This window comes from Lutra lutra, chromosome 2 (assembly GCF_902655055.1).
Source record: "Lutra lutra chromosome 2, mLutLut1.2, whole genome shotgun sequence".
NCBI lineage: Eukaryota > Metazoa > Chordata > Mammalia > Carnivora > Mustelidae > Lutra > Lutra lutra.
Genome location: NC_062279.1, coordinates 54866881 through 55009593, shown reverse-complemented (window position 1 = coordinate 55009593; position 142713 = coordinate 54866881). Strand labels below are relative to the sequence as shown.

The following is a 142713-nucleotide window of genomic DNA, read 5'->3' as shown; positions in this document are numbered from 1 at the left end:
ACCCTACCCTCACTTCAGCCTCCTATGGGGAGAAGGCAGAGAGGAGGGAGGGGGGCAGGGCTGCAGAGGAGGCCAATCAGTGTCCTGCGTGTTCTCAGTAACAGGATGGAAGTGGTGCGGGGCCGATGGGCTGGATTTCCCTAGTGACATGACCTATCTGGCCTCCCTACCAGGCTGCACCTTCTTCAAACCAGGCACTTGGGCACAACTCCATGATAACCATCATCATGCCTACATCTGAGTTTTGCTGAGCACTTTCTGTATACCAAAGGCTTTTATCCACAGTATGTCACTGCCTCCTCACAAACAGCCCCATGACGTAACCATTACTAGCTCTATGCTTCACAGAAGACACAGAAGGGCTAACTCGCCCATTGGCCTATCTGAGATGGGGCAGAACCAGGATTCATGTGTCTACTTGAGACCTGACCTCCTCACCCCAAGGCTACGGCACCTCCCTCACCTCTAATCCCAGAACAGACAAGGAACAGGTGCAGAATCAGTATCCTTCTGCACACGTGGCAGCTGAGCTCTTGTCTGGGCCTTTGGCTTCCACCCCAGGAACCCAGCCCCAGGCTTCGGGACAGAGCCCATCTCCTGTGCTGCTGCAGAGTCCAGGCCCGCTGGAAGGGCATGGGGGCTGTCCTGACCCTGTCACCCATGCATGTGCCCTGCAGCTACGGCCCCAGGGCCCCACTCATCAGGGAAGCAGCCCCCCAGTCAGGGCCAATGAGGAGGCTCATTGCTTGTGTCTGAGCCTCATTCCACGCCTACATCACCTCCCTACCTTCTCAGGAGACACCTGACAGGGGTGTCTCAGAAGAGAAAGGTGTGTAGTACCTCCCATATCCCCAACCTCAGCCCTCGGGAAGTATGGCAACTAGACACAGAGCTGCCCAGCCAGCCTGCCACGCCTGGTAAGGTCAGAGGAAATTTGTGTTTCTGTGCCATCTGACAAGGAGGAAACAAAGAGTCTGGGCAGGAGGACAGGTGAGAGCAGGAGGAGGGTCTGGGGAGAGGGGGTACAACATGGCAGTTGGTGCTAAATTCTCTTGTGAGAGAAAATTCTCTCATGAGGGAGCCATAGATCCCCAGAACCATACTGTCCACTGTCACACTGAAGTGTGTCTGCCATGCTATCCTGCGAGATGAACTTCCCCTCCGTGGCACCCAGGCCTTCAGGAAAAGTCAGTCTCACACAAAAGGGGGATATCTCTGGTGCTCTGGGGCATGAAGGAAGAGGAACTGCGTCCAGCAGGGGACAGCTGACGAGGGTAGCAGACACGAAGCTGAGAGGAGCAACAAAGAAGGTGGGTCAGTGAGTGAGATGATGAAGAGTTTTGAGGGACACCAGAGAGAATCTAGACCAATCGATGGCAGCATCTGCCCTGGGGCTCAGCCCACATCCTCCCCCAGCCCCCGAAGTCCTACTGAGGATTGCATGGGCGAACTCCTCCCAGAACTGGAGCCAAGGGATGACCCACACACCAAAAGTCTAAAGGACCTGTGTCCTAAGGACCATGGTTAGGAAGAGGGCTTGCAAACCCCATCCTCCAGATGAGGGAACTGAATCTTCTACCCCTTTGCTCCCTCCACTCAACCACAACCCCCTCCCTCTCCTTCTCTAAAACAAAGGAGTGGAACTTTAGGTCCCTCCCCACCCTGCCTCTCGCCAACACTACCGACTCGCTCCCTGCCTATGTCTACCTGCACCTTCTCTGGGGAGAAGACCCCCATCAGCATTTCCTTAAGAACAGAGGCCACCCATCCCTCAGAACCTCCTGAGTAAATTCTGCACCAATCCATGGCCACAGCTCTATTTTTTTTTTAATTAACTGTGGTAAAATATATACATAACAAAAACCTACCCTCTTAACTCCTTGTAAGCATACAGTTCAGTGGCATTCACTGTTAGGCAACCATCATCAGGATCCATCTCCAGACCTCTTTTTTTTTTTTTTTTTTTAAGATTTTGTCTATTTATTTGACAGAGAGAGACCGTGACAGAGGGAGCACAAGCAGGGGGAAAGGGAGAGGGAGAAGAAGGCTTCCCGCAGAGCAGGGACCCCGATGTGGGTCTCGAGCCCAGGACCCTGGGATCATGACCTGAGCAGACACCTAACTACTGAGCCACCCAGGCACCCCTCCAGACCTCTTTTGATCTTTCTGAACTGAAACTCTCTATCCATTAAACAACAACCTCTCACTGACTCCTCCCTGCAGCCCCTGGCACTCACCATTCTATTTTCTGAATTGTATGGACTTGACCATTCTCGGAATGTCAAGCAAATGGAATCCCACTATTTGTCTTTCCGTGGCCAGCTTATTTCACTCAGCATCATCCTTGAGTTTCATCCATGTCGGAGCCTGTGTCAGAACGTCCTTCCTCTTCAAGGCTGAATAATATGCCAGGATATGGCTGGACCACATTTCTTTATCCATTCATCCACTGATGGACATACGGGTTCCTTCCACCTTTTCGCAATTGTGAGTGACGTTGCTCTGAACATGGGCACGTGAATATTTCTTTGAACCCCGTTTGCAATTTTTTTTTGGATATATGCCCCAAAGCAGAATTTCTGGATCAAATGGCAACTCCATGTTTAACTGTTTTTGAGGAACTTTCCACAGGGGTCGCCCCGTTTTACATTCCCACCAATAATGCACAAGAGCCCGAATTCTTCCATGTCCTCTCATTATTTTTTATTCCCTCAGCTCTTTTCACCTTAGTGGAAAAGCATAAGCAAAACACTTACGCTCCCTACTCATGCTGGTGAAAAGTGGGAATGTTCAGCCTTCCTGTGTATTTTTCCACTGGATTCCCAAGTCCTGTATGGTTCCTAGTGCTTCGATGTTTTACATCATATAAAACAAAGTCTGGATGACAATACTTCCCGCTTCACCTCGTTTGGCTTCTGGCCTGGAGCTGGTTGGAGGTCACTTCGACCTGACTGTGGGAAGGTCAGGACACCTGTGGTGGCCGCCAACTCTGGGCCTCAGAGGCTAAGGGATGGCCGTGAGCCCGGGGCTATTGCAAGGTCTTCCCCTCGACAGCCGATTGGCTAAAAAATAAATTCGCTGCTCATTGGTGGAACGTGGGGTTTTCATAGAGACAGTCCTGAAGAAGCCCTCACACACAGAAAGGCCACACCTGTGAAAATCCGGATTTTAGGGTCAAAGGACTCACAGAAGATATCCTGTCCACCCCCCCTCCAAAACTCCATGGCAGAAAGACATCTGCCCTCTTCTTAAAAATCTCAAGGGAAAGGAAGGTGCTTTCTGTGTAGTTCTTAAATTATACTGTAACGATCTGCGTGTTTGTATTCCCTCAAAATTCATATGTTGAAATCCTAAGCCCCAAAGTGAAGGTATGCCGAGGTGAGGCCTTTGGGGAGTGATAAGCAGGATTAATAGCCTTGTAAAAGAAACCCCACAGAGCTCCCTAACCCCTTCATCCATATGAAGACAAAACAAGAAGACAGCTGTCTATGAGAAAGTGGGTCTTCACCAGACACGGAACCTGCTGGCACCATGATCTTGGACTTCCCAGCCTCCAGAACTGAGAGAAAGAAACCCCTGTTGTTTAAGACACTCAGTCTATGGTATTCTGTTACAGCAGCCTGAACCCCTAAGACATACTCCATTAAAAAGTAGGGGAGGTGGCTAAGGAAGGTAAGGTGTTTGCCTCCCTCCGTGTTTTATATATTTTATACTACAGAACTCTCCAGATCCTGAGGGATATATAATACAGAGACCATTTTACAGATTAGGAAGCTAAGGCTTATGGGGGGTTAGCAGCTTGCCCATTAATGATGGCGATGCAAACCCAGACATGTCAGACTCCACCTCCAGCTGCTTCTCACCAACACCCTCCATTTCCATTTCTCACCTCCTTGCTGCAGTGGGGGTAGGGGAAAGGGGGAAAGGTGCTGTGGCTTCAGACCCTGGGCCTCTACTTTGCAGGTTCGGGCCTGGACTTCCACCTTTCCCCCAGAGGTGACCAGGCTCCAGAGGTTTGCCCCACCCCACCCCCACCCGCCAACAGAGAGAGGAGACCAACTTGAAAACAGGGTCAGGTTTATCCATGTATTTTTTTTTTTTTTTTTTTTTTTTTTTTTAAAGATTTTATTTATTTATTTGACAGAGAGAAATCACAGGTAAGCAGAGAGGCAGGCAGAGAGAGAGGAGGAAGCAGGCTCCCTGCCGAGCAGAAAGCCCGATGTGGGGCTCGAACCCAGGACCTGGGACCATGACCTGAGCCGAAGGCAGCGGCCCAACCCACTGAGCCACCCAGGCGCCCCTAGGTTTATCCATGTATTATGATCAGATGGTGACAGGTTGCCTGACTCCCCATCAGCCACCGTCCACTGGCTCAGAGAGCAAATAAGGTCAGAACCAGATCGGGAGGAAGAAAGTCAATGCCGAGTGATTTTCAGATTTTTTAAACGCATTTTAAAATGCAAGCGGGATGCCTGGTGGCTCCATCAGTTAAGTGTCTGCCTTCAGGCTCAGGTCATGATCCAGGGTCCTGGGATCGAACCCCACATTGGGGTCCCTGCTCAGCAGGGAGTTTGCTTCTCCCTCTGCCTCTGCCTGTCGCTCCCCTACTTATGCTCTCTCTCGCTCACTCTCTCTGTCAAATAAATAAATAAAATTTTTTTAAATCCAATAACTAAAAATGTAAGCTTTCCATAAGATGTACTATCTTAACTATTTTTAAGTGTACTATTCAATAGCATTAGGTACACTCTCATCGTGGTGCAACCCTTATCGCCACCCATCTCTAGAACTTTCTCGTCTTCCCAAACTGAAACTCTGTCCCCAGGAAACATGAACTCCCCACTCCCCCTCCCACCAGTCCCGGGAGCCTCCATTCTACTTCCTGCCTCTGGGAATTTGACTGCTCCAGGAACCTCATGAAAGTGGGATCATGCAGCCTTTTTCCTTTTATGGTTGGCTTATTTCACTCAGCATGATGTCTTCAAGGTGGAACATACGGATTATAAGACCCTTCACACACTGTGTTGAGGTCTGGTAAGTCACCCCTCTCGGCTGGGGAATCCAACACCAACTGGCCTGCACTAGAAAACCACTAACAAACCCACGCCACACCTCCAACAGATCTGTTAGGGGGACATCCTCTTCTCCACTTCTATACTTCCCGATCTTGCTAAAGTCCCTAAATGTTCAGATCACTTCTCACTAACTTGTTTTAGTGGGTGGGGAGGGGGGACTGAAGGATGAGGAGGGGGGATGGTTCCCTGTCACACCTGCACGGGCCCTTCTTCTCCTCAGGGTTCAGCACATCCCCAAACACCCCAGGGGCGGTCCCCCTGAGGAAGGCATCCAGAACCGGCAGCCACCTCTCAGGGGTAGGGGCACTTGGCAGCTCCTGCCATACAGCTGGGCACCTGCTGGCCTTATTTGAGTCTTCTGCCCCCTGGTCCTGTCCACTCAACTACAGCCCCCAAACAAAAGCTCCTCCCAAATAAAGATGACCTCTGGGTCCCTCCCATTCTGCTTCATTCCAGCTACTCCACCATCCTGCTCCCTGCCCGTGCCCACCTGTGCCGACCTGCCATTTGTCCCCTCACCGCTCCAGTCATTCCCTGTGGGTTGAGGCCACCTGTCCCTTCCAGTGACATCCTGGCTGCCCCAGACTGCCCAGGGCGGCTTCCCCCTGACCTCCTGGAACACACACGGCCGTGAGATTGCATCAGGCACACCTTTAGACTGGAAGTGCCACATGGGCAAGGACTCTGCTATTTGTCTTGGCTACACCTTTTTCTTTAATTCCCTGCTGCCCTCATTTACGGCCCCATAAAACTACAGGATTAGAAAGAAAGAAATAACCAATTGGCCGTTGGCGCTCCCTCTTCAGGGACAGGTTGGGAGGGGTCCTACTTTCCAAGTTCAGAAGTGAAAATATCGCCTTTCACCTAAACAAGAGATGAACCCAAGAGGCCTTGGAGAGCTCGACAGCTCCCTTCTGAGCCCTTCTTGTCCACTTGCAAAAGGACTTCTCCCCGAGTGACATCTTCTGGACTCTTCTCCATCTCCCACCTCATCCTGCCTCCTCACTCCCAGCTGCCCGGATACTCATAAGTATCCAGAGCTGCCCCCAATCCTTACCATAAGCCCTCCCCACCACTCATTTTCCCTCCTGGATCCTAGACTTCTTCCTCCCCAAGACCTCTTTCCTGCTTCCCCAACAAATCCCCTCCGTGGGACCTCTCTCACCTTGTTTGTAAGTGAAGGAGAATCAAACTAAGGGCCCTTCCCCTGAAGCATCCTCCCCACCTCCTCAGCACCATGCATCACCATATACCACCTGCCCCTTCCGTGGGAGGAGGTCCCACTGGCGGAAGGGCAGGGCCAGTCTCTGGTGCCCAAAGAACCTCTCACCCACCATCAGTCACTCTAGCTGACCCTTGGAAAGGCCCAGTTGACAAAACCCTTATCACTTCTTTCCCTGGTGGGAACATTCCAGAATCCGCTTCACACCTCCACATTTTAGAAACCACCTGTCTTTTCATCTTCCTCTCAGGCCTATTTTAAGAAGTGAGAGCACCCCATTTTCATAAATATTTCATCCCACTGTTGGAGGTGTCTTTTACTCCTCACTTCTTCTTCACTCATCTCCAACCTACTTTCATGACTTAAAAATTCTTAATAGATCAGGTCTCTTGCAGAGCATTTCTCCTGTGTTCCACAGCTACCTCCATCACTGGGGACCTGGTCCTCTCTGGCCGTGGCTGGGGCACCAGCCAGCCAATGGCTCTCCTGACTCCCTCCCTACTGCTGCTAACCAACCTCAGCAAGCCAACGCAGGAAGTCTCCATGCCCCCCTTCCTCAAAAACCTAAAGTGATTCCCTATCTTTTCTGGAATAAAGCTCTTGAAGCCAGCCTCCCCTTCCAGAATCACCTCCCACAACCTCAGTGCACTACAGCTGAATGTACCTACTTCTCCTTCATAGAATGTGCGTGGTTTATCTCCTGCTTTCAGCGGACTGGACAAGTAAGAGAGAATTTAGTTTTGAAAGAAGGTAGCTATTCTACCATGGCTGATGGCAGCAGGAATGATCCAGAAGGAGAGAAAGAATGCGTAAGTCAAAGGAGAGAAGGGAGGTTTGTACGAGCCACCCTTGAGCATCGGGAAGGAATGGGGTCCAGTCCACAGGGGAGAAGAGAGAGGCCTTCCAGAAGAGCAAGAGCAGTGAGGCCACATGCAGATGGGAAGAAGGGTCACAGACAGGCCCTGAGAGAAGTAGGTGGGTGGATGTTGAGGTAGGAGCACATGGATATCTTCTGTTTTATGGATGAGATAAGAAGCTGAGAGGTGTGGAGGTCTGGGGGGATAGAAGGAATGAAATATAGGACGACATCAACTATGAAAATATGCTCCCCCTTATGCAGCTATGTCTGTCTGCCTAACTGTCTTTCTGCATACTGGCCCACCCCTCCCTCTACCAAACCTGGAGAGGAAAACATTGGAATGTAATGTGAGGCTACATCCCAACAGAGGTTTTAGGGCTGGCTTCTGCTCTCTTTTTTGTATGTTTCTATTTTCCACCATTTGTCCTGTGCATGGAATTAATTTCATTGTTAAAATAGAATTTTTCAGAGTAAAAGCAAAATGAGTTACAGGCTTGTATCTGAAGCTGAACCACAGTCAGAGAGTTCTCAAAGCAGAGTCAGCCTTGAAGGAAAAAGGCAGATTCTGGCCCAAATATGAACAGAAGAGTCTGCCTTCTCCCTGGGGAAGGAACAAAGTAGCTACAATCTTTCCCTTTCTCTCTCTGTTTCTCTGCCTGCCCCCCCACACACACACGCCAGGACCCATTGGGCCAGAGGAGCACAGGGCTATGATGCTCTGTTTTCCATCACCGTCTAGGGCCCCATGTTCATGAAAATCCCTGCGTCCCTGGCTCTCTGAGTCCAGCCCACATCTCACAATCCTTCCATTTGACACCGTAAGGACCCTGAAGTTGTCCACAACTGTGGTCTCTATGATGTGTCTCTTAAGAGTCAAAAAATCCAGAAAATTGTGGCTTTGGGATGAAAGGTGACACCATAGTTGAAATAAGGCTGAGCTGGCTGAGCAGAAAGGAAATTAAACACCAAGAGTGAATCTCAAATTTTGCCCGTGGCTTCAGAGAGAAGACAGTCCTGGATTGTCACCATCTGTCCCTCCAAGTACAGGACAGTAAATGTTGTGGAGATACAGGACAGAATCCTTCTCTCTCCAATGTTCTGGGCCAATGTTCTGAGCCCTGATTGCCTTCCCAGAACCAAAAAGAATGACTTTAAACTAAGAAAGGATGGCACTAAAGGCACAGGCAACGAGAGAGAAAAATAAATTGGACTACATCAAACTTTAAAACTTTTGTGTGCCCAAGGACACAATCCACAGACTGGGAAGGGAACCTACAGAATGGGAGAAATATTTGCAAATCCTATATCTCATAAGAGGTTAACATCTGGAATCTCTAAAGAATTTCGACAACTAAGGGCACCTGGTTGGCAGAGTCGGTGGTAGAGTTTGTGAATCTTGACCTCAGGGTAGTGAGTTCAAGCCCTACTTTGGGCATAGAGCTTACTTTAAAACAAAATCTTAAAAAAAAAAAAAAGATTTCTGCAACTCAGTAATAACAGAGAAAAAACAAATAACCCCATTAAAAACTGAACAAAGGATTTGAATGGACATTTCTCTAAAGAAGACATAGAGGGGCACCTGGGTGGCTCAGTCGTTAAGCGTCTACCTTCGGCTCAGGTCATGATCCTGGGGTCCTGAGATCGAGTCCCATGTCGGGCTCCGTGCTCTGAGGGAAGACTGCTTCTCCCTCTCCCACTCCCCCTGCTTGTGTTCCTTCTCTGGCTCGCTCTCTCTCTGTGTCAAATAAATAAAATCTTTAAAAAAGAAGAAGAAGAAGACATAAGAAAGGTCAATAAGCACCTGAAAAGATGTTCTGCATCACTAACTATTAAGGAAATGCAAATTAAAACTAAGGAGGGAAACCATATTTAGACCAAGTGGCTGGAGGGAAGATTCAGACCAGCCAGCCTAGTTCTAAAGCAGTTTCCCCAGGAAGAGAGAGGCATCTGTGTCACTGGGTCATCTGAAGCACGAGATTAGACGCCCCTCTTTGGGGGAATGGTGGGGGTGCTGTATAGTTCTCATAGGATGCTCCTGGGTCATTCCAGGCTGCCCCAGGATTTTCACTGTGACAAGCTCATTACTTGTATTCAAAAAACAAGTGTGCCTAGAAGCCAGAGAAAAGGCCAAGTCAAGTTGGATCAGTGGAAAAGACTCAATGGGGAGCAGTGTTCCCCTGGCTCCCTGCATGCCCTGTGTGAGCTCCGGGGCCATCTACCTCGAGCCTGAGCAATGCAGTCATGGGTTGCTGCCTTCCTGCACCTCAGGACACCAGGCACCATGGAGCATGGTCCTAAAAGACCAGTTCTGGAGCCGAGAGAGGGAGAAGGCCTTGTTCAAGGCTCCCAGCAGGTCAGGGGCAGAGCTTCACGCAGGTCTTTGAAGTCCGCCCGCCACCCCCAGTGATTGCCTGACACCAAGCCTGAGAGGCCACCAGCTTCTTTGAGAAGTGGCCCAACATCTCAGCAACTTCGTCTTATCTAATGCAAGTCGCTCTCCCCACTTGAACCCTCTTCCCTTTTCTGAGTCTGTTCCCATCCCTATGTCTTATTACCCAAAACCTGCCCTGCCTGGGGCTCCCCATCTCATCATTGTTGCAGGCATTCTCATTACTGGATGCGTTGGTGGCGGTGGCGACCCATGGCCTCCTCTCCTCCTCGGAGCTGTGCTCTCTCCCACCATGGCCCTTGAACGTCACAGAGCAAGTCTGCAGATCTTCTCCCATCAGGAGAGATTTTACCTTTTCTTTTCCCCTGGGGTAGTCTAAACAAGCATCTTAAGAAAAAGACATTTATGGCCCGGACAACTGGAGATAAGCCAAGATCATCCGTCTGCCCAAATGGCCCAAGCTGAGCCTGAGCTGCAGTGTTGTCAGAGTGATTTTAGCACAGACCCTGCTAGATGTTAGGCTCTTACAAACTCGAGATAAGGCCCTCATTTTTATAAGGCTTGGAGGAGTAGAAGGGAGACAGGGAGTTTCATGATAGTTGCCACTGTAGATAAGGAGAATATATATTTTGTTTAACCAAACCTGTCCTTTGGCTGGAGACTCCAATGAAGTAGTATCCATCAAATCCTTTTCTGATTTATACAAATACCTGATTCCCCCGATAAGGAAAAGTGTAAGTCAACACTGCTCTGTTGTAATTGGGTGTTACCTGTCCAGATACCGGACTTTTTATCTCCAGATCCTTCTGCAGGCTCCCTTCAGCTTTATCTGCCTCGTAGGTGTGACCAAATTGCCGTGTGTGTGTGTGTGTGTGTGTGTGTGTGTGTGTGTGTTGGTTCCAAGGGTCCATTCATGAATATATCCTAAAGAAATGCCACAGAAAGAGTGACTTGGAATCTAAAGAGGAGAAAAAAGGGAGCTGACAGGACCATGATGGATCTATTTAATAATCATGCTTAAGCCGCCTGGTATTGTCTGCTTTTTGGAGATCTCGTCTGGGATCCATCACCCATAACACGAGCAACCGAATCCCAGGGCTGCCCTGATAAGAGATCGACACTGTGGTAAGTCATCCCACACCTCCGGACTCAGTTTCTCCTTCTATCTACCACCACGTGTCTATTATGAGGATAGATGAGCTGCGTTATGCCAAAAAATCTTACGACAGAAAGGCTGGTGGATTAAATCAAGATTTACAAAGAATTATGTCCAAAGGATCATTATTTATGATGTGCTTCATGGAGGTAATAGATGACACCTGGAAGGGACCCCAGAGAAAACCTACTTCCGATGCCTCATTTACCAGATGAAAAAAGTGGGGGGGAGAATACCCCTCCCATCCCTCCCACTCCCACTGCTGGTCAAGGAAGACAAGTTGGTGATGCAAGTCACTGGCAAATCAAAGTCCATCCTTCCAGTGACTCTTAGGATTTATAGCAACATAGAGAAACAGCTGTGATAAAATTTTGAGCACCATAGCAGAATCCAAAGTAGCACACATTTTATGACTATAGCTGGGCCATGTGTGAGCATGGGAAATGCAGTATTTCAAAATGAATGAAAATAATTGTGTTTGGGAGTGGCTTTTAGTTTAGAATTTGGCCTCTAATTTTACCGCTTAGTTACTGGCCTATCAAAAAATCATTACATTCTCTTTGTAAAAAGATTTTTTTTTTTTTTTTGGCATGCAATACAAACGTGTATAAGGTATAAAAAGTACAAGTGCCGGGGCGCCTGGGTAGCTCAGTGGGTTAAAGCCTCTGCCTTCGTCTCAGGTCATGATCCCAGGGTCCTGGGATAGAGCCCCACATCAGGCTCTCTGCTCGGCAGGGAGTCTGCTTCCTCCTCTCTCTCTGTCTGCCTCTCTGCCTACTTGTGATCTCTGTCTGTCAAATAAATAAATAAAATCTTTAAAAAAAAAAAAAAGTACAAATGCCTACCCACTCTCACTCCCCAATCTCTTAATCCCATCCGCCCAGGTTCCCTAGCTTTGAATCTGCAGTACCTTTCCAGACCTTTACTTAGATAGAAACCTAAAGCTCAATGTTTGTATTTACGGGTTTTTTTTTTTTATTTTAATGAAAAGGGCATGCCCTTTGAGATGCTGACTCTCAATTGCCACACTATTTAATAACTGGGAACAAATCATCCTGTGACAATAGGCTGTCAGAGGGTGCGCTCTCCACCAAGCAACCAGGAAAAGGTGACTTGTAGAGCAGGGCAAGAAAAGAGTTCATTCACCTTCCTAAGAGGAGACTTTACTCCCAGAAAAACACCAACTCAGCATGGCTTCTCCTGCCCCAGCTCCTTCCCTTTCAGCCTGAAAGCAGCACCAAGTGAGTTAGTCTATGGACTCGGTCCCCCTCGGCTTAGTCACAGACTAGCTTGATAGAGGGAGGCTCTGAGGCATTGGTGAATCAGTGTGCATGAGTGACTTGAGAAAAACAAATCATAAAACAGGAATTATGGGAACAGTAGGTGGAACAGGCAGGGATTATGTCCAACATTTTATGTTATATACTTGGATAATATTCCTGAGAAACCCACCATCCTTCATGACTCAATTCATAGGCCACTTTCATTAAATATTAATTTGTTCTTAACTCTGGGTTGTCATAATATACTAATCCAAATTCTGGAACTGGGTACTTTCATAATGCAGTGCCCTAAATACCCTCTAACTATAAAGACACCCCCATTTACACACCATGCCCATCAACACATGGCCCCATCTACAGACCCCAAAACAGTGGTAGTTGGTTCTCCATATTTAGAGTTGCCAGAGCTAGCAAATAAAAGCACAGGATACCCAGTTAAATTGGAATTTCAGACAAACAAATCATATTTTAGTCTATGTCCCATATAGCCTGAATTTTACCTGACATCTCTACCCAAATGCTATAGCCTCTGCTGGCCAGATGATTTGGTAATTTTCTCTGATAACTTTAGTTTTTCAGCAAGCACAGTCTGGGGGTGCTTGGGTGGTTCAGTCAGTTAAGTGTTCAACTCTTGGTTTTGGCTCAGGTCATGATATTAGGATCATGAGATCGAGCCCCCACACTGGTCTCTGCCAGGTAATTAAAACTCTGTATGGCAATTTTTATTTCTTTTTTGTGTGAGATGTCTGTTCATATCTTTCATCTAATTTTGTATCAAAGCCTTATCTTGTTCTTACTGATTTGTGAGAGCTTTTCATACATCTGTCATGCATAGAATAGTCTTTCCTTCCCTGAGGTTACATAAATGTTCAGTGTATGTTTTCTACAACTTTTGTGGTTTTATTTTTTTATATATTCTATCCAACTAAATTTTATATATACAGTGTGAGATAGCACTTGTCTCAAATGTTTACATTTGTTTACAAATGGTTAGCAGTTTTCCAAACACTTTTATTGCATAATCTGTTCTTTCTGAAATGCCACATTTATAATGAAATGCCACATTATAATGTAGCAAACACCTATGTATATTTCTGGACTACCTATTTCTATTCCATTGATCTTCCTGCAAATTATTACATCAATGCTACATTGCTCTCATTACAGCCTTTATAATACATTTTAACATTTAATGGTCCCCTATGATTACTCTTCTTCCATCGCTATTTTTATTCCTTTAGTATTTCAAATAAATGTCAATATAAATTTGTGAAGTTCTAAGATATCAGTGTATCTTTCAATATTGAGTTTTCTCATCTAAGAGAATAGTATATTTCTCCATTTATTCCACCTTTTCCTACATACCTCAATAAAGTTTAACACTTTTTTGTGAAGCCCCCCACTTTCCATTGTCAATGAAAATCACATAGGAAGCTTGGTCTCACAACCCTATCCCGTAGCAACAAAGCAACAACACGCTCAACTGGAACGGTGTCCAAGAAGCCTACTGGAGTCAGGACTTTCACCACCACACACTAACAATGAGACCATCCTTTTTCTTGTATAAGTGGTGGCCACACAGAGTAACAACATACCTCTGATGATCTCAGAGTGACATCAGTAGAGGCATAGTGGGGAGCCTGTGTCAGAAACCTACTGTAATAGAAGATTTATTTTTTTTTATTTTTTTTTAAAGATTTTATTTATTTATTTGACAGAGAGAAATCACAAGTAGGCAGAGAGGCAGGCAGAGAGAGAGGAGGAAGCAGGCTCCCTGCTGAGCAGAAAGCCCAATGCGGGGCTCGAACCCAGGACCTGGGATCATGACCTGAGCCGAAGGCAGCAGCTTAACCCACTGAGCCACCCAGGCGCCCCGAGAAGATTTAAATAAGAGCCTGTCTTGTAATGTGATATGCAAAATGTCCAAGTTTCAGTTGAAAATCATTCCTTATATGGAGAACCAGGGAAAACCCATCTTGATAAGGAAAGACAACCAACCAATATAATACACGTTAGAATTATCTGATACAGATTTTATAGAAGCCACAATAGAAATTCTCCAATAAATAATTGCAAACATGCTTGAAACAAACGAAAAAGTAGAAACTCTTAGCAAAAAAAAAAAGCAGGTAAAGAAGAAGCAAAGAGAAATTTTAGAACTAAAAAATACAGTAACCAAAATTAAAAATTCAGGGGGTGGATTCAGGAACAGAATGGAGGGGACTAAAGTAAGAATCCATGAACTTGAAAATAGAACAGTAGGGGTGCCTGGCTGGATTGGTCAGTGGAGCATGCAACTCTTAATCTCAGGATTGTAGATTCGAGCCCCATGTTGGGTCTAGAGAGTACTTAAAAATAAAATCTTAGGGACACCTGTGTGGTTCAGTTGTTAAGCATCTGCCTTCAGTTCAGGTCATGATCCCAGGGTCCTGGGATCCAGCCCCATATCGGGCTCCCTGCTCAGCAGGGAGCCTGCTTCTCCCTCTCCCACTCCTCCTGCTTCTGTTACCTCTCTGGCTCTGTCTCTCTCTGTCAATAAATAAATAAATAAATAAAGTCTTTTAAAAAATAAAATAAAATAAAATAAACAAAATAAAATAAAATCTTAAAAAAAAAACAGTATAAATATTACCCAATCTGAACAACAAAGAAAAAACAGACTTAAGAAGTGGAGAGAACCTCAGAGATGATGGGACAATAACCAAAAAGTAACATCCATGTCACTGGAGTCCAGGAAGAGAGGACAATAGAGCAAGGCTAAAAAGGTATTTTAAAAAATATGAAAATTTCCAAATTTGGCAAAAGACATAAACTTATAGATTCAAAAAAACTGAGTGAACCTCAAAACAGGATAAATTTCAAAAAATTCATGTCAAATTTCATTATAGTCAAACTTTGGAAAAATAAAGACAAAAAATAAAATCTTGAAAACAGTGAGAGAAAAATGACACTCACCTATGGGGAAAAACAACTGGAATGACAGTATATTTCTCAGCAGAAACCATGGGGGCCAGAAGAAAGTGGCATAATATTTTCTAAATGCTAAGAGAAAAATATTGTTAACTCAGAATTCTATACTCAGCAAAAATATCCAATAAGAATAAGAGTAAATCAAAGCATTCTCAAATGAAGGAAAACTAATAGAATTTTTTGCCAAAGACCTACATTAAAAGAATGGCTAGGGCTGCCTGGGTGGCTCAGTGGGTTAAGCCTCTGCCTTCAGCTCAGATCATGATCTCAGGGTCCTCGGATCGAGTCCCACATCGGGCTCTCTGCTAGGCAGGGAGCCTGCTTCCTCCTCTCTCTCTCTCTACTTGTGATCTCTCTCTCTGTCAAATAAATAAAATCCTTAAAAAAAAAAAAAAAAAGAATGGCTAAAGGAAATCCTCTAAATAAGGAAACAGAGGAAGAAAAAAATCTTGGAACCCAGGGAGGGAGAAAGAACACCACAAATAAGGGTAAATACAACAAATTTTTCTTCTCTTTGAATATTTAGAATTCTTTTTTTTTAAGTCACCCTTTTTTTTTTTTAAAGATTTTGTTTATTTGACACACAGAGAGAGGAATCACAAGTAGGCAGAGAGGCAGGCAGAGGGGTGGGGGAATCAGGCTCCCCACCGAGCAGAGAGCCTGATGTGGAGCTCGATCCCAGGACCCTGAGATCATGACCTGAGCCGAAGGCAGAGGTTTAACCCACTGAGGCACCCAGGCACCCTCAATATTTAGAATTCTATTTGGCAGTTGAAGCTGCAATTATAACAGTGATATGATTGGTTCTCAATGTATGTAGAGGAAATACTTAAGAAAATACTATAAATGGGAGACAGTAAAGTAAGGTTTCTACATTTCACTCAAACTGGTAAAATGTTGATACCAGTAGATAGTGATAAGTTATGTAGATATAATGCAATACCTATGCAACTACTAAAAAAGCTGTACAAAGAGATCCTTTTAAAAACACAGTAAGGGGGAACATGGGTGGCTCAGTGGGTCAAAAGTCAAAAGGTACTAACTTTTAGTTACAAGATAAGTAAGTCATAGGATGTAATGTATGGCATGGTGACTATCATTAATAATACTGTGTTGTATATTTGAAAATTGCTAAGAATCTTAAAAGTTGTCATCACAAGAAATAAATTGTAGCTATGTAGCTATGTAGCTATGTAAGGTGATAGATGTTAACTAGACTTACTTATAGTGATCACTTCACAATATAAACAAATACCAAGTCCCTACATTGTTCACCTGAAACTAATATATTTTATCTCAATTATATCTCAGTGTTTTTAAAAAGCACTGAGAGGGAGGCAAACCATAAGAGACGTTGAATTCTAAGAAACAACCGAGGGTTGCTAGAAGGGTGGTGGGTGGAAAGGATAATTGGGTGATGGGCATTAAGGAGGGCACTTGATGTAATGAGCACTGGGTGTTATATGCAACTGATGAATCACTAAATTCTACCTCTGAAACTAACAAAAAAAAAAAAAGAGTACACTTAACTTGATGAGCACTGATTAACATACAGAATTGTGAATCACTGTATTGTTCACCTTAAACTAATGTAATACTGTATGCTAATTATACTTCAATTTAAAAAAACAATTAAAAAGAAAAAAAGGATATGGCTGGGTGGCTCAGTTGGTTAAGCCACTGCCTTTGCCTTAGGTCATGATCTCAGGGTCCTGGGATCCAGCCCCACATCAGGCTCCTTGCTCAGCAGGGAGCCTGCTTCTCTCTCCTCCTCTGCGTGCCACTCTGCCTGCTTGTGCATGTGCTCGCACTCTCTCTCTCTCTGATAAATAAAATCTTTTAAAAATAAATAAATAAATAATAAAAAGAAAAAAAAAGCACTGTGGTAAAGTAAAATAAAATCACAAGGTAAGCTGTAGAATATAGGAGAAATAACTAGTCCTGGAGACAGAGGTTTCTCTGCCACTGGCTAGTTGTGTGCCTTGAACTGTAATCTTGTTGTGACTTAGTTCTTCAATTTGTAAAGGAGGATATAATTTTTTAAGAAAAGTTTTGAGGGGCATAGCCTAAACAGTGCTAAGAAAGAAATTTATGACACTAAACATTTGTATTTGAAAAGAGAAAAAGTTCTCAAATAAATAATCTAAGCTCCCACCTCCAGAAACTAGAAAAATCAGAGTGCAATAAATGCAATGCAAGTTAAAGAAAGGAATTATGAAGGCAAGAATAGATTTCAATGGAATTTGAAAATAAAAAAAATAATAGAGAAAAAAAACAATGGAATAAAAACCTGATTCTTCAAAAAAGTCAGTAAAATTGACAAAACTCTAGCAAAATTGAAAATTTTAAAAGGAGGTGAAGAGACAAATTGCCAAGATCAGAAATGAAACAACGAATATTATTTCAGACCCTACAGACATCATAAGACAAAAAGTGAATACTACGATCCATTCTACACACGTAAGTTTGATGACTTAGATGAATGGACCAATTTCCCAAAAAACGAACTACCACAACTTACTTACTATTAAATATATCATTTAAATAGCCTTATAACTCTTAAGAATATTACCTTTGGGGGCACCTGGGTGGCTCAGAGGGTTAAGCCTTTGCCTTTGGCTCAGGTCGTGATTTCAGGGTCCTGGGATCGAGCCCCACGTTGGGTTCTCTGCTCAGCGGGGAGCCTGCTTCCCCATTTCTATCTGCCTACCTCTCTGCCTACTTGTGATATCTCTGTCAAATAAATAAAAAATCTTAAAAAAAAATATTACCTTTGTAATTTAAATACCAAAAAAGGAAATATCCAGGCCCAGATTATTTTATTGGATAATTCTACCAAATATTGTTAATATGAAGAAATGACACCAATTCTACACAATCTCTTCCTAAAAACAGAAGTGAAGGAGACATTTCCCAATGTATTTTCTAAGGCTAGTATTACCCTGATATCAAAACAACACTAAGAAAGACACAAAAAGAACATTACAGACTAATATCCTTCATTAATATAAAAGCAAAATCCTAAAAAAATAAATAAAATAAATAAAAGCAAAATCTTTAACAGAATATTAGTAAATAGAATACAGCAATATATAAAAAGAATTACACATCATGACCAGTGAGATTTATTCCAAGGATGCACAGCTGGTTCAATATTTGAAAATCAATCAGCAGGGGCGCCTGGGTGGCTCAGTGGCTTAAGCCTCTGCCTTTGGCCCGGGTCATGATCTCAGGGTCCTGGGATCCAGTCCCGAATCGGGCTCTCTGCTCAGCAGGGAGCCTGCTTCCCCCTCTCTCTCTGCCTGCCTCCCTGCCTACTTGTGATCTCTCTCTCTCAAATAAATAAATTAAAAAAAAAAAAAAAGAAAATCAATCAGCATAATCCACCACATTAATAAACACAAAAAGATAAATAATATGATCATATCAATTGGTACAGAAAAAGGCTTTTGACAAAATTTGACCCCATTCACAAAGAAAACTCTCTGCAAACCAAGAGTAGGGGAGAATCCTCACTTTGATAAAGATCATTTATAAAAGACCTATAGTTAACATTATACTTAATGGTGAAAGACTGAATGCTTTCTCCTTAAGATAGAATAAGACAAGTATATCCTCTCTCACCACTTCTGTTCAATATAGTACTAGGTCGGGCGCCTGGGTGGCTCAGTGGGTTGAGCCGCTGCCTTCGGCTTAGGTCATGATCTCAGGGTCCTGGGATCGAGTCCCGCATCGGGCTCTCTGCTCAACGGGGAGCCTGCTTCCCTTCCTCTCTCTCTGCCTGCCTCTCTGCCTACTTGTGATCTCTGTCTGTCAAATAAATAAATAAAATCTTTAAAAAAAATTACAATATAGTACTAGGTCTATCCAGAACAGTAAGGCAAATAAAGAAAACAAAAGGAATGCAGATCAGAAAGGAAGAAACAAAGTATGCCTATTTGCAAGTGACATGATCATCTACACAGAAAACCCCAAGTAATTTACAAAAATAATTTTCTAGAATTAAGAAATGAATTCAGCAAGGTTATAGGATACAAGATCAACAATTATATTTTTATATGTTACAATGAACATGAGAACACTGAAATTAAAAGTACAGTATTATATACAATTGCTCAAAAAATACTTAAAAGTAAGTCTAACAAAACATGTGTAGACTACATATTAAAAATTACAAAACACTGGTGAAAGAAATAAGAAAGACTTAAATAAATGGAGAGGTATACCATGTTCATGGACTGAAAGACTCAACATAGCAAAGATGTCAATTCTCTCAAAGTTCATATTTATGTTTAATGCAATTCTTGCAAAAATCTCAGTAAGACTTTTTGTGACTACAGACAAGATTATTTTAAAATTTATGTAGGTAGGCAAAAGAATTAGAATAGTTAAAATAACTTTGAAAAAGCAGACTAACATAGGAGAAATCACTTTACCTGATCCTCCCACTTTCTCTGCCCCACCCCCTCACTCCTATGCACACTCTCTCTCACTCTCTCTCTCTCAAAACAAATAAATAAAATCTTTTAGAATAAATAAATAAAATAAGAGACAAGTTAGAGACAGGAAAAACTCATTTGCAAGCTGTATATCTGACAAAAGATTAATATCTAGAATATATGAAGAACACTCAAACTCAACAGGGAAAAAATGAAACTGCCCAATTAGAAAATGGGCAAAAGACATGAAGAGACATTTCACTGAGGAGAATATACAACTGTAAATAAGCACATGAAAAGATTTTTGAGAAACATCACTAGCCACCAGGAAAGTGCAAATTAAGACCATGGTAAATATCACTACACACTTATCAGAATAGCTAAAATCAAAAATAGTGTGATACCAAATACTGACAAGGCTGTGAAAAACTGGATCTCTCACACATTGATGGTAGAATATAAAATGGTACTGCCACCCAGGAAGACAGTTTAGCAGTTTCTTACAAAACTAAACATAAAATTACCATGTGATGGAGCAATCACCCTACTGGGCATTCATCCCAGAGAAATGAAAACTTATGTTCACACAAAAACCTGTACACAATTACTTTAACATCTCCATTTGTAATGCCAAGAAGTTAAAACAGCCAAAATGTCCTTCAGCTGGTTAAATAAACAGTGGTGAATCCGTACTATGAGATTCTACTCAACAATGAAAAGAAATGAACTAATGATATATGAACAACTTGGATGGATCTCAAGGATATTATGAAGATTTTAAAAAGCTGATCTCAGGGGCACCTGGGTGACTCAGTGGGTTAAGCCTCTGCCTTCGGCTCAGGTCATGATCTCAGGGTCCTGGGATCAAGCCCCGTATAGGGCATCAGGGAGCCTGCTTCCCCCTCTCTCTCTGCCTGCTTTTCTTCCTGCTTGTGATCTCTCTCTCTCTGTGTCACATAAATAAATAAAATCTTTAAAAAATAAAATAAAATAAAATAAAATAAAAAGCTAATCTCAGAAAGTCATATACTGTATGATTTTATTTATATAACATTATGAAGGCAAGAATAGATTTACTATAAAAATAACTGAATTACGGAGATGGGGAAAACTGGTGGTTGCCAGGGATTGGGGAGGGGGTTGGGTATGAGTAGAAAGGAGTAGTAGTACAAGGGGCAGGGGGTCTTTGTGGTGATGCTATAGTTCCATATCCTAACTGTAACAAGGGTTATGTGAATCTACATAGGATAAAATGACACAGAACAGTACACACACAACTGTCCAGTTTCATGGTTTTGATATTGTACTATATCTATGTGAGACATAATTGTTGAAGGAAACTGCAAAGTATAAAGAACATCTCTGTACTGTCTTTCAATCTTTCCATGAATATATATAATCTTATTATATTAAACATTAATATACTTATATATTAAACTTATTAATTATATAAACTTATTATATTAAACATTATTGTATGTATTCAGTGATGTATTAGCAGCCAAGAGACTTTCCTATGACCAAGGCCTATAAAAGGAAGAACATTTGGGTTATAATGAGTCCTTTCCTCTATTTTCTTTTCTTTTTTTTTTTTTTAAGATTTTATTTATTTATCTGAGACAGAAAGTGAGAGAAAAGATCATGAGCAGGGGGGAAGGATAGAGGGAGAAGCAGACTTCCTGCTGAGCAGGGACCCCCCCAATGTAGGACTTGATCCCAGACCCTGAGATCATGACCTGAGCCTAAAGCAGATGCTTAACTGACTGAGCCCCCCAGGCACCCCTCCTCTATTTTAATTGTACACATCTCTTTTAATAAACTACAGAGGATGGCCAAAGATGAGAACAATGATGGCACTATCTTCCTTTTAAAGTATGTAATGTCAAATGAGGCTTAATCACTTAGAATTTGATAGAAATTTTCACACAATGAAAAGAAAGGAAATTCAGTTTCTTCAATTCCACAACCTCCTCATTCATACAGGCCAGCCAGTTAATGAAATTCTAAATTATTCTGTGTGTGCAGCCCTATGTTGGTACTCATCCCATTGCAAGTGTCTAAAAAAATTCATATCTGCTTAGTAAAGGTATAGTTGCATCTAGGGGTTCAAAATGAGCCATCAAGGTCCTCATTACCTAGCAGACCCTCTTCCATGTGTGGACCTTGAAGATGCACATTCCACCAACTCTGGAAGCCCAAGAGACAGATGGCTTTTTCATCATTCGCCCTGGCTAGAAATTCTCAGGAAAACTCTGAGTGCATCTTCAAATTGGCCAACTTGGGACACTTGTTCCAACTAAGCCAGTAAAAATAGATGTCCCATAGGAAAGAGGATTCTGCCACTTGAGGAAGGGAAGAGAGAGGCCAAGTGCTGGGACTAGTCCTCCATAAAAGTCCTCTCTGCCCTTAAAAAGGAAATTTTCAGACAGTCCCTAACCGTGCAGACTTTATGTTCCACAAGGAGAAACAAGAAACCCCAAACATGCAATTTATATAACACGACAGAGAGGAGCTTGCAAATATGTACACATTGAACCCCAGCTTTATGAAAGACTGATCTGAATAGGATGTCGGTTAAGTGAGAATAACAAAATGTTGCCTTGGTCTTGGACACGACTGAAACACCTGGAATCTGATGGATCTAGTCAGGGAGGGGGCATCTAGTTTCCAAGGAGGGAAAGAATTTTGGCTCTTGTACACACGAGGTTAATGGGTCACATGAGAGAACAGAGGTGAGTGCTTGCCAAACTGTAAACTGCTACACAAGTATTACCTAGCAGAGAGCACGAGGAGAACATCCTTGAGAAGGACCCAATGAGGTTCAGAGTCCGCTGGCACGGCTAGAAGAATATCAGGGTTGAAGCTAGCAGTCCTGTGTTCAAGGCCCTTCCGTGGAGTTAGATAAAAGGGTAAGAGAATGTACACGAAGTGCTCAGCCTCATGCTTGGTACATGATGAGAAGCCAAGGAACTGTCGCCATTCGTAGGGACCTGTCTCGTCAAGTCGAAGTGCAGGACAAGAGGGAGGGAGACTGGGGGTACAGACACAGAAGATCAAGTTGCAATGAAATGAGACTAACAAAACCCCAAGGACTGCTCTAACTAGAGAGCCTGGGATTGTACTGAAGAAACTTTCAGTAAACATCTAGTGAATCCAGTTGAATTGCAGTAGGGTGATGGAAATGTTCTAGATTTAGATAGTGGTGATGATTGCACAGCCTGTGGATACACTAAAAAAATCACTGAACAGTACATTTTATAAGAGTGAATTTCAAGAGATGTGAATTGTATCTTAATTTTAAAAAAATTGGAAACGGAGAGGCTAGAGAAGAGAGAGAAGTCAGAACAGGGTGGAAATGCAATTAAGTCAGAACCTGGCCCTGCAGACCATTGTTTTCCCATTGTCCTCCCCTCTACCCAGGCCATGGGACTGCGGGTGCTTCTAGAGTCAAGAAGGTCTTCTAAAGACCCAAGCCCAAATATGGTACCCACCCTTACCAAAAGCTAGTCACCCTAGGGCCTCCTGGGCCCAAGGAGATACTTACCAATAGTAATGTCATTGCAGTAGGAGGAACTGCCTGGTAAGGACAGTACAGCCATGAGCTCCGGAGCCTGGAAGGGTTCTTGGACAACTGGTCAGCTCTTGCCAAGCAACTGTTCACAGATTTCCTGCCTGGACACAGGTTGGCACATGTGGCCAGAGCAGGGTCACTGGGCTAAAGGCAAGCCTCCTCTTCTGCCCACAGTTAATAATATTAATACACTTAATTCATTCACTCGTTTGTTCATTCATCCATCCATTCATTCATTCATTTTAATGCCAGGCTTCACACTAAATGCTTCCCATCTCATTTAACCTTCATAGGAACCCTGGGGCACCTGGGTGGCTCAGTCATTAAGCATCTGCTTTTGGCTCAGGTTATGGTTCCAGGGTCATGGGATTCAGCCCCACATTGGGCTCCTTGCTCGGTGGGAAGCCTGCTTCTCCTTCTCCCACTCCCCCTGCTTGTGTTCCCTCCCTCACTGTGACTCTGTCATATAAATAAATAAAATCTTTTTTTTTTTAAAAGAAAATATTTTTAAAATCCCTCATAGAAACCCTACTAGAGAAGAACTGTTATCATGCCCATTGTATAGATTTGGAAACAGAGGCTTAAAGATGTTAATTAACTTACTCATGCAAGAGGAAGAAATGTAATTTCTGGAGATTGTCTCTTCATCATAAGTTCACTGTCAAATACCCCAGAGAAAGAACAGTCTTCAGAAGGGAAGTCAGAATTTAAGAGTTATTTGGTGAGATAAGAGGGGCAGGTGGTAAGAAAGACTATCGCTTTCCACCTTCTAGAGTACTTTTATTTTTTTTAAGATTTTATTTCTTTATTTGTCAGAGAGAGAGAGAGAGAGAACAAGCAGGGCAAGCAGCAGGAAGAAGGAGAAGCAGACTCCTCTCTGAGCAGGGACTCTGATGTAGGGCTCCATCCCAGGACCCTGGGATCATGAGCTGAGCCGAAGACAGACGCTTAACCAACTGAGCCACCCAGGCGTCCCTACCGTCTATAGTACTTTCAATTTTAGCAATAAATATGTAACACTGATAATAAAAAGCTAATGAAAACTCTGTGTGTGTGTCTCTGTGTGTGTGTTTTAAAGAATAGGGAAAGCAGATCTAAAAACAGGTGTTCCTCAGATCCTCAGAAAGTCTGCCTCAGGCTCCCTCCCTGGTGTAGGTCTTGAGTGATTTTTAGAGAGTTCTGGCTGCTCTTATTAGTAGTTCTGTCATCTCCTTCTCTGGGGTTACCTTCTGACTGAATAGGACAAGCACATGAGCATGTCTGATACTCTGCTCTTTTCCAGATGTGCATACTGAGAAGTAGCTGGCAGGAGGCTTTGCTAATTCTGAGCCCAAAGTAGAGCTGGCTTCCCTGGTCCTGTCTCACCATGTCACCCTTCACCATTCTGGTAAGTGAGGGGCCAAGGACTCCAACCTCTTCCAGGAAAGGCTTGTGCTAGCCTGGACTGAATGGATAGAGCCCCAAAGCGAGTCTCAGGACGGTGAAGTTTCAGGTTCCCCCAAATACATAAAAACCTTTGGAAAGTTTGAAACACAGGGGACCAAAATGGGCTTCCCTCCACCTCACACACACACACACAGAAAAAAATCAGAAATGGAGGGAGAAATGAAAACATGTGAAGTTTCATGAACTATCCCATGATTGTTTTTATTTTTAAAATTTCTGAACACACACAAAAATGTGCAGTCTATAGCTTGCATTTCCTGGGCATTGCTGGCCCCAGCGGTTATGCTGTGAGGCTCCTGGGTTCTTGTGGTCACGTGTAGAAAACTGAAGCAAAAAGATGTCAGAGCTGGAATTCAAACCCAGATGCTGTGGTCACTGCACCTTGATGTCAGAAGGCACGTCCCTTAATCTTTTAATAAAGAGGTAAGTGTTCTCTCTGCTGCAGTGTAACTCACAAGAGAATCTCATGCACTACCTCCTTCTCTACTGCAAAATCCTTCCCTTTGACAAACTTCTGAGCAAGCAGGGCAGTCTATCCCCGGAGAGAACCCTAACTAGGATAAGTGGAAGTTGCTGCTTCCAGGTCTTTGCTGCTTAAAAGGATGGATAGCTCCTCTCCAAATTTTAGATCAGAACTCCATAAGGAGTGGGAAACAGTATAGAAGTTCCTCCAGAAATTAAACATAGACTGTTTTATGGTCCAGTAATTCCACTTCTGATGATATGCCCATAAGAATTGAAAACAGGTATTTGCATACCCATGCTCAGAGCGGCATTATTCACAATAGCCAAAATGTCCATCCATGGATGAATGGGTCAACAAAAGCCATCTATCCATATGATGGAATTTTCTTCAGCCTTAAAAAAGGAAGAAAATTCTGGCACATGCTACAACACGATGAACCTTGAAGACATTATACTAAATGAAATAAGCCAGTTATAAAAGGATAAATTCTTTATGATTCCACTTATCTTCCACCTAGAATACTCAAATTCATAGAGACACACAGGAGAATGGGGGTTATGGTGGTGGGGGCTGGGGGAAGGGGAATGGGGAGTTAAATGTTCCATGAAAACAGAGTTTGAGCTTGGGAAGAGGATACATACTTAAAAATGGTTCTGATGGTAAATTCTATGTTATGTATATTTTAACATGATGATTTTTTGAAAGTCCATGAAGGGAAGTCTCATGGGAACAAGGCAGTCCTCTCGCACAGACACCCTGCCCCGGGAGAAAGAAGGTGGACCCAAGCTTCTGCATCTCAGCCTTATACTGTTCAGCTCACTCTTTAGGAATTTTAATGATCTGACACCACAGGGAGTTTTACACTAAAATCTTCCTGTGGCGTAGTTTCTACAAGCTATTTGGCAGGGGAAGAGTGTAAAGACAGATAACAATAATAGACACCTTATTCATCACTTACGAAAACATTTGTAACTGAAAATTCTTAGAAGGGAAAATATTCATTTTCCCCTTATGTTTTTCCTTTTTTCCCAGGCCTTCATCTCCCTCATTTCTTTTCCACCGTACACGTGCTTTTTAATTTCTGGCAGTTCACTTCCCTTTTCTGTTTCATGTTCCCTGGTCTCCATGTGGGAAAAAAAAAATCATCGCTTGCACATTCTCTCCTCACTTTGCAGAAGATTGTTGTAAAGATTCTGAGAGTCTGGGAAGTGGGAAATAGGCTAAAATATAAAGGTGCTGTGTTTCTCCTTCTTATAAAGAATTGCCTTTGGGGGCGCCTGGGTAGCTCAGTGGGTTAGGCCTTTGCCTTGGGCTCAGGTCATGATCCCAGGGTCCTGGGGGTCCTGGGATTGAGCCCCGCATCAGGTTCTCTGCTCAGCAGGGAGCCTGCTTCCCTTCCTCTCTCTCTGCCTGCCTCTCTGTCTACTTGTGATCTCTGTCTGTCAAATAAATAAATAAAATCTTTTAAAAAAAATTTTTTAGAAAAGGAATTCTTAAAAAAAAAAAAAAAAAAAAAAGAACTGCCTTTGGGAGATACTAACTCCACAGATGAAACTCACCCTAACTCATGCAGGGCCTGAGAGGGTAGAATTCCCACCTCTCAGATTGATGTCTCCAATCAGGCCACAGTCGCCACTTCATTTCTTCCTGTGTGACTGGCACAGCCCTGCAATCCTGCATCATTTGGGGGACTGGGAAGTGTGGCGGCCAGTAGAGCTGTACCTCCATACAATGTAGAGTGATGAGCTCCCCATACCGGGAGTATTCAAACAGAGTACAGATAATCACCTTACTGGGGATTCCTGCTCTGGGAAGGAGATTGGAATTCTGAGGATTCTTCCAACTCTAAAAACATAGTGATTTCTTTATGGCCAGGTGAGGAATCAATGAATCACATACCCCTTCCTTGCTGGGTAACTGGGCCACAGGCCCATTTCTAACCTCTCTGAGTTCAATTGTCTCAATTCTCTCTTACTGTTACATGATCTGCCCACCTGCTCCTGTTGTGAGGAGCTCTGGAAATTCTACAGGAACCAGTGCTTTGAAAATCTGTTATTTTGGATTGCCATACTAGGAAGAGCAGTACTGCCATTACTGTGATTTTGACCCTCAGGGGCCAGTAGCACCAAAGCTGGCCATGGGAAGGAGCCAGTGTACACCTCAGGAAGGCAGGAGAAGCCTCTGAGAGAGACTTGGGGTGAAGAAGCCTCCTGCTGTGAAGCCAGCACTTTTCCCCACAAATGGTGATTCCTTAAGTTTGTTTCCTGCCCCTCTCAGTCCTTCTGAGTGACCTTCCGGAAACATCTCTGGAACCTTGTGAACATTGACTTTTTAAAAAATGTCCTACTAGGAACACGTTCCCTAACAGGGTTTCCTTCCACTTGTACACAAACCACCCCTCCCAGCCCAAAAAAAATGCTTGCTGAATTAATGAACCACTTCTCTTATCTATTTTTCCTGTTATCTAATTCCGAGGGGAAAGCTGGGAGCTCCGAGGGAGCTGGGAGACGCAGCTCACAACGCCTCCCTCCCACCCCGCTGAGAACAGCCTGGAATCCCTGAGACTGAGGGACGGAGACCGTTCCTGAGAGTCTGCCTTGCACTCGGCCGCGGGGAGCCTCTCCCACCGTGGGTAAGTCCTTTCCTGGCCTTCCTGGGGGACCCTCCGTCGGGGGAGAGAGGGGGATGCAGCCTACCAGGAGGCCGCCAGGAAGGCCGAGAGCCGCTGGGCGCTGGGCGGAAGGAATAGATGGTTGGTGGGAGCGCCGAGTCGGAGACTGTGGGGAAAGGGGAGGTGAAGGAAAGGGGGAGAGAAAGGACCTACCAGTGCGTGCCTGAGGATGAGCAAGAAGCCCTCAGTCTTTTGAGGACAGGAAGAAAGGAGGAGAATATTGGTGGGCCAGGCCGTGGGCCAGACAAGGCTTCCTTTCCCACTTTTTCTCTTTCTCTTTCTCACAACCTGGTAGCATTTTAGTTTCTCCATTTCCGGGTTCAGCCTCCCACTCCAACAATCAGAATCGATGGGAATGGTCCATCTCCTAAGAAAAAGTAAACAAATACATACCACACAAACAATTAAACGCATTTGACCAGGTGTTGGGGGGGGCGGCTCTTGCCTTGCTTCCCGGGACACACCCAGATCACTAAGCTTCCCCCTCACCCAGGGGTACGTGCTGCTGAAGCTCAGTCTTGAGAACCCCTGAGAAAACTAAGGAAAACCTTCCTGACCCATGTCAGACCTGTCCGGTGTGCTTTCAGGGCAGAAAGTCTCACCAGTGTTTCCTGTTGGCTTCATTGTTTGGATCGTGAATAGGCCTCAGAAGCTGACACTTTGCTTTGCCTCTTTACAGGCCAAGGGTCAGCCAGGATAGGTGTAGGGTTTAATTTTTCATTTATTCTGGAGTCAGGTATATAATGGGAAGGAGGAGGAGTGGTGGGTTTTGCAAGTGAACGGCAATGATTGTACAAAGCCCACGTCATGCTTTGAAGAGCTTGGCTGCATATGCTTTTGCTCCCAAGTCAAAATTACCTCTGCTTCCTCTAAATCCAGAGTTGGGGCAAATGAGCTTTGAATTCTATCTGTAGCAGAGAAAAGGGCTGAGTCCAAAAGAAAAGGACAGATGAGGGTAAAGACAAGAGGAGCAGCTTTGAGAAGACACAAGTGGAGAAGGAGAAGACTGGGAGTCACAGTGAAGCATTACCTGACAGCTAAGGCTCTGGGAGAATTCAAAATCAGCTGCTTGTCTGATATTCCTTCCCTTGCCCAAAGGTTGAAAACAGACTATGGCATATTTTAACTCTGTAGGTTTAGGACTAAGCAAGTTCTAATTTGGAATTGGGTAGGATTTAGTGCAAAGTTTCTTGGTGTCTGCGCACTGACTATAAATATTAGCAGAGAATGGAAAATTGTTCCTTCATGTTTCCCTCTCCCGAAGCCTAGCTTCCAGCAGGATGAATTAAAAAGCTGTTTTAAAATTTACACTCATCTGCTTTACTTATCTTCCCCCTGCCTAGCTCCTGTTCCCCCTCCCTCTCCCCCCGCTTCTCTTTTCCCCCTGTGCAGACATTCTCACTCTTCTGCATATTCGCCAAAATTAAAGGAAATTGAAAGGTCTTTAGCTGCGCAAGATTAAGGAAGTGCTGATCTGAAAATAAGGGAAAACCTAACTGTGAAAGTCTGCTAGAATCTCACAACCTATCATCACAAAATCGGTTAGGTTTGTTTATTAGTAGTAGTGATAATTGTTTTGTTTCTATTAGTCTTACTTTGATAAATCGGCCTGGAGTAAATGGATATTTTTAAATCCCGGTTTATGAATTTTTTACAGAATACATTGCAGGTCATTTTTAGTGACATAGACATTTCCTCTGTCTTCTAAAGAATTTGTCTGTGAAAGTGATTTTGCCTTGGCCCGTTAAATGCAGGGGGGAGGTAAGACAGTTTTGTGGGGTTGGTATTGAGGAAATGGTAGTACATTGCTCTTTATCCTTGTTCTATTTTTCAAGCCCAATAAAATATCCATTTCAAATGACTTTTTAATGCCTAGTTATATTTGCCAAGCGATTTATAAGACGTAAACTTATAGTCTGTATGTCTAAGCCCAGAGATGTTTTAGGGCTGGGGACAGTAGAGAAAAGGGTGTTGAGGGCTGAGGTAGGACAGATACTGAAGAAATTCAAACGATCAATCTCCAACTGTCTAAACACAGCACCAAGTGGAGATTCGAGACAATTATCCGAATAATTGGGAGGGAGGGAGGCACTTTCACCTGCCTTATCTAGATAAAAGGGCGACACGGGAAAATGTCCGTGGCCCTCAAGGCTCTGCCTCGGTTCTCCTCAGGATCACAAAAATCAGGCGATTTTTCTGTGGTTCTGGGAACTGAGTGGGGATGGGGCGGCAAGGACAGGTTTCTAGAAAAACTTAAGAAGGGCTCCCACCATGCCTCTGGGGGGTGGGGGTTAGGGGGGTCGTGCGCCGCGGGACGCTAGGCCCGGGTTGATAAGCCCCGCAGCCCATCTAAGGTCAATAAACCCGGCGGCGTCAGGCTCTGGAGGAGGGTAGGAAAGGACTGGGGAGGGAAGGGAAGGGACAGCCCTCTTAAGGCTGCCGGCGGAATGAAAAGGAACCCCGGACTGCTGAGTTCCAAGTCTGGGCGCCAGCATCGGGCGCGCAAGGCAGGAGCCCTGGGCCACAGTGAGGGAGGCAGCCCGAGCCGGGGAGAGGGACCCGGTCCAGCGGACTGGGTGGGGCCCAGAGGGAATGACGACCTTGAAAGTGTCCCGAGCAGGCCTTAATGGTCCGGGTCTGGGACGACCAGTCCTAACCGCGTCGAGAGTTTGGAGAAGGAAATGAAAAATAACTTTCTTTTAAGGGACAGAAGAGCGGGGAGTGGGTAATGGACACTCCCAAATAAGGTGAACACTCAATAAAGATTCAGGGACCCCTCAAAGAGGCGGAGAATTGCTCCTAAAGCAAAAAAAAAAAAAAAAAAAGGAAAGGCGATGGCCGTATTAATTAGTGATCAGTTTTAAGCCCTTTTGGATGGTGCTTCAAAGTTTACAAATTCATTTCACATCGAGGTGGTGTTTCTCCCACACCTCGTTTGACGGGAAGTTACTCTGCCCAAAGTTACATTGCTGGGGTGTCGCGCAAAGGGGCTCAAATCAAGGACTCCTCATCAGAGACGACCTTGCCAAGGGCAACCCCCAATGAGAAGTATGCAGCCTGGGATGGAAGCCCCACAAAACGCTACTGTCCCGTCGGGTGCGTTTAACTTCCTGAGCCTCTGGTCCCTCCGGCTGAGCCTTCTGTACAAAGCCCGAGTGGCCAGGTGGAGAAAGAGGCGGTGGTAGTGGAGAGGGCTCTTGTAACAACAGGAGGCTCAGAGGAAACCCTGAGCGCGCGACACTACCTTCTTAAACCAGCGAATCTTTGCAAATAAACAACTAGACCGTTTGAGTTCCTTGCCACTTAGCAGCGGAACTTCCTCTTATCATTTCTATTCCTGGCGAGGCCGAGGTTACATTGGTTTGAATGCCTTCAACCATTACGGCGCCGCATAGGTCAAGTCACCTCGGACGGGGATCGCTCCAGCTGTCTCCGGGGTCTCGTCTCCAGCCCCAGGATCCAAGCGGGATCCAACGTCCCCGAGCAGGGCTAATGGCCGAGAAAGCCCAGGCCGCAGACTGCAGAGTCCAGGTCTCGATCAGTCTTGTGACCTCGGGCCTGGCCCTGGTACTGCTCAAAACGTGTCCCTGATCGCCCTTTCCGCTGGAGCCCTTTGGCGGAGCTCAGAGCCGGGAGGATGCTCACCGCGGAGATGGACCCGGGAGCTGCGGAGAAGGGGGACAGAGCATCCACCCGCCTCCTGCACACTCCTTTCGAAGTGCGGGGGCTGGCGCGACCCTGGACCCGCTCGCCCCAACGTTGTTGCCCCCATTCGGTCAGGGCAGCAAGGAGGGTAGCGAAGCCGCGGACCTCTGCTGTGTTTCCAGGCGCTACCGCCCACGTAAGGTTCCAGAAGAGGCCAAGAATTACAACAGGAGTTTCATCTAAACGGGAATTCCTTACACGCGCGCGCGCGCCCACACACACACACACACACACACACACACACACACTCCCCACCACTTAGGCTGCTCGACATTTCAACATCCCTGTGCAGAGAGACAGCTCCTTCCCACCCTAGTCGAGGGTCGCAGCGAATCCGACTCGAGTCCGCAAGGCACTGGTTCAGTCCTTTCTCGGAGGGTTACTAAGGGGCATGGATGGCACCCCGAGCTCGAGGGCTTAGTGGCTATGGACACAGAGTTCAGAGAGTCTCCCTCAGCCCGGTTCAAAGAGCCTTAATATTTTCTGTCCGTCCCCGGCCCCCGCGGAGGCCGGAAGTAGCGATTTTCGACGCTTCGGGACCTGGGGCTTGTGCAGAAGCCACTGGATTCCCAGGCCTGGGCAAGCTGGAGTTCTGGCGAAGGATACTGTCTTTTTTATCGTTTCTCGGCCGCAAACTCGACAGTTCCCCAGCACCCGTCCTCCGGGTCTTAGGAAAGACTGTCCGCAGACCCTTCCCAAACCACAGTTCGCTAAGCCCAGGGGCAGTGGCGGCAATCCCTGCAGCAGATGCCCCGCGGGGGGCCGGGTGTCCAGGCGCCCGGTGAGGCGTTCGCAGGGGTCGGTGTTCCGCAGCGCGGAGTTTGGAATGGCTGCGGCTTTTTCTTTAGATACTGTGATGTGTTGTTCTCTCTCATCCAGCCTACGCAGGGGTCTTAGGGATTTTCTTTCTTCGTTCAGTATTGTCTTAACTTTCCTTGTTTTCTTCTTTCCTTCGTTCATCCTCACCCACCCCCGCCTCCCTCTATGATTCTCGTTCTCCTCCAATTCAATTCCTGCGTTTCCTTTTCTAGCTTAATCAAAATCCTTCCCCCTTACTTTGTTCTTTATCTATAAAATTTGCCCTCCCTTTCTTTCTTTCTTTCTCTTTTTCTTTCTTTCTTTCTTTTAACCTGAGTGCCTTTCAGTTTCGCCCCGTCCTTGTCGGCTGCAGACCCTGCTGATTTTAGCGACTGCGGGATGATCCCGGACACACGTTCCACCTTTAAAATTTCCAGTGTCTCGTTTGTTCTTTTCTCATCCCAGTTCTAGATCATTACTCCTCATGGTAAATTCGTTTTTATTAATTTGGATGTGCTGCTTCCATGTAGAACTTACTGGATATAGATGTCTTGTTGGGTGAATGAGAAGCCGTCCTGTTGGCGAGTTTTTTTAATGTCTGGATATTGAACTACACACTAGCTGTGTGTTTGCCCTTAAGAAATTTCTTAAATTTCCACCTCTAAATAAATAACACACTATAAAATCATTTTCCTATGACTAGGTGGATGTCTAAAACACTGATTCACTAAAAACAAAAAACAAAAAACAAACAAAAAAAAACGATGCAGGTTTTTTTCTTTTAATGTAGAAACATTACATACTGAGCCAGATGATTTGTCCTGCCACACCATTTATTATGGCTTTTCACTAACTGCAAGATTTAACAGGAAATTGATATGGTATAAATAGATAACTTTCCCTTGTTCACCGGCTAAGATTTTATTTGCTTTCTGTTATATCACAGTAATTCTATCATAATAACGATAGAACAATTAGTATATCCTTGTAGATAAATAATGATTTTGAGCATTTGTCATTGTTTTATGTAGAATTTGTTGTTAAAGCATACATGAAATTTTCTTTTTATTAAGTGTTGATAAATAGATCTTTTTTTTTGCTTTTAGATAATAACTGGAGACAGAAAAAAAAAACTCATAAGAAAAAAACTTAGGTTTCTTTAAGACACTTAAAACTCTAAAGAAACTTTTCCTTAAGAAACAGAGTCATTGGGGCCCCTGGGTGGCTCAGAGGGTTAAAGCCTCTGCCTTCGGCTCAGGTCATGATCCCAGGGTCCTGGGATCGAGCCCCACATCAGGCTCTCTCCTTGGCAGGGAGCCTGCTTCCTCCTCTCTCTCTCTGCCTGTCTCTCTGCCTACTTGTGATCTCTGTCTGTCGAAAAAATAAATAAAGAAAAGAAAAGAAAAGAAAAGAAACAGAGTCATTAACAGGTAAAAACTTGAGCACAGAGAATTAGGAAGGGAGATCAGAAAGGCAGCTACGCTTCCTCTGTGGTAACTTAAAAACAACAAAAAATTTAGGAGAGATACAGCCCTCCCGATGTAGTAGTCGCTGTGCAAATGCGCCTCTCTGATATCAAGCTGGCCGGGGGGGGGGGGGGGGCAATGTCTTCCAAGTGTTCCTAGCTTCTTGAAAGTTGACAAGCAGAATTCAGGAGTTACTGTCTTAGTACTCCCTAGAATTCAGATAGTAACTACTGACCATATCAGATATCTGCTTCCTTAAATGCTATGGGAGTGGGTACAGGATTGAGGGTCCTGGGCAAGTTCTGAGAAGAGGCTCTATGTGGAAACAGCCTTGGGGCCCCAGGATTTGTCAGCAGCTCTCTGCTCTCCCTTGGCCTCTGGATTCCCCCCAGGCTTCTCAGGGCTGCCTTAGAAAGCTCTCATCGTAGTGGCCGCCGGGGTTTGCTCCAGCCGCGATAACGAAGGGGCTCGCTATCTAATCTGGACAGCGGCTTGAACAATCCATTAGACCTCGGCATTTATCGAGGCAGGGGTAGAGGGAGGGATGCGGTCTGGCTGCCCCACCCTGTTCTGGGAGGCTTTGAGTTGCCCCATTTGGCGACAGGAAGGATTAATGAAGTAGAGAATTTTGTGTGGACTCAAAACTGACCGCTGCATGGTATGCTTCTTGACACCGGTAAATAAAATTCTACCCATTGTCAGTATAAAGATGAATTAGAATCCCTTTGGGTCAGGGGATCGCGTTTCCTTTTAAGAAGTTCAATATATTTTATATTGTCTCTTTCAAACTCCACACCAGTCAAAGGGCACTGGAAGAATCCAATATTCACCAGTATTCCTCGGGACTTGAGAGACTTAAATCCATCCACCATTCTTTCGTTCATTCATTCAGCAAACATTTACAGAGCTTTCCTCTGCACCAGGCATTGTGCCTTGTACTGACAGGTTAAATTATTTGCCCAAGATGAGAACTCCACTGGCGACTGGGGTGGGACCCTAAATCAACTATTCCAGTCCCGTGACTGCTCACTTCTTTACTCCAACACATACAAATCAGAGACGTCGGGAGCTAGAAGGGCCCCAGAGGTTATCTGCTTCAGCCTTCCATTCAATGCAGGAATCCCCTCCCCAGAAGGCCAGCAACAGTCTCTACCCTGGACTGGCTCAGTAATAATCACTCCTGCCTGGGTTTTCCACTTGAAAGTGACTCACTGGACTGGCAGGTCTTTCCCTGAGAGAAGACCATCACTGCCTGCCCACACCTAAGCGCACAGTGCTAAGACTCTCAAGCTGCTGCAACCCACAATACCCCAAGAACCCAGCTGTGCCACTTCCCCTTCAGACTTCTCTTGGGAAGGGAGATCCCAGGTCCTGGACACCATCCCCATGAAACTTTAAGGCTCTATGGGCCTTAGTTAATCCTCACTTGTCCAACAGAGGATATCTGTTAGCAAGGAAATATTATAGGCAGTAGCCAAAGAATCACCACCAGAGTCTGTTTCTGGTCCCAATGCAAACACCTGCAAACTGGGTGACAACAAGAGAGTTATTTCTCTTCTATTTCTGGCATATGCAAGAAAGAAGATGTATGAATGTGCTTTTCAATAGTTGAGAGCCACCTTCTTCAAAGATAAACTTTCCCTTTGTAGATAATCTGAGATTATTCTCATTTGCTGGTTAAAAACATAAAGGCTACAAAAGGCAATTTCTGGACAATAAGCTCATGACAAAGAATGTCAATGGAAACTTTAGATCTGATGAAACACAAAGTGCAAACTGTCCCTGGGTCAGAGGTAAAAGTTTGGACTCCAGTGTTACAATAATATGATTTGAATCCCATCTGTACCACTTACTGGCTATGTTATCTTCGGTAAATTTCTTAACATTTCTTTTTCATTTATGAATTCCTCATAAACTTTACAGTACAGGGCATGTGGGTGGCTCAGTCCTTTAACATCTGCCTTCAGCCCAGTCTGTCCTGGGACCAAGCCCTTGATCAGACCCCCTGCTCAGCAGAGAGTCTGCTTCTCCCTCTCCCTCTGCCCTTCCCGCACTCAGGCATGCTCTTGCTCTCTTAGTCTCTCTCTCTCTCTCTCAAATAAGTAAATAAAGTCTTTTAAAAAACAAAACAAAATAACAACAAAAAACTTCACAGGACAGGCAGGACCTCTCCCTGGTCCCTGAAATAATCTTCATAGTGGGATTCATTCAGCTAGGTACCACCATTGGTTTCATGTGGTTTTGTTTGTTTTTGTTTCTTACACGTAGTCTCAAAGCCCTTCAGAAATTAAATTTGTCTGGTAAAGGATGGAAATTTGCCTGACAAATTGATAAGTATATTTTTAAGTTATCTTACCCAAAATTGAGTGCTGCTGGTGGTACTGGAAATTTTGGAAGCAACATTTCTAGAAGGCAAGTTTGTGATATGGATCCAAAACCTATTAAGTGTTCATATTTTTTGACCCACTTTTCCAGTAATAGAAATTTACCCCAAGGAAATAATTAGAGGCTTATAAGGTGCTCTACTTACCAAAATTTATGTCAGTTTGACAAGGATACCTCAAACTTCTATTTATTATAGCAAAAAGCAGAAAATAACATGAACTCTAAACAGTAAGAGCTTGTTTACATAATGCAAAACCCATAGTTAGCCATCACACTGTTTCCTTAAAATACTTAATGACATAAAAGGGGCACTTGGGTGCCTCAGTAGGTTGAGCCAGCCTTGGGCTCTCAGTTTCAGCTCAGGTCATGATGTCAGGGTTGTGAGATTGAGCCCTTCATGGCAGTGGGCTCCATGTTCAGCGCCCAGTCTGCTTGTGCCTCTCCCCCTGTATTCCTGAGCACAATCTCTTTCAATCTCTCTCTCAAATAAATAAGTAAACAAAATCTATAAAAAATATTTAACGATATAGAAATGTCTCATATTTTAAAAAAATAAAAAGAAGATTGCAAGAACACTATGCCGTGTGAAACTGGTGGAGAGAGGTGGGGGAAGGGAAAACACTATTGTCAGTGGGTGAGTGGTGAGGGATAGTTTTTCTTGTTCTTAATATGCTTTCCTGTATTTTCCAAATGAACTACAATGAGTTCCTGTTTCTTTGAAATTAGAGAAAGAAATGTTTTGAGAGGGGTGGGGAGGATTGATCAGATCCAACATATGTCTCTTCCTAAGGTTTCATGACTATTGTGCTTACAACATAATTTTATCTATTTTAGAAAATTCAGGGTTAGCCTTCCTAAAACTCAATGGACTCAAACTCCAAGAATAGTTCTCCACTCCTGATTCCTGGCTGAAGACATTTACAATTGGTAGGAGTGATTTTGCCACAAAGAGGTCTCCCCTCCCCCCTTTAGAAAATGTTTTCACAGCTATCCAGATTGTCTCAGAATTTCACTTGTAACCTTGAGTGTTTCTGAAATTGAAAACATAGTCTAAGTTCTTGTAACTTTTTCTCTTCTCAAAACTCCCTTTGCTGGCAGAAGGATGTGCTGGAATGTAAGGCCAGGTGCTGGTCCAGCTGCAAATAAAAGCTGATTATTCTGGGAGAAGGGGAGGAGAGTTTGAACAGGGGAGGGAAGTCAGACCTTTAGGGGTGGCCCAAAAGCTGGAGAGGGTGTTCAAAAAGAAGACCTTTGTGGAAGCAAAGTTAGCCGCTAAGGATGGGATTGAAGACCAAATGAGTTACAAGACAAGTTTTAATGAATGTCAGGTGCCACTATTGAACTGAAATAGTTTTAATTTGTAGGTAAAGGAGTAGTTTATAAGGATGAAGGCTGCTTTCCTCCCCCTTTATAAGCAGAGTGTGAAATGGGGTTGGGGTGGGGGGAGAATGGTAACAAAAAGGAACAAAATCCCACCGTAAACTCAAGGAACCTTCTGGATGTCTGGCAGGCTCAGTGGATGGAGCATGCAACTCTAGATCTTGGGGTAGTAAGTTTGAGCCCCATGCTGGGTATATAGAGTTTCCTTAAAAATAATAATTATAAAAAACTTCGAAAGACCTTTTACTGAGACTTTTAATTGAATGTAACACATTTGGTCAACAGAAGATAAAAGTAACATCAAACTAGAGGTCTGTTTCATTGTTGTTAGTTAGCCAATAAACATTTAGCAAATAAAAATTGTAGTCTGAGTACAGCAGGAAATATAGACTTGAAATACCACTCCTATTCTCTTTCTCCACACTTTTTTTTAACACCGATGTCAGCCTTTGTGTGTAGGTTTAGATGGCTGGTTGGTAGTAAGGGAATATGAATAGAATTTTGGTGGAACCACCAAAATTAGTTTTTGTAGAATTACACTTTCATAGACTATTCATCTCTTCCCTTCTCCTCTACAAGGCAGCAGGACCCAGTCAGTCACCATATTTATCTTCATGTCACATTTGCTAGCCTCTGCACATTACAGACATGGTGGTAGTTCTGTCTTGAAGAATAATTCTCATAGGGGGGATGTTCCAGGCACTTTTGCTGACTGAATTCCCTATGACAAAAATCTTCCATAATTACTGTCTTCTCCACACTTGTCTCTGAAGGAAATCAAACCCAAATCTGTGGGCAGACATTATGTACTCTTGACATGGCCAGGGTGCATCCCAAACCAAAGGGTAGGAGATGTGAGGAGAACCAGAGCTGGAAAAGGCACATATTTTCAAAACCTTTGGAAAATGCTTTATTTTCTACTAGCTGGGAGTTCCTAAGTCTCTAGGCCAGTAAGATATTGACTGATTTTCTTACCACTATGACTATCCCAGAAATGTCCCATCAGACACCAGTTTTTCTTGAAGACTCAACCTTCTATATTTTTTATATAAAGATTACATAATCTCCATATAATTTTTAAATAATTTCAATATGTAATCAAAGTAGAGTAAGAGAAGTCAAACAATTCTTCCCTTGACCCTGCTACAGACCAAACGGTACCTCAAATGGTTCTCTCATATGTAAATTTGGGGACAGTGAATAACATCTATCAAAGTGCTTCCACATACAGGTCACACTTATCTTCACAGTTGATTGCTTTCTGGAGTAATCCATGTATTATTGGAGTATTGTGTCCGTTTTATAGATGAGGTCACTGAGACTCAGAAGTGTTGCATTGCCAAAGGTCACAGCACTAATAAGTAACAGAATGCAACTGAAAATGCCCTGTTCTAACTACCAAGTGCTGCCTCCCCCACCCACCAGGGATATGCCAAGGATTCATGGGATAGTCCATATAAACTGATTTGTAATTGCTCTAATAGGTGTTCCCAGGATCCCTTAATTTCCTCATTTGAAAATCATGGAATCAAGGAATAAAAGAGCTGCACATCTCTTAAAGCTGATCTAGCACACTGCCCCCCCCTTGCCACCGCACCCCCCTCCCCTGCCTTCATTCTGCAGGTGAGCCCCAAGAAGGTTAAGTGATTTGCCAAAGGTCATCCCATGAGTTAGTGGAAAATGACCAATGCGATTTTTAAAAATTAGTTTAAAAAACTGCCTACCAAGCCCATTTTTATGGCTTATTTTAAGCAGGTTAATAAGTATACCAGACATAGCTTTAAACCCAACTGAGTAAATGCTGACACTAGTTTGTAGATTTAGCAGATAAGTAGCAATAAGGAATTATTCATCTCTCATTTATCATCCAGCCTCTCCAAGGTGCAAGGTATAAAGTGAAGCAAATAGCACTTTAAGAGCCCCCACACACGTGAGATCAAAACAGTAAAAAATAAAGTGGTTTACAAAGTCATACGTTTACAATGTGGCTGTGCCTGAAATGTGAAAAAAAAAGAAAGAAATTGAGGCAAATTTTTGCATTTCACAAATAGGCAATTTCTTATACAGAACTCCAGATTCAGACTCTAGATTTTCTCAAGCATTAATTCCTTCTTTTAAGCATGTACTGAGCACCTACTATGTGCAGAGCATTGTGGGAGATCTGGAGAATTACTATATACTCTTCCAGCCATCAAGGACTTCTTAAGCTTAATGAAGTGACAAAATAAAGCACACACACACATATACACACGCACTTGAATTTCGAAGGGAAGAGTCAGTGGGTGGAAGGGGAATGTTTATATGGGAAAAGGAGGAAAGGGGAGACTGCTGACTGCTGGGGTAGCCACAACAAGGAGCACACTGAGGTGGCCTTGCCACAATCTTGTCCCCAACACCATTTCTTTATCATGAAAATGGGGTTGTGAAACGTCATGGGCAGGGAAAAAAAAAAAAAAACAACAAAACAAAACATGAGACAGTGAATTGACTACCCCAATTAAGAATCATAGCAGAAAATCCTGTCTCTTCCCTTTAGCTGGATATTAAATACAAACAAACTGGTGGGGAGATGGAAGAAGTACTCACAGGGGGCCAAGAACAATTATAATATTTGTAACATATGCCAAAAATGAATGAAATTAACATGATTTGTTCATTTGGGAAGTGAGCTCTAATGAATTCTCACAAATTATTCAGAAGAGCTGGTTTATTTTATTATTTTTAGTCAATCCCAGTTTGTCAATGGTGAACCTGAAGCCCAAAGTTCAATGTCAATAACAGCAATCACCAATCCATAGGTGACTTTGCTCTCAGCTGCCCAGACAAAAGAAGCCAAGAGGGTTCTCTTGAGCTCCACAGTCATACAATTGAAGCATTTTCCAGTGAAAAGAAAACAAAAGATATTTATTCAAAACCCTTTACTTTGTAGATGGGGAACTGAGGCACAGAGAGTTCAAGTGACAAACTGATTATGCGTGCTACTAATAATTGCTCAGGATAGCAGGCATAAACTGGAACATAGGATCACTCTGTGAAATGATGAGACTCAAAACTTGATCGTTGGATCCAACATTGCTGTCTTATTTTCTTTCTTGTGAAGCCTGGAATATTTGTAAGTCCACAGGGTATTTGGAAGATACTCAGTTTGGAAATGTAATATGTATTGAGAGCCCCTTTTGTCTTGATTTATCCTCAGTCAAAAAGAGGCTTGGAATGACTGGAGTTTGAATGTCTATGATTCCTTGAGACCCTGGACCACATCCTCATACCCCACTCTCCCCACTGCGGCTGGGCCAGACTCACTCCCCCTTCCTGCAAAGGGCAGGCCCAGCAGTGCTACCCCAGAGCTCAGGGCTGCCTTATCGCTAATCCTCTCACCCAGGTGATTGTATCAGGATGAGGAAAGTGTGGCCTTGGGGTTCAGATTTATAGAAAGGGCAGATAACAATTCCTACAGCAGCATGTTGAAATGGAAGAACAGGGCCCATGACCTGGGTCTCAGAACTCCTGTTTCCAGCCCTGCCATGAAATAGCTGTGTGACTTTGAGTAAGTCTGTAGCCCTTTCTGAGTCCTTACTGCCTCATATATTGAATGAGTGGTTTGGACCAGAATCCCTGAGGTCCCCTGCAACTCCAGCACACCACCTCAATGTCAGTGTCAGAGAGAGGCTATCCTGTGACCAGTAAGTGAGCCAAAGGTACACACGTGGAGCCATAGTCACCCCACCAACAGGTACCCCGGGCATCTCCTGCACGTGAGTTTTTTCTATGTTTGCACTCAGTTGCTCTTCTTCAGTCATAAAGGAGAGGGATTTTACACTACAGAACAACAAGTTGAAACTCCAATTTTCCCAGTTTAACTCAACATACCTCTTAAAACACCAACTACCTGTTAGGAACTATGGAAAATACAAAGATATCAAATACAGGCTTTCTGACCTCAAGAAGAGTGAAATTTGGGGGAAAGGGGAATGTGGAGGCAGGCCAACATGTGGAGATAGTAAACTGAAATGCAGTGTGTTAAAGGTTGTGAAAGCAGAGGGAAGAAAGGGATTGATTCTGGGAATAGGCATTTAAACTATTTAGAAAAAAATTTTAAGAAGGATATATAAGGAGAAAGCCCTTGCTTTTTCCCCTTTGTGTCCCTCACAGTACCAGTGCCTTGTTCATATTGATGGTGTTTGAATTCTGAAGGCAAATTACTTGCCTGTGAATCTTGGCTCTGTTACCTATCAAGCTGGATGAGTTAATAGCTTTGTGCCTCAGTTTCTTCATCTATAAAATGGGGGAAATGGAGTGATTGTGTGGGTAAAAGAGCTAACCAATCCAGGCAACAGACTTGGCACCATGCCTGGCATATAGTAACAGCCCAGTGTTAGCTGTTACTCAATAACTGTTTGCCTAGTAAATGGATTGAAGTTTTCCTCTGCAGTCCAAGCCTTTTATCATACACACTCAGACGGATCTCATATTTTGGGTTCCTCGCTCAACGCGCTCATTATCTGTGGCTAAGATTAGGTTTAGCCTTAGAGGCCTGGCATACTCACCCTTCTCCTGTGCAGGATCAGGAATGAGCCTCTTGGTATCAAATCTTGGGGGGGGCACAGAAGGGCATGTTTTAGTGATCTCTACTCCAGGAGCCCCTTGTGTTTCAAATGTTGATGTAGGAAGGGGTTCAGTCTCTTCATCTTATAGACAGGAAATTAAAGCTTGAACAAGTTATGTGATGTGCCTGGCTGCTCACTGGGTAGCAGTTGCCCGATTTGAACCCAAGCTACAGGACTCCCAGATCAATGAGCTTCCACTACCCGCTGCCTCGACCTTGCCTGACCTTGGCCTAAGGGGCATACTCCGATGACTTTCTTGGGCCACATCAACCTCTGCTCTCTCTACTGTTCCGTAGAGAAAAGACTACCTGTTTTCCAGTTCTTAGGTCACACCTAATCCAGAATTCGGGCCATTCACCTGTCAGGCTAGTCCTGCCTCAAGGTGGGGAAGACAACAACTTGTGCCCTTTAGCTCTTCAGGTTAAGTGGTCTCCAGTGTTGACTGACTTCTTTAATTCTCATTAGCTGAAGGTGCTTTGCAGGTAGCCTGTCCATGATCCTCACCTTCCTGACAGAGAAGGTGGCCTTGGGTGCTTTCACTAGAAGGCCGAGGGTCTAGGGCAACCTGCCCCTGTTTTGCAGCCCGTCAGGCGCCCACCCAAGAGCAGGGCAGCCTTTTTTCTCTTCTGAAAGGGCAGTGGGAAGAAAAGGAGGCAGAGCAAGACGGAATAAGGAGGGAGAAATGAAGCCCTTGGCCTGAGAATGAACTAAGCTCGGTCGTATCACAAGGAGAGCCAGGGAAACGTCTTTGCTGTAAAAGAATACTTGCTCAATTAGAAAATAAGTGTACAAAACGGGGGGGGGGGGGCATGTGGGAACATTACCGTCTTTACGTGTAGATGTACTTACTTTTATTTATCTCCGTATCTTCTTATCTATCACTGTATGTATGTCTAATGAACTCTTGGAATATTCGCCGGCGTCCTGCCTTCTCTCCACCCACGCACGGCTTCATTGCCATGAAACTGACCACTCGCTTCCTAAATTGTGTCGCCTTTGAGACGTGTGGCGGCGGCCGAGTCCCGCCTCGCTGGGCGCGGCCCCTCCGCTAAGGGAAAGCACTCCTCTCCCCGGGCCGCGCCGGCGGTAACCGCAGCCTCGAATGCCAGCGCCGGCCTCGCCGCCCGGGGTAAGAGCGGAGGTCCGGGCATGGGCGGAGCGGGAGAGGGGGCCCCGCCCGGGAGGTGCCGGCTCCCAGACGGTGCTGCGGCCGCGGCCCCCGAGGGCAGGCGCGCGGGCGAGCGCGGGGCGGGAAGCGAGGCGACCGCGGGGAGGAAGCGGGCCCCAAGCACCGGGGCGCCAGGCCCCGGGAGGCGCTTCCGCACTGGCCGCCCCCTCCGCGGAGCCGGGCCGGGGCGCGCCGGAGGGGCCGGCGCGGCCGGCCGGGGGCTGACCCCGAGCGCCGCCGAGTCTGCGGCCGCCGGCCGCCCAGCGCTCGCCTCCTGCCGCCTCGGGTTACGCGGCGGCCGTCAGCGCGCACCTCATCAATAAGGCCTGACAGGCCGCCGGCTCCGCAGCCATCCATCACGCAGGCCCCGCGCGGGCTGCGCGGGCGGAGGCGCAGGGCACCCCGCGCGGGGGAAGGGGGCGGGGAGGCGGTGCGCGGGGCCCGGGAGCTGGCGACCCCCTCAGAAGAGCGAGACCCGGGAGAGGCCTGCGTTCACCAGGGGGCCGGGCGACTCTGTGTGCGCCCCCGAACAGCCCCGCTTGGCTCGGAGGAAGCATTTTTCTATCAATCAACAAATATTTGACTTTATTCCACCTCTTAATCCTAGTGTCTTTTAAGGATGTGTTCATTTGTTTTTAAAGAGCTGCAAGGGAGCTTAGAAATGATCTAGCACAACATAGGACATTTCATGAGGAAACTGAGAGCCAGATGGGAAGTGTGGTGGAGGGGCTGGGCATGTCTGAGGTCACGCTACCAGGTGGTGATGGAACCTAGAGCCCACATCTTGTGACCCCGACTCCCAGCCCTTGCGCTGGGGACACTGGCACTGTGCAGGAACCATGTCGATATGCATGTTTGACGTCAAATGTATGAAATGGGTGAAGTCGTGCACCTTGGAAGTTTTGGATGTGCCTGTCAGTGCATGAATTGTGCTGGGTCCTCATAATTCCTACTCCCAATTCAGGCCACCGTCCCTAGGTCTGGGAAGACAATAGTTAATAAGGAAAAGTATGGGGGTGAGGGGAGAGACACCCACACAGACAAATAATACAGCTCCTTGATTCATTCACTTCCTCCTCCCACCTCCTTTCCTCCCACCTACAAGGAGTTTACATGGTTTCTCTTCATGCACTTATCTGTTTCAGAACTTTCTCCCGTTGCCTGTTTGCTGGACTGTTTCTCACTGATCTGAATAGTTCGAATATAGAGGCTTGTGTTCATCTTTACATCTCTCCAAAGTTTGCAGGGTGCCTGGCACATAGTAAGTATTCAATAAATGTTTGCTCTATGAATTGCAACATTTGTAAGAAGATTCAAATAATTCAGGTTCAGAAGACATGGAGGCTGAACGCACTATCAGATCATGGTGTCCGATTTCATTTCATAAGAGGAAGACTGAGACCCACAACCCTGTCCTTGATTTACCCAAGGCCTCCCAGCGGGTAAGGTCAGATCCTTAGTGGTCCCCAGGGTTCCTTTCCTTGTTTCCCAGGATGTTGCCTGCCCTCATGCTCTTCTAGTTGTGATTCCTGCATCCATTTCACGTCTTTCTTTCCCTTCCCACCTTTTGGTTCTTCCACTGATTAATTAGCAAGCTCTGCAAGGATGGGGATGAGGGTAACAGGGAAATCCACAAAGCCAAACTGTTTGCTTTGTTTCTAACAGGAAACACAGTATTTTGTGGGGTTTTGTTCTGTTTTTGTTTATGATGGTATTTTGTTAGTGTTGGTATTTTGGTTTTTTAATTCAAGTGAAAAGGGTAAGATTAAAGCTAATGACCAATGGGTGCCTGTTAACCTTAACATTCATTTTCCTTCCGTGACCACAGTGGTTTGGGAGTTGGAAACAATGATATTATCAACAACTCTGGGAAAGGGTAGAAATCAACACACACACACACAAACTCTCTCTCTCTCTCTCTTATATTGAGCAGGAAAGGTAGCAGAGCCATCCTATGGCCCAGGCAATCAGTGGATTTTGGGCTCCCCTGTGATGGCCACTAGACTATGATTTCTATAAAATACCTGTCCAAAGTGTGGTTTTATCTGCCACAGGCCACACTGTCTTCCCATTACCACCCACTCAATGGTTGCCCATCCCTGCGCACTTCCTAAACTGTAGCTGAGTGTAATGACAATGGATGTAAGAATCAGAGTCTGTATCACTTACTCCGCAGAACTGTTGTGTGGGTTGGGTAGAATTGTGTACCAGAAAGGCCATGTTTCAGCAAATACTTTTCCTTTAGTCCATTCAGAAATATAGTCCTACTCTAAGGGGTAAATTCATTTTTTTTCCCAAGGCCATGCCTTGGCTTATTCTTGCATCATGGGAACAGCTGGACAAAACCCAGTCTCCCTAGAAAGACTGGGTTCTGGCCAGCTGGGTCTTCTGCTCTCCATCCTCCACTGTCTGCAGGTTCCCCGGGGAATGGTGGTGTTGCTGAAAGTAACTTAGCAGTTTCTGAGCTTCTGATACCTAGCTCTAGGACTCTCCAGATGAGAGAACAGAATAACCCTCCCTCACATATCACCCTCCCTGCAGCCCATGGTGAAACATGAATGCTCGCGTGGGACATGTGTGAAACAGGCCCCAGAGCTGTGTTCAGGAGAGACCACTGTAGAACTTCCTGCTGGCCTCCAGGAAGGATGAGCAGTAGGGAGGACCAGCCTTGGAAACTGGATCCTTCTGAAAAAGATGCAAAGCTTTCTATTGTATATAAATCACTCTTCTGAAGTATTTTAGGTGGGAGTTGAACATGTACCAGGGATGCAGAGTCTTGCTAAGGACTAGGGATGGGTGCATGCACAAGGGTGGGGGGGTGGGGAGAGAGAGAGAGTATAGGGCTAAACAATCTTATCCTACCCCAGCAATACTCGATTTTGCCCCTGCTTTTGAAAAATCTGATTTATTGAAATGAACTTTCCTTACAGTAACTTCACCCTTTTTAGTGTACAGTTCTTTGAGTTTTGACAAACATGCAAATGATGTAACTACCTTCACAATCCAAATACAGAATAGCTCTAGCATGCCCCCAAGTTCCCTCCTCCTCCTTTGTAGTCACTCTTCCCCCCACCCCCTGCCCCTGGCAACAACCTCTGATCTGGTTTCCATCCCTATGGTTTTACCTTTGTGGCAATGTCATTTAAATGGATTCATTTAGTCTTTTGAGTCTGATCTCTTTCGCACAGCCCTAGTGTGTTTGAGATTCATGTGTGTTGCTGTGTGCATTGGCATTTCATTATCTTCTGTTCCTGAGTAGTATTCTGCTGTATGGATGTATACACTTTTATCTATTTCCCAGTTGAGGATTGAAGGTCCTGAGACCAGTCTCATATTTCCCAGTTGAGAATCGTTTGTGTGGTTTCTAGTTTGGGTCAGTTTTTGTAGGTTTTGAAGATACGAGCAATCCTCTTTTATAGATTAAAACACAACTTATGTTGAGCTTTTTCTTATCCTGAAGCAAACTGCAAAGAATACATCTCCTGAGCAACCACATTCAAAGAGTTTGGGGTGAAGATATCGGAGTCCCTGACAATAGTCATATATGGAGGTTGGGGGGAAAGAGAGAGAGAGAGAAAGGTATGAATGAATGAATCTGGGGAAGAGTGACTGTGTGCTAGCTGCTGAACCAGAGAGGGGTGGAGAGAAAGGTGGGGGGGGAGATGATAATTTAGGGCTTTTGAAGTGGAGTGAAGACACTTCTCACATAGGGATTGAGAAATTGATCACTTTTTTTTTTTAAAGATTTTATTTATTTATTTGACAGAGAGAGAGGTCACAAGTAGGCAGAGAGGCAGGCAGAGAGAGAGGGGGAAGCAGGCTTCCCGCTGAGCAGAGAGCCCGATGTGGGGCTCGATCCCAGGACCCTGAGATCATGACCTGAGCTGAAGGCAGCGGCTTAATCCACTGAGCCACCCAGGCACCCCGAAATTGATCACTTTTGACTGATGAGGCTCTGTCTTATACTATCTGCTCTCAGCCCTCCAAGCAGAGTGTGGGCTTCTCTTCAGACTTTCTGGAGGGTGAGTGGGAGATTCTTCCCCTCCCCAGGGAAAGGCTCCAGCTCTGGAGGCAAGGTGGCATGAGATGGGGGGAGGGAGGGTAAAAGGTTAGCAGAAACTCCTGGAGTTAGCTCCGCACCTTCTTGAGTGAAAAGCTCTCCTTTATCTAGGTGCTGATTATTCATTACATTTCATTCAGACCTTGGCTTCTTGCTTTGTCTCCCAGTACTTCCTTGCCCTGTGGCAATTTGCTGTTTATTAGCACCTCTGCAGAAGAGGCCCTGGGGTTGTGGAAGAAAGCAAACTTTAAAGGTAGAGCACCCCTGTCTTTCAAACACTCAGATACACAGCTGAAGGTGCAGGAAAGTTGAAACTGGTGGGAAAGAAATGGAATGCCAGGGATATTTCGTTCTTCTTATTCTCTCAGGTCAGAGTTTAGAACATAACCTTGGAGAGAAATATGTCCCTCTAGTTGTTGCAAGCTCCATGCCCCCCTTTCCTCCAGCTGGTGCAAGAAACCAGTTATTCCCAAACAATAAATACCTCCAAGCCGGGATGTGTGTTAGAATGAACAGGCCACTCTCTACGGGCACCTGCTACAACTGTGGGGTGGTGGCGTGTGAAGCGAACTTTTGTCCGTTACAGGAAAACCCAGGCCTGTGTGGAGTGGGTCCTCACAGGCGTTAAGGACCTCAAGGCCTCCAGCCGCCAGCACCCCCTGCGGTCCCTGCCTCCTCCCGGTACCCGCCCCCCTCCCCGCGCTGTTTTCGCACTTGGGCTTCAGCTTCCTTGACACTTTCCTGTCTCTCGCTCTGCCGCGCCAGGTCGCGGCGCCTGCCTGGGCGTCTTCTCCAGCTCCGGGTCACCTCGGGCTCCGTGGCCAGGGGAAGGGTGCCGGGGCTGGCGGAGGAGGGGGCGGCCTGGGCGGAAACGCGCGGGAGCTGGCGATGGGAACATCATGTGTTCTGGTGGCCCCACAAGTCCCCCGATATGTGTATCGGGGTCTGACGACTGGAAGCGCTCCAGCCGCTGGTGTCCTGGTCACCACCACCGCCCGCGCCGGGAGCTGGGCGGGGTGGGGGTGGGGGAGCCCTCAACTCCGGATTGACCTCGTCCCTATCTGGTCCCCCCCACCACCTCCGATCGAGCTCTGGCGCTTTCCTTCCCTTTTCTCTTGCTGGCTTTCTCCTCTCCCTGGGGGTCTTGATCTCTTTCTGTTTCTGTTGCCACATCTCCTGACTCCTATCTTGATTCTTTCTCTGAATTTGTGTTTTTCTCTCCTATCTTCCCCCCTCTCTTTTCTCTGGTCTCCGTCCCTAATTTCTCTCTCTGCATGTCCATTCCCTGCTGTGTTTTTCCCATAAGACTTCACCATTTAACACTACAGATTTGACTTTTTTCTTGTCTGGCTTCCTCTTATAGAATGTAGTCTCCTGGAGACAGAATTTTCTCTATTTTGTTCCATGCCAAATCCAAGCTCCTGGAAAGTTCGGGGGCACAGAGTAGGTGCTCAATAAATAGAGAAGGAACGAAGGAAGGAACACATGAATGATTCCGTCCCTCTCCGGCTTTCTCAGGCCTGTCTCACTCTCTACTTGCTCCCTAGGTTTTTTTCTGTCCTTGTTTCTACCTGCCTTCCTCTGTCTCTCCCTTCTTCCCCTCCTTCCTCTTGTTTCTGTCTCTCTCCATAAACCCTCTCCTTCGTTTTTTTCTCAGTCCTAGTGTTTGGCTGGCTTCCTCCATCTTTTCAGAATTTATGGGTCTGGGCTTTCCGTGCCTGGGGAGACGCCGCACCTGGAGTCCTTTGTCAGTCCTTGGTCTCTGTTCTGGGGAGCCCTGTGTCTCCGTTGCCAGCTGCCGCGGTCTCAGCGCCTAATCCGGGTTGTCTAGGCCAATTTAGCTTCCAAAATCCTGACTGCATGCCCGCGCCCAGAAATCCCTTCTTCTGCACACTCCAGAGCCCGGGGACTCCGGGGTCTCCTTAGAGGCAACCTAGATTTGGGCAGGAGATTTGCAGTCCGCCACGGTGGGGCTGAGCTGTGCAGATAAACGCTCTTGAGTGGCTCAAATCTTGGTGTCTAGCCTGGGCCTCCGTGTCCTGGTGGTGACCCTGGGCACCTACTGTGTGCCAGAAGACATATTCCCCTTGGTGGGGAGTGTTCCATTCTCCAACTCCCCTTACCCCTAAGAGATGCCGTTAGCAGTCCCTTTTGTAATTTTAATCCTTCAACAAACATTTATTGAGTATCTACTAAGTGCCAACCACAGTTGCTGCCCTTTTGGAGCTTACCTTCTGAGGTACGTGTGGGGAGTGAAGTATATAACCAACCACAGATAAACGAATTTATAATTCCAGGGAACATAAGGACTATGGATAAAGCAAATTAACATTTTATGGATGCCCAGAACATTTATGGAGTTCTTGCTCTAGACCCAGCATGGCCAGAGCTGCAACTTCTAAAAGTCCCTGACAGGGAAGGAGGAGAGGACCCACAAGTGAACATACTCCAGCCCGGGTCACCAAGAGATATCCCGGAGGTGACAGTTTTTGTCCGCAAAGAGTAGGTGCCCTCGTGACACTTCCGAGAGTCTGCAGGCCAGGAGTCGGTCTCCCCACAGCTTGGAGAGCAGAAGCAGGAAGCTCCCGTTTGCTGCAGTTTTCTTAAGGTTCTTGGGTGAAGAGGGAGAGAGGGAGCTAGGCTGGGAAGGGGGAAAGGGGAATGTGAGTGTCAGTATGGCTACAGCAAGCTGAAGTTTCCCTGCTCCACACCCGCTGGCCCAAGTGTCCAGACTTGCAGGTGCCGAGGCCAGGTTTCAGTTCTGTCCTCTGCTGCCCTGGGACTGAAGAGCGCGCTCCCCATTTAAAATGCCTCTGGCATCCTTCCCAAATTTAATGAAAATGTGGAGCCTCCTTTTTGCTTTTCTTTCCTTTCTATTGGGCTCTTAGATTATGAGACACGTCCTGCATTATTTTAAATGGATTTTAATTTTTTTAAAAAATAGGGAACAGAATAGCTTTGGGATGTATTGTTTTTTTTTTAATATTTTATTAATTTATTTTGGCAGAGAGAGATCCCAAGTAGGCAGAGAGGCAGGCAGAGGGGGGGCGGGGAGCAGGCTCCCTGCCTAGCAGAGAACCCGATGCAGGGCTCCATCCCAGCACCCTGAGATCATGACCTGAGCCGAAGGCAGAGGCTTAAACCACTGAGCACCCAGGCGCCCCATGTATGGGCTTTAAAAAAAAAAAAAAGATTTTATTTATTTATTTGACAGAGAGAGAGAAGGAAAGAGGGAACACTAGCAGTTCTGTTAGGCATCCTCATTAAAGGAAATTTAGAGATATTTGAAAAACAAAAGGCAGGTTTAAAAAAGTGTTTCAGGGGCACCTGGGTGGCTCAGTTGGTTAAACTCTTAATCTCAACTAGGTCTTGCTGTCAAGGCCCTGAGTTCAAGCCTCTCATTCGACTCCATGCGAGGCATGGAACCTACTTTTTTTTTTTTTTTTAAGATTTTATTTATTTATTTGACAGACAGAGATCACAAGTAGGCAGAGAGGCAGGCAGAGAGAGAAGGGGAAGCAGGCTCCCTGCTGAGCAGAGAGCCCGATGTGGGGGCTCGATTATAGGACCCGGGATCATGACCTGAGCTGAAGGCAGAGGCTTTAACCCACTGAGCCACCTAGGTGCCCCAGAACCTACTTTTTAAAAAATTAGAGAGTCGCCTGTGTGGCTCAGCCATTAAGCTTCTGCCTTTGGCTCAGGTCATGATCTCAGGGTCCTGGGATCCAGCCCCGAATCAGGCTCCCTCCTCAGGGAGCCTGCTTCTCCCTCTCCCACTCTTCCTGCTTGTGTTCCTGCTCTCACCATCTCTTTCTCTGTGAAATAAATAAATAACATCTTTAAAACAAAATAAAATTTAAAAAATAGAAAAGCATTTCATTATAGAAACTCAACATTAAATAAGTATGGAAAAAAGAACTAAGACTCAGGAATCTAAATCTGAGACCTACTGTCCAATGAACTGGCTTTGCCACCTCAGAAAACTATCTTAACCTCTCTGGGTCTCTGAGTTCTTGTTCCTATGAGATGGTAACACCGTCTCTTCCTTCTTCTAGCTCCCCAATGTTGTTGTTTCCTCCAAAAAAAAAAAAAAAAAAAAAAGAGGAGTTTGAGAGTGTTTGGTAATTTGGAAATGACTATAAAATATTAAGGGGTGTGCCAAAACCTCGGATCCTTAGGGCCAGAAGCACTGAGGAGCTTTAAAGGAGGTCTGTGAGCAAGACTTTGACTTCACTTTGCAACACCGAATAGTATTTTTAAATTATTTTATTTTATTTTTAGAGAGGGGGAGGGGCAGAGGGACGGGGAGCGACAGAATATTTAGTAGGCTCCACGCCCAGCCCGAAGCGGAAGAGGGACTCAATCTCAAGACCCTGTGATCAAGACCTGAGTTGAAATCACGAGTCCCAGGCTTAACCAACTGAGCCACCCAGGCGCCCTATGGAATAGTATTTTTATTTTTTTTTAAAGATTTTATTTATTTATTTGACAGAGAGAGATCACAAGTAGACAGAGAGGCAGGCAGAGAGAGAGAGAGAGAGGGAAGCAGGCTCCCTGCCGAGCAGAGAGCCCGATGCGGGACTCGATCCCAGGACCCCGAGATCATGACCTGAGCTGAAGGCAGCGGCTTAACCCACTGAGCCACCCAGGCGCCCCTGGAATAGTATTTTTAAAAACAAGACAGAATAAAAAAGCGTTACTGCCTTCTCTCCTCACATCTGCCAGCGGGAGGCTGATAATCACTTCCTGGGGTGCTGAGCTCATTTGGGTGGTAGGGGGAGGGTGTCTCTATGTCCTCGATACCCCCAACCCCACGCCACAAAGAATTCTGGGTGTTGAAACGCCCGGCACAAGGGAGGGGGGAAAGGTCTACGTAGTCTAGCAGCTTAATTCATTCTCCAACTTTGCGGGAGTTGGAGACTAGCCCGGGGACTAGCGGGGGACTAGCCCGCTCAGCAATTTGGTTCTCCCAGCTCCGTCCAAGGCGTGGGTGGCACAGGGGGCAGGGTGGGTCATGCGAGTGAGGATTAGGAGTGGCAGAGAAGGAAAGCCCGGGCCCGGTGGGGGAATTCGAGGGCCGGGTGGGGACCAGACCCAGCCTACGTTCAGCGCGGGTCACTCTGCGTGTCTGTCATGAGCCCTTGCGCCCAAGTCCACAGAGAAGCGTCTACATCTCGGGGAATTCGTTAAGAAAGACTTCCTAGTCCCTAGGAGGGACTTCCTAGTCCCCTCTCTGGTTCTTTCTCTCTCTGGGGATCTCTTGTTCCGATTATAAGACTTAGCGAGCTCCGTGTTTTTCCAGGCGTTGTTGGCTTTTGTAAGGCGGCCACGGAGGCCGATTTCCGCATGGTGCTGAATGGCTTTACCAACCCAAATCTGAGATTCTGACACCTAAGGTTGCGCTGCGTTTACAATAAGCTGGCTCGGGTCCCGCCAGGAAATCCGGTTACCCCGCGAGGGGAGACCCTGGCTGGTGTCTCCGTGGCTTCCATCGTCCACAGTTTATTAACTCTTTTGTTCAGGGAACTAGAGTTCTGATTACTCTGTACACCAAGTTCAGTCTACAGTTGCGATTTTACTAGGGTATGGATCAGCTCAAGTCCCCAAGGCCTTAAGGGAGCAAGAAAATGCAATTTATTCTTGTATCCTGGGGAGGTTTTTTTAAAAAAAAAGTGTGCAATGAATCTAAGTAATTCTTATTTGTCTAAAATTTCATGCCGTGACTCTTCATTAGACCAGGCCCTTAGTAAAAAGAGATCAAAGATTTTTACAGTATTAAATTTTCCCTGTTGATTATGGGAAAGAAAAGAGGCAAGAGGACGTGAGTGGGGTTGGGCCACCATCCCAGGCCAGCCCAGGGACATGTCCTTAAAAATAGCCAAGAATCCGAACCTCAAAGCACCCCCCCGCCCCCCACCCCCCACCCCCGCTTCCCAGCAGCCTCCTGAGCGAGAGAGAAGCCTGGGAACTTAGCGGCAGCCGATAAACCTCCTCCAGCCGGCGGGCCAGGGAGGCCTTGAAATGCTCCGTGCTCCTGGCAACAGCGCGGCAGACGCGGGGGCTATGTCTTGCCCTAGCGAGGGAGGGGGCCCACCGAAAGACGGAGCGAGGGAGCGAGGGAAAATCAAACACCCGAAAAGAACAGACCGCTCGCCAATCACCTTCTGGACAGTCTTTGAGCTAAACGCTTTGGGAAGAAAGTTGGGGCGCTGGGCCAGAGAAAAGAGCCACAAGAAAGAGACACAAATTACTCTATCCCAGGCGCATTCCTAGAAGAAGCGAAACTCTCAAGGCTCCCATGCCTCAGCCCACCTGAACTGCTCCAGAGTGGGGCGTGGATAAAAGGGCTCTGTCGGGTCCCTTGCCAGAAGAGGACTCCCGGTGAATCCGGGGTTCCTAGCAAGCGAGCGCATAGAAAAACCAGGCTCTTCCATCTGGGGTCTCACAACAGCCACTTAGAGCAGGCAGGGCCTGTTCTGCGCCCCCCCTTCCCAACCCCCCTCGAGGGAGGAGGAGACTGAAGTTCCGGGAGGCCTTGTGTGGGGGCAGTAGAGGGGGGAGGCTCGTCCCAGGGCACCCAGCTAAAGCGAACCTCAGCACACACGCTCTCGCGCCGCGGGCCATCGGGCACTGCTAGTAGAAGCCCGCCTGGGAGTGGTCTGTGTCCTTGGCTTTGGTGAGGACGCTTGGATGGCCGCTCCATCAGATGCTAAGCCCCAAGCCCTTGGCGTGTTGCTAAGAAAATCTTCAGGGCACAGGCTCAGCTCTGAGGGTCTCGAGTGGAAGGCGGATCTGAGACCTAGGGCTTCGCTGGAGCCACAGATCCCCACCGAAAACAGAGGCTAGAACATCTTGCCGCTTGTCCAAGCCCACACGTTTAATTCTCCAGAAAGCCCTCATAGGCCAGTGGGGATGTCCTTTTAGACCAAGCAGGGGTCGCGTACCCTTAGCTGCCATTCCTCTGAAAGTGCGCCAGCTGAGTGTCCTCCACAAACCTCTCCAGCCTCCCGGGTTCCCAGGAACCCCTCCCTCTTAAGTTCCCAGACTTCTGAGATCTGCCAGCGCCAAAATCTGCAGAGGCGCTGGCGAGGAGTTGAAGGAAGCTGGAGCAGGGTTCCTAAACAGACCGTCCCAAGTTTCCGGGGCGCGAAGGGGCCTAGGCGAGCAGGTGCCTGGGGGCCGGGTGGGGGCGGCGAGGGTGCGTCCAGCCCCGAAGCAGGCCTTCGGCAGCTCCGCGGGGCGCGCCTCAGTTTTCTCTCCTGCCCTCGGACCCCTCTGATCCTCCGCACATTTCGCTCAGGAAAAAGAACTCCCCGCGCAGCCGCGATCAGTCCTTCCTCCGGGATTTTCCTGAGAATCCCCACGAGTTGGCCACGATCCCTTTGGGGTTTTCCTTCCAATCAGCCCCGCGTACTAGTCTTGTCCTCTGCGCCCGGGTTGCCCTCGAGCAGGCCAGGAATCCACTGCTGATTACCAACAGCGGAAGCTGGCGTAACCCCTTACCCTTCCTTCGCAGCGGCACGGGTTTCGTGTAGGGTGGTATCCCGGCCCCCTCCCGACCCCTCTAATCCGGTATGAAAAACCTGCTCTTGAGAGAAAATTCGGCTTTAGGGGAGGGAAAAAAAAGTTTAACCGAAAGCGTGAGAGCCATCGGCCGGCTGTTATCTGGGGCTGAAGGCTGCGGTAATCGATGGGTTATTTTTACGCGGTAATAGGGCCCTGTGATTGCTCTATTAACCTTTAGACCTGTCTGAGGGACTCTCCGGCTCGCAGCCCCGCTGCGCGGGGGCCTCTAGGCACGGACGCTGACTCCAGACTCAGGCCTACCACCCTTCCCGCCCCCAACTCTGGGTGTGTTGGGGCGCGGGGGGGTGCTGAGCTGCCTGGAAGACTCCTGGTTTCCTGGGGGACTGCCAAGCTCCCCAAGCCCCTGCCACGTCTTTTGGATTGGTGCAGCCGCGGCAGGCTGCAGGGAAAACGGAAAGGTCTGAAACTGAGAGGCCATAGGAGATGGGAAGCGTCGACAGGAAAGGGTGCACGTTTTGCATAGATACATAAAATTGAGGGCTGCAGAGGCCGCCTCGAGGACTCCCCAGGCTGCTGAGAAGGCGAAAGGGAAGCTTCCGTCACTGCGTTCTAACTCCAGTGGGTCAGTCCCAGGTTTTGTGTCTTTTCCCCTAGCAGTCCGAGGCTAGCAGGATCCCCGCTGTCCACTACCTCCCGGAGACTCGTAGCCAGCCGGGCTCTCCTGGTGACCCGGTGCTCCACAGCCGATTAGGGGTCTCTCTCAAGAGGTCACCTTTCCTTCTATCAGCCCCGCCCCTTGTCCCGCGAGCCCAGGGCTGCGGCAAGACTCGGACCACCCGGAGGCGCGGGTGGGGGATGGGGTGGAGGGAGGAGGTAGGAGAAGGGAGCTCCTGAATAAAGCTGACCCTGGGCAAAATTGCAAACCGAATCGACCTCAGGCACGGCGGTGGGTGAAGCCCCGCGCCCAGGCAGTGGCACTTTAGCATTTTCCGAGATCCGTGCGCCTGGACTTTGCCTGCTGGGGGAGTTTTTTGTACAGCCCCGCAGCCGGGCGCCGAGCGGAGGTGCAGCCTTGCGGCGCACCCCCGCCCCCCGCCCTTGCACGTGACTCCTACAGGCCAGTCAGCGCCCGGGAACGCGAGCGCTGGGGCCAGGGGACCCGCGCTGGGAGCTGGGGGAAGCGGAGGCGGCCGGCACAGTGGCTGCGAGAAGCACCGCTGCAGCCGTAGCTCCCGGGGCGCCCAGGGGAGCGCGCGCCCGCCCTCCAGGAAGCTCAAGTCCCGGCAGGTACGGCTTTTTCTTCCGTCGCCATGCTCTCTCCCGCAGTCCGCGAATCCAGGGCTCCTTTGCGCTGTTTGCCTGGGAGTAGAGAGGTAACTGGTGGATGGAAAGGAGACGTTGGTCACCCCCTCCGCCCCCCAGTTGGTCAAAGACTGCTCAACTTCGGGCATTGGCTTAATAGCGTCTTTATATCAAAGTAAGATTTGGAGGGAAAGCGAAGAGGGATGTTCGAAGTGCTTTTGGGTGTGTGTGTGTGTGTGTGTGTGTGTGTGTGAACTTGAACGTTTTTAATCCCCGCCCCCGCGTGTATATTCTCCAGCCCTTGTTTCTGCACTTCTCAGGCAGGTCCTGGATGGGGATGATGGCCGTGCAAAATCACACTGACCAACTGACCCGGGACAGGCCGCACGGAGGGGCTCAGACGGAGCTGCGTGGCCCGTCGGGACTCCCAGGATTCAAGAGTGGTGGTGGGAGGCAGCGCGACTGGGCCTCGGGCCCCAGGGAGGCGCTTCCAAGTCGGGAACGGTTACTGAGCTCCTGGACCTTTTATGCCCTTCTGGTCAGCCTCCTAGCCCTCCTCACTGGGGTCCAAGGAGTCATACACCACCCACGAAGCTAACAACCCCACCCACTCACACTACTTCTGGGCGAAAGTAGCCGAGGGCCGGAACCCGGGAGGAAAGCAGTGACGTCCCTCCTCCAGCCACGGCTAGTTGCCGCGTCGCTTGGCTTTGAGCTGGGGGTCAGGAGGTCCTTCACGGAGAGCAGGATGCCTGGGTAAATTGCCACCAGGCTGAAGGAAAGAGGAGGCTTTTCGGTTTGGAAACGGTGGAGAGGGACCCAGGGCTGGTAGGATTTGGGGCAGCGCGGTGGCCCTGCGGGGAAGGTTGGGGAAGCGCCGCAGGAGAGTATTTCCTGGGTTCCTCAGAAAAGGAATAGACAGCCAGGAACAGGTTTCAGGCTTTTAAAGAAAGGTTCCATTGGGATAACCCCCCACCCCAACTTCTGAGTCTTCACCTTCCCCAGCAGCGGCCAACTTTATTATTGCTGGCGAGTGTGGTGCGTTCGTGTGTGACAGTTTCTGCGCAGCAGGCCGAGAACCGAGACGCGAGCTGAGCTGAAAGAGCTGGAGTGACTTGTATATAGACGGGGACATTAGGGCAATCTTTCAATCCTCCCGCAATCAGAAATAAATCGGAAAAGGGCTGTGAGCTAAATCGCTAAGAAAGCATTTCCTGTTTGGTCTGTGAATTTGAGGTGAACCGGAATGCGTGGCCAGGAAGGGAAGAAAAACTGGGAGCAGGCCTGAGCCCCCATGGCGAGGCCCGACCTGCCATTCTCAGTAGCTCGCGCTGCTACCTCCGCGGGTGCCTGAACCGAGGCTTAATAATAGAAACAGGCAGAATGATTTCTTGTCTTTCCAGAAAGGTATTGAGGGGTATTTTCTCCACCTTCTGTTGTTCAGTAATCCAACGCCCAGGTAATGTACCAGCCATTTAAAAAGACAGAGCATGTAATAAAGACAAATGCTAGATTTATGGCATTTTTAGCATTTACATTTTAAAGCTTGTAAATTAGTGTCTGTATGTATATTGGAAGTTGTCTTACAAAATTATAAATCTTCCTTTCCTGCAGTTATGTGAGAAAAAAGTATGGTGTTATGTTTTAGAACTGCAGAAGTTGAATATTAGAGAAAATACAATGAAATAGAAAAACTATTTGATGTAAAAATTAAATACTGAATATTTTATCAAAATAAACCTATGTATTTACTTATTGAAGCCCAGAGATTCCTATGATGTACTATTTTTTATCTTCATTTTCAAAGAGTGAAATTAGTGATCTCAGATCAAATATTTTTTTAACATTTTATTTTTAAGTAATCACTACACCCAACTGTGGGGCTTGAACTCACAACCAGGAGTTCAAGAGTCACATCCACGGACTAAGACGGGTACTCCTCAGATCAGATTTTTTTGTATCCACTGTCTAGCCAGACTTCTTACTGGAAAGAAATGTCAAAACAATAATTTGTTGTGTAGTTTTGAAAGCAAATAACAAACCATCTCAGAGTTAACATGTGACTATAGGATACAGTGGTGTTAACTCCATTATCATTAGTGATGTTGCAAAAATGGTTAAAAACATTATATAATGTGTATTAGAAATTCCATTTTCAGAATTTTTACAATAATTAAGATGCCCATTTATTATAGTATGATTATATCTGAGGCACTGTCTTATGGCACACTAGAAATCTGTAATAATAATGGCCAACAATTGTATAGAACTTTGTGCCTGTTATAACTTTTATAAAAACCCTGTTATAAGTGCTTTATATATATTAACTTATAATCCTCACAATCCTCAAGTGACTCTACAAGATAGATGCCTTTAACATTTGCATTTTTTCAGATGAGGAAACTGAGGCACAGAGGTTAACTAATGTGTCTAAAGTCATCCATTCAGTAAGTGATGGAGCCTGGATTTAGTGTAATAAAGGTCAATTAATATCTTTAATTCTACTATTCCAATGAAAAAGAAACTACTGCTAAAAGTGACTACCTCATCTTAAGGAGAAAAGTGGGAGTGTTTCGGTCAGGCTCAAACCCTGGAGGCCCACAGATTCTGTCCCTCACTCCCCTTAATTGTATTTTGATCTTTGACAAGTTTCAAAACTTTCTAATGATGCTTCAGTTCTATCTTTCGTAAATGGAGGCGACACACTTTTCCTTAGTGGAGCTGTGACAATAAGGACCTGGAACAAAGCAGGTGCTTCAAAACGTAAAGCCCTTATTTTATCAGAAAAAAAAAAATGGCTTGGGAAAATAAAAACACAGGATACAAGGATATAACCAAGTCCCATGAATGCTTCTTCCCCCTCAAGCAGTGTCATTGGTGTTCTGATTCCCTACATGGGTGAACCAGGGATTCTGTATGGAAAAACCCATTCAGTAAATCCAAATGGCCCAGGGAGTAGTTCTGTAAAGTGAACTTGGACATTCCTTTCACATTTCTGGTTTTGAAACCCAATCTGCAACATTGCTAAAATATAATTATTTGCAGGAAAAATATTTTGTCTGATTTGACTTCCACATGGTAAAGTGTGTGGATGGATAAGAATTTTCACAATCCTTTTCACAGAAATTCAGCAGACACTGTGCTCATATATAAACATTTAGACTCTACCTCTACTTAAAAAAAAAAGATTACAAAGAAAATTTTCCTCGGTTGCTGGTTTTTATAGCGTTTGTCTTTGTCTTTCACGGGCAATCTAAAGTTTTTTCACAGCCTGGGACACTTGGGGTTAGGTGGGACAGAGACTAGCGATATTTCTTGGGTCCCAGGCACTGCCCTGGAAACCCGAAACCCTTGAACTTAGAAAATACTGTGACGGGGCGCCTGGGTGGCTCAGTGGGTTAAAGCCTCTGCCTTCGGCTCGGGTTGTGGTCCCGGGGTCCTGGGATCGAGCCCCACATCGGGCTCTCTGCTCAGCGGAGAGCCTGCTTCCTCCTCTCTCTCTCTCTCTCTGCCTGCCTGCCTGCCTGCTTGTGATCTCTGTCAAATAAATAAATAAAATCTTAAAAAAAAAAAAGAAAAGAAAATACTGTGACAAGAATATGCTTGAAAAATAAGGCAAAATTAAAGTCGTTCCTGACAAGCAATAAAAAAAAAAAAAAAAAAAATGACCTGGGTCACTACCCATAATTACATGTCCAATAACCGTGAAGCCCCATGTCCCTAAAACTGCTCTCCCTAGGCTTCCGCGAAGCAGCCAGACAGACCCCCGGGCCTCCGCACGACAAAGACCGCAGGGTACAAAGACCGCAGCTTCCTTGGGAGCCGCAGGCTTCTTTGAAAGAGAGTGACGTTTTCCTGGGTTAGCAGTTCGAGAGAAGCAACCTCGAGCATAGCGAGGCTCCTGATGAACTTCCTCTTTTTGTTGTTCCCCTTTTAGGACCTGTAGAAGGACGCAGCCGGTCCCTCTGCATTGGAACCAGCCCATTGCACCCAACGCCGGAGTCTGCGGGTGTCCTGAGGACTGTGCGCGGCGACGGCCGCAAGCGTGACCCGAAGGCCCGTGCCCCACGCAGGCGCCCAGGCATCACCCCGCGTCTTCTGCCATTCGGGACCTCTAGGCCCAGGGGTAGATTCAGCCCCTCCTCCAGCACCTCCAGAAAGAACCAAAATTTCAATTTGGGATTTTCCTATAAACAAGAGCCTAGAGTCGTTTTTGCTCGATGCTGGATTTAATACGTGTATATTTTTGAGAGATTTGTTTTTCTTTACTTTTGATTTTTGATCTGCGTTTATGTGACAGACTCTCACCTGTACATTATTATTATTATTATTATTATTTCTATCATTATTATTATCGTCTCTCCCTGTATCGCGCCTTGACTCGCGAGTGACGGGACTCCGAAGCGGAGAGCTAGCGGGGGCGATGTACCAGAGCTTGGCCATGGCGGCCAACCACGGCCCCCCTCCCGGGGCCTACGAGGCGGGCGGCCCCGGCGCCTTCATGCACAGCGCGGGCGCTGCGTCCTCGCCAGTCTACGTGCCCACGCCGCGGGTGCCCTCATCTGTGCTGGGCCTGTCTTATCTCCAGGGCGGAGGCGGGGGCGCCGCGTCCGGAGCCACCTCTGGCGGCAGCTCCGGTGGGGCCCCGTCGGGTGCCGGGCCCGGAACCCAGCAGGGCAGCCCGGGCTGGAGCCAGGCGGGAGCCGAGGGAGCCGCCTACACCCCCCCGCCGGTGTCGCCGCGCTTCTCCTTCCCGGGAACCACTGGGTCCCTGGCGGCCGCCGCCGCCGCCGCCGCGGCCCGGGAAGCCGCGGCCTACAGCAGTGGTAGCGGAGCAGCGGGTGCGGGCCTGACGGGCCGCGAGCAGTACGGGCGTGCGGGCTTCGCAGGCTCCTACTCAAGCCCCTACCCCGCCTACATGGCCGACGTGGGCGCGTCCTGGGCCGCGGCCGCCGCCGCCTCCGCCGGTCCCTTCGACAGCCCGGTCCTGCACAGCTTGCCCGGCAGGGCCAACCCCGCTGCCCGACACCCCAATCTCGGTGAGTACTGAGCGCAAGCACCCGGGCTGGGTACTGGAGCAGGCTGTCGTGAGCACTGCTGGGGACATTTAATTTTTCACCAGTGTGCGTGTAGGGTGGCGGGCGGTAGGGAAGGGACAGAACGCGTGAGTTTCAAGGAAGACAGAAGCTGGAGGCTCCGAACGCTGGCGGCGGTGAAAGTCACAGCCCCTGAGAGCCCAGATTCTGTTAAGCGGGAGCGAGCCTACTCTCTGGTGCTTTTCTAAAGAGAGAGGACTGCAGGGTGGCAGGGTCTGAGTGTGTCCCCATTAAGCCCCAGACGTCGGGTTTGTGTGACCCCGCCATGCCCATCTATAGGTGACTGCGGGAGGGTGACAGGCTAACTGGAGAGCTGGGAGGGGCAGCTCCGGGAGCCCTTGGTGGACAGCGTTAGTGATCGCGGGGTTTCTGCTCCCATTTCCTCTCGGCCCTCCCTTGGTGTCCTCAGCAGGGAACTGATTACATTGGCGAGGGCCCAAGATCTTTTGGGCCATTTGGCGGCCCAGTTGGAGGATCCTTCCGAGTGGCAGATGATTCTCCTGTCGGGATTTCACACCTGGTACAAAGGAGGGACTGGAGCACTGGAGATGGGTTGAACTGGGGCTGGCACCTTGTGGGTGCCCCGGGGCCAGAGCGCACTGCGCCCTGCGCGGGTCTGCGGTGGCACGTGTGGGGGGTGTATAGAAAGCGCATACCTGGTCAGCGTCCAGGGGAGCCACGGGAAGCCCAGAAGGGCTTCTCTATAATGCCTGACTTAAATGGAGATTTTGCAGCAGTTTCCCTAAGTTGAGCGTCCTCTTGTCCTGAGGGCTGAGGTTAGAAATAACAATCCTAATGGGCACCATTGAATATTTCCTGTGAAATGGCAAAACTGGGAGCTTACTGCAAACCTGCGCATTCCGGCCCCGATTTACAGACTGAACAAAATGAAGTCTGAGAAAGGGTCTGCTTGCTTTGGAAAGGCAAAGTAAAGGAAGTGGGAACCACTAGTTCAAAATGCAGACGACCTATGGCCTGTGGAATTTCAGGAAGGGCCAGGATTGGGTTTGGTTGGAGATGGTTTTTGCGGGGGAGGGGAAGCCCAGACCTGAGAAACAAAGTTAACATTTATTGACTACCTACTAAGTGCTAAATCCTTTCACATTTGTTCTCACTTTGAAGAGTAAAGCTTGTCCCTCCCAGGTTTCCAGTCTTAGGCTGGCTCTGAGAAGGGCCCTGGCTTTGAAGAGCTTTTAAATTATCCTCTGACCCTGGGTGGCCAGGGAAGGTCCCCAGGGGGGTCCAGCCAAATACACATCCCAGGTAAACTGATTAACCATGGAAGTGGCGCCGGGGCTGGGTCTGTGGCTCCTAGTTTCCCCCTCCCCTTCTCAGGGGAGCCAGACGGCACCCCCCAGGGGAGGAGGGGCAACTGGCTCCGGAGCCTCTCCTCTGGCCTGAGCCAGATAGCCTGCTTGAAGCATCTACATACAATGGCAGCTGGGAGTGGGTAGTCGGGTGTGTGTGGCTGGGGGCGGAGGGGGGGGTGGTGTGAGCTTTGGCTCTATTTTCTCAGAACTCTCCGTTGCCTCTAGAACTCTCTCTCTGGACATTATGTTTTAAAATAGGGAGAAATGGCCCCAGAGTTCCACTTCTTTTAACTTGTGGTGGGAGTGGAAAGGTTGCTTCCTAACCCCTGTAACCTGGAATGAGAATTGGGTGTTTGGTTAGGGGAAAAAAAGTTCAAAGTCCAAAAATGGAGCATATGCTTTTCTGGTCATCAGAATTACAACCACAACAATGTTTAAAAAAAAAAAAAAAGTGCTGGGTGAGTGCACACAGTATTTAAATTCTAACATGTATCCCATACTATTTAGGAGGATGCTGGAGTAAGTAATGTTTCCCAAATTTCAGGGTCAGCAGATGACAAGCTAACCTCCAAGGGGCACCTCCTTGCTGAGAAGTGTGGCCTGTCTTCCCAGTACTCTGCTCTGTTCCACTAGTTCAGGAAGTCCCACCTGGCGTAGCAGCTGGATTATCTCCTCTATACAGAGCCAAGTGTGTTAAATGGTCTTCATGAAAGCTTCCATGTTATCTTTGTGAGAGAACGTGAGACATGTGGAACCTGTTGGCATTCCCATCCTCAGCATGTTCTGTAGGTGGCACTTACCTAAAAGCAAGTTAATTACAAAAACAGTGTATGTAAATAAATATATATTTTTTAATCTTTTCATCCTATCCCTTGACCCCTCCTGTAAATGCCTGCTAACTTTATCAAGGACCAGCTCCGACATATTAGCTGATGCTGAGGGATAGAAGAAACATGATGACAAGTGATTACTGATTCCATGATATTTATTGAGAGCCTGTTGTTTGGAGTTGCCACTGGGCCCCCAGATGGCAAGACAGCATGGTAGTATGACAGGCAAATGTTCATTCAATCCCAGTAACCCTGTGATCTTGGGCAAATTACTAACCTCTCAGTCTCCCCTCTTTTTCTCTGAAATGAGATAATCCTAACTACTTTCAGTATTGTCTTATGTTAGAAAAATAAGGCAGTGTTTGCGAAGTAGTTGGTTTTGGCCCATAAAAGATGGCTATTTTGTTAAGCAGCTACTCATGATCATGTAGAGTGACCTATTTTTTTCTGATTTTCTCAGGACTGAGGGGTTTCCCAGGACTTGGGATTTTTAGTGCTAAACTTAGGGCAGTCCCCAATACACAGGGATGGTTGGTGACCCTAAACAGACATGAAAATGGGTAAATGACCCAGTAGCATGCTGCAGTAATGAGCTAAGAGGAAAAGAGAGAAAACAGAAGTGGTTCTTTCTTCTGTCTAGGAATCTGGAAGTCTTCACCTAAGTGGTGTCATGTGCATTTGGTCTGGAAGGGTAAGTAGCAGGAGTTGGCCAGGAAAAGCATAGCACCTACAATTAAAAAAAAGAAAGAAAGAAAGAAAAGGACAGGAAAAGTTAAACTCTCATTTGCCATCACATTTTGTGGTACTGTGAAATGGTACAACACAGCTTGGCTTTCGTGTAAATAATATATTTACAGCCATAGGTAAAACCACACAGACTAACAAGACTAACACACTCTTCATCACAGAAACTAGTTTCAATTTTAGTGAGAAGAAAGAAGAGAACAGCTTTATTTTTTATGAAGTATTAACTGCCTTGTTTTTAACAATAGTTAATATCTTGCCAGAGTTCTTATGTTGGTTATTGGAAAAGACAAAAATCAAAGTACGAGAAGCTAACAAGGGCCTCTGTAAGGCTGTGCACTTAGGTTGGAAGGAGTTATTCCACCTTGACTGCAGTGTATATGAACTTAAGTTCATTCCAAGTTCAATATGAGCCTGACCCTGAAACAACCATTGACATCATTAATTAAGCTGCATTAATGGAATTATGTGACCTTACTGAGGGCAGGTAGAGTCTTAGTCATATTTAAGTGCCAGGCACATGCTGGGCACTTGGCAAATATTTGAGTAGAGATCTAGGAGGTAATTGCCACAGTACTCTGCCCAGGTCAAAACACACAGAGTAGCTGCTTCAGAGGCCCACTGGGGAGCCTGGGGACAGAGGGAGCAGGCTGGGAGAGGGTTCTGGAACCCTTGAGAAACCACCGAAGTTGTTTTAGGTCAGTTAAGAGGGAGAGAGAGAATGTGTAAAAATAACTGATGGGGCGCCTGGGTGGCTCAGTAGGTTAAGCATCCAACTCTTGGTTTTGGCTCAGATCATGGTATCGGGGTCAAATTGATTGAGCCCCATGTCCAGCTCTGAGCTCAGTGGGGCGTCTGATGGAAACTCCCTCTTCCTCTCCTTCTGCCCTTCTCTCTCAAATCGATCAATCAATCAATCAATCAATCTTTAAAAAAAAAAATCTGAAAGGCAAAAGCCTACGTCCTTTCAACGTTGTGTTGCTCCAGGTGAGCGAACATTTGGTTTGGCAAGAACGCTTTCTCATACATGATTGTAGTTGTTGAGTTGGAATATGGAATATGGCTTCTCTTAATAATAACCCCCTGGGCACTGAGAGTGCTTAAGGGGATGTGGGTTACCCTCTGCCGGAGGAGCTGGGTAAGGAATTCTTGCATTTCAAGGGCTAGAGCCCATGTTTTTATGTGTAGGAGATAGCTAGAGGGGGGTAGGAGAGCTGTGTCTCCTTGTGAAGGAACCAATCAGAGTGGTTACAAAGGTATATCAGTTTGTCAAAACTCATGGAAATGTACTTTTAAAACAGGAGTCTTTGATTGTATGTACGTTATAGCACAATAAAGTTGATTTTTGTTTTAATTAGTGCCTGCAAATACTTAAAGCAGAAAAGGAGGCCGTGGAAATGATGTATACATATGCCACGAAGGAAATAGTATTGTAACAGATGTGACTGGAAAAGCAAAGAAAATATGCTTTATGATGCAATAACAATTCTTTTTGGGTAACAGAGAAACAAGCAATTATAATGCTGTCAAAGGATCTCAAATTTTTAAAATAATTTTAAGGGTTGATTAAAAAAATAACGCAGTCAAATACATGTATATTATCCAGTGTCAGCGGGGTGATCTCTTTAAAAGCTTTGCTTCATTCGTGGGGTCATGAGAGTTTGTTTATGGTACAGGTCAGTGGAAAACTCTCTCAAGTGTTTTCTGGATCTTTGGGGAACTGCTTATCAATGAAGCCGTTTTCTTTCAGAGCCGGTTCATTTATATAGGGAACTTAGGGAGATCAGCTCTGAAGTAGCTTGTTTGACTAGAGAATGATTTGTCAGTCTCCGAGAAAACCAAAGTTGTTTGACTTTCCGGTTACCACCCTGACCAGGTCAGTCAGAGCTGGGGCTGGTCTGTGGTGCTAGACTGAGAACCAATGAAGTGGGGCAGGCGTGTGCGGGGTGGCCAGGGGTGTGTAGCTGCTTCCAGTGAAATCTGTCACCAGCCCAATTGTGTCCCATCAAAAGGTCAGGCCACATTTGCTGGGCACTTTCTAAGCACTCAGGTAGAATGATGCACAGGAGACAGTTTTAGATAACACTTTCTTCTGTATCCCTTTCCATTTTTTTTTTTTTTTCTAACTTAAATGAGCTAAGAAAACAAACATACTCTGAGATGTGGGGAAACAGGAACTTTGATACCTGTTGGGGGGAGTGTAAATTGTTACAAACTTTACAGATGCCCTCAGTGATATCCAACAAATTATAAAGTGGCTACCCTTGATCCAGAAATTTAACTTCTAGAAATTAATTCTGGCCCAGTTGTGGCCCTGTTTGTAATAACAAAAATTGGGAATAATCTAAATGTTTATTATCAGGGGACTGTTTGTATACACATCGGACATATAATAGGATATCACGTAGGCTTAAAAAATTGGGAAATTCAGGGGCTCCTGGGTGTCTCAGTCATTAAGCATCTGCCTTCAGCTTAGGTCTTGATCACAGGGTCCTGGGATCGAGTCCCTCATCAGGCTCCTTATTAAGTAGGGAGTCTGCTTCTCCCTCTCCCACTCCCCCTGCTTGTGTTCTTTCTCTGTCAAATAAAGAAATAAAATTCTTAGGAAATTCATTGTATGATGGTATAGAGTCCTCTCCAAAGATACTTATAAGTACAGGATATGTATATTGCAAGTTACTTATGCCGAAAGAAAGAAAGAAAGAAAGAAAGCAAGCAAGCAAGAAAGCAAGCAAGCAAGCAAGCAGGGTGCCTGGGTGGCTCATTTGGTTAGGGTGTGACTCTTGATCTCAGGGTCCTGAGTTCAAGTTCTGTGGTGGGTTGTATGCTGGAGCCTACTTAAAAAAAAAGAAGAAGAGGAGAGAGAAGAGTATATGTATTTGAAAATATTTAATTTATCTCTGGAAATACAAGGAATTTGTATTGTCAGTTACCCATGGAGAGGATAACTGGGTAGGTGAGGATAAGGATGGGGAAAACACTTTTACTACATATGCCTTGGAACCTTTTGATTTTTTTTTTTTTTTAAAGATTTGTATATTTTCATTTAGAGGGAGAACAAACAGCGGGAGGGCAGAGGCTGAGAGAGAATCTCAAAGGGGAGGGGCAGAGGGAGAGAGAATTTCTTTTTTTTTAAAGATTTTATTTACTTATTTATTTATTTATGTATTTATTTGTCAGAGAGACAGAGAGCACACAAGCAGGCAGAGTGACTGGCAGAGGCAGAGAGAGAAGCAGGCTCTCTGCCAAGCAAGGAGCCTGATTCGGGACTTGATCCCAGGACTCCGGGATCATGACCTGAGCTGAAGGCAGCGGCTTAACCGACTGAGCCACCCAGGTGTCCTGAGAGAGAGAATTTCAAGCAGACTTTATGCAGAGCTGGGAGCCTGTTGTGGGGCTTAATCCCATGACCCTGAGATCATGACCTGAGCCAAAACCAAGAGTCAGACGCTCAACTGCCTATGCCACCCAGGTGGCCCTGTAGGACCTTTTGAATTTTTAAGCAACTCAGCATTTTTAATTTTTATTTTTAAAAAAGATTATTTATGTATTTATTTATTTGAGAGAGAGTGCAAGCACACGAGAGCACAGGCAGTGGAGAGGGAGAAGCAGGCTGCCCATCCAGTAGGGAGCCGGATGTGGGACTCGATCCCAGGACACTGGGATCATGACCCAAGCTGAAGGCAGCTGCTTAATGGACTGAGCCACCGAGGCACCCCTTAACCATTTTTTTCCCCCTTAACCATTTTTTAAATAGTCACTTCTATGCTTCTTTATTAGCTCATTAAATCATAAAATACTTTTATTATTTTTTTAAGATTTTATTTATTTATTTGACAGAGAGAGATCACAAGTAGGCAGAGAGGCATGCAGAGGGAGAGAGAGAGAGAGAGAGGGAAGCCGGCTCCCTGCTGAGCAGAGAGCCCGTTGAGGGACTCGATCCCAGGACCCTGAGATCATGACCTGAGCCGAAGGCAGCGGCTTAGCCCACTGAGCCACCCAAGCGCCCCATAAAATACTTTTAAAATATAAGGAGGTTAAGGTTAAGTTTTATTCAATTTTACTCTTTACCATCTTAGCCATTTTTAAGTGTATAGTTCAATAGTGTTAAATATATTCATATCAGGGGTGCCTGGGTGGCTCAGTGGGTTAAAGCCCCTGCCTTTGGCTCAGGTCATGATCCCAGAGTCCTGCTCAGCAGGGAGCCTGCTTCCCTTCCTCTGTCTCTGCCTGCCTCTCTGCCTACTTGTGATCTCTGTCAAATAAATAATAAATAAATAAATATATATTTTAAAGATTTTATGTATATAATATATATAAATAAAATACAATAATAAGTAATAATATATAGTATAATAAATAAAATTAAAAAATACATATTTTCATATCATTGTGAAACAGGTTTCCAGAACTTTTCATTTTGCAAAACTGAAACTCTATACTAATCAAACAACAGGTATTTCCTCCTCCCCAACCCGTGGTAACTGCCATTTTAATTTCTGTCTGTGTGAATTTGACTACTTAGGTACCTCATGTAGGTGAAATCGTATAGTAGTTATCTTTTCGTGACGGGCTTATTTCACTTAGTGTAATGTTCTCAAGGTTCATCCATATGAACCTTGAGGTAATATGTCATATGACTTCCTTCCTTTCTAACACTGAGTAATAGTCCATTGTATGTATATATCGTATTTTTTAAATCCATGCATCCATCATGAATAGTTGAGTTGTTTCCACCTCTTGTGAATAATGCTGCTGGGAAAATTGGTGTGCAAAGGGAACCTTTTGAATTTTGAACTGTATGAATATATTACCAATTAAAAAACCATATTGAACCAATTAAGTTATTAAAGAGACATGCAGCACTCATGAAGTAACTTCCTGACTCATGAAGTAACTTCTCCCTCCCTCTTTTTGTTTAGAACAGGGTTCTATATTTAGAGTTACGGAGGCACAGGAAAAGTACTTTGTAGTATAAATTGTTGTTTATTGAATTTAGCTTTTGGTTTTTGCTTATTTAACAGGAGATTGCTTTACCAAGGGGATAAAAAACCTTTATCCTGTGCTCAGTAATGTCTGTGGGTAGCACATCTCAGCAATTGTCAAATTGCTGGTGTTGGGGGCACAGACACAGGTGCCCTTTCCTGGTGTGGCTGTTGTCCCTCAGGTTATACTGGGGCTAGAACCAGAAAAAAGGGCAGTGAAAGGATGATGTTAGAAAAACAAATTATCTTCCGCCAAGGCAAAGTAAGTCTTTTAACCAATTTTTTTCTGCCTGTCCTTTTTTTGTTCTTGTTTTGTTTTTTAAGATTTTATTTATTTATTTGAGAAGAGAGAGTGTGAGCAGGAGCCGGGGGAGAGGGAGAAGCAGGCTCTCTCCGCTGAGCAAAGAGCCCCATGTGGGGCTTAATGTGGGGCTAAATCCTGGGAGGATGAGATCAGGACCTGAGCCAAAGGCTGCCGCTTAATTGACTGAGCCCCCCAGGAGCCCCTCAGCCTGTCCTTTTAAGGCAATTGAGTTGTACCGAATTTAGAGCTGAAGCCTGTTGCAAATGTTGCTGCTTTTGTTTGCATACGAAAGAGGAAGGACTGCGGGTTTTTCCATTGCCTTGCTCTAGAGGCAATTCTTGGAGGCCCCTGGATGCTGCTGCTTTAAGAACTTGAAGGAGCCTTTTTGCCATCCGAAAGTATTTGTCCGCTGGTGACTTTTTTGATCTGCACATCCTGAATAAGGTGCAGGTGATAAAGCCTTCTCATGGTTTCTACTTACTTTCTATGGTCCATGACATGGTCTCATGTAGCACAGTCCCTGAAGGATAATTTAAACATTTTATTGGCTATCTGTAGAGCTATTTCTTTGTCTCCTTCTAAAACACGTAGGGACAATAATATGGGTGGGATTATAATAGGAGTAACTTCTGATCTGTTTTAGTTTACGCAAAATATAATTACAAGTTTGGATACATTCGTGTTGGGAAACTAGCTAACAACTTTTTAGGGACAGGAGCTTCTATCTTGTGCTATATATGTGCCTGTATCTTGCTCTCTGTAATGCAATTTATATATAGCAAGTTAGATCCTTTATCAAGGGTCAATGGGGAAGTTGTCAGGTGATAGGGAGTTTTTAAGTCCTTCTGGAGAGGCAGATATGATCTCCATTTTGCAGGAGAGGTAACTGAGCCTCAGAAAGATTAAGTAGTCTGCCCAACTTCCCAGTAAGCAACAGCTCTGGCTTAGAACCCAGGTTAAGTTCAATTTCCAGGACTTCCATGCTTTTCTTTCATTTACCTCCTTTTGCCTTTGCCGAGCTTAAGATGAGGACACTTACCCCTTCAGGACCATAAGGTGCAGGGTGTTTGAAAGACTCAAACTTTAGGATTTTTTTAAAAAAGCTTTTATTTATTTATTTGGCAGACAGAGATCACAAGTAGGCAGAGAGGCAGGCAGAGAGACAGGGAAGCAGGCTCCCCGCTGAGCAGAGATTCTGATGTGGGGCTCCATCCTAGGACCTCAAGATCATGACCTGAGCCCACGGCAGAGGCTTAACCCACTAAGCCACCCAGGTGCCCCTAGGATTTTTTTTAAGATTTTATTTACTTGATAGAGAGCAGGGGGGAGAGGCAGAAGGAGAGGGAGAAGCACACAGCCTGGTGAGCAGGGGGCCTGCTGCTGACTCCTTCCCAGGACCCTGGGATCATGACCTGAGCCTAGGGCAGATGCTTAATGACTGAGCCACCCAGGTGCCCCTTAAGCTTTAGGATTTTCTATTACTTGGTCTCCACCTGCTCCTTCTCCCCAGTGTAGTTTTCCCTCTCTGTTCCTACTTCCCACCAATGCTTCTTCAGGTGCCCTATTCTCTCTAGAGGTCTTCCATCTCATTCTGATTTTGCCCTCCCTACACTCCATGATTAGGACATTAGGAATCCCTGCCTTGCTTCAGCTTCCTTTTCAGCCTCCCGATTCTGCTGTGCAGCGAATTAAAGAGAGGCTTCCCAGAATTCAGACCCTCCAAGCTAGAGGATTCTTTCATTCTGGGGGGATTGCTGGCTGCAAAAGAAGGGCAAAACCATATGGCTCTATCAAAAAATCCTTTTCCTGGGCGCCTGGGTGGCTCAGTGGGTTAAGCCACTGCCTTCGGCTCAGGTCATGATCTCAGGGTCCTGGGATCGAGTCCCGCATCGGGCTCTCTGCTCAGCAAGAAGCCTGCTTCCCTCTCTCTCTCTGCTTGCCTCTCTGTCTACTTGTGATCTCTCTCTGTCAAATAAATAAATAAAATCTTAAAAAAAAAAATCCTTTTCCTAATAGAAACCTAGAATCAGCTTTTCTGTATTCCTTTCCTCTGAAAATTCATATGTATCTGAGGTAGGAGCCGAGAAAGGAGGGGAGAAAAGCATTGTAGTAATTATGGTTTTAATGAAGATGAGAATAGGGGTGTGGATGTGTGGATGAGGATAGTGACTGAGCCCCATGGAGTTGAGCTGAGCTGAACACAGAAGCCATGGATGGAAGCTTTCTTGTTTCTGGCAGGGGGCCTATGGTTTTATCTATTACTGCTCTGTAATCAGAATTGAGCCAGGATATTCAAGCCTCTTATCTGAATGAAGGGAATTTGGTTTTCTGGCCTTCAGCATTTTGCAGAAGTCTCCAGATTGACTTCATGGCTCTAAGTATCTTTTTTTCCACCAAAGGAGGAATATAATCGAGACAGGTAAGCCATTCCATACCTTTAAAATCATGGAAAAGCCTCTGCGCGTGGAACGTGAGGCTGTCTTTCACTCTGCATCGAGTAGTCACAGATCTGCTTTGTTTCAGAGGATGAGAAATGAAGGAGATACCACCACAGTTTGGTGGATTATTTAAACCAGAGGCTTTGGGATTCCCTCATTGCAGATCTTCAAATGGAATTTGATTCTTAAATTACTTTTGTAGCCTTCCATCTTCCCTTCCGGCTTAAAGCTCCATTTTTACTTCTAGAAATCCAGTCAAACTTTATCACCTCTATTCAGAATTGATCAATAGCAACTGGTGAGCAGGTTAATTATAATCGCAAAATAAACGCCGAAGTCTCAAAGTTCACCACTTCTGCAGTGTTTCCAAACCCCTCGGGGACCGTGCCAAGAGACTCTCATTGACCCATTCAGAGCAGGTGTGGGAGTTTGAACCAGGGGCAGACAATCGGATCTGATTCAAGACAACTCACTTTGGTTTCTTATCTGCAGCTTTTCCTATCTTACGATGTCTGTCATTTCAGATAAAAAAAGTTCAGTCAATTGAGCTGGGAAATGGCAAGTTACGTGTTCTTCTGATAAAAGTTTTCAAGTTGTTGTTTTAGCAGATTGGGTTGAAATTGTATGTTTCTGTCAAGGTCTGCAATGACCTTTTCAGATATTTTATCAGGTATTAGGTGGGGAGACTTTTTTTTTCAGTTCTCTCTTCGACCTAGCAAAGAATGACCTGACTTCCAAGATCATAAATCAAACCAGGTAAAGAGAGGCAGTAATACAAGTTACCCCTCGAATTGACTAGGTGGGGAGAAAACAAACAACAAATAAAACCTTTCCCTAGCACATAGAAAGAACTTAACTTGACCCTAAATAAAGAATGTGGTTCTCACAGAGTACACACTTAATAGGAAAATACTGCTTATTTGAAAAAAGAAAATGTTTTCCAGGTCAAAGATGGCTTCAGAAAAGCAAATAGTATTTTTTTTTCCCAAATAGTATCAATAACACTTAATTATCCTTCTTTTATTACACTCCACGTATGTTTAATATGGAAAAAATAAAACTCAAATACACCAGTACACAAAGAGTTGATAATCTTACCACCAAAGATAACCACGGTTAGGCATTAATCCTTGACTTCTTGGTTACCATACATATAGAGGCATGCGTATATGTATATATTTAAATAGTCGTAAAAGTTATTGTTTAGTTATTTCAGCACCGAAGAAAGTTTTTAAAGATCAGTGACCCAGGCTGGCTCCTGAAGTTAAGATCCCTTAAGTAGAGCGATGAGGGGGAATTGGCAGGAGGAACTGCCCATAATAAATAGCCAATCAGATGGGAGAGTTGTGTGTAAAAACTCAGTTTTCCTGCCTTTCAGTTTATTGTGTATATAGCCAATTTAAAGCTAGAACATATGTGCGTTTGACGTGGTTCCCCCTCAAAGGGAGGCAGCCGGTTGCAGGGTATGTTGGTTTGTGAGCCCTGAGCAGTAGCTTTTAGCCCACTTTTCAGAAACGGAAGTCAATGAGGTGAAGGACCCTGTGCTCTCCTTTTCCTGCTGCATGACTTTGGACACCTTAGCATGCCTCTCTTGGGTCCAGGGCAAGTATTTGTAAGGTTCAGATGCCCATCCAGGAGCAGAAATGGTAAGAAGGGGGAGGGCTGCTCACTACAGGGACCTTTGGGGTATTTAAAATCCAGGGTATTATACATCTTCCAGGATAATAGTTCATGTTGGCTTTGTCTTCCCTCATACCAAAGCTGTCATAGTAACTTATAACCTTTCTGGGCTTGCCTGAGCATCAGACTCAAATTCGTGCAGTCTCTGTAACGTTGGTTTCCATGGCCACCTGCCTCATTTGAAGCAATGGTGTCTGTGAGATTTGGGGTTTGATGGGCAGTTTTATTTTTTATTAGACATAATAAATTACTTAGCTCCTAATATGTAAGAACAACTTTTGGAAACCATGGGTTGTGTTACCTCAGAGCTGGTCTCAGTTTATTGTTCCTTTGGTTTTGCTTTTCTGTTATTACCAAATCCATTCGGTGTCTGAGTTTCTAGGAGCCTGTGGAGCTCCATTCCAAACGCCAGACCCAGAGACACCATTTGTTTTGTCAGTTAACCAGCCAACAGGTATTTTTGCCTGCCTCCTGTGAGCTGTGTACTTGTTAGGCTTTGGAGATCAAAAATGAACAAGATGGCCTCTCTATCCCAGCAGCTTACAGCGTGGGAGGGGAGATGAAAAGTGAATGTGTCCTCTTGGTGCAGGGAGGGCGTTGGCAGGGTAAATCTGGGTTCCACGGGAGCCCTTAGCATACTTAACTGGCCTGCCACCCCAGACCAGGCTTCCTGGTGGAGGAAATTCCTATGTTGTGTCCACAAGGCGATGCCTGCCTCCCTGCTGTATTTTCACACCCATTTTCCCCAGTCAGAGAAAGAACTCAGATGGAAAGGAGGCCGCATGCTAGAAGGATGTTTGGGAGGAGTTAGTGTATGTGTGTTAGCAGTAAGGCACCACATGGCTCTGTGGTTTGCATCTAGGCTGAGGTGGAAAGAAGAGGCAAAATTCTAGGCCAACCCTAGTTCCCACACCAGATCTCTGCCCTAGGAAGAAGAGGGACCTGGTTAATCCAGGAGGTGGGGTCCTACCTTGTTTTGTAATCCCACCTGCTTCTGGCACTGCCTCTCAAGGTGAGGTGGGTGCCAGGAGTAGCATCGATGAGGAATACCGATAATTATGGGGGGAATTATGGGGGAAAAATACTGTTTATGCAGGTGTGTGCATCCCTAGACCCAGAAGATGGATTAGCCAGAGCATCTACCTCCCAGGAAGTTTAGAGGTGAAAATAAAGATTTTAAGTTCAATTCTCTTCATTCCCTAGCTTCAACAAATAGCAACTCATGACAAGCTGTTTTCATCTATATGCCCCCCTTCCGCCATACTATGTTATTTTGAAGGAAATTCCAGAGAATTTATCATTTCATCTATAAATATTTCTGTATGAAAAGATACAAGGACACTTAAAGATATATATAGGTTCAATGCCAATGTCACTCTGCTATGAATTATCACTCCTTAATATCATTACATGTCCTCAGTGTTCAGATTTTCTACTTATCTAATTTTCTTAGATTGTTTGTCCAAACCAGGTCCATATTTTGCCTCTGTGGAGTCATATTTTCCTCTTTTGATGTGCCTCTCAATTTTTTTTTTATCTATATGTTCCCTTTTTACCCTTCTTTTTGTTGCAATATATTTGCTAAAGAAACTAGGCTTCTCCTGCAGACTTTTCCTACCCTACAGCCTAGATTCTGTTGATTGCATTTCCTGCATGACATTTAACATGTTCTTCTGTCCTGTTTTTTTTTTAATGTAAATCTGTAATTGGAAAAATAGAATTAATCACATTGAGCAGTCATTGATGGACGTTGCCCAGATCCATTATTCCATTAGGGGTTGCAAATGGTGACATTCTAATGATCTCATTTATTAGCTGAAATATATCCATAACAATAAAAAATACTTCAGTTACCAAATATTTGGTTACCCTGAGATACAGTTTGTAAAGGAAAGGCAAGGTGAATGCTTGCTGCCTTCACCTTACTTTCCAAAATAATGAATTCGTTCCCTGACATCCTTCAAACATTACCAATGACACTTTTTTAGTATGGTTAGGAACTCAGAGATTTAAACATATATGATGTGTTATAATCCATGTAACTATTATCCTGTTTGAAGCTCAGATTGTTTTGTCTTTGCCAGTAGGAACCTGTCCAAGTTGGCTCCTGCGTTCTTTTGACAAAAATCTAAGTCTGATCCTTTCCTGCTTTCCATGTGACAAAATATTCCAAGCTCTTCTTTTTTTTTTTTTAAGATATTTTTTAATTTATTTGACACAGAGAGAGAGAGAGAGAGAGAGGTCACAAATAGGCAGAGAGGCAGGCAGAGAGAGGGGGGGAGGCAGGCTCCTTGCTGAGCAGAGAGTCCGATGCGGGGCTCGATCCCAGGACCTGGGATCATGACCTGATCCCAAGTGCCCCTATTCCCTATTCTTAGCATCTTCTCCTCCCAGAAGCTAACTCTGCTAGCTGTGCTTTTTGCTCTTGGGTTAGTCATTCCATGTAGAGTGAGGGAAAACTTCCCCATCCCACCCAAAGATAAGATAAAAGACTTCATGTGACAATACCACACTTCCCATTGAAATTTAGGACTCAAATGCTTTTACTTTCCTTTATGTATCTTTTTCTTTTTAACTGTGCTAAGATATACACAACAGAAGATTGACCAAATAACTATTTTGGTCAATATTTTGTACAGCTCAATGGCATTGAGTGTATCCGTATTATTGTACAACCATCACCTACCAGCCCTCTCCAGAACTTCTTCCCCATCTGAAACTGGGTATACATTCCCCCTCTCCCTAGCCCCTGTCAGCCACCCTTCTCCTCTCTGTCTCCATGAATTTGATACTATTTACTTCATGTAAGTGAAGTCATTACAGCATCTGTCCTTTTGTGTCTGGATTATTTCATTTAGCGTAGTGTTCTCCAGGTTCATCCGTGTTGTGGAGTGTGCCAGAATGTTCTTCCTGTCAAGGCTGAATAATATCCCATTGTATGTATAGACCACATTTTGTTGATCCATTCATCTGTGATGGACCCTTGGGTTGCTTCTGCCTTTTGGCAATTGTAAACAAGGCTACTGTGAACAGGGGTCTCCTCAAAATCAGTTTGAGCCCCTGCTTTTTGTTCTTTGGGGCATATACCCGGAAGTGGAAGTGGAACTGGATCATATGGTAATTCTGTGTGGTTTTGAGGAACCACTTTACTGTTTTCCGTGGAAGCTGCACCTTTTTACATCTTTCATGCATCTTTGCAGCTATAAATCTTTCATCCACACCCAAAATTACATTCTCAACAACCCCATCATAATTTCACATTTGCTATATGCCATAACATCTATAGAGTCTCCAAGAAACAACATCAACACTTTGACGAACAGTCTGTTACTGAAACCAGTTTTGTGTGTTTGTTTTGGTCATTCCTTGCCTTTTGATTTTGGGGGTACTGCCAGTGTTTCCGGCTTTTGGCTTTGTACTCCTCTTCTATGACATGAGCTGGGCTACTTCTGGTGGCAGCCCCTGCCTCTTGCCTCTTGATGTGGTGCTCCCCTTCAGATGGCCACGTTGGGCATTTTGGATGTTATCACCCATTTCTCAAAACTTTTCCCAGCACACCAGCAGCCTGGTTCCATTTCAGGGATTGACAAAATTGACATGGCTGGGGACAGATATGCAGGGCCTTGAAATCGGGCAGAGGAGTTTGGGGCTTTATGAATAAAGGGCAAACATATTGAATCAGTAAATTGGGAATATATACACCCAGAGAGGTAGGTGTGTGTGTGTGTTTTGGGTGGCTGGCATGGAGACAGACAGCAGAGGCTCAGTGTTAGGCTGTCAGAAGTATTTTCTAGTCTGGAGAATGAGTAAATAAAGTAAAAGGCATGGAAGGAAAGGCAAGAGAAAATCACCAGGACAGATTGGCCAAAGAAGGGCATGGGTGAAAACCATGGTCATTACCTTTCTTTTGAGTCTCTACAGCCTTCATTTGAGGACAAAGTGGTGTGGGAGGTATGTGGATGACTACTTTCATACACCTCTCATCCCCCCAGTTTACACAGGCCCAGAGGCGGTCATTCTGAAGCTGCCCACCTGGAAATTGCATTCAATTTGCTTCATTTCTTTTGGATTTTCAGCTGTTCTTCTATGTTGTCATGGAGAGTGAGTCCTATTGTATAGCTCTCCTGCTTAGCTGATAATCTCCTGGTGGCAGTGGAGGTGGGAAGGAGGGGACACACAGTAGCAAATGGGACACAAGATCAAGGCAGGAACCCAGGGTTGGAGGCCTCACATCACTGTCCACTCATGTGGACCAAACCAAGTCATTTCTTCATTCTGTGGGATTCCACTTCCTATCAGGAGCTCATAACCGCCCCGTCCCCCCTTTTTCCTTTTGGTCCACTACCTTAATTTCCGGGATTGAAAGAATCTGGAATAACTTTTGAATATGGAATTGAGTAAATTGGTAAGTACATTTTCTCATCCCACATTCCCTCCATGGCCTAGGGACTAGGGAATCTTCTGCCTGGCAGCCTCTGACTGCTGGATCAGCCTGGAAAATAAATGGCACTTCTAGGAAGGGCACCAGGCAGGAACTGGGAGTCTCTTATTTGACTGTTTTCCTATGGAGGGAAGAGCACATTCTGTATTTCTGGAAAGTCCCTTGGGTTTTACCATTTAGGTTCAGTGGGTCTTGGTCTTTGACAGGAAGGCCAGGGTAATTGGAGCTTCCGAATCTAGCTCTTGACTCCAGAGGGGAGAGTTCCTGCTGTCTGTTATGGTGGTGAGGAGCGTGGACCCTGGAACCCTGCACACTGAGTACCTCCTGATTATTACCCAGCAATTATTACCCAGCACCTTGGCAAACTAATCTAATATCTGATAGTCTCAGTTTTTTTTCTTTCTACCTTAATAATTCCATAATGGCCTTTTTATGCAGATAGCTTTTTTTCTCTTGTTCTCGCTCACTTGACTGTGGAAGAATTGGAAACAGACAAGGAAGAATCAAAGAATACACGATCACACTGCCTCTTGGTATCAAAGAGGGAGCAGAAGGTGGATCTTGTGAAAGCAGGAAAGTTGGAATGGGATCTTTCATTGGAATCTCTGCAGTGGGCTTATCTCTGCAGGCAGCCTTTGACATAACTCCAGGCAGAACTCCTGAGAATCAAACAGGGCCAATGTTCTCACTATATCTTAAGGTGCTATCTTTTTCTTATAGTTCCAGTAGACTGGAAGTGTTTTCAGGGCATACCTCATTCATTTTGGGGTTTGAGATACGCTTACATGGTAAATACTAAATAGATGTTCATTATCTGAAAAGATAAGGCCTGGAATTCATCCTAACGTATATGTATGGGTCCTTGGGCTCCTGTACTCATACCTGCGGTCTGGCCCTACTGAGACATTGAGGGGGAGGAGAGGATGCATCCTTGTAAGAGGACAAACCAAGAGACAGAAGTCGAGGGATGACTGTGTCCCCATCCATGACTGGTTGTACAGGGAGAGGGACCCAGCATGGGTTGGGGGGAGAAATGAGGAGATTGAGGGGTTGTAAGAATCTCGAAAAGGCAGCCCAAACCTAGAAGGCAGGAGGAGAGAGAAGAGCAAGGAAGACCCCAGGGGTCTTCTCAACGGTGACGACAAGGAAAGAGGCAGCTAAGGGTGAGGGATATGCAGGTGAAGTTTCCAGGGCACAGGTGGCATGGGCTTGAGTCTGTAGGCTCATCACCCTGATAGAAGCCTTGGGAACAGGAGAGAGCCCCTGGTGTACGGGGGAGAGTGATAGGGGCAGAGGAACTCTGCAGAGCTGGCTTCTGCTGAAGGTGGGGGGCTGGCTGTGGGGCAGTCCAGGTAATAGAAGCTGCGTAAGAGGAGCCAGGAGAGGAAGCTAAAAAAAAAATGGTTAGGTGCCCTCCAAGTTCTACCTTGTGAAAATCACCTGGGCTCATTCCATGATCCTATGGTGCTCTGCTGGGCCCTGATGGTGCCCCCTTGGGCTTCCTAAGCACCACCCGCAAAGTCTTCACATCCTATCAATGTTCTGGCCTCAGAGCCAGATCAATTATAATCTTTCCCTACTAGTTTACAGAAATTTGTGAAATTTTGCTCATCGAGTTTGTCCTTTTCTACCTATGGAGTGCCCGAATCCACTGTTTTCCTTCCTCCACACTGAACAGATTCCCAAGATCCGTCTTAGAGAGCCTCTTGAGGCACCAGGGAGAGTTTTGTGTATACGAGTTACTGCCTCTCAACCTCATCATAACAGACAGGCTCAGGAACTCCAAGAGTCTCTGTAGAAACAAACTGTCCCGTCAGACTCTGTTTAAAGGGTGTAAGTGCCTTTTGATTTGGGTAGGAGGCTGGTCTCCCCCTGCTTGAAGTGCTTCACAGAGGTGACAAGACACTCTCCTTCAGGGAATGTTGATATTAAGTTTCCTGCCCTGTGTAAACACAGCTCCAGGAATGGCATTAATAAAGGGGACCCTTTCCCCAGGGCTAGGCAGAAGGGGCCGTCAGGGGGAGAAGGACGAAGAAGACGGATCTGCTGGGGAGGGGAGAGCTGACCATCTTACCAGTTGTTCATGGTGAAGGCAGAGCGCATTAGCCAGACTTTCTTCCATCATTTTCAAAACTTTTGCTTCTGTTCCTTGTTGGGACCTCCAACTTTTTACTATCAGGCAGCCGATAGTTGGAGGCGCAGAAGAATTTTGTGGTTGAGGTCTGGAGTCAGCACCTGATTTATACTTCTAGCTCTTCTTGTGGTGTTCCGCAGTTACCATGTGCACATGGTTGACCAGAGCCTACTTCATAGCGTTAGTGTGAGTAATAGGAAATAATGTTCATCAACCATCGTATTTGACATGCTGGGAGTTATTAACCATTAGTCCCCTGTTGATAAATGTTCGCTATTACCATTAAAGGGATCAAATAGGATCTGTTTGGTCTCACTAATAAAGGGCTAGCTTGCACAGGGTTAGGTTGCTACCAAGTTGAATTGAATGAGGGTTTTAGAATTTGCCCTCATTCCAGTATCAATCTATATTTAAGGACAGAGACCCCACATCCAACTTAGGTGTGTCTATAATTCCTTCCATGTAGGGGGGCGTTTTACATAAACAGAGGCTAATTGGGGTTGTAGATACCCGAAGAGTGACTTTTGTCATAAGTTTAGAATATTTTTAAAAATCCTCCTAAGGGGGTTGGAAGCAGTTGTCTACCTCCAATGAGATCCAAACAAAATGAAAAAACAAACAAACAAACAAACAAAAAAACCCAAACAAAAAAACAACGTTGAGTTGTGCTCAGAAATAAAAGGTTGTGTGGCTATTAGCCACGGAGGGGAGTGTGTGTTCTCTGGGAAAGCCGTCATGGGGTCTGTCTCTGGGAATCTCCAAGAATAAGTGAGACTCCCCCCCCCCCCCGCCTCCACCGTGAACTGCCTCCTGGAGTCTCTTCTAGGGTCTGAATCAGATAGTATTATGGTTAACGTGATCATGGCGCTACCCTGTGTTTGCTGAGAAGCAGGGGGGCCAGTCGCTTGGATTGTGGATTTCTGCCAGGAAATGCATTGAACCCATGGGGGCTGCCAGACTGTGAGGGTTTGGAGAAAGATATGAAGAAAAGGAGGAGTTGCTTATTCTTTCATTTTGCAATTGATCTAATAACCCAGTGTATACCCCTGCCTGGGCATTCGTCTCTGACTGATAGTATGGGCTGGAGTCGGGCCATCGGTCTCTTTGTGCCTTTGCCTTGCCGAGAGGAGTGATGTGGACTTGGTGTCCCATCCTGCCTGTCTTCCCAGGAGTGTTGGTGGAAGCTGCACACTGTCCAAATGGGCTTTCTGGGCTTCCAGTTCTTTGGCAAAAATGAATGAATGGAAACAGGAGGGTGAAAACTTGTGGGAGTGTTTTAATGACTCTGCTGAAAACAGTAGAAGGTGAAAAATAGGAACAAGTGAATTACTTGTGCTACAGTAATCAGGAGCAGGGCCTTTTGTCTGGCCCTCCGTTTCGGACCGAGGACAGCAACTGGTTCGAAGCACAGGCCACAAAGAGGAGCATGGAGCCTGAGTCTGCACTCACAACCATGCCCAGCCTGGCTAGCCGCCAGGCACTTTGGAGAGATTTGGTGGCAGCGTTGAGGCCCGGCAGGCACTCTGAAAGCATACGGTGTCACTGCTCTCTTCTGTCATTGTTTCATTATTCCCAATGCCTGTCCTGCGGGCAGGAGTTGCAGTGTCCGTTAGCAGGGGAGGAGACTGAGGCTGCAGGATGCCCAAGGCCACAAAGGGGCTGAGGCTGGAGGCCCTTGGGTCAGCCTGACTTACGGGGCCACTGCCCATCCATTCCTGGTGGCGTTGGCCGCACTGATGGCGCACGCCCTCCCATTTCAAGCAATTGTCCATGCTGAGGCCACCACAAGTGCTCCCGAGCCCCTCTAGCAGGGCTGGGCCACTTGGGTGGTCTTCCTTTCCTCAGGATCTCACTGCCACAGGATCTTCCCTCTCATCCTGGCTTTTCTGTGGCTACTGCTGCCTCTGAGTTTCTTCCTGGAAGAGCCTTAGGGAGACCCTGCCATGAGGACTGTCTCTCCCCAGCGGGTTCCTCTTTTTTGTAAAGATGAATACATTACTGACTAAAAAGAGAGAGACACAGTGGCCAAAAGGTGGGAGCAACTCAGGTGTCCCTAGATGGGTGAATGGGTGAACAGAACATGGTATAGACATACAGTGGAATATTTGTTCAGAAAGGAAGAGGATTCTGACATAGTCTACAACATAGGTGAACCTTGAGAACATTATGCCAAGTGAAATAAGCCAGCCACAGAAAGACAAGTTCTGGGGCACCTGGGTGGCTCAGTTGGCTAAGTGTCTGATTCTTGATTTCGGCTCAGGTCATGATCCCAGGGTCATGAGATTGAGCCTCATGTCGGACTCCACACTCAGCACCGAAGTCGGCATGAGATCGTCTCCCTCTGCCCCTCCCCACCCCAGCTCACACACACTCTCTCTCTCTAAAATAAGAAAAAAAAAAAAGACAAATTCCATATGATTCCACTTATATGAAGTGCCTAGAGTAGTCAAATCCGTAGAGACAAGATGTAGAATGGGGGTTACTGGGGCTACTAGAGGGAAGGGAGTTCTCTAACGGGTACAGTTTCAGTTTAGCAAGATTAAAGAGTTCTGGAGGTGGGTTGCACAGCAGTATGAATATACTTAACACTATTGAACTGTACACTTAAAAATGGTTAAGTGGTGCTTCTACGTATCTTTACTGTAATTGAAAATAAAAAATAAAGAGACGATGTGAAAGCTTCGCGAATAGAGAATAAACTGTAGAACTTCTCTCTTCTCAAGACCACATTCTGTATCCTTCTCCAAAGGCATGAGCAGTATGAATGTCTTAGTTGGTAGTCCTTCCTGAGTTTGCTGTATCATACTGCTTTTCTGTAGTAGCTGCACACTTTTCCCTAGATGTCTGCCAAGTAAGCGAAAGTTGTGAAAGTTGTGCATTGAATGACTAGATCTTTGTCATCAAATATGCTTCAGGAGCACTGGGACCCAGCTGTGGTGTTTTGGATGGGAGGAAAAAAAGGCCCAGAGTTGAGGTCTCCACAGCCTCCATGCAAGGAATCTCCACTTCTAGACTAGAGTGCAAAAGGAGAGAGAAGATAAAACCTACCCAATAAACAAGGTGTGAAATATATCCTGATCTCTATGTGCTTATAATTTGGCTTAGGATCAAAATGTAGTTTGGTAGAAAAGAATAAAGTAATGCTGAATGGTCTAGACGATGCTCCATGACAAGGATAAAATAGGTAATTCAGTATCAATGTGATTAATGGTCACGTAAATCCATGGAAGTCCTGGGTTAGTCTAGGAAGTCTAGTGAGCGGAAGAGAGCCAGTGATAGGATTTGAGAAGGATGTATTGTGAAAAAAGGGGTGGACACTTCATGTGAAAGAAGCTGAGGAAAGGTTTCCCAGGCCTCCCTGAACACCGACAAATCAGGTTAAAAAAAAAACCAAACTGAACCCCCAAAAGTAAAATTTCATCCCCAGTGAGAGTAGGAAACAACAACTACCCCATCTACAGAAATACTATCAAATACAATGGAAATTCAGACCCCATTGAGGATCCAGACCTCTCAGCTCTCCAGCAGGTTGTAAATTTCCCAGGTAAGAAAGTAAGTGGGATTGGAAAGAAAGAGCCCAAGTTTTCATTATCTGCAAATGAGAGAATGGTCAGCTTTGGTAAACAGATCTGCAAGATTGCTATGGAGAAAGCTATCAAAACTTTGCTAAAGGATGTCAAAGAAGACATGACAGAATGGCAAAAGACACTAAGTTCTTGGATGGAAAATATAGCAGTTTTCTTTCTTCCAAACGCCACAAGCATATCCAAGAATTTAATGCAGTCTCAGCAAACATCCCAACAGGATTTGATTTTCCTTCCTTCCTTCCTTCCTTCTTTCCTTCCTTCCTTCCTTCCTTCCTTCCTTCCTTTCCTCCCTCCCTTCCTTCCTTCTTTCTTTTTTTAATTTTATGTATTTATTTGAGAGAGAGCAAGAGAGCAAGCAGGAGTAGGAGGGAGGGGCAGAGGGAGAAGCAGACTCCTCGTGTAGCAGGACACCCTACCAGGGCTTGATCCCAGGACCCCAAGATCACTACCTGAGATCATAACCTGAGCCTAATGCAGCCGCTTAACCAACTGAGCCACCCAGGTGCTCCCCAGCAGGATTTCTTAAATGCAGCCTGTCAAGCTGATTGTCAAATTTATATGGAAAAGTTATTGTACAAGAATAGGCAAGATAACTTTTTTTAAAAAAGATTATTTATTTATTTATTTGACAGAGATCACAAGTAGGCAGAGAGACAGGCAGAGAGAGAGGAGAAAGCAGGCTCCCTGCCAAGCAGAGAGCCCAATGCGGGGCTCGATCCCAGGACCCCGGGACCATGACCGGAGCTGAAGGCAGAGACCCCAATCCACTGAGCCACCCAGGTGCCCCTAGCCAAGATAATTTTTATAAAAAAGACAAGAAGGGAGAAGTTGCCTTATCAGAAATCAACAGATGAATATATCCTGGAGCAGAAATTGTTGCAGGGATGTTCATTACAGCCCTCTGTGTGCAGTAGTGAAGAACTGCTTGCTGAAATAGGCCAAGGTGTAAGAAATGGGGAAGCTGTGGCATAAAAAGATGGCCTTTGATCACTGGATCCTTTCAGATACCAAAAGTACAGTGAAACAACTGTGGGAAGTAGGGAATAGAATGTAAGTGGCATGTACCTTGTTTTGTTGTTTGTTTTTTTTAAAGATTTTATTCATTTACTTGACAGACAGAGATCACAAGTAGGCAGAGAGGCAGGCAGAGAGAGAGAGGAAGGGAAGCAGGCTCCCTGCTGAGCAGAGAGCCCAATGCGGGGCTCGATCCCAGGACCCTGGGATCATGACCTGAGCCGAAGGCAGCGGCTTTAACCCACTGAGCCACCCAGGCGCCCCTTTTGTTGTATTTTTTAAGTGAAGTCTACACCCAGCGTGGGGCTCTAACTCACAATCACAAGATTAAGAGTTGCATGCATCACCGACTGAGCCAGCCCTGTAAGCATCATGCACTTTAAAATGTAACTAATAAATCTTCTTAAAAGAGTGAGGTAGATCTGTTTGATATGGGAGGATGTCTAAATGTGCTTCCATGAAGAAACTGAGCTGCAGAAGAGTTCTTATGGTATGGTCTCATTTGTGTTTAGGCAAATAGCACTGTTCTTCTCAGAAGCCCCTTCCTGGGGGAGGGTTATATCCTCCACCCTGATCACACAAACTTGCCTATGGTACCTGCTTTGATTAATGACATGGGACTAGAAGTCACTTGTACAGCATCCAAGCAGAGGTTTCAAAAGCCATCATGACATAACTTTTTTGCCCCCTGCCATGAGGCTGGCAAGACCCAGATAGAGGTTGGACCTTTAGCCTGGATCTCAGGGTGAAGCACACACATTGATAGAACTTCAGCCAATTTGCAGCTGACCTGTCCTGTGGAACAGCAAAATGTAAATCTTTAATATAGTAAGCCAGTGAGATTTGCAGGGTAATTTGTTTTAGCATAACTTACCAAAAGCTGACAGATATGTTGTTAAACAGAACCAAAACCAAACATAAGTGTTTTGTAAATGTATTTTTGAGCATATCTATAGCACATCTAATATATCCTAGAGAAACTTTTCTTAAGTATATAAACAGATATGAACAGGGATGCCTACTGTAGCATTTACTACAGCAAAAATTGAAATCAACCTGAATATACATCAATAAGGAAATGAAAAATTAAATGATGTGTTAATATAGTGGAAAACTATAAAAGCAACTCAAAGTACCTCCCATGTTTATCACCATAATTAAAACTCAGAAACATAATAATAGGCAAAAATAAAACTTGCATGTTATTTCTATGAAGTTTAAAACACACAAAAATATTACATATTGTTTGAAAAATACATATATTGCAAGAGTAAAAACATTCACATGAATCATAAACATGACATTCAAAATAGAGGTTATTTCCACTGAAGGAAGGAAGAGGCTGGGATGATGGGATGCACAGAGGAATGAACTGTATTTGCAATTTTTTTTTTCTTTAAAAATATCTGAAGCAAGTGTGGTAAAATATTAAGATTGACAAAGCTAGGTGGTGAGTTTAAGAGTGTTTTATTATTTTTTTCTCAATTACTGACACATTTCATATTTTTTAAAAAGTGAATTTGTAAATGTGATGGACAAGTGTGAAGGCATTCAAGTAAACTTAAAATCAGACTTATGATGAGGTGCAGATACATGTGTGTAAAAATACAAAAATGAATTGGAAGGATATAGTCTAAGTTCAAAATAGTGACTGGATAAGAGATGGTGACAGGGAATGCAAGGGAAAATTATTTTATTCTTGGTACTTTTATGTAATTTCTAAATTTCTAAAATACAAATTATAATTATTAAGATACAAAATGTCTGAAAAGATAGAAAAATTATTATCCACCATTGCCTATAAGGGAGTGTGATATTGGGGTACCTAGGTGGCTCAGTGGGTTAAAGCCTCTGCCTTTGGCTCAGGTCATGATCCCAAGGTCCTGGGATCGAGCCCCACATCGGGCTCTCTGCTCAGCAGGGAGCCTGCTCCCCCCTCTCTCTCTGCCTGCCTCTCTGCCTACTTCTGATCTCTGTCAAATAAATAAATAAAATCTTAAAAAAAAAAAAGGGAATGTGATATTGGTAATGGGGAGACTATTTTTCATGTGACATCCTTCTGTACTGCTTCAATTTTCATAGCAGTTAAACTTAAATTAAGGGGGAAATTTTTTTAAATACATAAATGAGAAGGGTTACAGTGTAGTGCCAAATTGGATGATTTCAAAAGTAGGGAGCTAGAAATCATCTTTTCCAAATACTCCTCTTTTTGAGTTGTGGAGACCAGAGCAAGAGAGGTAGAATTACTGTTGGTAAACATTTCAACCCCTGCACGCTTGTGGAATTGGTTCACACTGTTCCCAGCCTTTATATTTGGTAAATGTGATATTGAAGAAATGGATGGACCCCAGTCACATCAGTGGTAAGTCCTGAGTGACGCTCCAGCAGCTATGCTCCTGCGCCCTCTAGTGGTTGGAGGACTTTCCTCAAGGCCATTAGGTGTGTGAGTAACAGTATGTAAAGGGGAATTTGAGGAGAGTCTGGGACTTCCTTTCACCTCGTTTGCTATATTCTTCCCTTGTTTTATTTCAGGCTTCCTCAAATAAAATTTTCTTTGAAGAAAGGGTTCCACGACTCAAAAAAGCAACTGACAGGAAAATCACTGGAGCAGAGTAATTCATACATTTGATCTGACATTAATCTGGGTAATTTTCAAACTAGGAAGGACCTAGATTATCGCGTCTCACACCCTCATTTACAAAGCCAATCCTAGACATAGACAGGTAAAATGAAGATAGCCCAGGTCCATTGCTACGGAGGCACAGTTTCCTAGCACGGCTGTACGGGGTCTTCATCCTGGTTTTCTGTTGTTTGTCTTAACTGAATTCAAAGCAGATCCCTCCTGATTCTCCTTAGACTCCACACTTCATGCAAAAAGCTTGTAGAAAACTAGGTGGATTAGCAGAAGATGTAAAGTGGTGGTGACTAAATTGAACTTTGGTTTGATCAAGTAATCCTCAAGAAACCCCCAGAGGGGAAAAAAGCCCTCTGTATATGTTTCTACACCTTGGCTCCCCTCCCCTTCTAAAAGGCGTAAATCTCCCCTGAAATGCCTCCCTAGCATTCAGAGCAATAAAGAGGTCACATTATAACTCCATAAATCTTCCCGGCTGGCTGGCTGGCTGGCTGCTGCCATTCCAGGAGGCAAAAGGGAAGTTGTTTCCTCTTGACAGCCGCTGGGCTGGAAGGAAAAGCCTTTTCCCTCCAGACCCATTGTCTTGGTCCCTGAGGGAGCTCGTCTGGCAATTTGTTCAGTGTTTCCTTTTTATCCTGCCAGTGTATAACAAGCCAGAGAGGGGTTTCAGAGTCCACTGGGCCCAGAGCGGCCTGGTTTAAGTCTACTCAAATGGCCCTGAGAGAGGGTCTGGCCAAAGCCCCTGCTCAGTCTTCCTAATTATAATAAAAGGCACGAGGTCTAAATGGGCAGTGTACATGTGTATAATTGAGCTTCAGAAGCCAAGCCAGATCCAGTGGGGCCTGGAACCTGAGCCTGCCTGTGGAAGCCTGTCTGGGGAATCCCTGAGACAGGAACCAGGGCACGGTGTGGGAAGACAGTGGGTGGTGAGACTGAGAACCCACTTGGAAAATGAGAGGCAGTAAGATGCTTTTATGGGAAATCAGAAAATGGAAACTGGCCTAAATAGAACCTGCTCTACATTAAAAATAATGCTTCATGAAACAGTGGTGATATTACGGCATATTTATTTACTTATCAATTTTACATACAAAAGAATTATTTATTGCAAATAGAAAATAAATGAACATAGTTCAGTATTCAAAAGAGTCACAAGAATGTAAGAACAAAAGCATCCCTAAGCCACCTGGAGGTTCCCCTGAAAGTATTATCAGGGAAGTATTATCAACATTATCACTTTTTTGGTCTGTCCTTCTACAGGTATTATTATATATGCAAACAGTGTGTGTATAGACTCCTCTTTTGCAAGAGGGTATCATATGTACTATTCTGTACCTTGCCTCTCATATTTCAAAGCATATTTTGGAAAAGATTCCATATTAATACATGACAGATCTTTATTCTTTATGGCTACATAGTGTACTTTGAGTAAAACAGTTCCATATTGATTAACATATAAGTTGTTTCCCAATTCTCTGCTATTACAAAAACAAAACAAAACAAAAAAACCCCACAATAGATATTCTCATATATAAGCCATTTTGCACAAGTGCAAGTGCATCTGTAGGATAAATTCGGAATGAATATCCATCTGAAAATGGAGTTTCTAGATCACATGGTCCATGCTTTTGCTAAGATATTATCCAGTTGCTACTTCCTCTGCCCCCCAAAACCAGGCTGTACTATGTCACACTCACCATCAGTGCGGGGACTGCTTTATGTCCCTACAACCCCACTCCCAGGGCACATTTCAATAACTGACTGATGCAGGTTGGCAGGAGGCCTAGAGAGGGACAGTGACGTACCCCAGTGACCTGGAGGACGCAGGACCAGTGTTGGCCAGGTAGCTTTTCATTAGCTCTTCATATACATCCCCGCACTTCCTAGTCCTGTACCTTGGAAGGAGCCTTTCTCGTTCCTTCTGTGGGTGGGAAGAATAGCTGGTGCCGGACTGAACACTTGAGCCCAGAGGGGGCTGACCCTGTGCAGGGGAGGCACTTGGGCCCAAGGTAGAGAAGGCGTTTTGTCTTTGGAATGAGAGGGTCCCAGGAAATTGAAGACATTAAGTAGACATCACCAATCCCCCCATTCCTAGGCAGAGACGCTTTTTAAAAATTTAATTTAAATTTTTGTTAGTCATTTTGTAGGCACTTTATGTTCTGTAAAGTTCACTCATTTAAATTGTATTCTTTGGGGTGGGGGGGCCCTGCCTGGCTCACTAGGTAGAGCCTGCGACTCTGTGTCTCTCTCTCTGTCTTTTTAAAAAGATTTTATTTATTTATTTGACAGAGAAAGAGGGAACACAAGCAGGGGAGGGGGTAGGGAGAAGCAGGCTTCCCACTGAGCAGGGAGCCCTATGTGGGGCTCGATCTCAGGACCCCAGGATCATGCCCTGAGCCAAAGGCAGATGCTTAATGGCTGAGCCACCTAGGTGCCCCTGAACATGTGACTCTCGATTGTGGGGTCATGGGTTCAAGCCCCCTATTGGGCGTGAAGCGTACTTAAAAAACAAAATGAAAAGTGTACCATGCAGGGGATTTTAGTATATTCAAGAGTTGTGCATTTATCTCCCAAGCAATTGTAGACCATTTTCAACAGTCCAAAGAGAACCTCGTACCTAGTAACAGTCACTGCCATTCCCTCTCCCCACTGCCCCTGGCAACCACTATCTATGTCCTGTGTGTGGATTTGCCCATTCTGGATATTTCGTAGAAATGGAACCATACACTCAGTGGTCTCTTGGTGTTATTGTTAACTGTCCATTTCCCCCCAGGCTCTGGACCTTTGCCCTGCTGTTCCCAGTGCCTCCTGTGCTCCTCCCTAGATACACAGATGCTTACTTATTAATTGCTTCATTAATGAATTTAAACTGTGTTACGGGAAGAGAAAATCTTATGTAATTGTCATTTTAAAAATCAACTCAAATTTTCCTATTTTTTTTTTTCTTTTTACTGCATCTTAGTTTTCTTACTCATTTCCCTATCCATGGACCTTGGGGTTGTTACCAGTATTGTTCCATGAACATCTTAAAAATAAACATTTCCCTCTGTCTTTTGGGGGCGGTGCCTTTGATGTGATCCAGGGTAGTATTAGAACAGTTTCATCACTGTGTCATGGAGTTCTTTTCTGTATCTACCCATCCATCTGTTATATAATTATATAGACACATATTATATACATATGAGAACCTCTGACCCTGTGTATTTACCTCAGTTGAGTTATTACGTGTGTCCAGGAGTACGGCCAGACTGTCAAGCAGAGCCTCAGATTTACAGCATTATTGCTGTCTTGGTAGAGACTTCAGGATGCTGGATTTTCTTGAAATCTGATCGGTCAATGTGCACTGGTTTCTCCTGTATGCCCAGTGCTGCAGATAGAGTGAATCAGCATAAGAGTGGTATGGTGCTGGGGAGGGCAAGGATCAGGTCACAGAATGTTCTGGAATCTCAATCTCACGTGAGTCACTCACCTTCTCTGGACCTTGGTTTCTTCCCTTGAATGTTCATGGAATCACCCAAACATCACTTTCAGTTTTTAAGACCCTGGGCCACATGCCCTACAGGAGAATTAGAGTTTAATGGAGATGAGTCAAGCCAAGGGGAGCAATGATTAGGGGATGTTCAGAGCTAACCGATGGCCATAGCCAATGAAGAAGGGAAGGGAGGGTACAGTTTGGGCTCAGTACCCAGATTCCAAAAAGTGACAGACGTTTTCAACTGCTGATGCCCACTCAGCCCACTCTTGGCTGGAGCTGAGCCTAAGACCAGACCCAGGGAGCTGAAGCAAACCAGAACCCTCAGAGCTGTGAGATATCAGCAGCCAACTAGGGAGCCCAGCATTTTGAGTGATTTTACACATCTCTTTCCTTGCATTCTGCATGCACCCAGTGTGGGAGGCAGTAAATCAGCCCAGTGATAAGTCACTTGGTGACACTGGGGAGAAACGAGTGCAGGGACTACAGAGGGAAAAAGTGAGATGGTCTCACAGCCAGCAATCTGCTGAGAGGGGCCACACATCCTGATTTTAAATTTGTTGTCCCAGAGTAATTACTTATCAGCTCCTCTCCCTCAGAAGTGTCCCATTCTGGAGGACGAATGATGTGACATCCTAGTCAGACCTGGCAGAAAAGAGGCAAGCCAGTGGTTCCAGATTTAAGAGGGTTGGTGTGTGGGGGTGGGCATCAGGACTGGGTACCCACTGGACACAGCAGCCTGTGGAGACTCAGGCTCTTGCACGCTAACTGGTCTTAGCTCACACGCCATGGGCCTCTTCCCAAGGTCCCACAGGGAGGACTCTAGACTTCGCATCCACTGGATGGCAATGGGCAGGAAGCAGGGAGAGTGAAGCCCAGAGGAGACAACTGGGCAAAACAGTGTTAGAAGGACAAAGTAACAACATTAGGGAAAGTTTTAGAAATAGGAATTACAACACAATCTTTAAGTATTCCCTTCTTTGCTTTGTTCATTGGGCTCCTTTAAAGATGGTATCCCACCTCATGGATCACAGTGGGAAGGGGCCATGGAGACCCTCTCCTGGGAGTGTATGAGGGTTTAATTTCCAGATCTGGCAAATGAAGTCATATGTCAGTCCCTAACACCATAGAACTTTTTTTTAAAAAATATTTTATTTATTTATTTGACAGACAGAGATCACAAGCAGGCAGAGAGGCAGGCAGAGAGAGAGAGAAGGAAGCAGGCTCCCTGCTGAGCAGAGAGCCCAATGCGAGGCTCGATCCTAGGACCCTGGGATCAGGGCCGGAGCTGAAGGCAGAGGCTTTAACCCACTGTGCCACCCAGGCGCCCCCACCATAGAACTTTTAATAGTAATGTGGCAGTCTCTGTCATGAATGGATTTAATTTTGTACAATGCCAAAGGCCCAGGACCCAGTCATCACTGAGAATCAACTTCAAATAGTACAACACCAAGAAATTTCTCCTGGGGCTAGAGAGTGACCCTGCACTTTGTGGGGAAATCTTTATGCTATAATTCTAGTCTCACATGTAGGGATTCTTGAAGGTCTCAAAATCTAATCACAAAAATGAAGGCTAGGGAGCATTTCTTAATTTGGTGTGCTGAAGAGCATTGAAACAGATGTGCCTTCAGATGCTTCTGTGATCAGATAAGTTGGGAAAACAGAGCACCTGGTCCTGGACTTTTTGAGCCCCTGCTGCTAGCATGTGATATTGTGACCTTTAACTATCTTCCAGATTCTGGTTTTTGGACTGTTCATGTTGACACTGCTGCTGGGGAAAAGGATTGGGTCCCCGATAGGATGGTGAAGTCAGGAGCTGGAGCTCGTGGGATTCTGGGACCACGGTTAAGAGACCGGTCAGTGAGTGTGGGTTTCCAATCCCAGCTGTGCTGTTGATTCAGCAGGATCTTCTCTGTGCCACGTTAACCACATTATCGTTCTTCATTGCCTGCTCTCTGGCCCAGCCTCCCACTCTGCCCCTGCCAGGAGCGTAGACCACGTAGGACTGGGGACAGATATTCGGGGGCTTAGTAGATCTGCAAGGGAGGGGCAGTTGGTCACAGAAACGAAAGACAAATGGTTGACTCTTTCCATAGTCCCTTCGGGGATGGGGCTCTAGTCACAGATTGGAGCCTTCATCTCATCTTTCCCTTGTAATTTGTCAGTTCTCTTAGCGTGTTAGGGGCTATCACTTCTTGGCAAGGGGCTGTAAATGTTTCTCTCCAGTCTCATTTGTTCTTTTACTTCCTCCTTTTGCTTTCTTTTTCTTTCTCTCTTCCTCTCTTCTTGGTTTTGGTCCTTTTCCTTCCTCTCAGATTGTTCTTGCTTCTTTGTGCGTGTTTTTCTTTTCTTTTCTTTTCTTTTTTAACCCGAGTCTCATGCTTTAACTTTCCTTCCAAGCTTGAAGCCGGGCTCATAGATGAACGCCAGTATTTTTTGTTTGTGTGCATGCGTGTGTGTGCGCGTGCAAATGTGTGTGTAAAGGTGAAAGTTTATTTCCATTACAATGACAATATTCACCTGGAGAAAAGTTTAAAGGTCTCTCATATTATTCAGTGACTATTAAGAAATGTAGCATGCTACATGTTTCATATAGATCATTCTCTGTTTCTTGATTGTAAGATGCTAAAAATGTTCTGCATCTCATGGCACCGCGGTCAGAATGGAATGGATAATCTCCATGAGGCACTGCCATTTTGTCCCTTAGCAGCCGGAAGCAGAGGCCAGGGGCTCCGGGCCGGGCCACTCTGGCCAGGCCTGGCAGGAGCCACTGCCCTTCAGTGGCTGCAAGAGCTTTCAGATTAGGTGCGCTGATCCTTGCCAGCCCAGACGCTGCCTGAGCTGTGTCCGCCTTCCCCTTGGCAGCCCCTGTCACAGGCCAGGCCTGACAAAGCCCAGAAGACCAAAGGCTCAGGCTGCCAGAAAAACCTCAGGATTTGTTTGCTCCTTGTGCCCCAGCCTCAGGCGCCGGACCGAGGACAGAGCCAGGGTTGTCAGGAAATCCACGCACAATCTCTGGTGAACTTTGGATGGGACATGGGGCTGGGGTTCAGCAAGGGACATATGGGTGGGGCTCGGGACTTTGATCCTGAAGCCCCTTTGGCTCTGGGGAGGTCTCTGGGCAGGTCTCTGGGCAGGTACCTCCCCTTTCACTGCCCAGGCCTTGCATCCCCTCTGGCCTCTGTTTCATAGCCTTGAATAGCTGCCCAGAGCATGGGCAGTTTCCATTGTGTTTATGTGTCTTCTCTCCCCAGATCTTAGCATGGTCTCGGACAGCGGAAGATGTGCAGCCAAGGGTGGAGGAGTGGGGGTGCATGGTAGACCCCAGGAGCCATTGCTGCTGTTGCATTTCATGTAATTCTTTGTTTTGAGTTGTGTATCCCCAGCTAGACCAAAACAACTTGGAGCAGGGATGTTTGCCCCAGTTTTGTCTGGTATATCTCTATGCCCAGCCCTTGCTGTAGGGGCGAGGAGAGCAGACACATGACAGATGTTGGGGCTTCAGTGCCCCCGCAGAAATAGTGAGGGCCTGAGGTCAGGTAGTGTCAGGAGGGTGAAGGGTGAAGGTTGAGGAGAGGGCTCGACATGGGCTCCGGCTCGAGACCCAGCTTTCCCTAGTGAGAGCAAGCCCCTCAGAAGACAGAAGGCCCGAGGGGCGCCTCCACGACTGAGCAGAACTAGGCTCTGTGGCACCCACCTGGTGGGTTGGCACTCATGTTGGCAAGGTCCAGCAGTTGAGAGACAAATCCAGCTTTCAGGCAGTGCCCAGCAGATGTTGCTAAGCATGACCCTGGCCTCTGACTCCTTTCCCTTCTTTCTCCTCCTTTTCTCTTCTCCCTCTTCCTCCTTTCCTTCTCCCAGTGTAGCCGGGGCGCAGGGGTGCTCTTGCACCCCTGCTCTGGGGCCCCCACACAGACCAGGTCCGGCCACGCCCCACAGACAGAATCCAAAGGCAGAGAGATGGAGTGGTGGTGAAACAGAAGGGCATTTATTTCGGTGAGGCTGACAGCAGGAAACAGTGGACTAGCGTCTCAAAGACTGTCTCAAAGGCTCAGAAAATACTCCCAGGTTTAGGTAAGGAAAATGGGGAGGTGGGCAAGCATGGGTGGGTGCGTGCAAGTGGGCAGTGAGAGTCAAAGCCATCACTGTCCCAGTGTCCGTCAGGGGCAGGATCTTGCTGGCCCAGGGTAGTTCGCCTTAAGAAAGGGGGTAGTTTTGATTCCCAGCGTGGGATGCTTTGCCCTTCAGGTCTTCCGTCTGAGCTCAGAGACAGGCTGGAGAGAAGAACCCACCTGAAAAGTTTGAGGTCAAAGTGGAGGCAGCTGAACTCCTCCTTCCCCTGCCTTGACTTGCTTGTTAGCCCTGCCTATGGGTGGGTTCCCCAAGATGGATGGAGCAGGTCAGGGGAGAGGTCAGAGTCTTGCCTTTGATTGCGTCACTTCTCTGTGGGGAAGTCAGGGGTGGGATCCTTCCACCTTCTGGCCCACATTTTTCTTTTCAGACACTTGGGTAGAAGTAATCTGCCATAATTCTTAGGAACGTCCCTACGAAATCGGATGCCTCAGAAATCAGGCTGTGTTTGTTTCCCTCTTTAAAAACAGTGTTTTCCTAAGTGGGTCATGGATGGAGGTGAGGCGTTTGATCCCCATTCTCGGGGTTAGGGCCCAGTTCACTTTGTGTGTCTGATCGCTAAATGTCATGCATTACAATTTCCCATGAGCAGCAGCCTTGTGGCTTCACAGGGCTACACCATCAGCCGTGTGCTTCTATTCCTTCTCTGCCTGCAAGTCTCCAAGTTGGCCAGGTCTGAGAGTGGTACACAATTTACAATTCTGAGCCCGCATGGCCCCCACCCCTGTGCTTTGCTTTGCGGAAAGGTCAGATTCCCAAATCTCCTAGCTCTTTTATCTATTCCCTCCCCCTGCAAAAACCCAGCACCAAGATTTGTCCTGGGTCTTCCAACTCCCTCTCCACCCCTCCAAACCTAACAATAATCCATCACTGTTATCTCATTTGGTGTTTACAAAGCACTTTACAGCCATTGTTGCGAGTTTTTCCTCTTATTTGCAAAGTACTTTACAACTATTATTACAAGTCTTTCCTCGGAGGTGGGGTAATGCTGACCCATTTCCGAGAGAGTTGGATTCCCACTGCCTTCTAAGTGGTTGGACCCATTCCTATGATGCCCAGCACTGGAGAGGTAGGGCTTTCATAAGTGAAGGTCACAGCTGCACCCTTAGAAATCAGGTAGAGAAACTGGTTTCGGGGCCCCTGCCCACTTGCCCTTTGGGAAGTTCCACCCAGCATGTTTCTAATGAAGGCGTAAAGATGATGGTTACCAGGGTTCACACCGGGGGATGTTCCTGCCGCTGGGGCTCATTGCCTATCACCTCCCATTTCTGGCAGCCTGGCTGCTAAGCAGCAGGGTTTGTACTTCGCTTTCCCCTTTCTTCTGTCCAGGGTAGGGGTGTATGTGTGTGATGCAAAAGAGGAAAATAGTCCCCCCATAGTGGACTGGGAGCTGCTTAAGGTGATCAAAAGTCTTTCTGTTTTTGTTTTAATTTTTTATCAGATTTTTTTTTTTTTTAAAGAGGCAACTATGGCATTCCAGAATGGCATTTTTAAGAAAGAAAAGTCCACTTTATAATAGCTAGTCTACCAAAAAGTCCCTCCTCCCTGGGGGCCTTAGCTGCCATCAGGGTGGGCCTAGCAGTTTATGTGTTGCCCTTTTCATTTAAGGTGAGGGCTAAACATTTTCCTCGATTGTTACCGTGTCTTTGTAATAATCATTTAAACTTGTGTAACATGTTGTTGAGTAGGTTGGATGGCAAGCCCTTCTGATAGAAAACATGGAAATTTCTGTAGATTTGGAGGGGTACTTGACGGTAGAGAGACTGGGTACATCTGACAGGGTGTCTTGAGGAACCATGGCCTTGACCTCCTATCCCGTTTTTTCCTTTGGCTATTGTCATTAACACCAGATCCTTTAATAGGGGTCTGACTTCTGCACTTCCCACCCTAGACAAGAAATATCTGCTATACAAATCCCAGTTTGGTTAAGGTGGGTTCTGAAAATGAGTTGAGCATTATTATTAACTCATTATTGGTATTTTGGCCCAATTTGCCCAACTCGGTTATTAGCCTTCTGAGAATAAGTTTCCCTCTTAGCTTTTGGGACATCTATCAGAGTGCTTAAATAGCAGATGCTCAGTAAATATTTGTTAGTGACAAATACATATTTGCCAACCTCCAGGGCCTTTTCCTGGCCAGTAAAATAATTGCCTTGAATATAACCTATTCTGTGAGGCAAGTGTGAAGGAGTTTCTAAGGCAAACCTTTGTGTCGCGGTTTCAATAAGGCCAGTAAGTAGCAGAGAAACCTGTAATTGCCAGGATGGCGTCTTCGAATAGATTCTGCCCCTGCATATAAAACCAGAAGTGTGAAAAGAAGAGGAGATCTTCCCTCCAAAAGAGGACCAGATTATGAGGTTTTTGTCTCTAGGGCCTTCTTGAGATAAACCAGAGCATGGGAAAGAAGCCGGTTTGTCTAAATTTTTTTAAAAGGTATTTTCTAAAAGGTTTTATTAATTTATTTGAGACTTAAGAGAGAGCATGAGCAGGGAGGAGGGGCAGAGGGAGAAGCAGACTCCCCACTGAGCAGGGAGCCCGATGCTGGACTTGATTCCAGGAACCGGAGAGGCAGATGCGTGACCGGCTGAGCCACCCAGCGACCCCTGGTTTGCTATCTTTAAAAGGAGGAGAGTGTGATTCTTTATCTGTGAGACCTACATACTGGAATATTTATGAATGAAGTTGTAGAGTGTCTGGGATTTCCTTCAGTTATTCAGGACGGAGGAAAGAGGGTGGAGAGATCCATGGGAAAAGACTGGCCACAAATTGTTGGAGACTGGATGATGATTAAATAAGAGTTCATCCTGTCCACTTTTGAGTGTGTTTAAACCTTTCCATAATTAAAAAAACAGAAGCAAACATAAACACAAACAAACAAACAAAAGACCCAACTGAACAGGAGGATTGCACTAGCTTTGGCCTGGGAAAATGATCTGAAACAGTCTTCCATTCCCAGGCACAATTTAGGCCAGAAGACCATGTATTGGTTCAATTTTGATGCTGGAGTGCCATCTAGTGTTCATTGCAAACACCCGCCCAAAGGACGACATTGCAAGCGCCTTTCCTTGCTCCAAGGTCCTTCTGTAAACTCCCGGTGAACAGGGTTGACTGGCTCCGGGCAAGGGCAGCACTTGCGGGTTTGGAGGTGGAGGTGGCTATGATGGTGGCCAGGGTGGTGTGCGGGCTCATTCCTTGCCTCACCGTGGCTCAGGGAAGCAAACTAGGACGGGAGTTGTCGTTTTGTATGTGGCTCTGAAAGCAGGTGACCTTGCTGGAGGGTTCTCAGTGTGACCCAGCTGCAAAAATAGCCTCTCTTGTGACCGGTGTGTGCTTAGCTCCCTGGCCTGAGCAAATAGCCCCTCACACCTGCACATTGTTGACTCGCTGTGGACACACAGCTACTTGTTTGCAGGTGCAAATGACTGTTTGTGTACCCAGAGTTGAGGGAGGGCCCCCCACCATCCTCTTCTTCAGCCCACGTTCCCTTACAGCAAGTAACTGGGCCACAGTACTAGCAGAATGTGTGACCTTAAAATCCAGTGCTAGGTCCTGGTGGAGGGAGAGCTCTTAAAACCCCTCCTCTCCAAGTATCCCCCGCCCTGTTATGAGAGAGGAATCCACTCTTGCCTCTGGTGGTAGGACAAGAACGGTCCAAATTCCAGGGTAGCTACATTTAGGGACAGAAAATATGGGTGGAATATAAAATATTCTTCAAAATAGGAAGCGATGTATATGGAGTCAGGGAGATTTCTGGAAGTTCTGAGCCAGGCTTTATACAGATCATACGGAATAAGAAACCTGGCCCAGCCGATCTCAGCAGGGCAATTGCAATGGGCATGAGTGAAATTTGTCAATTGTAAAATTCTATAGACCTGGACAATAGAGGTGGGGGGGTGAGTGAGTATAGGAGACAGAGTGGTGGCGGTGTGCCCAGGAAAGTGAGTGACCGTAAGTCACTGTTGCTTGCAATATGGACCTGTGTTTCATGGACCTATAAGCAGGAAAAACTGTCAGACACTGATGCAGCATATCATACAGATACACTGAAATGACAAAAATGAGCGAAAATGAATCACAGCCCTTTTTGCAGGGCAGTTTGAAAATTTTGAAAACTTTCCAAAAATGTAGTCCCTTTGGTTAATTCCTTAGGATACTCCCCTAGGAGTAATTCTACTCCTAGGGGAGTATCCTAAGGAATAGGCAGAAATGCTAAGAATTGTGCACAAAATGAGCAGAAACTGGGTAGAGATTAAATAAAAGTTTAATGATAATGAAGGATGGCACATTGATATGATGGGATTCCGTACTATGCTAAAATGAGTTGATGAAAAATTTCTAATTTGGGAAAAATGCCTTGGTATCATGTGAAAAAAAATAGGTTCAAAATTATGTAGCTTGACCTCGACTAGGCAAAGTATGTGTCAAGACATGAACTATTGCAAAGGTTAGAATAGAACAAAAGGTTAATAACACTGGTGATCTTGGAATCAGAGGATTACATATCATTTATATTTTCTTTTTTTTTTTTATTTGACAGAGAGAAACACAGCAAGAGAGGGAACACAAGCAGGGGGAGTGGGAGAGGGAGAAGCAGCCTTCCCGCTGAGCAGAGAGCCTGATGTGGGGCTCCATCCCAGGACCCTGGGATCATGACCTGAGCCCAAGGCAGATGCTTAATGCCTGAGCCACCCAGGCGCCCCCATTTGTATTTTCTTTACACATTTTATTTTCTAAATTTTCTGAGCAAATCTTTTGTTTGTTTTCATATTTTTATTGAAAGCAAAAAGGAATCTCAATTTTGAAGGGAAAAAAGAGAGGAGAAAGGTCTGGGCGGAATTCAGAGAACCTCAGGGCCAGGGGCTCTGAAGGAGAGAGAGGGACAAAAATGCAGGCTGCTGGTGGTTGCTGGCCTAGTCTTCCTTTCCTCGTGACCAGGGAGAGCCTTGCTGCGACTGCCTGTGATGCCCAGGAGTACGACTGTCTACTTCCCCTGACAGTCCTATGAGCTGAGCCTCCAGTGCTTGAGGTCCGAGCCTGGATAAGGGAGGCCCCCTGAGTGGATCCACCTTGTACTCCTTGCAAGGAGAGGGCATCATGTCCTCGGCCTCTGGATTCTCCGATATTAAGGTTTCTAAGCACAAACAGGAGGAATTAATCCTCCATCTTCTTTTCCACCCAGTAGATATGTTTGATGACTTCTCGGAAGGCAGGGAGTGTGTCAACTGTGGGGCCATGTCCACCCCACTCTGGAGGCGCGACGGGACGGGGCATTACCTCTGCAATGCCTGCGGCCTCTACCACAAGATGAACGGCATCAACCGGCCCCTGATCAAGCCCCAGCGCCGGCTGGTAAGCACAGACCCCGACTGCTCAAGTCCGCCTGTCATTCCCTCTCTCGGCACCTGGCGTCGGGGCTCACGCTTGGTGGGAAATTCCCAGGGTCCAAATTTTGGACTTCAGGTCATTTAAAAAAAATTTTTTTTAAGTTTTTACAAAAGATTTTATTTATTTATTTGAGAGAGATTGAACACAAGCAGGGGGAGGGGCAGAGGGAGAGGGAGGAGCAGACACCCCGCTGATCAGGGACCCCCCACAAGGCGGGGCTCGATCTTGGGACTCCGGGATCATGACCTGAGCCATAGGCAGAAACTTAACAGACTGAGCCCCCCCGGCGCCCCTCAAGTCATCTTTAAAAAAGTAGGTGTGGGTGGGTGGCAATGCAGTAATTTCTGATACCTTTAGAGTTAGCTCCAGCAGCAAGGATGTTCCAGACCGTCTAGTTTAAGCCCTTCGTTATACAGAAGTGAAAAATGAGGCTCAGCACAGCCAACAGCCTCGCCCACGGTCACAGGGATACCGAGTCTCCAATCTGGAACCAGAGTCCGGGCTTCCTGGTTCCCAGTCCAGCCTTGCCTTGGACATCTTCTGTTTTCACATCAACCCCACGAGGAAGGGGAACTCTTCCTTACCTTGTTTTCAGCTGATGAGTTAATAAAACCCAAAGCCCAGGGGGAGATTAAGCAGGCTATGCTGGGCCCTATGGCTGGGAAGGTTTGTAATAGGGTTTTTGGTTCTTGGCTCTGTGGTCTTTTCTAGTATAATTCGATTTGGGCCAACACAAGCTAGGCTTTCTGTGTATTAGGGAGGGAGGAACAGAGGGGTTAAGCCCTGACGGTTAACTTTCTTGGGGTCCCGAGGCCTGTCCAGCCCCTGATGACAGTTGAATGCAGTAATTCTTCCTCACATTTATTCTACATTTGAGAAAAGCTTTTCTGCCCCCAGGGCCCTGTCTGAGGAATGACTGATATGCCATAATGCCAGTGAGGGTTAGAATTCACTGTCCACCCGCCGCTGAAGTCCCTGTTCTCCCCCCCTCCCAGCCAGAAGGGGCTAACATGAGGGGAGAATCTGGCCCTTCAGCTGCTCAGAGGTTCTCCTTCAGGGCTCTCCCAGATGACCTCGCCACCCACTCAGGGCAGGACAGCCCCTCGGAACTCCCCCTGACCTAAAAGCAGCAGTGGGCCTTCCGCTTGGACATGAAGGGTCTGCTTTTCTGTTGCAGTCGGCTTCCCGCCGGGTGGGCCTGTCCTGTGCCAACTGCCAGACCACCACCACCACGCTGTGGCGCCGCAACGCCGAGGGTGAGCCGGTGTGCAATGCCTGCGGCCTCTACATGAAGCTCCATGGCGTGAGTAGCCCACTCCACCCCGCCCCCCCCAGCCTCACCGGTGTTCCCATCCCCTAGCACTCACTGGTCCTCCCACTTGCAGACTTGACGTCATCGTTGCCCTCTCTGCCAAGACACTGAGATTTGGAAGGAAACTTACAGGCTGTCTTGGACAGTGTGGGCTGCCATAAAGCACCGCAGACCCAGTGGCTTGTATACAACAGACATTTATTCCCACATTCCTAGAAGCTGGGAGTCCGAACTCTGGAGCTGGTGTGGTCAAAGGCTGGTGTAGATTTGTAGCGGGGGGGAATGCTCTCTTATGGTATTGATTGGCATGTGACTTTTACTGCAAGTGTTCCTGGGGAAATTTCCCTCGCAGTACCTTTTTTTTTTTTTTAAGATTTTGTTTATTTGACACACACACACACACACACACAGAGAACACTCAAGCAGGGGGAGTGGCAGACAGAGGGAGAGGGAGAAGCAGACTCCCCTGCTGATCAAGGAGCCCAATGTGGCACTTGATCCCAGGACCCTGAGATCATGACCTGAGCAGAAATCAGGAGTCTGATGCCCATGAACTGAGCCACCCAGGTGTCCCTGGCAGTACTTATTAAGGATAAAAAACACACGTATCTTTTGACCAGCAGCTCTGCTTTTGGGAAACTGGCCTGTAAAACAATAAAAGAATCAGTATGTAATGATGTTCGAACTGTTTATTGCTGCAGTATTTGTACTGGCAAAAACTAGAAACCATCCTAAATCCTCATAAAGGAATGGTTGATTAAATTGTGGCAATACTATGATGGGGAATATTGTGCAGAAATTTAAAGAAATACCAAATTAGGGCCATGTATCTTGACTTGGAGTAACAAAAAAGCACATTGCAAAGTAATATACATACTATGCCCCTATACTATGGGGGTGTGGGTGTGTTAAACACAGACAGATACAGATGGATGGATGGATGAGCACACACGTGCATACATGCGTAGATCTGTATGTGTGCGTACATGTTGGCAGATGTTTTCAAGTGTAAGAAACATAAGAGGCCGGTCCTCCAGTTGCCCCATAGGACAGGATTGATAACGGAGGGATGGAGGGGGCATTACTACCTTAGCCTTCATGAATCTTTTCATGTTTTCTTTCTTTTTTTAAATTAGTTTTTTAGTTTTAATTCCAGTGTAGTTAACATATGGTATTATTTTAGTTTCAGGTGTGCAATATAGTGATTCAACAGGTTTTTTGTTTTGTTTTGTTTTGTTTTGTTTTTAGTTTATTTGAGGGAGGGGAGGGGTAGAGGGAAAGGGAGAGAGAGTATTAAGCAGACCCTGTGCTGAGCAGGGATCCTGCGCCAACACAGGGCTCCATCTTACAACCCTGAGGTCATGACTTGAGCCAAAACCAAGAGTCAGACACTTAACCCACTGCGCCACCCAGACACCCCAGTGATCCAACATCCAACAATTCTGTATGTTATTCAGTGCTCATCATGAGATGTGTACCATGTTTTCTTGTTAGTGAGAAAGAAAAAAAAATAGCCAAAATATAGTTAAGACCAGTCATAAGAAAATATACTTCTTTCTGCAGAAAAGTTTATCAAGGATGTTTGTTGAGTCACTGTGATAGAGAGAATGGAGGAAAAAAAACCCTCAGTAGGGAAATGGTTGAAGAAACTCATGTTCTTCAATAGGGGAATGGTAGAAGAAATGGGGAAAGAAATATTATGCAGGTATTAAAAAGATTTTGTCCTTAAAAAATTAAAAAATAGAATTAGCATATGATCCTGCAATCCCACTTCTGGGTATAGATCCAAAAAGAATGGAAAGCAGAGCCTTGAACAGCTATGCGTGTCCTCATGTCCACAGTAGCATTATTCATAATAGCTAAAGGTGAAAGCAACCCAAGTGTCCACGGTTGGGTAAGCACAATGTGGTCTGTCCATGCAATGGATTTACCAGTCAGCCTTTAAAAGGACATATGGGGGCGCCTGGGTGGCTCAGTGGGTTAAGCCGCTGCCTTCGGCTCAGGTCATGATCTCAGAGTCCTGGGATCAAGCCCCGCATCGGGCTCTCTGCTCAGCAGGGAGCCTGCTTCCTCCTCTCTCTCTGCCTGCCTCTCTGCCTGCTTGTGATCTCTCTGTCAAATAAATAAATAAAATCTTAAAAAAAAATATATATAAAAAAAAATAAAAGGACATATGTCCGGACACACAGTACCAGGTGGATGAACCTTGAAGGACATATGTCCGGACACAGTACCAGGTGGATGAACCTTGAAGTCATCATGCTAAGTGAAAGAAGTCAGTCACAAACGGACAAGTTTCATGTGATTCTACTTATACGAGGTACCCAGAATAATCAAACTCATAGAGACAGAAAGTAGAATAGGGGCTGCCAGGGGCTGGCAGACGGGGAAATAGCAAGTTTGTGTTTAATAAGAACAGACTTTCAGTTTTTAAGATGAGAAGTGATCTGGAGACAGACGGTGGTGATGGTTGCATGACATTGTGAATATCCTTAATACTACTAGAAAGGGTTGAGATGATAGATTTTATGTTCTGTGTATTTTACACAATTTTTTTTTAATGTATTGAGGTTGGTGGGGATAAACATGAGGGCTATATTCTTCTGAGGTCAGGATGGGCTTCAAGTGGGCCAAAGTCAGGGTGGGGGGCTAGAGAGAGGAGAGGACACTTTCCTCCAAAGGTGGGAATACTGTTGGATCCAGCTCTCAGTTGGCCAGAAGGCAGGTTCAGGTTCACCTAACTGGCTGCATTTCTCTTAACCATTCCATATTTGTGTGTGTGTGTGTGTGTGTGTGTGGTTTTTTTTTAAGATTTTATTTATTTATTTGACAGAGATCACAAGTAGGCAGAGAGGCAGGCAGAGAGAGAGAGAGAGAGAGAGGAGGAATCAGACTCCCCACTGAGCAGAGAGCCTGATGTGAGGCTCCATCCCAGGACCCTGGGATCATGACCTGAGCCGAAGGCAGAGGCTTTAACCCACTGAGCCACCCAGGCACCCCTTAACCATTCCAGGTTTAATCTCTGAAGTGGGTAATTACTTTTCTTTCAGTATTTCAGGCATAGCCTTTATGAGTCCCATCCAGGAGACAAGCGCAGACCAGAAGTTAAAAGATTTGGTTGACCTGGCCTAAGAAACCAAATGTGGGGAAGGCATGCTATTTAAAAATACTTGAAAGATTGATCTGACAAGCCTCTTTTCCAGACCGTTGTCTAGGCACCTGTGTGTGGTTCAAGAGCATGACACTTGACAGTCACAGCTTGTTTATGAGAAGTCAGTGCAATAACAGTGTTGTCCATAGACAGCTGATCTCAGGACCTGGCCACAGGGCAGTCTCCCCAACATGATCTCTTGTTGCTCCCGACCCCCCATGGAAAGACCACATTTGGCTCCAACCAGACTTAATGCAGTGCTGAACTACTCTAAGTAGAGTGACTTGAGCTCTCAATACACGGGGGCTGGCCCAGTGTCTGCCTATTTTCTTGGCATAATTATTAATAGCACCCCCTTGTCCTTTTCATCGTGTCCTGATTTTGCTGATAAACTAAAGGTTTTTTGCAAAAACTGTTCCTGCTGCCTGAAATGCCTGCCCCTTTTCTACTTGCCGACCTCCCACAACTTAGGCATCACCTCCTGAGTGAAGCCTTCATTAATATGGTCATGTACCACTTCCCCTCCTCCCCAGCTGGGAACACAGTTTAGTGTTTCTTCTCCATTCTCCCACGCCACCTATGAGTTTGGTTGTTTCCTGCTTGTCTGTCTTTCCCAGTCAACTGAAACTCTGGAGGGAAGGAATGGTGTCTTTATGCCTCTATTTCTCTAGGGTGAGTGTAACACAGCAGGTAGTATAGGATCTCAATACATATTTGATTTCTTTCTCCAGGTGTGCCAGGGGCTGACTCACCTAGTCCCAGCCCCAAGGTTTGTAGAGGAATTGCTTAGATGTTGCCTTCTCATAGTGTGTGTGCATGTTTAAATACTGTAGCAGATCATGTATAAGTAGAAAACCATATATATTGACTTGTAACCCTCTAGGTCCCAAGGCCTCTTGCAATGCGGAAAGAGGGGATTCAGACCAGAAAACGGAAGCCCAAGAACCTTAATAAATCTAAGACACCGGCAGGTGAGGAAAAGAATTGTGTGTAATTGTATAACTCCGTGGCCCTCGGAGTATGTGAATACCAGGTTTTCTTGGCTGGGTGGGCCAGCCCAGGCTAGTGAGTCATGAGAGCATTGTGCAGCCCCCACTATTCAGGACAGAATGATAACCCAGGGAGAAGTAGCATCACCATGCACAATCTGAGGAGCTTTTAAAGCAGGCTCAATTTAAGACGCGTGATGACTGCCAGTTGCAAAGGCACTAGTGGTCCAGCTGGACTGGTTGGGGGCCAGAAACAGAAAAGAACACTACTTTTCCCTCCATCTTCTGTGCTGCAGCCGGCCATTTAAGAGCTCAGTTCCTTTATGTTTTCCTTGAGATAACTAGGATCTAGGAAGACAGGACCCCATTAGTAAGCCTTGATTTGTAAGCCAATGCACAGTTAACATCATGTAGTACCTAGCATTTTAGAAAACTGTTTTACCATTAGTAGTTCATTGGTCCTTAAAGCTCCCCAAATGACTCATTATCCCCATTTTCCTCCTGAGCAAACTGAGGCGCAGAGAGATTAGTAACTTAGCTAGAGTCACATAGCCGTGAGTGGGTCAACCTGGAATTAAACCCCAAGTTTTTACACTTCTGGGTCTATATTCCATCCCAGGTGCCACTTTACCATCTCAGTTTCTAGGTGAAGAGTGAGGACGACTCATGTTCCTATCAAGAGTGCTCCCTCCTCAACACCGCTAGCCAATTAAAAATTTCATGGGAAATACTGCCGTTGCACAGAAAATAAATCAGCTGATCCGATGGGAAATTTATCTTTTAATCTAAGGCGTGACAAACAGATAGATTTCCCCTTTCCACTGCTGAGACCATAGCCAAAGTTCTCCTTTCCCACATTCCACAGTGCTTACCCCTTCGGGCAGTAATTCTCGCTAGAATTTTCCATGTCTCACCCCAGTGGCCCTCTGCCTCTCTGTCTGTGTCTGCACTGTTGTAGAAGTACAGCACCATGTCCTGGGGAACATCATCACCTTATATGCCGCAGGGACAGGGAGAGCAAGCATTTAGTTCAGGGGAACAGCCCCATCTCCGAAATTCCAGATCCAGGGAACCAGGTTAGGCAGCAAAACCTCATGTGAACAGAATCCACTGTTTATAGCCTTTATTTATCTCATGTGTGGAGATTCACATCTTTTGCTGCAGAACCATGAATGTATTTCATTAAGGGGTGTTGCCTCCGGCACCACTGGAAGTATTCTATAACATACAGTATTAAAATCCAGACACTTTCGAATCCAGAGACACACGTGGTCTTAAGGGTTTGGAATCCATGGTGGGGAGCCCGTCCCTTGAGAAAGTTCCCTTGAAATTCCGGTATTTTCATGGGTCCCATTTTGAGAACCGCTGCCCAGCACTCATGAAGGACCCTGCCTCCCTCCCCGGCAACTATAAATAACGCCGTTAGCATGGACCTACCCTGGCTGTCTCCCAGGACTGCCATCCGTTTGCCCCTGCCCCTGGTCTGGGTGTCCTGACGCTGCCTTATTCTAGGTCCCTCGGGTGGTGAGAGCCTTCCTCCCGCCAGCAGCGCCTCCAGCAACTCCAGCAACGCAGCCACCAGCAGCAGTGAAGAGATGCGTCCCATCAAGACAGAGCCCGGGCTGTCGTCCCACTACGGGCACAGCAGCTCCATGTCCCAGGTATCCCCTTCCCCAGGTCGGGGGATAGGACCGCTGGTGGGACAGTGGTACACCGCCAAGGACCAGGTGGCTGGGTCAGCACTGGAACACGGGAGCTGTAGCTGGGCCCCAGCAGGTGGCAGCAGGAGCTGCTTAGTGGCCTTGGGGCCCCACTGAGGCTAGGGGTTGTCTGCATGAGGGTCTATTTTAACACATCTGGTCAAGTTAGGATGATTTGGGCACACAGCTGTGACACACAAATGTTGAGTAGCTCCTCCATGCTGGGACCTTTGGACACAGGGAATGCGAAGGGACACATTGGGACACAGCCCACAACCTGAGTCAGGCTGTGTACCTTGAGGGATGGCCGTATGACTGTAGCGGGCTGTACAAGGTGGCACATGGGCTTTCTGGGCAAGCCTATCTCCTAAGTAAGAGGGGGTTTGGCCTTCACCTTGAAGGATGGGTAGATGTCTTTTTAAGGTTTTATTTATTTATTTGAGAGAGAGAGAACAAGCGCAAGAGAGAGCACAAGTTTGGGGGAAGGGCAGAGGGAGAAGCAGACTCCCCACTGAGCAGGAATCCCAATGCCAATGGCGGGACTCAGTCCCCGGACTCTGGGATCATGACCTGAGTGGAAGGCAGACGCTTAACGACTGAGCCACCCAGGGGCCTCAGGATGGATAGATTTTAACAGGGGGAGAGGAAGGAAGATGACCCTCCTGGCATGGGCAATGGTGTGGAAACTACAAGGGGCAGGGTGGGTGGGCACGAGGGTTGGTGCGGAGGTCATGGGCAGGGTGCCATTTAATGAGGGTCAGCTACAGCTCCAGTCTCAAATGTGTGTCCTGAAGATGGGTCAGCAATACTGTCATTTCCCTCTTTTGAATATGATGGCATTCCTACTCCCCAACCCCTTCCCTCTTTGGTTCCCCTGTTTGGGATGAGGATAGTCCCACACTTGGTTACTGTTTCCTGTTAGTCCTGATCTGTTCTCTACGTGCACTTGAGGGAGGCTATATCCTAAAAAGCTTTTTACCGTCAAGGTAAAGAATCTGGTTTCATAGAACCAGGAGAGCCAGGAGCCCCTTCTGGGCATGGAGATCCGATGGTGACAAAACCATGGAAAGTGTCTCATATAACTATCAGAGCCTTCTGAGAAACCACAATATCCACACCCCTACTGGGTCCCAGTGCTCAGAAGCAGCAAATGAATCACACAGACCCTTCACATCCCATGGCACAGGGGTTTGGAAAAACGAGACACGTGCTGCTTGGTTTCTTATTCTGACTTTGTCCTCGGGCCCTCTCCCCTCATCCCTTTCCTGGTGGGGGAGCCAGCCTGGGGACATCTGTGTCATGGGGCTCCCCGCCCCAGCCCAGACCCTCCCCATCCTGAGTCCTGAGGAATGATCCCATTGAGCTCATCTTATACTTTTTGCTTACAGACGTTCTCAGTCAGTGCGATGTCCAGCCATGGGCCCTCCATCCACCCGGTCCTCTCGGCCCTGAAGCTCTCCCCACAAGGCTACGCATCTTCTGTCAGCCAGTCACCGCAGCCCAGCTCCAAGCAGGACCCTTGGAACAGTCTGGCCTTGGCTGACAGTCATGGGGACATAATCACTGCATAATGTCACCTCCTTCCCTCCTCAGATTCCTGCACTGACTTGGGACTTGGAGGACGGCAGAGATGAGGCTCTGGGGCCCCAGGAGCCAGCTCGTTCTGTTGGGGAATGACTCCAGAAGAACAACTGGGAAGAAACTTGAAATTGACAGTTTGGTTAGGGGAAGTGGGTGTTGGATTTTATCAGATGCCTTTTCAAGGGTGGGCTCCTGGGAAGAGCCCAGACTCTGACCTGGAAGAACCCACCCTTTACCATGAGCACATTTAAGCCCATTCTGTGGACTAAGAGACTTCTCTCTTGTTTTCCACCCCACCCCTCCCCCGTAAGAGACTTGATATCCTTTTGCCCTACCCTTCCACCACCGTGGCCTGAGATGGTGGTTTTTCCATGGTGTTCCCAGCACTGGGGTTCTGAGGGTGGGTGGAGGGGGCTCGGCGCTGGGACCTCTGGTCCAGCCTGAACCAGGGCACCTGTTTGACATGTGTGTGGATGCAACAAGCCCCTCCAGACCGCTGCTGCCTCTGTCCAGCACTCCCCTTTCAGGCTTGGCACACCCCTGCATTCCTCAGTACCAAGTCTTGACCCTGGAAGCGTCAGGTGTGGCCCCGATGCCACTGAATGCTTCATGGGGACACGGAGGAGAGGGCCGCTTCACCCACTGCAAAGTGTGCCTTGGTCAAATCACACCTTGGGAACTTCGCTTCTCCCAAGTTCCTTTCCCTGGCTCTCGGCTCAAACCTCCAGTCCCTTCTCCTCACCCCCCAAGGCCTCTGAAAATAAAAATCCCTCCACTGCTGAGTGATTCAGCTCTGCCTTCAGCTTGAACAGGTGTCTGGCTCTGCGGAACAGGAGCTCAGCAGTCTAGCCACAGCAGCCTCCTCCTCGGCTGTGCCCCAAATCCTTCTTCCACCCTGTCACCCACAGTCAGGGTCCGAGGAAGTACAAAAAGGTTCTGCTGCTAAAGCAAGTATGACAAACACTCATCTAAGACTTGAGATCCTTCCGGAGACCATGTCTGGTAGACACCATCTCCCTGGGGCTGGGGCCGGCCCCTGGGCCGGGCAAGGGCTTTCCGTGGATTCTGGCTCTCTTGTACTTGGATTTCGCCAATGCCGCTCTTGTTCTGTGGAGATGTGCCTCTTGGTCAGACAGCAGGCCAAGTTCATCCAAGGGGTGTGGAGCTCCAGCACCGGCTTCCTTTCCTCAGCAGGAAGTCTGAGTCTCTTGTCCGGGAATCAAACAGCTTGGGATGTTGCAACATCAAAGCAAACACAACAAAACCGAACTCAGATAGAAAGACAATGACAGAGAAGACACCAAGGGTGGGCCCTGAGGGAGCCTCCGGCCCTGTGCTCTTCTGGAATTGGCCTTCTTCTGTTCATGTTGCTGTTCCTGCCCGTGATGCTGGGCTCACAGAGACTCCTCTTTGCTGGGCCTCCTCAGCAGCAGAGCTATAGCTGACTGTGGCCTTCCTACATTCTCCCCCCAGAGGCCCAGCTCCCAACCCCCAAATCCTCCTGGCTGTAGCAGAGAATATTTTTAAACCAAGATTCTGTTTTAATCATCATTTACATCGCTTTCTTCCGTGAAGGCCACCCTCGTGTACCTTCCTAACCCACAAACCTGTTAACATTGTCTTAAGGTGGAATGGCTGTAAAATCAGTATTTAACTAATAAATTCATCTGTACTCCTCTTTTCCTTCTCCTCCCTCAGAGGTCATTACTGGGAGGCTCGATGTCACCCTTTGCGAGGTAGTCCTGAGTCACAGAGGCCCCTTCGCTGATCTGCCCACAGACTGCACAAAATCGTGTTCTCTCTTCACTTATGTATGGCAGCTGGCCAGGACTTCTGTATGAGACGCTTGCTAGTGAAAAGAACCCTCGTCCCAGCCCTGCCACTGACTAGTTTGCCACTTTGCCCGGTAACCTCTAGGCTTTGGTTTCCTAACAGAGGGTTGGGCCAGCCATTAACTAAAGTTCCTTTTGCCCAACGGTCGCTGCCTGATGAAGGGGGCCATTTCTAGAGCTTTCCTCAGGGTCAGCGGGGGTGAGGGGTGGGGCGTGAGGCAGAGCGCAGAGCGGTGGTCTGTCCAGCCCACCTGGCTTAAGATCACCCTAACTTGTTCTTGCCCTCATCCACTTCTTCTTTATGGTTTGATCCAAACCAGCTTCTAGAGAGGAGATGAAAACTTGTCCCTTATCCATTTGTCTTCAGCTGCTTAGGCGACAGAATGGCTTAATCACTTCATTGTAAAAGTGGGCTAGGAGTGGAGGCAGTGGGCCTGGGGCCACCCTCTGACTCAGTACCTGTGGGATGGGACCCACACAAGCAAACCTGCCCCCATTCAGAGCTATTCGTGGTGGCCGCCTGCTGCTCTCACCTGGCTTTTGCCAAACCCACGGGCAACTGTGGCCTTGGCTTTTCAGAGCACCCCCATTATTTCTGAGCAGGTAAGGGGAAAAAAACAGGACAACCAAATTTTATGTAAAATTAGAAAAGCTTTTAAATTTGCTAAGAAACAGTTAAACCTACTAAATAAACATAGGTATAATCCAGAAGAACGTGTAGTGGATGACTGACAACTACAAGTAATAAGAGATTCAAAAACATAAACCCTAACAGGGTTTATGCTGGTTTTGGGAAGCACACGTTTCTGATGACTAAGTCTTGGCTGAAGACATCTGCCACTTCCCTTTAGGAATGGCTTTTTTTTTTTTTTTTTTAAGGTTTTATTTATTTATTTGACAGAGACACAGCAAGAGAGGGAACACAAGCAGGGGGAGTGGGAAAGGGAGAAGCAGGCTTCTGGCCAAGCAGGGAGCTCGATGCAGGGCTCAGTCCAGACCCTGGGATCATGACCTAAGCCAAAGGCAGATGCTTAATGACTGAGCCACCCAGGGGCCCCTAGGAATGGCTTTCAGAACAACCTCATTCCTTATAGAGTCATAACTTGCTCTTCAGCTCAGATGGTAATCAGCAAGCTGGATTCAGCTTTCCTGTTCACCAGACTTGGTTGCTTCCCCAGATCACGTCCATCCTCAGAAGAGGTCAAGTTGCTATCAATCAGGATATTCTAAAGGATGCAATTCCCCGAGGGGCAGGAAGTGGCTGGTGTGGAAGTATTGGAGGTGGGGGGCTCTCTCAACAATGGCATCATTACAGTGAATGTCTGGCCTGATGTGGTGAGTGAAGCAGACAAGGCATGTGTCCAGGTTAATCAATCCTTCACATTCTCACCTTTTGCTAGGGCAAAACCTTTGGAAGTGCAGTTTAAAGTAATAGTCGGAGAGCATTTTTGAATTTTTGTAGCATGTTTAGCTGTGATTATACCTGGCTTGGGATGGTAAGAGTGAAAATATGTTTATATTCACTGGACATTCACCTCATGGAACTGGGTACGGGTTATTTAGATGAACCTCCCACCCCTTGAGCTCCTAGAACTTGACACACCTGAATACTGAGTGCATAAGAAATAGCCATTTGGAAAGCTGCTTTTGAAGTGGAGGGTTTTTTGTTGTTGTTGTTGTTTGCTTTTTAATCATTTTCCGACATTGGAGACTACTCTTCAGATCGCGTCCTTGCCTTGCTTGAAGCTAGAACACCAAATGCCATCTCCCGCAACAACCCAAATAGGTGTGTCATCCCATAATCAAGGACCAGCCTCAGAGCTTCAAAGTTTAGCCTGGGAGGTGGATCCTGGATTCCCAAGGTCTCTGCCCCCGGACACTTCTTTCATTTCAGCCACTGAGGCCTCTGTCCTGCAGCCTCCTGGGGCATGCCGCTATTCTAAACCGCACTGGGTCCAGGACGATTCTACTCTCCCCTTTAGGGGCTGTGGCATGTCACTCACAAACAGACTGTTCAGTAACTTTGAGAACTAAACAATCCAAGTGCAGAGAACATGAAAACAGACCTCATTTTTCCAAGTCCAGTTCGCTTTTGGTCTGAAGCCTGGGAATGAGTGGGTTCAGTTTTGCAGAGGTGATCTACAGTGGTGCTGGCAGTTACCAGGAACAGAGGAGGTGCAAGGCACCCTGCGCTCGGGCCCAGCCTCTAGAAGTGGTTGCAGGCCCTTTGTGCGGAGGTCTTCAGATGGACACGAAGAGGGAGCTTCTCCTGCTGAGTAAAGGGTGATAAATGAGACCCACTTGCCTACACTTCACACACACACACACACACGCACACGCACACGCACACGCACACACATACACTCCATCCCCTCCTCTCCCTGCTCTCTGGTGATTGCCTTCTGTCCTACAACTGTGGTGGCCCCCTTTCACCTGAGAAACGAGGATGGGCCCACCTCCACCTATCCTTTTATAAGGATTTTATAAGGTTTATAAGAGGTTTTTAAATAGGGGCACCTGCTGTTCTAATCACGGAGCAGTGGCAGGTTTCTAACTAGTGAAACTCTGATTGTGAGGAGTTACTCAGAAGAAGCACAATACTGGTAAATAGACGATACTGTAGACCCTTTACAAGGACTGCAGTCTCTCGTGCGGCCTCTTCTTCTTTTTTTTTTTTAAGATTTTATTTATTCATTTGACAGACAGAGATCACAAGTAGGCAGAGAGGCAGGCAGAGAGAGAGGAAGGGAAGCAGGGTCCCTGCTGAGCAGAGAGCCCAACTCAGGGCTCGATCCCAGGACCCTGAGATCATGACCTGAGCTGAAGGCAGAGGCTTTAACCCACTGAGCCACCCAGGCGCCCCTTGTGCGGCCTCTTCTTTAAGATAGAGTTACTCAAATGAAATGGGTTCTAATGAGAGATGTAAACAATTTAGACTTCTCATTTCCTCCCTTGTTCTTTTCCTTTGGAACTCAAGAAAATAAAAAATTGGCAATATCTGTTATTTCTAGGGTTCTTGATTATCTGAGACGTTTGAGCTGGGATGGGGGACGGGTATGGTAACAAAAGACTGAAGTAACAGAATCTTCAATAGGCCCAAGACCAGGCCTCTCTGCCGAACAAAACAACGGGTAATGTGCTTTTCATCCTAAAGACAATGCTCTATTATTCAAAAAATCCCCCAGCACTGCTCTAGCGATATGGGTGGGAAACACTTCCGGGAGGTCAACCCATGTCCCCTCAGCTCTGTGACATCCTTGACAGCTGTTTCCTGGTGCAGCTCGCCTTGCAGATATCCTTAATATGGCTTCCAGCCTTATCACGGCCAAAGTCCCCTTCACCCCATCCCACCCCTGCCATAATTCTCATGATTTGAAACTGTTTTATTTACATGATTATTTAGGCTTTTCCTCATTTTTCAAAGATCAAAGACAGAACCACATGTAAGTGACACCTCCATTTTTAAAAGAAGGAAGACAACTGCTAATCCCTGCTAACAAGCTCCAGATAGCTGATAACACTGAGCTGGTTGACCTCCCATCCATGGCAAGGACATCCAATTTGGTTTGCTTTATGATCCTGGTGTGGCAATTAGGTGGATGGTTACCTTGGACCATTTTGACTATTTAAAAATGGCTTGTGGGGGCGCCTGGGTGGCTCAGTGGGTTAAGCCGCTGCCTTCGGCTCAGGTCATGATCCCAGAGTCCTGGGATCGAGTCCCGCATTGGGCTCGCTGCTCAGCAGGAAGCCTGCTTCCCTTCCTCTCTCTCTGCCTGCCTCTCTGCCTACTTGTGATCTCTCTCTGTCAAATAAATAAATAAAATCTTTAAAAATAAATAAATAAATAAAATAAAAATAAAAATGGCTTGTGGGTTCTTACTGGGTGAATCACAGGGCCCCAGGGGTTCTAGAAGGGGACCACTGTTGTATACTCCTGCAATGGATTCCATACCCATCTCTATCCATGCTTCTTCCTCAAACACTGAGGGAGGAAGCCTACCAGAAAGAGCCAAAGATGGAACCTGCGATTTCAGAATTATAGTTCGGTTTGGCTGTCATCTAGCTGCAATAGTTGGGGCAGTTCACCAAAAGGCTCTTCCCCTTAGCATCTTTATCTGTGAAATGCTTTGGACCTAGGAGATCTTTAAGGTCCCTTTGAGTTCTAAGCAGTCATGATTGCTCCAATAACCTGAAATCATCCTTGCCATGCTGCCTTTCCTTTTTGTCATGTTGTGAGAATGGTCAGGAAAAGACATAAAGACATTATTCCCCAGACACACACTGAACTCGGTTTAGCATCCAGGATTGGGCCAACGGCTCTGAAATTATAAGAAAGGGGCTCACCTCTCAATCTTTTTTTTGTTTTTAAGATTTTATTTATGTATTTATGTATTTATTTATTTAGGAGAGAAAGCACAAGCAGTGGAAGGGGCAGAAGAAGAGGGAGAAGCAGAGTCCCCGCTAAGCAGGGAGCCCAAAGTGGGGCTTGATCCCAGAATCCCAGGATCCCAGGATCATGACCTGAACTGAAGGCAGACGCTCAGCTGGGTCACCCAGACATCCCACCTCTCAATCTTATATGCTCTTGTTGGTACAGATGAAACCTCAGGGTCCCAATATCTGAAAAGTTTCCTCTGGAGACTCCAGGCTGAGTTTCTTCAAATGGAAAACTGTACCTTTTTCTTGTGACCTAAGTAATGACTTAAAAATGTTTCAGAAGCTATACATACAATAAGTATCATGTCACAAAGTAGCCATCCTGAAGACTACTTTTTCTAAAGTTGCAGCCATTGTATAAATACATGTTCGAATTGCCTTTAGATTCCCTTTAGACAAACTGCTCATCTCAACCTAAGAGAACCAGGCTATGGCTTCTTAGCCACATTTAGTTTAGGGCCCCAGGTAGAATTAAATCGCCTGACCGATTTTTGCCATCAGCCCTAGCTAAATGTCCCTCATAAGGATAGGAATTTGTCATCAGTGACAAGCTACTGAGGAATGTTCTGTAGACTCTGAAAGGGTCTGATGCCAGCAAAGGAAGCAGGGGAAGTGGGAAACATTTTTCAGGTCTTCTGCGGCAGCCACACTGCAGAGGAAAGCATGCTATGTGTTAGTTCTGGTGCATTTTCTTAAACCCAGTGATGCAGGTGTCTTCCCTCACTACACGGCTGCACTGAAGAGGTTTGAGAGGGACCACAGGTCATGGAACTGGAACACACTTCTGAGGTTTCCTGCAGGGTCCTGCATAGAGAGCATTCTAAGTAAGTCATTTCTGCAATTTGGGGCAGTGGTTGTTGTTGTTTTTTGTTTTTTTTTTTTAGATTTTGGGGGTCCAGACCCCTCTGAAAATATAATAAAAACCAGACCCACTTTCTCAGAAAGGTACCCATACCCTGAGATTTTGCACACTATTCACTATTTTAAGGGTTTTATGAACTCTGGAAACTTCTCCATACACCCCAGATTAAGAACTCCTGCTCTCAAGGCTCTGGTTTAGTCTAGTGCTGCAAGGCTCTGTTGGCCAAACTGACCGGGTCAGCTCCATCCAGGGTATCCTGGCCCTTGGTAGGACCTTTCTATTAAAGCTATGAAGTCAAACAGTCAAACAATCTCAGGGCAGTTGTCAGGGGCCCTGGTGCTGCTTAGGCACCCAGGAGGCCCTGCAGCCTAAAATCCAGCTATTCCCATGAGGACACCCTCACTGAGGAATTCCTGGGAGCTTCTGGGTCTGAGTCTGCGGGAATACAATGCGGCTACAAGATACAAGCTGCTAAGGATTTGGGGAAGTTAGTATTACCAAGGTTTCCAGTAGATGGCCTGGGAGAGTCAAACTGAAAGAAAACTGAACCCCGCTAGAAGAAAGAATACCTGGATTGGGAGACCAGGTCTGACTCATTTACAGATCATGAGGGGTCTCGGGGATCATCTGGTCCAAACCCTCCTGTCCCACTATTGTTGAGGGAACTCGCCCAAAGCCATGGAGCTGGTGTGAGGAAGAGGCACTCTTAAGCACCTACCCGTCTAGGGAGGCTCCTGAGACCAGCACTGAGGTCCCATCCTTGCAGTTACTGCACTCACCATGTGGGGGCACCAGTGTTCTCCTCGCCTGTGGTCACCAGACGATAAAAGCCTGATTTTCAAGCAGAAGTCAGCCCAGAAATTATGCTAAAAAAAGTACCTACCGCTTATTAAGCACTAGTGCAGGTCAGACTTTATATATTATATATTATATAGCTTTATATATTCACATAACACATGTATATCCCTCACAGTCATGTTTCCAGCACAAAGAAGATAACAACCCTTGGATTTTAAGTAGCCCACTGAAGGTCACAAAACTCATATGCCTCTAGACACAGGTAAAACCTCCTCTCTGTGGTTCAGAATCCCCAAACTCTTTCTTTGGCAGTCTGATTCCTCACCAGATTCTACTGCTTTTCTCCTATTTTTCTCCTATTCCTTTTTCACTGACTTTGACGTGGCTGTATATTCGATTTTCATGTTCACTGTAACTTTAATCCTGTTGGAGAAATCAGGGGCACAAAGGAAGACAGAGGAGTTGGTTGCATGGCCCTTAGAAGGCTAGGTGCTGAGGCCCAGGCTCCTGTGGGCTTTGGGGTTGTCCCAAATCCAGGAGACAAATAATAATAACTAAAACATACTGAACTCTAGGCCAGGCCCAGTACTAAGAGATTTATGTGAGTCATCTCAGTAAGTCCCACTTTGGCCCAGTAAGTTACTCATTTCACTCCATTTTACAGATGAAGAAACTGAGGCGCAGAAAGGTAAATTACTTGCCCAAGCTCCGCCCACTGAGTGGTGAGATTTGGACTCAGGTAGTCTGATGCAGAAACAGCATTCTTCACTTCACTGCTATTCTATAGATATACTCTTTTAGGAGTTTGTCCCTCCTAACCTTATTGTCTTAGAATGATGTTTACATACACTTCCACAGCACTTTACAGTTTATGAGTGTTTTGCATCTAATATCTCATTTAATCACTCATTCAAAGAATACTTATCACTGAGTGTCTGCCAACTGCCTACCAACTGTCAAGTCCTTGCTGCTCCAAGTGCAGTCCCTGGACCCAGCAGCAACAGCAGCAGCAGTAGCCCCTGGGAGCTTGCTGGAAAGGCAAAATGTTGCACCCTGCTAGAAACCTGAGTCAGAATCTTCATCTAAATAAGATTCCCAGGTGATTCACTGGCATGAGAAGTTTGAGAAACAAGTTTGAGAAACCCTCCTTTTTGATATTTCCATGATAAATCCATATATATATATCTCACTTACAACATGAATAGATACAGAGATACTGTGACTTGCTTGTCTTCCCACGGCTGACAGTTCAACATAAAGAGCTTACAGCTGTGCTTTGCACATAGTATGTACTCAACAAATAGCTATTAGTATAAATGACAGAGTCAAACTGTGAACCATTTGATTTCTTTTTTTTTTAATTTATTTATTTGACAGAGATCACAAGTAGGCAGAGAGGCAGGCAGAGAGAGGAGGAAGCAGACTCCCTGCTGAGCAGAGAGCCTGATGCAGGGATCGATTCTTGGACGCTGGGATCATGACCTGAGCCGAAGGCAGAGGCTTTAACCCACTGAGCCATCCAGGCGCCCCAAACCATTTGATTTCTTGACTCTAGAGTCCTCTGGCCTCTGCAGAGCCTTCTTAGGTATCAGGCATTCATTCCAAAAGGCGAGGCAATGATTGTGGCTCTGGCTTCCTTCCCAGCTCAGCCAGGGTCTAGACAATGTGGATTTAGGGCTTCAGAAGCTACTGTTTGTGTACACCTGATCCTAGAGCAGGGGCATCCCAGTGGGGATGTTGTTCTCCAGAAGAGGCCAGATATAGAAAGAGGGAGACCAGAAGGTTCTCAGGGGATCCTTCCTGGAAATTCAGCACCTGCAAACCTCATGCCCTCTGTCTCCAGGATCCCGCTGTGTTGAGGAACTTCAGTACCCCAAAACTTCCTAGTCTTCCTGTCCTCACTTCCTGCCCCTATTCCCTTCAGGCCACCTGTACTGCTCCCTCGCAATCAGCAGTACACTACCTGAGAAAGAAATGGGCCTGTCTCCCGTGCTGACCAAGTCCTTCTCCTTAGGACTCTCTCCCGTCCATGGTTCCTGCCATCCTGGAGAGTTTCCAGAACACGTGCTCTGGCACTTTCCCAAACAACCCTGCTGTCTTCTTGGAAACCGCTGGCTCCCCATCCTCTTTGGAGAACTAACAATGGAACACAATTATTTCTGAATAGTCTACCGTTTTATCTTTATTACTCTCTGAAACAAAAATTTAAATGTTACTTTTGATAAAGCAAAAGTTGCTTATGACAAAATCAATAATACTCAAATAATATAAAGTGAAAGATCCCACTCTTTAAAATTTTCATGAGAATTTCTTGACAACCTCTTTCCTTTGCCAAATGACCTGAGCTTGGAAGCCGTTCAAATTCAACTCAAAGAAAAGTTCTCATCAGACACTTCATTTTTCTCTATAACCTCATGTCTCCGTAAGACAATAAACGTTCGTTCCAAAGGCGATTTGCCTCGTCTCTGCCACGTGCCGGATCTCTGACCCTCGGCCCTTCTCCCACTCTCCCTGGCCCTTTACTCCGCAAGTGCCGCCCCGGCCCCGCCTCCAGAGACCCCCCCCAGGGGAGGAGCTTCGCGCCCTCCCGGGGCCCTGCCCCGCCCCAGGGGCGGAGTTCCGCTCTATCCCACGCTCCGGGGGAACTACGAGCTTTTCCCCCGCGAAGGAGGACCCTTGCGCCACCCCGTCACTCACCACTTGGAGACCTTCCGGCTCCCTGCTCCCGGGACCCTTCCGCATCCATCGGCGGGCGGAGAGTGCGCAGACGCGGGGCGGCCGAGTCCTCTACGCCCTGCGTCGGAGGCGGCGTGCGGGCCTCGCCGCGGGCCTGGGGCGGGCCGAGGGGCGCGGGCCCGGAGCCGGTGAGTGCAGCCGCCCGCCCTTCACCGCGGCCGGCGCGGGCGGGGAGAGGGGAGCAGGCCGGCGTGGGGGGGCGGCGTAGGCTCCCTGCTCAGCGGTGCGCGGAGCCGCTGCGGTCGGGAGTGCCCGCCTCTCTCGCGGCCTGCGCGCAGTCGTCGCCTGCTACCGGTGAGACATCGCAGTGACCCGCAGTTAGAAGAAGCATGCCTTACGGGACTGCACCCCGGCCCAGTTTTTTGTTTGGTTTATTCACCACTGTGCCGCCCTGCATTTATCCCTGAGAGCCTCCCCCAGTGCCCTTAAGCCTGTCTCCGAGACCCCCCATCTTCTCCCCTCACCCCGAGAAAGAGTTGGGAAAAGAAGCCATTTTAGTCTCCCAGGGGGAGTGAGTGGTTAACCTCAGAGAAGAGGACGCCCTGACGCCCCTCTCCGCCGCTAGCCAGTAACTAACCACCCTCACTGCCGTTAGCGTCCTGAAGTCCTTTATGCATCTACTCCCTTAAGTCTAGGGCGGAGACAACTTGCTGCCCGCCTTTACATCTCCGTAAGTATACCTTAAATGTGCCCCTCTGTGAAAGAGATTTCAAGGATTAGGTGCATTTCAGATGAAAGCCTTTCCAGAAGCTTCGTTTTGTTGGAGAGGACCCGGGCACTGAGAGCAGGCTGAGGTTAAAGCAGGCTGCAGTCAGGAGGTCTCCTTGCAACCCAGCACTTTTGTCAGTATGGGCTCTCCAGTGTCTTGAAGATCTGACTGGGGGAAAGGGCACTACTTTTTAGCAAATCTAAAGCACCACCAGGTGTAAAGTACACATTATTGGATGTGCTGCTAATTAGCTGTGAGAAGGCGTGGATATAGTAAGAGGCATCCTCGTTTTAGAGATAATTAATTGTGTTTTAGAATTGCTGAACTACGATAGCTACCCCCCTGCAGGGTATCCACGCAGTCCTTCAGGTTTTCATCATAACTTACAGAGTCTTGTGCAGGGGGCGGTGGCAGGGGTGGGGAATAGGTGGTTAAGCAGTGTACCCTGGGTGAGGGGGGCGGGAAGGGTCTCTGAGCTTCCAGAAGCCAGGGTACACACCACTCAGACTCAAACATGTCAATGCTTTATACATAAACTCTGAGTGAACTTCGATGATTGGGGGCAGAGATAGATGGGGTCACAGATAACCACGCCTCAGGGTTAAAACAACCCCAGCTGTTTTCATTTCCCAGGGGCAATTATCTGTGGTTAGGCTGGAGGTAGCCTTTCCATGCTCTGAATTAACATGACCCTGTGTCTGCACTTGTCATGGTCCTGAGCTCCGCCTCCTCATCACATACACAGTGCCCCTACTAGTGGTCCTGGGAAGTCAGTGGCTTCTTTTCCCCATTTCCGCCTGTAGGGATGCCAGAGGGACCATCTGTGAGGAAGTTCCACCGCTTGGTCTCCCCCTTTGTGGGGCAGCAGGTGGTCAAGACAGGGGGCAGCAGTCAGAAGCTGACCCCTGCCAGCTTGCAGTCTCTGTGGCTCCAAGATACACAGGTGAGTTCCTCCGGGCTTGTTTGACACCTCAGGTAAATGGGCAGGCTCCATCACCACATCCTGTGATTCCCTTAGAATTTATCTCAAGACTTTGGTGCCATCACTTCCTTGAGCGCAGGGCAGCCACGCGAGGACCCCCATAGCGGTCATCCCCTTCAGGTCTGATGTTTAGGTCTGATGTTAGCCAGGAGTGGGCATTGCAGTGGCATGTGGAACTAGATAAAGTACCCTGTGCACGCATCGGCTGTAGATTCTGATTCAGAGAGTCTGGAGTGATTCTGGTCATCGAATGTGCTTCTGTGGTTGGGAACTAGCAGAGATGGAAGGAAAGAGCATAGCCTTCTGATCTGGATTCTGGTGGCCTCATCCATGCCCTTAGCATCAGGCAGAATTGCCTCCAGGGGCTCCCAGGGCTTCTGTGGTCTGGTTTGTGCCTCTTTAGGCCTGCTTCTTCCCCTGTCCCAAATCTCTCTTCCAATCCTGTCAAACTCTCTGGGGCTCCTCCACCAATCCTTATTGCCCATGGTTTTGATGTGCTGCTCCCCTGCTTGGGCAGATCTTCCTTTTTTCACCCCAACTCTGCTCCCGTTCTCATCCTTTCACGTGACCATGGTAATTCCTCGTCTTCAGGATTCAGCTTCTCCATCACATCCTCTGAGAAGCCTGGCCTGCCTGCTCTGAGGGTGGGGAGAGACTTCTCTGTGCTTGCTGGGGACCCTGTACTTCCTCCTAATAGATCCTTATTGCTGAGTTTGTCCTGCTGGTTGAGTGGAGGAGACTAAGCAACAGGGTAGACGCATGCCCTCATCAGTATTGTATGCCTAAGCACTTCGCTGAGTGCCGGCTCTTAGGAAGCATATATATGGTAATTGTCTGTAGAAAAAATAAATTAGCTCTGCTGTTTAGCTGTGAGCTCCTAAGCAAGTTGCTTAATCTCTTAGCTATAGTTTCTGCAGTTGTAAAATGGGGATAAATACTTAGCAGTTACAATTGTATTAAACAGACTTTATGTCTGGCACAGGTGCTCAATAAATACTGATTCTCTTTTTCCTGCCTTGTCCTTCGCACGCACCTCGTGGGTTATAAAACCATTCTTGGTTAGAACTGAAAGAGGTCTTCTAGACGTTCACTTACCTTTTCTACCTTTGGAGATGGGGCCTCAGAGGGAGAACCCTCCATCCAAGTTGATGTCGCTTGTGGGGGCCCAGGTCACCTGACCTCCAGGTATGCGCTCCTAGGGGGAGACTGACCAGATTGCTGCAAGCTTGGCAGGGGCAGGATTAGATCCTTTCATCACTGGAACCCCAGCACTTAGCCCGTGCCTGTTACAGAGCTGGCTTGCAGAGAATATTTATGGAATGGCTGAATGGACAGACAATGTGTGGACGGGGAGCCTTGAGATGGAACTGGGAGCTGGTCTTATAGTAAACCAAGGCAGAGATTGGAGTTGTGGGAGCCCAAGAACCCTGAGGGACACAGCCTTGAGGAACTGCCTGGCATGTAGGGGGCTAAGTTCTCATCACTATGCTCCCTTCTTTGCACCTCTGCCTCCTAAGGACCTGAGAGTTGAATTTGGAAAGTAAGACCTGTATCTACAACAGGGGAAACTGTTAGGTAACAGTGAATGGGAAGGAGGGGAGCATATGATTAAGGCTCATTTGAGGGCCTCAGCAGAGAAGAGGTGCTGTAGCCTGGAGTAAAAGACTTCATAGGGCTCCTGGGTGGCTCAGTTGGTTAGGTGTCTGCCTTCAGCTCAAGTCATGATCGCAGGGTCCCGGGATCAAGTACCACATCCGGCTCCCTGCTTTGCTTCCACCTCTTTCTCTGCCTTTCCCCTCTGCTCCTGCTCTCTGTCTCAAATAAAATAAAATAACATAAAATCTTTAGAAAAAACAAGAAGGCTTCATGAAGGAGGTGAGATTTGAGTTGGACCTTGAAGGATGGAGGATTTAGATCGACCAAAAGGAAAACAAAGGGCACTTCAGGTTTGTGAAGCAGTTATAGACAGGCAGATGGAGATAGAATGAGCACACTGGGCTAATGAAGGAGGGAAGAGATTGGCTGCACTCTGTGCCACCTGTTTTTTCTGGCAAGCTCCTTCCCTGTCTTTACAGGTTGGTTTCTCCAGTTTCTGTATTAGGATTGTGTTTGCTTACTCATAACGGATTCAGAAGAACAGATTATTTGTGTCTGGAGTGTGTGGGGTTTTTTTATTTCCTCCCTTGACATAATGTCAAGTCCAGAGGAGGAAGTCCAGGATGTTATGGGAGCAACGCGAGATCACTGGGCACCAATGATGCTCTTCCGCTCTCCCCTCCCTGGGGTGTGACCCTCATTCTCATGGTGATAACATGGCAGCTGAGATTCCAGCCATTACATTCTAGGCAGGAAGAAAGAGGAAGGAAAGGAGATAGGGCAAAAGGGACTTAGAAGCCTGTTCATCTATTTTAAAGAACTTTTCTGGAAACCACATTTGAGCACTCCTGCATATGTTTCACTGGCTGCCCCATCTCTAAGGGAGTCTGGGAAACAGATTTTTTTAGGTGAGGACGTTGAAGCACTCTAAATCAGTAGCTGAGGTTATTGAGGTCCCTGTAAATTGGTAGATTTGTTAGTAGGGAAGAGGGGAGAGGGATATTGGGAAATAGTCAGTAGTCTCCCTGCACCTGGTCCATTATCTTCTCCTGAGAAAGAGTGCATGGGGGATAAGTATTGAGTTCTTCCTTACATGGTTGTTAATGTTTCTATTCCATCCTAGTTTCAGCGGATTACTGAGACTACATACTGAGACTTTTAACCAGTCCTCCAACTTTTAAACAATATATAACAGCTTTACTGAGATATAATTTACATAACATACAATTCACCCACTTAAATTGTGCAGTTCGGTGGCTTTTAGTGTCTTCACACAGAGTTGTACAACCATCACCACAATCGATTTTAGAACATTTTCATCTCCCCAGAAAGAAACCGTGTGCCCATTAGCAGCCCCTCCTCATTTCACCCTTGCCTTCTGCTTCCAGTCGTAAGCAACCACTAGTCTCTTTCCTGTTTCTATAGATTTGCTGGTTTTTTTTTTTTTGACATTTTCCATATATGAAATTATACAATGTGTGTTCTTTTGTGAGTGGCTTCTTTTTTTTTTAAAATTAATTAATTAATTTGTCAGAGAGAAAGAGAGAGAGAACTCACAAGCAGACAAAGAGGCAGGCAGAGGCAGAGAGAGAAGCAGGGTCCCCACCGAGCAGAGAGCCTGATGTGGTACTCGATCCCAGGATCTTGGGATCATGACCTGAGCCGAAGGCAGCGGCTCAACCCACTGAGCCACCCAGGCATACCGTGAGTGGCTTCTTTTACGGAGCATAATGTTTTCAAGGTTCATGTAGCACGTGTCAGAATTTCCTTCTCTTCAAATACTGAGTTTTCAGAGGGAACGAGTGGAGCCTTCCTCATCTGTATGCCCCTCTGAACCTAGCACACTGCCTGGCACATTGTAAAAGCTCAGTTAAGGGTCAGCTAATTGAAATAACAACAGTGTCCCAGGAATTTAAAAGAGGGACAGTAGAAATTGCCATAGTTGGAGAGGACACAAAGATGTCCTCCTGACCTAGGCATTTTTGACCCAGTAAATGTTTTGATCCTGAAGGGCATTTTGCATGTATTTTCATCAGCATTATACCAACATTGCTGAAATTGCATCAAGAAAATATTTTTTGGAATGAATTCTATCATGCCCACTTAATTCTTTTTTTTTTTTTTTTTTTAAGATTTTGTTTATTTAGGGGCGCCTGGGTGGCTCAGTGGGTTAAAGCCTCTGCCTTCAGCTCAGGTCATGATCCCAGGGTCCTGGGATGGAGTCCTACATCGGGCTCTCTGCTCAGCCCGGAGCCTGCTTCCTCCTCTCTCTCCCTGCCTGCCTCTCTGACTAGTTGGAATCTCTATCAAATAAATAAATAAAATATTAAAAAGATTTTGTTTATTTATTTGACAGAGATCATAAGTAGGCAGAGAGAGAGGACAAAGCAGGCTCCCTGCTGAGCAGGCTCCCTGCTGAGCAGAGAGCCTGATGCTGGTCTCCATCCTAGGATCCTGGGATCATGACCTGAGCCTAAGGCAGAGGCTTTAACCCACTGAACCACCCAGGAGCCCCATGCCCACTTAATTCTTGCTCAGTTTTTTATGTAGTTCAGTTAAGCCATTTCTAATATGTGGCAGCAAACTGCTGTGCTCACATTTGCTGATGAGTTATTCTGGAATTATTTAGAAAGGTAATGCCTTCTTTTAGGGAGAGGATTTCAAAGACTACTACAGTTAAGATTTTTATACTAATTGACAAATTGGAGATCGTATCAGAACTGTGGTCTCTAAGTATGTACTTTTGGAGGCCAAAAAAGTAACACAGGCATTTCCATTGTCAATGCCAGGTGTTTTGGTTTTTTTTTTTTTTTTTAAAGATTTTATTTATTTATTTGACAGAGAGAGATCACAAGTAGACGGAGAGGCAGGCAGAGAGAGAGAGAGAGAGGGAAGCAGGCTTCTTGCTGAGCAGAGAGCCCGATGTGGGACTCGATCCCAGGACCCTGAGATCATGACCAGGACCCTGAGATCATGACCTGAGCCGAAGGTAGCAGCTTAACCCACTGAGCCACCCAGGCGCCCCAGGTGTTTTGGTTTTAAAAGGCTGCTGGAACTTCAGAACATGCAGAACAGGCTCATCCTGGAATCTGGACTTGCACATTACATAGTAGGGCTAGCTATGAAAATAGAATACAAAGCACATGGAACATTCTTTTATATACGTTTCCTGTTCTCATCCACTTTTCTTGAAATTGTTTTCATTGGGGATGAAGTTAATTCTTTTCCTTTGTACATTTTATATTCATTTTACGGTTTGATCCATTCATCAGTGTTTGTGTCAATACTCAATTTCTATTAATTGTCGCTTTCTTTTTTATTATGAGTTCTCTTGTGGCCATTTCTTCTACCAGATCCAATTTCATTGAGTGAGAGGTACCAAATTCTACAATGTGTAAAATACGTTGTGTATTTACAGCATCTGAAATGTAGTGTACTTTAGCTGCCATCCATTAGTGTATGGGGTATGTGTGTGTGTGTGTGTGTTTGCTGCTTATTTCTAACAAGAAGTATTTTTTTTTTAAAGATTTTATTTATTTATTTGACACAGAGAAATCACAAGTAGGCAGAGAGGCAGGCAGAGAGAGAGAGCAGGAAGCAGGCTCCTTGCTGAGCAGAGAGCCCGATGTGGGGCTCGAACCCAGGACCTGGGATCATGACCTGAGCCGAAGGCAGCGGCTTTAACCCACTGAGCCACCCAGGCGCCCCTCTAACAAGAAGTATTATGAATTAAATACAGGATGACAGTTTGTATTTCTTTCTCAGCTAATTCGTGAACACATCGGGAGCATTTCCCCTCCCTTATTCTAGGGTGGTCCTGCTCTCTAGCATGGATCTATGTTACTGCTAATCCAGTTCTTCTTGCTTTTAGTCACTTTGAGAACCATGTGCTGACTGCCCGTACCACTGGAGCAAAGGGCCAAGGGCAGGTCCAAAATACTCAGCTTGGGAAAGCTTCCTCGAAGAGGCAAGAAGGGATAAGTTTGCATTATAAACATTGGCATATACCTCTTTAGTCTTTCCTTTTCTGGGTCTGTAAGGCTTAGGCCATTCAGGCTCCTAAAGCACAACAGCACAGACTGAGTGCCTTAAAACCAACAGGAATTTATTTCTCACAGTTCCAGAGGCTGGAAGTCTAAGATCAGACAGCCTGGCAGTTTTGGTGTCTGGTGAGAGCCTGCTTCCCGGTTCATACACAGTCAGCTTCTTGCCTTCTTCACATCACATGGTGTAAGGAGCAGGGGAGTTCCCTGGGGCCTCTTTTATAAGGACACTAATCCCATTTGCAAGGACTTCACCCTGCTGACCTAATTACCTCCCGGAGGCCCACCTCCACATACACATTTGCAGGGGGAGGGGCACAAACAAGTCCATAGCAAAGACTGAGATCATGTTCTTTTTTTTTTTTTCCAGGTCCATGGAAAAAAATTATTCCTTAGATTTGATCCAGATGAAGAACTTGGTTCCCTTGGCAACATCTCACTGCCAGAGTCTCTAGAAAAAGGAGAGAGGAAGGAGGAGGTCCAGGACCAAAAGCAGGCCTCAGGGCCCAGCAGCCAGAAAACCTCTCAGCCGCCCTCTCAGTCCCTGGAGCATGTTGCTCCCAGTGGAGACAGTAGTTTGGAGGGTTTGCGGGGAGATGCTCCTGTGGGAGCTGCGGAGAGGTGGCTGCAGGTCAGCTTTGGTATGTTTGGCAGCATTTGGGTGAACGAGTTCTCCAGAGCAAAGAAAGCAAACAAGAGGGGCGACTGGAGGGACCCCATTCCAAGGTAATGGTGTGGTTGGGCAGGGTATGGCTGTGGCTCTGCAGGTCTGTGGTGTTTGACACCGCCCCCCGTGTGCAGACTTGGGGCTGGGCTCTGTGGGCTCACTCAGGTGGGTGTCCCACCGACTTGCCGGCAGCCCGAGTCCTAGCAGAGAGTACCTGTGCTAGAAAGGGGACTGTGCCTGCATCCAGAGAGGGCTGGAAACATTCTGGGGCAGCTTAGAAAAAGGGAAGAACTTTCCCAGCAAGCATGGCTCTTGAGAGTGGAATGGCACTGAAGGACGTTTTATGGCTTGACGAGTGCACTCTGAATTCAGGGACAGAATTGTCTTGGTTTTCATCTGCCAGTGGTGGGAAGAATATTTTGGTGTGTAAAACTCAGTCCCTGTTCAGGATTATTACCTCTGTGTAGATTTCCCAGAGGAGTCATTGCTGGTCATTGAGAACGAACATCCTCACAGCCTTGCATAAGTGCTCATTTAGCCGAATTCTTAACTAGCTTCGTGTTGTTTGTATACTTTTTATCAGTTTGTAGAGGCTTTTGTATATTGCATGTTAATCTTTGTGATATGTGATGCCAATGTTTCAAGTCTACCTGTGTCCTTTGATAGTGTTTGTGCCTTTTGACATTCAAGATTTAAAAACTTTTTAGGGGCACCTGGGTAGCTTAGTGAGTTAAGTGTCTGACTCTCGGTTTCAGCTTAGGTCACGATCTCATGGATCATGGGAAGGAGCCCCGAGTCGCATCAGGGAGTCCCCTTGAGAATCTTGCCCTCTGCCCTCCCGCCACTCATACCTGCTCTTTAATCTAAAACTTTTAAAAATTTTTATTTATTTTTAAAGATGTTTATTGAAGTATAGTTGACATCAATGTTATATCAGTTTCAGGTATAGAAAATAATCATTCAACAATTCTGGACATTACCTAATGCCTACGATAAATGTGGTCATCATCTGTCACCAAACAATATTATTACTGACTATATTATTATATAATATATTATTTTTATATATTATTTATTATTATATATTATTATAGAATAATATTATTATTATTATTATTTTTTTTAAAAGATTTTATTTATTTATTTGACAGAGAGAAATCACAAGTAGGCAGAGAGGCAGGCAGAGAGAGAGGAGGAAGCAGGCTCCCTGCTGAGCAGAAAGCCCGATGTGGGGCTTGAACCCAGGACCTGGGATCATGACCTGAGCCGAAGGCAGCGGCTTAACCCACTGAGCCACCCAGGCGCCCAAGAATAATATTATTATTGACTATATTCCCTATGCTGTACTTTTCATCCCTGTGACTTCCTTATTTTATAACTGGAAGTCTAGACCTTTTTTTTTTTTTTTTAAAGATTTTTATTAATTTATTTGACAAGAGAACAATCACAAGTAGACAGAGAGGCAGGCAGAGAGAGAGGGGGAAGCAGGCGCCCCGCTGAGCAGAGAGCCTGATGCGGGGCTTGATGCGGGGCTCAATCCCAGGCCCCCGATATCACGACCTGAGCCGTAGGCAGAGGCTTAACCCGCTGAGCCACCCAGGCACCCTGGAAGTCTAGATCTCTTAATCCGCTGTACCTCTTTACCCATCCTCCCACCCTCTGGGATTTTAAATTTTTATATAGTCCGTAATCAGTATTTTTTTTTTTAAGATTTTATTTATTTATTTATTTGACAGACAGAGATCACAAGTAGGCAGAGAGGCAGGCAGAGAGAGAGGAGGAAGCAGGCTCCCCGCTGAGCAGAGAGCCCGATTCGGGGCTCCATCCCAGGACACTGGGATCATGACCTGAGCCAATCCCTGCCTTGGGCTTCATGTTCTTGTGACTCTCCTGGGCCTTTTCCCATATGTTGGTTTTGTCCTTAGACCAGTAGCAAGAGGTTCTTTTGCAGTTCCAGGCCTTCTGTCTACACATGAAGAGAGAAGAGGGGAAGAGATAGTCATTTTCTAGAAGTTCAGATGAGCAGGCAGAGCTTTCTCAGAAAATCCCAGCCAACCTCTTATGGCCTGAAGCTGGTTCATGGGCGGATTGCTAAATTAGTCACTAGCTAGGGCAGTTGAAATGCTCTTCAAGAACAAGCCTCAACCCTAACTAGGTTTTCTGAATTTATTGTTACAGAGTTAACGTATATCATTCTTTTATTTTTAAAATCTCTTCTTGTGAAGTTATGTCTGCCTTTTCCTTCTTTATGTTTTTTTTATTTTCATTTGTTGCCTACCTCCTGTTTCTTAATTAGGCTTACCAGAGTTTTATCAATTTTGTTGGTCTTTCAAATAAATAATATTAGTTTTATATACTCTATACGGGAAGAGTATTTTCTGATTTTCCAGACGTTTGAGTGGGATCATCATTTTGTTGTCATTTTTTTATTGGATTGTGATTAGCATATCAGTCTGTAAGTTTTCTACTTTGGGCATATTTGCAGTCAAACACGTCATGGGTCTTTGCTTACGTTTTGTGTACATAAATGAAGACAATATATTCATAAAAAGCAAAACCTTATATAACTATTAAGAACAGGTTATTGCTTTGGTAATTTAAACACTCTATCCTTGCTTATTTTTTGTTTACTTAATATGCCAAACATGGGAAGAGGAGCATTAAAATCCTCTAGGGTGATTGTGGTTTTATGGTTTCTCCTTGTCTTTCTAGTGTGTTTATGTGTTTGCTGCCCTGTTGTCCATAGCATCAAGGTCTCTGACTTCTTTGCAGCTTTTTAAAATAATAGCATACCCTTGGAGCGCCTGAGTGGCTCAGTCAGTTAAGCATCTGACTCTTGATTTAGACTCAGGTCATGATCTCAGGGTTGTGAGTTCGAGTCCTGTGTTAGGCTCCACACTGAGCATGGAGTCTGATTAAGATTCTCTCTTCCTCTCCCTCTGCCTTCCACCTCCCTCACTCTCTCTTAAAAAGAAAAGAAAAGAGAAAAGAAATAATAACAGACCTTCTGTTTGCCTTTGGTCTTGAACTCTGCTTTGCTTGATGATAATGATGCCACTCTGTGTTTGGCCCATGTAGTCTTTTTCCACTTAGTGTGTGCTTTACGGGTGTGCTTTTTCACTTATTTTAGGTATACTTCTTACAAATGGCGAGTTTCTGGCTTTTGTATCTCTTTAAACTCAAACTCCTTGTTTTGAAATGAGGTGACTATGGTATTTGGATTTTCTTCCTTTGCCATTTTATTATACCTTGTTTCTTTTTTTTCTGTTGGATTTTTCAAGTTTCTTTCTTTTCTCCTTTCCCCCCACCATCTTTTATTCCTGTTGAGTAAGTAGCAAGTACTGCTATTCATCTTCTTTCTGTTGGTAATAATGTTCCCTTTAAATTAGACTCCTATTTTTCTTGGTTAATAATGACCAAATGTTAATAACATTTAACTAATAACATGTCTCCCTTCTTATTGAAACTGGTTTTTTGCTCCTTTCCTTCATCCTTCTGAGAGGAGGCCTTTGAAATAGTTCACTTCAACCACTTCTTTTGTCCTGTTGTCCACCCTATTTCCTGCGGGAGTAAGGGGAGGGGTGAGATAGTTCAGAATTTTAATTCCAGATTGTTAACTATATAATATTATTAATTATGTGTAATTAAGTTAATTAATATTAAATATACATTAACATTATATCTTCTTTGTTTTTTTTTAATTTAATTAATTTATTTATTTGACAGAGATCACAAGTAGGCAGAGAGGCAGGCAGAGAGAGAGGGGAGAAGCAGGTTCCCTGCTGAGCAGAGAGCCCGGTATAGGGCTTGATCCCAGAACCCTGAGATCATGACCTGAGCTGAAGGCAGAAGCTTAACCCACTGAGCCACCCAGGCACCCTCTCTTCTTTGTTTTTATTCAATTTTGCAACCCTTTATTTTTGTGTGCATAATGCTGATTAACAAGTCTATTCAGTAAAGTTAGAATTCCAGTGAAAAGCAGTTTTTCCGTGAAAGCCTCAGGGCTCCATTGTATGTCAGACAGCAGGAAGTAGCACTGAATTTGGTGTGAAACTTAGTGACCTTATTTACAGCCTCCAAGGAATCCTCCTGGGTAGTGATTTTTCGATTTTTCGCTGTGCTCTGATGACAAGCATACCAGCTTCTGTGCAGATGCTTCTCATCTCAGCAGCAGAGCGATTTGGACACAGTCACTCCAACAACTCAAATTTGACATCTCTGTCAACACTCATTGAACGAGCACAAATCTCAGAAATGTGGGTCCGACCCTCTAGATCAGGTAAGCTAAATGCAGTTTTTCTGCCCAGTCCCCCTGGCCTCATCAGTGCCGGTTCTGAAGTGTCCGGTCTGGCGGTGGCCATGAGCCCTTTCCTCTTACCTTGAGAATCAAAACTGCCCAGTTGATTGTTGATTGCTCAGTTTTAGGATCATTCTCTGCACTTCATTGTCTCCTTCAGCACATCCTCGACACGAGCTCTTCCAGAAGCATCCGTTTCACTGAAGGAGATAAGGCAGGCTTTTTTTGTTTTGGTCATTTTATTTTTTATTGTATTTTATTTTTTTTTTAAGATTTTATTTATTTATTTGACAGACAGAGATCACAAGCAGGCAGAAAGGCAGGCAGAGAGAGAGGAGGAAGCAGGCTCCCTGCTGAGCAGAGAGCCCGATGCGGGGCTCGATCCCAGGACTCTGAGATCATGACCTGAGCCGAAGGCAGCGGCTTAACCCACTGAGCCACCCAGGCGCCCCTGTTTTGGTCATTTTAAAGAGTTCCTGAACCATTCGAGCCCCTTCACCGACATTCTTTAGTACAAGTTCAGATCCAGTAACCTGGAAAGCAGACATCAGCCCTTTTAGCAACTGCCCAAGCACAGAATGTCTTGCCTATACCTGTGGACCAAAGAGCAGCCCACTCTTGGGAGGCTCAATGTCAAGGTTAACAAACCTGTCTGGATGAAGTATTGGGAGCTCAACTACTACTCAGAGTTTCTGAATCCGTTCCTTAGAGCCAGCCACATCACTGTGTGTGACATTAGGTTTTTCCTCCACCTGCATCATGGTAGCTGTTGGATCAATCTTCGGAGGCATAGAATATGAATTTGATACTTTGTTCTGTTCACGCCAACTCTGATTCCTTCTTCAGGGCAAGTAGGTGCTACTTGATCACTGAGATCCACCACAGACTTGGCGAACTACACATTGATAATGTACTTTGGGTCCTCCAAGTCCGCACTGATTATCTTTGTACACCTCGCAACCCTCAAAGGCTGTTCACTCTGCAGTGTTTGCTTTTCTGCAGCCAAATCCCTGAATACTGGTGGACCAGGCCAGTGAGCTCATTAAGCTTTTTAAGACGTTGTCGCATGTCATCTTCAACCCGCTCTATCTGTCTAGAGTCAGTGCTCTGACCATACGTGTTCAGCAAAACGCTGTTCCCCTCATCCAGAGTTAGGCTTCTCGTCCTCGTCCTCCTCCTCCTCCTTGTTTTCCACGGATCAGCACTGAGGTAATCTGCCATTTTAGGAGCTCCAAGTGCCTCAGCTCCTTAGTGATCACACAGCATCTCTCTCGTTTCCAATGGTCAACAAGGGTATCTTCTGATTCCAGAATTCCTTCTTAACGTGCTATAGTTCTCAGCTGTGCTATCATCCAGTCCTCTGGATCTCTCACAATAAATATTATGCAACCCAGGGCTGCCCCTTCTGTCTTACCCTTTTCCTCTCCCCTTGGCTTGAGGTCCCTGCTGATCTCATTTCCGTTAGGCATTTATTTTTCCTTGAGTAATTACCTCAGATACTATGGTAGATGTGTCTCTGAGGCCTTTTCCTCTGAAGTTGCCCTGTTGGGGCACCTGGGTGGCTCAGTTGGTTGAGTGTTCAACTCTTGATTTCAACTCAGGTTGTGATTTCAGGTTGTGGGATCAAACCCCGATTGGACTCTGTGCTCAGCACAAAACCTGCTTGTCCCTGTTGCTCTGCTCCTCCCCACAATGACACACACGGGATCTCTCTCTCTCAGATAAATAAAATTTAAAAAAAAGTCCTTTTGTTTCCACGCCAGAATACCACCTAGGTCAGATATATGGACATTTCCCTTCAGATAATGGAGTCTGGCTGATTATCTGCCCTTACATAGTAACCCATTGTGTCTTTATCAAAGATCAGAAAGTTTCTCCTGTGTCCTTGGAATTCAGGAAGTTCAGGGGCATACCGGTGGGTATGTATTTCTCTTTAAATCTTGCCGGGACTGGGAGCGGTACCTCTCTAGTGTCCATTTCTCTGTCCTTCGCAACAAACTCTGCTTTTATGCAGGTACACACCTCCTGAGCTTTGAGACTTCCATAGGTCATGTTGTCTTTAGTGAACATGTATGGCCCTGATCAGAAAGATGGAGCATTATATATATGTTTTTTTTTCCTAATTATATTTTATTATCTTTTTTTTTAATTAATTTTTTATTTTTTCAGCATAACAGTATTCATTATTTTTGCACCACACCCAGTGCTCCATGCAATCCGTGCCCTCTACAATACCCACCACCTGGTGCCCCCAACCTCCCACGCCCCACCCCTTCAAAATTCTCAGATCGTTTTTCAGAGTCCATAGTCTCTCATGGATCACCTCCCCTTCCAATTTCCCTCAACTCCCTTCTCCTCTCCATCTCCCCTTGTCCTCCATGTTATTTGTTATGCTCCACAAATAAGTGAAACCATATGATAATTGACTCTCTCTGCTTGACTTATTTCACTCAGCATAATCTCTTCCAGTCCCGTCCATGTTGCTACAAAACTTGGGTATTCATCCTTTCTTTTTCCTTTTTTTTTTTTACAGCTTTATAAACATATATTTTTATCCCCAGGGGTACAGGTCTGCGAATCGCAAGGTTTACACACTTCACAGCACTCACCATAGCACATACACTCCCCAATATCCACCCCCCTCTCCCAACCCCCTCCCCCCATCAACCCTCAGTTTGTTTTGTGAGATTAAGAGTCACTTATGGTTTGTTATATATATGTTTTAATTACTGCATTTAGCCCTGAGAACCATCCCTTTTCTCTCTTGGGGTCTTAGCTTCCCTGGGTGAACCTTGACTGTGGAGTGGGAGCATTATGGACTGTGTGACTTAACTCTTGAGTGGGAGCTGTATGTACGTGTGCCCTGAGCCGCACGCACTTAGGACCTTTTCTTTCTTCCAGGTTGGTCCTGTACTTTGGTGGTGGCGGCTTCCTGGCATTCTATAATTGTCAGATGTCTTGGAGCTCTTCCCCAGTGGTCAGACCTGCCTCTGACATCTTGTCGGAAAAGTTTGATCGAAGACAAGCCTTGGAAGCTTTGAGCCAGGAGCAGCCTGTCTGCTATACCCTGTTGGACCAAAGATACTTCTCAGGCTTAGGTATGAGTGATGGGAAAGGGATGAGACCCACTACCTGTGTGTTTGAGGCAATCACTTAATCTCTTTAGTTTCACTTCTTCATTTTTTAAACTAAGGGAGTGAGGGTCGCCTGGGTGGCTCTGTCCATTAAGCATCTGCTGTAGGCTCAGGGCGTGATCTCAGGGTCCTGGGATTGAGCCTCACATCAGGCTCCCGCCTCAGCGGGGAGTCTGCTTCTCCCTCTCCCTCTGTCCCTCCCCACCACTCATGCTGTCTCTCTTTCTCCCCCTCTCTGTCTCAAATAAATTAGTAAAATCTTTAAAAAAAAAAAAAAAGTAAATAAACTGAGGGAGTTAGATGAGGCAGTTTCTAACTTCTCTCCTGGCTTCAGAATTCACATCCTAATTACATTATCATCTGGAGTCCGCCCATGACCACATCACAGAATAACTTCCTAAAGGGCAGGGGTCCTGTCTTCTTTCTCCTTGAATCGTCCACTGCCTGGTGTAGCGCCTGGCACAGCGGAGGTACTCAGTTACTCAGTATCTGCTGGGCACCAGAAGCTGTGCAGTTTACTGAGGGAGAGCAGTGCGTTTGTTAATGGGGCCTCTCGGGCAGATGGCGCTGCCTGCTGGCAAAGCACAGATGCCTCAGGCCTCCATCAGGATCTTAAAAGATGGTAAAGAAGCAGGTTCCCTCCCTCTGTTCAGGTGTCATGCACAATGAAACTGTGAGCATTTTCCAGGGGGAGGGAAAAGTTGCTGAGCAGTCTGAAAACCAGAACAGCTAACTCACAGAACTAGAAGAACTGATTGCTCTTACTACCTCAGCAGAGGCCTTAGTGCCCTGTGACTGGCTGCTGAGGCAGTCGAGGGAACTGATGACAAAATCACCTCATATCCAAGGCCTGATGGTGCCTATTGCTGGCACAGCTCCCCTTAGGAACGGGGAGGAGGCCCGGGGGCTCCCCAGACAGCGGCCTTGCATTTTCACATTAAGATTATGGGAGCCCTTGTGCCTTGAGGGAGAAAGAGACCTCCAGAAGCAGTCTTTGGGTTATTTATAGCAGGACCTCATGCTCTACTGACTAGTCATTGTTACCAACAATATTAGTAACAGCCGACATTTTTCGTGTAACTCTTAACGTGCTAGTCGTGTGGCTTCAGCCTTCCTGCTATTCTGTAGGATAATGACTCGTTAGTTTTCCCTTTCCTCACACAAAGAAGCCAAAGCAAAAGACACATTGCTGGTATGTGGTACAGCTGAGATAGGAATCCAGGTAGTTTGCCAGGGAATTGTAGAGAAACAGTTGTGTATGACTAGGGGTGTGATTATGAAGCCCCTGCAAAGAGCAGTGATTTCATTCATCCATTCATCCCACACAAGCTGAATGCTTGCCTTCTACTGAGTTCAAAGTCTCACCTTCAAGAGGTTATTAATGGCCCAGCAAGCCTGGGCTCAGTTCACTGCAATTTCAGATAGATTGTGACAAATGCCTGGTAGAAGTTAAAGTGCACTGTTGGGACATTTTGAAGAGAGTTATTGATTCTAGAAGGAGGGGTCAAGACTAGCTTCACCAAGAATGAGGCAGTAGTAGAAAAATAATGAAATAATACCTCCTAAATGATTTATATCTCAGGCATTATGCTTGACATTTTAAATAATAGCAGCTAATATTTATTGAGTACTCTCTACATACCAGCCACAGTGCTGAATGTGTATGTGTGTGTGTGAGAACTCTCATTTACTGCTCACAAAAGCCAGGTAAGCGATCCCTATTTTACAGGTGAGGAATGTGGAGCTTATAGAAGCTAAGGAACCTGCCAGGGTCACATAGCTAGTATCTGGTTGAGTGGGGTTCAAATGCTGGCAGTCAGCTTCCATAGGCTGTTTGGATAACCTCTTTCCTGTAACATGGGCCACACACAAGTTTCATTTCGTTTTGTCTCCACAACAGCCTTAAAGGTAAGTATAAGCAAATCCAGTTGGCAGACAGGGAGGTGGACTCAGAGTAGGTGACTTGCCCGAGAGCCCGCAGGCTGTGACAGGGTTGGCCCCAGTCATCCGCAGGAGCCCTCCCGCTGCCATTGTGCCAGCTTCCATTTGTTTTGTCAGTTTTGTGGATGGGGCTCATGACCGAGGTGTTCTTTCTCCTTCCCTTGTCCTCTCCCTGCCTCCCCGCAGGGAACATCATTAAGAATGAAGCCTTGTACAGAGCAGGGATCCATCCCCTTTCTCTCGGCTCGCTCCTCAGCCATCAGCACCTCGAGGCCCTCGTGGATCATGTGGTGGAGTTCAGTGCGGACTGGCTTCAGGGCAAGTTCGAGGGCAGACAGCAGCACCCACAGATCTACCAGAAAGAACAGTGCCCTGGGGGACACCGGGTCATGAGAGAGGCGTTTGGGCCTCCGGGTGGCTTCCAGAGGCTCACATGGTGGTGCCCGCAGTGCCAGCCCAGGTTATCTCCTGATGAGCAAGGGCAGGTCCAGCTCTCCTAGGGGAATCCTGTCCGTCTTCACAGAACCTGGCCCTTGAGGGGCTGTGATTCCTGAATGTCCAGAGGGCGGGTGTTGTCAGTGCTTGGGCTTGGCTACAGGAATAGAGGGTGGAGGGATGGGTGTCAGGATTGTTGCAAGCCATGTCACTGGACTTGGGTTGAAGGCTGTTCCTACAGGGTTAGATGTTTTTTTGCTTCTCTCATTTCTGTTAATTCTTCCATCTAATTCTGCCATTGTGGAAGATGATGAAAAGTCACGAGGACGGTACAGGGAAACACCTCCCAGTGGGGCATTGAAATGAAAGTGCCTGCAAAACAGCTCTGCCTCCACATTGCTTTGTATGTGCTTGGTTTTGTGTTTGAAACCTTGGTTGGTTGTAAGGCTCTCCATTTGAGAAATGGGACAACAGAAGTCTCTTTCTTTGTTCCCCTAGGGAGATCCAGGGGTGAGGATGAGTTGCACACGAGAGGAGGCTGAGGCTGACTCATCCTCCTGCGTGGATCCTTACCCATGGGATGGAGACCCTGAGAGAAGGGCCAGAAGAGGAGAGGGACCAGGGAATTGGCCACCTTCCTGCTGTGCCCAGTGGGCTTTAAAAAAAAGCTACTTCTCTCTACAGTAAGGTGATATTTTTGTGATTGTTGGTGTGTTAAACAGTGCAGGAATCAAGGGTGGTAGAGACACACTGTCAAGTTGTTAGCGACAGCCAGAAGAAAGTAGGACAGTGACATGAAAATAAATCTCTTTGTTATTTTCTGTTGTCATTTTTATTTGGCGGTCAGTGCTCTCACACTGTAAATAACTGGGCTCCTAGTGAAAGTGGCTATGTAGGGCTTGCTGAGTTGGCCTGATGGGTCCACTTAAAAGGAACAGGGTAGGGAGGGGGTGAAAACACACCTGCTCTTCTGCCCATAGGTGCCCTGCCAACTTGAAATCTGGCAGAGCACAGGATTTCCTCCTGTTGGACCAGCCTCTGGCCTGCAGCAGAGAGTGAATTGCATGAGCAAAATTGAAAACAGTGGCTAATGTTTCCATTTTCCTTTACTCTCATCTCTCTTACATCATCAAGATTTGTTACTGGGGAAAGCCACTTTATGGCAGACCTGTAACCTGTAGAATAGTTCATCTGTACTTAATACTTCCCAAAGGAAAGCCTTTAGCCTAATTCTTGCCATATCATCTGTAGAAATCCCCGTGGTGATGAGTACTCTGTCACTGTGTTTTATAGGTGAGGAAACTGACCTCCAGACTAGAGGCTGAGGAACTTGCTTAAGATCATACGGTTAACAAGGCTCAAGGGCGCGCACTTACCACCCACCACTTCGTGGTCCCCTCTGTATCAGGCCTCTGTAGCTGTGCCCCAGCACCGCCCCAAGCGCTGACTGCCATCACTAGGGGGATGTTCCTGAAAGCAGCCAAGCTTCCTTTGTTCCATCTTCTCTGCAGATAGGCCCCTGGGAAGAAGCAGCAACTGTGGTGTCTCATAGGTGAAGGGCTCTGTCATCAAATAATGCGCTAACCCCTCTCGGAGCTTGGTGGGGCTCATAAAAGCCTCCAAGAAATTCTGCAGTAGAACAAAGTAAAACACTTTGTGTTTCTTTTTTTTTTTTTAAAGATATTATTTATTTATTTGAGAGAGAGACAGTGAGAGAGAACATGAGCGAGGAGAAGGTCAGAGAGAGAAGCAGACTCCCCGTGGAGCTGGAAGCCAGATGCGGGACTCGATCCCGGGACTCCAGAATCATGACCTGAGCCGAAGGCAGTCGTCCAACCAACTGAGCCACCCAGGCGTCCTACACTTTGTGTTTCTAAACCTTATTTTACCATGAAACCCATTTTACCTGTACTCTTCTTTGGAACAGGGTGTAGAAAAGGCTGTAGTCCATTAAGATCCAACCTTTCTACACGCATCCTTTGAATCTGCTTTCAAATGTCCATCTTCGAGGTCTGTTTCTCCTTGGGGTCATTGTCTGCAACCAGTTTCAGCAACCCCCTGTGGTTATGACAGTTCTTACATTGAATCTAAATCCTTCCTGCTTTGTTAAGTATCTTACTCACTGTACCTCATTTATCTCTTTTACTTGACAGACATGCCAGTTCTTTGGGCCTTAGGTTAAGTATGCCTAAGGAAACAGCACAGTCTGGAGACTTAAATGACGGAAATTGCTCCTCTCGCAGTCCTGGAGGCTGGAAGTGTCCCATCAAGGTGCTGGCAGCTTTGCCTCTCCTGAGCTTTCACTCTAGGCCTTGCAGCTGTCTTCTGTGCCCAGGCCCTTTTCTCTATGTGTAGGCACTCCTGGGGCCTCTGCCTCTCCCTACAAGGACACCAGTCCTATAGATGGGTTAGGACCCCATGCTTATGATCTCATTTCACCTTAATTACTTCTTCAAAGGTCCTATCCAAATATCCTACATGGTAGACTAAGGCTTCAAAGTCAGAATTGGCTGGGGTGTGTGTGGTGAGGGTAGTGGACACAATTCAGTCCATAACAGGATACAAAGGGGTTTTGGAGAGAATCTTCAAGTTTTCAGAGGCCATCTCTCTGCACTTTTGTTCTTTTAACTTAAATTAGTTGGTAAAACCCTACTTCCAGACCAGATGGTCTGAAAATCCTATTGAGTAATAGATTGCTGTTTGTATCTACAAGAATATATTTCCTCGTGTGTGTGTATGTCATGTGAAGATACATGTGGGGGGGCACCTGGGTGTATGTACACATACACACATGGATGTGTGTACACACACATCCATGTGTATCCTTAATTCTAATTGACCTTTCTAACCCATACGGGTAACAGAAGTGTGAAATATTAGGCATAAGCTGGGGCAAAGATGGTGTCCAGCCCGTTTCCTCTAAGTCAACATCTGATCAGTACAGTGGGTCCAGAGTACAGGAGGGGAATGAGATGGGGAAGGTCTGGAGACATGAGGGGAGGACTGGGTGCCATGGCCCACACGGTGTCTGCACCCATTGTGATTGGTAGAGAAAGAAAGAGAGGTGCTATTGCTGTTGTTGCTATAAAAGTGCTAGAACTGGAAATAGCAGTGGGAATGGAAAGGAGGAAGGGTATAATGGCATCATGGGGTCGGGCTCCTGGGTGAGCTGGGAGTCGGGAAGCCGAAGATACTCAGGCCTGGCACTCACACTAGAGGAGGCCAGCTGCTGACTGACAGGGGAAGTCAGCTAGGAGCCGAGCAGGTTCTGTGGGGGAAGGTGATCAGATGTGAGGCATGTTGAGCTGAAGGTACCTGTGTGGCACCCCAGCTTGGGGGAGAGCGTAGTTAGGACATAGGCTGGGAGGCACAGATTTGGGAGCGTTCCTCATAGTGGGATGGTCAGTGAGAGAAGGTTAACAAGGGCCGTCACATGGCATGAGAAAAGATGGCAATCACTGTGGAACCATAGAGAAAGTCTTGTGCTTAAGTGGCGAGAGCAGGAAGAGAAGCCAGTCAGTGAAAGATCAAATGTAACAGGAGGAAAAATAAGCTTCAGGTAGAAGTGAATAGTCCATAATACTGGCTTATGCTGAGTTGAAGGAGAATGAGAAGAGGCTTTTGGATTTGTCAGTCGATCACATTTGAGGTCATGATCACCTCCAAGAGAGCAATTTGTGCAGAGCGGCTGCCAAGTCTGAAGGGGCTGAGACCTGCATGGGAGCTGAGGAAGTAGGAGCAGTGAGGGTGTTCTGCCCTTCAAGATGGCTAGTCCTGAAGGAAATGAGAAAGAGGAGGTCAGGGAGGAGAATCACTTATTAAAGGGTGGTTATAACGTGAGGATTTGTATATGAGGTGTTGAGAGCACAAACAGTAGGAGGGCGAGAGCACGCCAGCGCCACCAAGATAACTGGGCAAGCACAGGAAGACAAAAATAGATCCAGAGAAAATTCGCTGAAGGTGAGGTCTTTTGAAGTACAAAGGAGGAAGGGGAAGGTTTGTAACAGCTGTCCTGGGACTTTAGAGCCGCTTAGGGTTCCAGGGAAGGGTTCCAGAGTCACACTGGGGATCCAGGCTAGATTGCTTCATCTCCCAACTTTCTCCTGCAGGATCCAGTAGCCGAGGATCAAATCCAATGATACAGATGCTGTATGAACCCCTAGTCAAAGGTCATGGTAGAAAGCCAAGAGGGTGAATGAGAATATTTACTATTGAAAATTTTTATTATTATTTTAAAGTTACAGATATCAAAAGATTCAAGTGATATGAAAGTTTACAGAACAGAACATGGAAGAGTAACTCTCACACCTGCTCCATCCTCTCAGGAGCAGACTTCTTCTGATTTCAGACACTTAATAAAGTCCATAGAGTGGGGGAAATCAAGCAGCTAGCCGCTGAGTTGTAGGAGTTGTTGGGACCATCAGAATTAGAGCGAAGTATGCGGACCGGGTTCTGTGTGGAAGAAATGTAGAAACAGAAACGTGGACAACTGAGTGAAGCCACAGCTGCCATGCTCCCTTCTGAGATTTTATCCATCATGGCAGGAAGTGCTCAGAAAGTTTCATTTAGTCCCCAAAGGAAGGAGGGAAAGGAGCCGTAAGTGGAGTGAATGAGGGAGCTAGAAAAGAGGTAATGGGGGTGTGTGTGGAACAGTGGGAATTACTCAGATTGTCCGTGTGCCTTCAGGATGGAAGGAGAGGTCTTTTGCTTGGCAGAATTACAGGAGAGGGATGGGATACATAGATACAGGTTTCACTCAGAAGTAAGGAGAGGTGAGATTTTTTTTTTTTTTTTTTCAAATTTATTCGACAGAGGGAAAGAGGGATCACAAGCAGGCAGACAGGCAAGCGGGGGTGGGGGGAAGCAGGCTCCTTGCCAAGCAGAGAGCCCAATGCGGGGCTTGATCCCAGGACCCCGAGATCATGACCTGAGCTGAAGGCAGAGGCTTAATCTACTGAGCCACCCAGGCGCCCCAGGAGAGGATTTGTACTCAACAGATTCTAGGGTAAAGATTTATTTATCTCCTGAACTTGAGTTTTGTGATAATTGATACAGTGAAAAACTTGATATTTAATGTTAGGTTTCAGTAGCCCTAGCCATTCAGTAAGTATTTCTGACATGCCTCTTAAATGCTGAGTCTGGGAACACAAGGAGGAAAAATACAAGAAAACCCCTACACTAACAGGAGGGGGTTGGCTTATTACCAAGAGTGTTAAAAGTCTTTCAGTAGGGGGGCACCTGGGTGGCTCAGTCGTTAAGTGTCTGCCTTTGGAGCAGGTCATGATCCCAGGGTCCTGGGTTTGAGACCCATTTCTGGCTCCCCACTCAGTGGGAAGCCTGCTTCTCCCTTTCCCATTCCCTCTGCTGTTGTTCTCTCTCTC

The 142713-nt window shown here is 46.2% G+C and overlaps 2 protein-coding genes and 1 long non-coding RNA gene across 14 annotated transcripts; 2 read left to right on the top strand and 1 right to left on the bottom strand.

Annotated features, from left to right (window-relative positions):
* Window positions 1-27363: 27363 nt before the first annotated feature.
* GATA4 (GATA binding protein 4) lies at window positions 27364-110546 on the top strand. Of its 9 annotated transcripts, XM_047717444.1 has the most exons (9): window positions 27378-27508; window positions 42890-43017; window positions 44202-44317; window positions 59883-60984; window positions 99925-100094; window positions 101308-101433; window positions 105477-105564; window positions 107095-107243; window positions 108671-110546. In XM_047717444.1, exons 4-9 carry the CDS (start codon window positions 60369-60371, stop codon window positions 108851-108853), a joined length of 1332 nt encoding a protein of 443 aa, XP_047573400.1. In that variant the 5' UTR covers window positions 27378-27508; window positions 42890-43017; window positions 44202-44317; window positions 59883-60368; the 3' UTR covers window positions 108854-110546. The 9 variants fall into 9 exon arrangements, with proteins under 9 accessions (XP_047573401.1, XP_047573397.1, XP_047573400.1 ...); XM_047717441.1 differs by lacking the exon at window positions 42890-43017 and having other exon boundaries at window positions 27368-27508; XM_047717445.1 differs by lacking the exons at window positions 42890-43017; window positions 44202-44317 and having other exon boundaries at window positions 27364-27508.
* An 8983-nt stretch (window positions 110547-119529) lies between these two features.
* Window positions 119530-138148, top strand: NEIL2 (nei like DNA glycosylase 2). Of its 4 annotated transcripts, XM_047717439.1 has the most exons (7): window positions 119640-119656; window positions 120109-120198; window positions 121041-121180; window positions 127229-127584; window positions 134724-134920; window positions 137084-137215; window positions 137831-138148. In XM_047717439.1, exons 3-7 carry the CDS (start codon window positions 121043-121045, stop codon window positions 137872-137874), a joined length of 867 nt encoding a protein of 288 aa, XP_047573395.1. In that variant the 5' UTR covers window positions 119640-119656; window positions 120109-120198; window positions 121041-121042; the 3' UTR covers window positions 137875-138148. The 4 variants fall into 4 exon arrangements, with proteins under 4 accessions (XP_047573393.1, XP_047573395.1, XP_047573392.1 ...); XM_047717436.1 differs by having other exon boundaries at window positions 137084-138148; XM_047717437.1 differs by lacking the exon at window positions 120109-120198 and having other exon boundaries at window positions 119530-119656; window positions 137084-138148.
* LOC125092929 (uncharacterized) lies at window positions 132275-138882 on the bottom strand. The gene is made up of 3 exons (XR_007125105.1): window positions 138716-138882; window positions 138295-138375; window positions 132275-132355 (listed from the first exon to the last, which is right to left on the bottom strand). It is a non-coding gene; the product is annotated as an uncharacterized LOC125092929 (long non-coding RNA).
* Window positions 138883-142713: the final 3831 nt, after the last annotated feature.

Coding starts and splice junctions, on each gene's coding strand:
- NEIL2 (XM_047717437.1), top strand. CDS start 121,043: ATGCCAGAGGGACCATCTGTGAGGAAGTTCCACCGCTTGGTCTCCCCC. Junction 127,585..134,723: donor TGGAGGGACCCCATTCCAAG/GTAATGGTGTGG, acceptor TCTTTCTTCCAG/GTTGGTCCTGTACTTTGGTG. Junction 134,921..137,083: donor AAGATACTTCTCAGGCTTAG/GTATGAGTGATG, acceptor GCCTCCCCGCAG/GGAACATCATTAAGAATGAA.
- GATA4 (XM_047717445.1), top strand. CDS start 60,369: ATGTACCAGAGCTTGGCCATGGCGGCCAACCACGGCCCCCCTCCCGGG. Junction 60,985..99,924: donor TGCCCGACACCCCAATCTCG/GTGAGTACTGAG, acceptor TTTTCCACCCAG/TAGATATGTTTGATGACTTC. Junction 107,244..108,670: donor ACAGCAGCTCCATGTCCCAG/GTATCCCCTTCC, acceptor TTTTGCTTACAG/ACGTTCTCAGTCAGTGCGAT.